A 112500-nucleotide genomic window follows, 5' to 3' on the forward strand; every position below is an offset into this window, starting at 1 on the left:
TACACAAACACAACAGGGTCCAGTTAGACTTTAACCCGGGTACATGTGTGCCAGAACAGAGCACCAAACCGGGAAGAACACTCACCGGTTCGGTGCTCTGTCCACCGCCGCGCGCAGCAGCGTTTCTGACCGTACCGCCCCTCCGGCCGCAGCGAGCCGTCACACACAACAAGCGCTTCTTAAATGTACCTGTCCAGCCAGCGTGTTAACCCGGGCCGGGCCGAGCCGTGCCGAGCCGTGCTGGGTCTGACTCTTACCTGCTGCTGGAGCACGGACAGACGGGTCCGCACGGGTCTTCTTCACGCGCGCTCCGGACGGTTTTGGGACTCGGAGGCGGAGGGAGGTACTTCCGTGTTTTCTATCCGTATCAGAAGCGCAGATTGGCGCGCAGCTGTGTACGTCACTTCCCGCGCAGACAGCGCGGCCTCTGATTGGTCGGTGGGAAGCTGAAGGGACTTGCGGGGTTTTCAGACTGGGGGGGGGTCAAACTGCTCCGCGGGAAAACGCAACTGTCACCAAAACACAACCACAACACAACACCTAAACTACACTACCAAACCTAACCAGGCAACATCAGGAGGCACAGAGGCGCCAAAACACAACCACACACACACACACACACACACACACGCTCAGGACGGGACGCCATCTTTTGTTCAGTTTTTTTGTTTTTTTTTTCAAAACTTTATTGAAAAATACATTCAAATCAAATATTCAGCATTTCAGACATAAACTCAAAATAATGATCCAGTGAAACAATAATATGACTGTATTTATTAACAATAGTATGACTAAATAATAAATAAATCAAAATAGTGTAAATAAACAACTTGTTTCTTCTTAAAATGAAATGGCTTCATTGTTTGAAGGAAGTGGAGTTTAAATAAGTACATTTAGTTAAGTTTGAGGTACTTGTACTCAGAGGGAAATATTCGACTTTTACGCCACTACATTCATCTGACAGCTGGGGAACGATTTGTTTTTTCTTTCTTTAAATCAGCAGAAAATTGCACAGAGTTTGGTTGGTGGAGGAATCTGGAGGTTTTGATGAGATTAAATTTGATTTAAAAGATTTCCCAAAAACCAGAGATGGAAAGTAAGTAAGTACATTTACTCAAGTACTGTACTTAAGTATAAATGTAAGGGTATTTGTACTTTACTTGAGTATTTCCAGGACGTTTTAGTTTACAGCACCACATTTATCAGTCACCAACCAAACTAACAAGCAATTTTCAGAGAATTTAAGTAACTCCACAAAATGTCTTGTTTCATTCATTCATTCATTCATTCATTCATGTATTTTACATTTCATCACCCAATCATACAGGTCATCTCATACCTGCCAACACCCCGTTTCTCCCGAGTTTCTCCCGTCTTTAGCCCTAACTCCCGGACCCCTCCCGGTTTGTTATTTCTCCAGGAAACTCCCGTAATGTGCCAAAACTCCTTTATAAGTAATCGGATCAATATGTTTGTCTGACCAGTTGCCAGATCTTGTATGAAACGCATCCTATTCACACAATCCACCATATACAATGTTCAACCTGTTAGTCACCTCAACCTGGCAACCTATAACCCTCAACCTGGCAACCTATAACCCTCAACCTGGCAACCTATAACCCTCAACCTGGCAACCTATAACCCTCAACCTGTCAACCTATAACTCTCAACCTGGCAACCTGTAACCCTCAACCTGGCAACCTATAACCCTAAACCTGTCGACCTATAACTCTCGACCTGGCAACCTCTAACTCTCAACCTGGCAACCTATAACCTGGCAACCCATAACTCAACCTGGCAACCTGTAACTCTCAACCTGGCAACCTCTAACCCTCAACCTGGCAACCTCTAACCCTCAACCTGACAACCTATAACTCAGTTGATCTCTGCGCAAGCTTCGCGGAAAGTTCAGACCTGAAAGCGAGCCAATAAAAATGGCAGGTGAAGGCCGTGTTCCCGCAAAGAAATCGAAATATATAGCTGTAAATTGTGCAAATATAACAGGTATAAGCACTCATTTGTTCCTCTCTCAGTTAACCTCATTAATGAACAGCAATGAACGTGTGACCATGAATTAATTAATGTATCTGTGACTGAATGTACAGTATCTCACAAAAGTGAGTACACCCCTCACATTTTAGTAAATATTTCATTAGATCTTTTAATGGGACAACACTGAAGAAATTACACTTTGCTCCAATGTAAAGTATGAAGTGTCCAGCTTGTATAACAGAGTAAATGTGCTGTCCCCTCAAAATAACTCAACACACAGACATTAATGTCTAAACCGCTGGCAACTAAAGTCAGTACACCCCTATGTTAAATTCCCATAGAGGCAGGCAGACTTTTATTTTGAAAGGCCAGTTATTTCATGGATCCAGATACTATGCATCCTGATAAAGTTCCCTTGGTCCCCACATCATCACATACCCTTCACCATACCCCACATCATCACATACCCTTCACCATACCCCCACATCATCACATACCCTTCACCATACCCCCACATCATCACATACCCTTCACCATACCCCACATCATCACATACCCTTCACCATACCCCACATCATCACATACCCTTCACCATACCCCACATCATCACATACCCTTCACCATACCCCCACATCACATACCCTTCACCATACCCCACATCATCACATACCCTTCACCATACCCCCACATCATCACATACCCTTCACCATACCCCCACATCATCATCACATACCCTTCACCATACCCCACATCATCATCACATACCCTTCACCATACCCCACATCATCATCACATACCCTTCACCATACCCCACATCATCATCACATACCCTTCACCATACCCCACATCATCATCACATACCCTTCACCATACCCCACATCATCACATACCCTTCACCATACCCCACATCATCATCACATACCCTTCACCATACCCCACATCATCACATACCCTTCACCATACCCCACATCATCACATACCCTTCACCATACCCCACATCATCACATACCCTTCACCATACCCCACATCATCACATACCCTTCACCATACCCCACATCATCACATACCCTTCACCATACCCCACATCATCATCACATACCCTTCACCATACCCCACATCATCACATACCCTTCACCATACCCCACATCATCACATACCCTTCACCATACCCCACATCATCACATACCCTTCACCATACCCCACATCATCACATACCCTTCACCATACCCCACATCATCACATACCCTTCACCATACCCCCACATCTCTCATCACTCACATAGAAATCTTGATCTCTGTGGGGTTGAAAATAATCACTCTTCGTTTAATCGAGATTCTAGCTTAACTCAACGCTACAGCAGAATTTGAGGTATTGTTTATTCTCCGCTCCTTTCTGCAAGCGAACAGCTGACTCCGCTGCGCAATAATTCCACACTCCATCTCCACCAGGGCCTGTGATATATCACAGCCGTAGTTGAGTGATGAAAGGCAGAATTATGGCTTCGCTTGGACAGTAATTAAACTTCTTCATGACGGGAAGTAAAAGCTACAGTTCAACACAGTTTCAACACAACTTCAACAATATCTGGATCAGAGATACGTTCACAGCCAAACAGATTAATAATCAAAGCGTGCAGCAATAGCACCGTATTAATCAGATCACATCAATGGTAACACAAATAGCAACAATAGCAAATGACTTAATTAATAATACACACCCTGTTCTAATAGGCCCAGAACACTATTAAGCCTCTTACTTTTGGATGTGTAGTTCACTTACATCCTCCGCGATAAACAGAGTGAGTTAAAACATGGGCCCGTGATTTAACGAACTGTGACTTTTTTATCACTTTTTTCAACATGCTATACTATAGCTATGTTTCCATCCACACGTTTTTATCCGAATTAAGTGATATCGAATGAAAAATGCCTCATGGAAACAGTAAAATTCGATTGAATCGACTCAAATGAAATACGTTCGGTCTCATCGGATTTTTATCTTGATCGATATACGGCTTATGCGATGAACACTGATGGAAACGTTATTTGCCGAATAAATAATGAATTGTGATTAAGTTTTAGGTCATTTTATGGTTGCAACCCGCCACAAAACGAATTTTTGTGGCATTTCCGCCCAGTATTTCCGCTCTGTTTGCACAGATGGCGGGTGTCAACAGATGTAAGTGTCACAGTCTGTCACGGGATACAGGAAATGCAGGACCCAAATGCAGTAATACGGAATAAGGAATTTAATGGCAAAACTTACAAAAGGTGTCCAGAGGTTGGCAGGCAAATACAAAAACAGGTACAAGCAGAATCCCAAAAACAGGAACAGGAAAAAACACAGAACAGTGGCAAACAATCCACTGACAAGGATTAACAAGGACAGAACACACAGAAACAGATTACACGGCAGACAGGACGAAATGATCCGACACAGGACAGAGGAAAGACAAGGACTAAATACACCGGGTAACGAGGGAACACAAGACAGGTGACACAAGGCTGGGAAACAGGTGAAACACATTAGGGCGGGGCAGGACAATCAAAGGTGGGAACACAGGGAGTAAAACAAGACAAGACAGAGAACGGATTATCAAAATAAAACAGGAAACTAGCAAAATACAGAACAGAAACAGACTACCAAAATAAGACACACCAAAAACCCTGACAGTAAGTGGACAAACGAGGAGACGAGAGAGTTTTTGAATTTAATTCACCAGAAAAATATAACGGCTATTTTAGATAGCAAAAATCTAAGAAATGCCATTAATTTATCAGGAACTCGCGAAGGAAATGGCCAACAAAGGTTACGACAAGCCGTGGGACGTCCTCCGGAGTAAATGGAAGGCGCTCAAACAGCGATACATGTCTCAAAAAAGAGAGTTGTCTCGCAGCGGTGCCGGAGGGAAAATAAAAGGCAAGTTCAACCTTTTTGATGAGATGGATCAGATCCTCGGGCAAAAGGCCCATCGTAGCTTCCTTGGCTTCTAATATTAACAGCTCAGGCAAGATATCACGTTATTGTTCTCATTTACTTTAAATTCATGTTTTAAGCGTTAGTGAATAAACCCCACATGTATATGTTTAAAAAGAAATCAATACTGGGGCTTTACATTGTGTATGGTTAGGGTTGCTCAAATTGTTTTACCATATACATGAATGCATAAGCTGCACATTATGTATCCCTGAACAGGGGAAGGCAAAGCCTGAAGCAAACTTAAATAAACTTGTGTAGATATAATGTGTTGTATGACTAATACAACCAACCATATTTTCATGAAACCTTCCCCTACATTAAAGTCAAAGGGTCATTTGTGATAACTTCACTCTGACTAAGAACATTATTCTTTTTACAGAAGAGTCAGGAGATGGAACATACAGCTTGAGTGACGCCAACGTGTCTGTAACTACGGAAGCACTAGACAAATCCTTGCCCATTGAAGAATCGGCCACACCGACCAACCCACCAAGATTATGGCAACGCCAGTCAAAGAGAGACCCAAGAAAGAATGATGCAGGGGAGATGAGATCCTTCTACATGTCCTTTCTCAATCAACAACGTGAGCAGGCAGCACAAGATCAAAAATCATTGGAGTCCATCACCACGGCCATTTCACAGGCAGTTAGGGGTCTTGAGCGGTGTGCCAATGCAGCCGAGAGGCATGCAGAAGCCACTGAAGTCATAGCTGGGATGAGCCGACAACAAAGTAGGGGCAATTACAATACATTTCAAGGCCAACACCAACTTACCTACCACCACGCTCCCCACCCACCCACTCCCCAACCACCCACATCTGATGCTGCACACTCATCTCCTCACATGGAACCTAACTTGCCATTCACTGCTTATCTTAACTTACAGTAGAGTAAGTTGTTAAAGGTGGAGTCAGCAATCCTGGAGAATGCTTGTTGTCAACATCAGTAAATATCTCCTCACGATCCGCTATCTGTCCAAACTTTGTGCGCTAAAAAAACCTGGTGTTAATGCACAGCCTAGGCTCTGTAAACTGGTATGTAAACAAAGGGGCCATCGTAGCTAGCAACATGCCGATTTACAGAGCCTAGGCTATGTATTAACACTGAACTTTTTTTCAGCGCACACACAGTAGGGACAGGTAGTGGATCGTGAGGTGATATTCACTGATTTTGACAAAAAGTGATTTTGACAACAAGCTTCCTCCAGAACTGACTCCACCTTTTTAAGAGCCAAATCATTGGGTGAGGGGAATAAAGTTCCAGAATTTGTTACTGATCGTTTTGTTTAGGTGTATCTTAAAATGGCACTTTTGGTGTTACTGAACGTTTTATTCAGTTGTATTGTTAAATTGCACTTTAGTGTGTTTGTACAGGAGGGTAGGGGAATGTTGTAAGTACTTTGGTCTCTACTACATGAAAACAAAGATCCACTACATCTTTGAAGCCTTAAACACAGTTTAGGAGAAGAGTTATTGTCTTTGTTTAGTATTTTACAATACAGAATAATTAATCGAGCATTGAGTGTTTCTTTTGAATTGTACAATGTGGAACAATTTACATTATATATTTGTTTATTTTTTCAATGGAAATACTGTACTGAAAATGCACTGATAAGATTTTGTTGGCAGCCAGTTGTGGCCATTCTGTGCCAGCTTCCTGATAAGAAACATGCAATAAAGCTGAAAGACTAGTTTGTTAGCAGAGAGATTCCCTTGCATCGTTTGTTGTCACAAACTCCTACGCTATACTGTTTTTGAAAATGTGCTGTAGCTTTACCCCACTGTACTGAAAATGGCTTGAGGTTTAGACTGGGCTGGCCACTTACAGATGACAATACAATTGTCTGCATTGTTGTGTGTCTAGAGCACAATCACTACACTATACAAATTAAAAAGAGCTATAAAATGAGAGCGCCCCCAAGAAAGAAAATAGGATAAAAAAAAATTATTTGGAGGGAATACATAATCATACAAATCTAAAGTTGATATCAAGCATTTCTTTACTGAGAATGTATAGCTTGCTGTTGTACTACTGGCGGACTCTAGTTGCCACATATCTAAGTAGAGCTTGGCGGATAGCTGCTGCCTCTGCGTTTGGTGGACCTTCATATGGGCGATGAGGTGGTTGTGGTAGGTTTTGGTGCTGCTGCTCAGGGCCCGGTTGTAAAAACCTTTGCCTCTTCTTTTCGCACAAGTTGCAATACACAACAAGCAACCACAACGGTCGGCATGAACTTGTGGTCAATATCAGACCGTTTGGCCAGCACACGCCATCTCCCCTTGAGCCGTCCAAACGTGTGTTCAACTTTCACACGTGACCCATTCAAGTGAAGGTTAAACACCTCTTCTTCCTCTGAGAGATTAGGGCCAGAAAATCCCTTCATCCACCATGGGAGGAGAGGGTAGGCTGGACCTCCAGCTAACAGGAGGGGCACCTGGACACCTTCCATTTCGATTGGGTTTTGGGGATGTCTCTCAGGGAATCGAGAATAGAATATCCACACAAGGTGTAGAGATAACATGTATGCTATAACAAATAAGCACAATAATTAACAACTCTGCAGCTAATTGTTATGATGATACTTCTGGTACTCATACATCAATGTGGAAATGAAACATAATATATGAACTGCATTTTCATTCAATCTGAGATTGAGTGTACCATCTACCGAGGTAAACAGACGCACCTGTACAGGTCAGAAGTGGTGAAAACTGCCGCGTCATGCGCACTACCGGGAGTGCCGACACAAATGTCCTTTATGATGCAACGATCGTCTACCACAGCCTGTAGTACGATTGATGGCCAGGCCTTTCTATTGACTAAATCCCTGTAGACTTCAGCAGGGGTCTAATCGGGACGTGAGTCCCGTCTATTGTGCCATACACCTGTGACACAAGGTGCGCTCTTGAGTTACGCAGCAAGATATCATGCGCCTCATCCACTCCAGGTAGGTATATATACCTTCGCATCATCCTCGTTCGTATGGCGTTGCACACGGCGTAAACACACCGGTGCACGGTGGTTTTGCTGACTCCAAACGTTTCGCCTACCACTCTGTACTCTGCGGGCGATAGCTTGCGACATCTGGGGAAAGGGACGGGCCAAAAAAATTACACAACAGGTCAAATGTTGTCTTGGTAATCCGAAAATGCTTCAACCAAAGGGTTTCTGTGAAGTGTCTCTGAACCACGACCTCCCAGAACTGTTTGGAGCGCTGTCGTTCCCACACCACAGGCCGCCTCCGCTGTCGTCGGGCATTTACGTGCATCTGCATCATCACAGCAATGTGTTGATAGCGTCGTTGTTTCCTTATTATAGCTCGATATGTCGCTATCAGCTGGCACATAAGCACTATTACAACTTGTGCAATATTGATCATTTGTTGGTAGATGGCGTGATCTATTTTGTCTAGCAAAACTTTGTTCGCAAACGTTTGCTTGAATGTTGTTGATTCAGAGTGAAAATGAATGGAAACACCTTAAAATGTCTAAAATCTATTCGATAAACCACTTTGATCGCAAAACAGCATGTGACGTCATTACGCACAGGTTTTTATTCGCTTTAAAGCCGTTGGATGGAAACACACTTTCACCAGCTTTATTCACATGAGTTTTTTTACCGAACTTCAGATAATTCGATTGACAATTGGATGGAAACTTAGCTTCTGACTTTTTATGACTTATTTCGACATACTATACTATGACTTTTTTGTGACTTTTTGACATACTATACTACGACTTTTTATTACATTTTTGACATACTATACTACGACTTTTTATAACATTTTTCGATATGGTATACTATGACTTTTTTGTGACTTATTTTGACATACTGCACTATGACTATTTAATGACGTATTTTGACAGACTACACTATGAATGTGATGAACAGTGACAATAGGAACAATGACCAGAAATGGTAGTTGTAGTAGTTCATGGCATAGTAGGGCACAGCAGAGCATGGCAAGGCGTAGCAGGACGTAGCAGGACTTAGTAGGACATCGCAGGACGTAGCAGGGCGTAGCAGGACGTAGCAGGACGTCGCAGGACGTAGCAGGGTGTAGCAGGACGTAGCAGAACGTAGCAGGACGTAGCAGGGTGTAGCAGGACGTAGCAGGACGTAGCAGGGTGTAGCAGGACGTAGCAGGGTGTAGCAGGACGTAGCAGGGTGTAGCAGGACGTAGCAGGACGTAGCAGGGCGTAGCAGGACGTCGCAGGACGTAGCAGGGTGTAGCAGGACGTAGCAGGACGTAGCAGGACGTCGCAGGACGTAGCAGGACGTCGCAGGACGTAGCAGGGTGTAGCAGGGTGTAGCAGGACGTAGCAGGGTGTAGCAGGAAGTAGCAGGAAGTAGCAGGACGTAGCAGGACGTAGCAGGGCACTGCAGAGCGTAGCTGGGTGTAGCAGCAGGGCGCAGAGCAGGACCACCGGGACTGCCACCCTAATCCAAGGAAACCTGCTTGTATTGCATCATTTATTTACTGTATTTTAAGATGTATTTAATGGGCATATTTATTTTTTGTATGTATTTATTTATTATTGAATAAAATGGCATTCCATGTAAGTGTGGGTATACTGTTACTTCCAGTTATGTGTTGTGTATCCACAGGAATAAGTCTGTTCATTAATCATTATCAATATATGAATTTAATCTCAACGATACTGTTGGACAGGGTCCATTGATTTATTCATTCATTTACATTGTGTCATAGGGCTACTTGCACCTGCTGCATCATGACGCTTTTTTAAAAGTGATTTCCTTGCTAAACCAGCTAATAAAACAACAGCATTTCAGTTACACATAGTTTTATTTTATTTTTAAAGATTGTATTTTTTAAATGTATTTTCACAGGTCATCTGAAGACAGGAAAGAGGAGAGAGAGGGGGGAAATGACATGCAGCAAAGGGCCGGAGGTCAGAGTCGAACCTGGGCCCGCTGTGTCGAGGACTGAACCTACATATGGGCTCCCACTTCACTTTTATTTTTGACAGTGGTTTGACAATAGCTTAAAATATCAGCTTTATTACTGCTGCAGTTGACATTAATTGATCTACATGAGCATATATATTCTGAATCACAACCAAAATAACAGTAATCAGTGTCAATTTTTCAAACAAAGACAATGAGATTTAAAGGTGTTGTAGGTAGGATTGTGAAGATCCAGGACTTAGCCAAAACATTTGAACATTGATAACTTCTCAGTCCCTCCCCCCTTTCCGCTAAAGCCCAAAACGGTCTCCTAAGCCCCTCCCCCCACAAGGGAGAATGAATTTGTGTGCATGAGCAGTGATTGACACGCAGTTAGACACCCCGCTGGCCCTGATTGGTGCATCTGAACAGGGAGCTGTGGATTTTTGCAAATCTCACTCCAGGCTGTAGGTGGAGCCAGAGGAGCTGGATTTATTTTAATGACACATGATCATGTAGTTGTACTGGAACATAGGGTCAGTTTCAGCAAATATGACAGAAAGTTAGTTTTATAAGTCTTACCTACTGCACCTTTAAGACCATTACATTTTAATCAATACAGTGCAACATTGAAAGCCATCATATCCCATAGTGGGAATGATTTACATAGTAAGAATGATGCAAAATTATTATTATTTTTTTTAAATGAACATTTTCTTTTCTTGAGTTTCACTACTGCTGACACCCAAAGAGTTGGTAAATATCAACCATCTCCTCCATGCCCAAACAGGTGATTCTGTGTTCCTGGGTTTGACACTCAGCATCTGTGGGCCAGTACTCGATCCAGGTTCTCTCTCCAAGCACATACTGTTTCCTGAGGAAAGCACAGTGAAACATACAAAACATACTCTGTAACACTGTTACACAACATTAAAAGCCTCTTCACCTCTTCCCACAATCACTATCAATAGTGACAGTAACACTTAAGCTAGAGTACAATGAAGGCTTTGATTTACTAAAAAACAATAAAAATGTTGAAATGCAAACTCCACACACATTCACACAAAGAACAAACTTACTGTTGTTGTTGGTCATCTCTGTGAATATCTTTGGACGTGCCCATGATGAGGTAGGTTTTGCCCGTTCCAAGAATTAAAGACTCCCGGCAGTAGGGATAACGGAGGAATGTGCGCTGTTGATTCAGAGGACCCACATCAAGAGTTCCTGTAATTCAAGTATAGCAGAACAGAGAAAAGGTAAGGATTAAAATAGCTAACGGTGCAGTACAAAACATTTGTGTTGTATTCTCATATTTCCACTGAAATCATGCTTAAAGAAATAGTTGGACATTTGGGGAAATACTTATTTGCCTTCTTGCCGAGAGTTAGACTGATACCTCTAATGAAACCACTCTTATGACAGCGTAGCTTACATGCAACTTAGCTTAGCACAAAGACTGAAAACAGGGGAAAACGGCTAGCCTGGCTCTGCACAATATGCACAAATGTAATAATAACTCAACAAAAACATCATACAATTTTAGAAATATGTATTCACAATGTATTCAACAATAACACCAGTACATAAAATGTAGCCTACATATGGTCATAAATATGTAAACAGTCTACACAAGACGCAGCAGTATGTGCAAAATGTGTAAGTGACGTGTTCCAGGAAAAAACCCTAAATAGCCAACAGACTAAAGAAGACAGACATCAACAGGTGTTTTCAACTTTGGTTCGAGTAAAGTGGCGAACTTTTTTTAGTCGACTCATACAGTTGTGTAGACATCCCAGTATCAATCCACATATTAACCTACACTTCCTCCCACTTCTGGTGTTCCTGCGTATTTACTAACCAGCAGCTATCGGGTCGCCGGTGAAAGCCCTCCTGTAGTGTTCTCTGTCCTGCTGTTGTCTCCGTCATGCTGCCTGGCCCTGTACCCATACATCCATGCCCTGTACCCATACATCCACGCCCTGTACCCATACATCCACGCCCTGTATCCATACATCCACGCCCTGTACCCATACATCCACGCCCTGTATCCATACATCCACGCCCTGTATCCATACATCCACGCCCTGTACCCATACATCCACGCCCTGTACCCATACATCCATGCCCTGTATCCATACATCCATGCCTGTAACGTTACCGGGGTTAGCTTCTGTTTCGGGGAAAGGGGGCTTTGCGTTCTCCTTTATCTTGTTAAGGTAAGCTAGGTTAGCCTCCTAGCTTGTGTGTGCTTCTCAAATGTACTTTCAAATTCGTGGGGTTTTTCCCTGTAATAAATTGACCACATATTTTACCACCTTCCACTGAGAGGCGCTTTTATCTGACACAGTCATAATCAAATAGGTGCCTCTTTCTTCCGACTTTCGGTACCGCTATGATGCCAGGTGAGTGGCATGGACTATGTTGTGTTCAAGTTGACGTGGAATGTCGGGATTTCTGGGTTCCCAGTCGGAAACTATACATGTCTACGGGAAATGTCATGGTCGGAAAGATATAACGTTATTTGCTCTATGAAAGACATCAACACAGACGAAAACTAAGAACATTTACTCGATAATTTTATTTTAGTTAGTTTTGCAAACAGACATTACAGTTTTAGTTTAGTTATCGTTTTTTGTAATGCCTCGTTTTTATTTTTATTTCAGTTAACGCCAATGATTTTTCCCACCTAGTTTTCGTTATTTTGTTCGTTTTCATTAACGATTATAACCTTGCGGCAGGTAGAGTTCACAACAATGATTGCTAGCTGTTGTCCCTGGTCCAAGAGATTATCCTAGATGAGAAAGAGTTCCAAGCTTGTACAGTTGCTGGTCGCACCTTATTGAGTCGCAGTTGTATGTTCAAGGTTGACAAGGTTATGAATCCAGAATGATTTCATACACATATCCGGAATAAACCAATTTTTCAAAATAGTTTTCTTTGCAGAGGTAAACCCTGCAAATACCATTTTGAAATTAATTTGCTTTAAATTGATATCAGAATTATCAGTAAGGAGACAAAAGCCAGGATTAGGAACATAAGAAATGTCAAGTATGCCCGCCAAAACTGAGTTTACATGAAGCAAAGAACTTAGAGATAACTGGACAATCCCAAAACATGTGTAAAAATGTTCCAGGTGAAGCAGTGTTACATATATGACAGTTGTTAGTAGCTTGTAATTTCATCTGAAATCTCTTATAGGCTGTGATGTAGGCTCTATGTATGGTTTTGAAGTGAATGAGTTGGTGAGCTAGGTTCTTAGAAGTCATACTGTCACGGGTACAATGTTGGACTCAAATGCTTATTAATAAATAAACAATCCAGGCAACGGTACAAATCCAGTAGGCTGAAGGTGTGGTCGAAAATACAAACAAAAGATCTGGAAACACTGGAAAACAAACACTAGGAAACGCTGGAGAGTGAGACACACGAGGAGTAACAACAATCTGGCAAGGAACAAGTGAACACAGGTGAGTATATATACACGGGGGAGGGGAAGACAACTAGACACAGGTGAATAACATTAGGGCGGAGACAGGTAATCAAAAATGGTGGGAACAAACAAAGGCAGGAAGACAAGTGAAGTGAATGAAGAAAAACAGTGGATTACAAAATAAAACAGGAAGTCCATGAAAACTAACAGAAAACACAATAAGAGCGGAGCAGACATGACACATACATAGATTGTACCAAATTCTCTCCCAATCCTGGTTTATATTCAAACTCCCCAAATCCCTGTTCCACATGGATTCAATTGGTAAAGCCTTGGCGCTGTGCTGAATCAGTGTACTATATATTAAGGAGACAGACGATCTGCCCAGTAACGGTGCAATCCATTGTAACATGGGATGTGAGGGGAGAGGAGAATTCCAGGGAACTCCACAAGCTTTTAAGGCTGATCTTAGCTGAAAGTAAACAAAATAAGAGGATGCAGGAAGAGAAAAGCTTGTTCTTAAGTCTTGTATGGAACAAAGACCTTGAGTGTCATATATATCGCCTAATGTATTCACTCCAAGAGATGACCAAGATGGTTGATTAAATGGTTCATTACCGCATAATAACCTACGGTTAGTAGTAGTAGATAACTTTATTGTCCCCGTGGGGCAGTTTGGTTTGCGGCACAGTCGCCAGGCACTTTATAACAAGACATCAGACATATGATACAAACAAATAGTCCATACATCAGACACCGACAGAATAAACATGAAGAATATGCATCACACACTACAATACACTATACACCCTTGGGTATGACCAGGCCAGTTGGACATCTGGCCTGGACATCTGTAAGGTGATGAGTGCTGCTTTTTGATCTCTATGGAAGGTCCCACTCTTGATTGCAAAATTAAATGAATCAAGCATGAGTTTGCCCACCATGTCCCAATGTTGTACATACAGCTCTGGTGGGAGGCCATCCAAGCCAGGCGATTTGCCTTTATTGCAGACTGAGCTCATTAAGTGGCGTATGCATGACACGCCAATTCGTATGCCATTTTGGCGTGTTATCAAGACGCATAATCGTTTTTTTAGCGTGTTTATCAATGCCGTTTGGCCTCCATTGACCTATATTACATGTAAATTATCGTCATAGTGAATAGTATGAGAGGCTGGAGGTTGGTTGGGGTGGTGGATGGGTAAAACACAGGACTTTCGCTCAGGAGAGCCAGGATTGTGTCCTGCGTGTGCCGTTTATCAACTTTTTTTTTTTTTTTTTTTTTTTTAATAAAGCCTTCCCCCAATATTTTTTGGGACGCCATGTGTTGCGTATGTTTACATCCACTGTACACAGCATAGACATACATGCGGATAGCTCAAAATGCGTACAGATAACACGCCATTTAGCTTTAGAAAAGTGGCGTGTATGTTTACGCAAAGTCATGATGCCATGTTGTTTATTGAGAGATTTCACAGCTCTATGTAGTTCATCCAGCTTTAACGCAGCTTCCAGATCATCTTGGTCTGTTTGCCTGAGGCAGGGAAGCTCTAATTTGTCAAGAAAATGTTTACTGGTAGCATTGTCATACGCATTTTCTGATTTGTATAGATTTTCATAGAATGTTAAAAATGTATCATTAATGGCCTGCGGATTGCTTGTGATTTTGCAATCAAGTTTATTTATTGTTGGGATGTGAGCTTTTGTTTCACATTCCATAAGCGTAAGAGCCAGCAGGTGACTCAGCCTCTCTGCTTCAAAGTAGTACTTTTGTCTAGTTCTATGCAGGATAAATTCTGCCTTTGAAATGGCCAGTGTATTGTATTCATCTTTCAGAGATGCCAGCAGTTTAGACTGATCATCTGAGAAGCTATGTTTTTGTGACTTCTCTAAAGATTCTATTTTGTTTTCAAGATTTGTGATCTGGGAAGCTTTTGTTTTAGCTACAGTTGAGGAGAATGAAATACAGAAACCACGAATAAAACACATTGTGGACAATTTGTGGGGTCAACTGGTCAATAACCAGTAACTCCAGGACCAATAACCTCTGGAGTGTCCGCTAGTTGCCTGACAATGTAAGCTAGATTAGCTGGCTGCTAGAGGTAGCTTCATTCTCATCTAACTCTCTGCAAGAAAGCATTTGAGTGCATTTTTAACAATATTTTTTTTGTCTTATTGGAAACACCATTGAAATTCAATGTGCCCAAACCATTTCAGAAAGAGGAAAACAAATTATGTCACTATCACCTTTAACCCTTGTCTGGTGTTCATATGTGGACCCACCACATTATTAGGCTTTTAAATCAATACAGCCATAACAATTTATGTAAACATACTTAACAGATGTTTACTTTAGCTCAATTACCAATGATATATACATAATATATGGTTCATATTTGCCATTTACCCCTGTGAGATCACATTTATGATCATATGATCATTTTCGTTTTTTCTGAGAAAAAACATAAAATTGAAATTCAGTTATAAAAAAGGTAAAAAAAATCCTCTCCTGGAACCATCACCTTATCGTGGTGGAGAGGTTTGTGTGTCCCTATGAACCTGAGGGCTGTGTTGTCTGGAGCTTTGTGCTCCTGGTAGGGTCTCCCAAGGCAAAGTGGTCTCAGGGGAGGGGCCAGACAAAGAATGGTTCAAAAACCCTATGAAAAAACGAGGTAGAGATGGAGTGACCCTGCCCGGAGGAAGCCCGGGGCCCCCGTCTGGAGCCAGGCCCAGATGGAGGGCCCGTCAGCGAGCGCCTGGTGGCCGGGTTTGCCATGGAGCCCGGCCGGGCACAGCCCGAAAAAGCTACGTGGCACCTCGCTCTCCAACCCATGGGCCCACCACCTGTGGGAGGAACCGCTGGGGTCGGGTGCGCTGCCACATGGGTGGCAGTGAAGGTCAGGGGCCTCAACGGACCAGACCCGGGCAGCAGACGCTGGCTCTGGGGACGTGGAACGTCACCTCTCTGTGGGGGAAGGAGCCGGAACTTGTGCGGGAGGTGGAGCGCTACCAGTTGGATCTGGTGGGGCTTACCTCTACGCACAGTCTCGGTTCTGGAACCATACTCCTGGATAGGGGTTGGACTCTTTTCTTCTCCGGAGTTGCCCAGGGTGTGAGGCGCCAGGCGGGTGTGGGGATACTCACAAGCCCCCGGCTGAGCGCCGCTACGTTGGAGTTTACCCCGGTGGACGAGAGGGTCGCCTCCCTACGCCTGCGGGTTGTGGGGAGGAAAACTCTGACTGTTGTTTGTGCGTATGCACCAAACAAGAGCTCGGAGTATTCGGCCTTCTTGGAGACCTTGAATGGAGTCCTGTATGGGGCTCCAGTGGGGGACTCCATAGTTCTGCTGGGGGACTTCAACGCGCACGTGGGAAATGATGGAGACACATGGAGAGGCGTGATTGGGAGGAACGGCCTCCCTGATCTAAACCAGAGTGGTTGTTTGTTGTTGGACTTCTGTGCTAGTCATGGTTTGTCTATAACGAACACCATGTTCGAACATAGGGATGCTCATAAGTGTACTTGGTACCAGAGCACCCTAGGCCAAAGGTCAATGATCGATTTTATAATCATTTCATCTGATCTGAGGCTGTATGTTTTGGACACTCGGGTGAAGAGAGGGGCAGAGCTGTCAACTGATCACCATCTGGTGGTGAGTTGGGTCAGAGGGTGTGGGAAGACTCTGGACAGACCTGGTAAGCCCAAACGGGTAGTGCGGGTAAATTGGGAACGTCTGGAGGAGGCCCCTGTCCGACAGACTTTCAACTCACACCTCCAGCGTAGCTTTTCGTGCATCCCTGTGGAGGCTGGGGGCATTGAACCCGAGTGGACAATGTTCAAAGTTTCCATTGCTGAAGCTGCGGCGGGGAGCTGTGGTCTTAGGGTCTTAGGTGCCTCAAGGGGCGGTAACCGGACACCGGTGGTCAGGGAAGCCGTCCGACTGAAGAAGGAGTCTTTCCGGGATATGTTATCCCAGAGGACTCCGGAGGCAGTTGCAAGGTACCGAAGGGCCCGAAGGGCTGCAGCCTCTGCCGTGAAAGAGGCAAAGCAGCGGGTGTGGGAGTAGTTCGGAGAAGACATGGAGAAGGACTTTCGGTCGGCACCAAGGTGCTTCTGGAAAACCGTTCGCCACCTCAGGAGGGGGAAGCGGGGAACCATCCAAGCTGTGTACAGTAAGGATGGGACGCTGTTGACCTCAACTGAGGAGGTAATAGGGCGGTGGAAGGAGCACTTTGAGGAACTCCTAAATCCGACTAATACGCCCTCTATGGTAGAGGCAGAGCTGGAGGATGATGGGGGATTGTCGTCAATTTCCCTGGTGGAAGTTGCTGAGGTAGTTAAACAACTCCACAGTGGCAAAGCCCCAGGGATTGATGAGATCCGTCCAGAAATGCTTAAAGCTCTGGGTGTGGAGGGGTTGTCTTGGTTGACACGCCTCTTCAACATTGCGTGGAAGTCGGGGACGGTGCTTTTCAAAAAGGGGGACCAGAGGGTGTGTGCCAATTACAGGGGTATCACACTTCTCAGCCTCCCCGGTAAAGTCTACTCCAAGGTGCTGGAAAGGAGGGTTCGGTCGATAGTCGAACCTCAGGTTGAAGAGGAACAATGCGGATTCCGTCCTGGTCGTGGAACAATGGACCAGATCTTTACTCTCGCAAGGATCCTGGAGGGAGCCTGGGAGTATGCCCAACCGGTCTACATGTGCTTTGTGGATCTGGAGAAGGCGTATGACCGGGTCCCCCGGGAGATACTGTGGGAGGTGCTGCGGGAGTATGGGGTGAGGGGGTCCCTTCTCAGGGCCATCCAATCTCTGTACGACCAAAGCGAGAGCTGTGTCCGGGTTCTCGGCAGTAAGTCGGACTTGTTTCAGGTGAGAGTTGGCCTCCGCCAGGGCTGCGCTTTGTCACCAATCCTGTTTGTAGTATTTATGGACAGGATATCGAGGCGTAGTCAGGGTGGAGAGGGGTTGCAGTTTGGTGAGCTGGGGATCTCATCGCTGCTTTTTGCGGATGATGTGGTCCTGATGGAATCGTCGGCCTGTGACCTTCAGCACTCACTGGATCGGTTCGCAGCCGAGTGTGAAGCGGCTGGGATGAGGATCAGCACCTCTAAATCTGAGGCCATGGTTCTCAGCAGGAAACCGATGGAGTGCCTTCTCCAGGTAGGGAATGAGTCTTTACCCCAAGTGAAGGAGTTCAAGTACCTTGGGGTATTGTTCGCGAGTGAGGGGACAATGGAGCGGGAGATTGGTCGGAGAATCGGCGCAGCGGGTGCGGTATTACACTCAATTTATCGCACCGTTGTGACGAAAAGAGAGCTGAGCCAGAAGGCAAAGCTCTCAATCTACCGGTCAGTTTTCGTTCCTACCCTCACCTATGGTCATGAAGGCTGGGTCATGACCGAAAGAACGATATCCAGGGTACAAGCGGCCGAAATGGGTTTCCTCAGGAGGGTGGCTGGCGTCTCCCTTAGAGATAGGGTGAGAAGCTCAGTCATCCGTGAGGAGCTCGGAGTAGAGCCGCTGCTCCTTCGCGTCGAAAGGAGCCAGTTGAGGTGGTTCGGGCATCTGGTAAGGATGCCCCCTGGGCGCCTCCCTAGGGAGGTGTTCCAGGCACGTCCAGCTGGGAGGAGGCCTCGGGGAAGATCCAGGACTAGGTGGAGAGATTATATCTCCAACCTGGCCTGGGAACGCCTCGGGATCCCCCAGTCGGAGCTGGTTAATGTGGCTCGGGAAAGGGAAGTTTGGGGTCCCCTGCTGGAGCTGCTACCCCCGCAACCCGTTACCGGATAAGCGGAAGAAGATGGATGGAAAAAAAATATATAAACTAGATTTTTGATCATTATTGGTGCTTATTTCTTAGAACTTAATCAGAACAAGTGAAAGTGCTTGAAATGTAACAATTTTGTAACTTTGTGTGGGAATAGCAGGTGCAGAAAGACATCATATACACTGGGGTCCAGTAGACCTGAACACCTCATATGTAATAGTTATGTGTAGGGGGGGTGTACCGTGTGCAGTCATTGAAAATAAGTTATTTTTCATGTTCTTCACAGAAAATGAGCCAAGGCCAATGGGTTTGAGTTAGAAGAAATAATAAATAGCATACTTTTTTTTTTAGCAAACATTGAAAACGGGTCCCACAGACCCAAACACCACACAAGGGTTAAGGGACCCTGGAAAAACATCAGTGTTTTGTACATTTTAAGCAGTTAAAAGATAAATACCTTCTTTGATGACTTCCAGTACCTCCCCTTTGTAAATGTCAGTGGACAAATCTTCTTTAAAACTTTCCAGTCTCACTTTGTACGCTGAGGACAGACAAGTTGTTAGCAGATTGTAAGCTCACTTACTCACACTAACATACAAACATTTTTTGGGATAAAAGTGCTTCATAAATACAATCCATTCACACTCTCTTACCAAAATCTATTATGCTGGTCTGTGTACTCTCACAGATCTTAGCTGTTCGCTGATCATTGGTGAATTTCTCCTTGTTCTGCATACTGCAGTTCTCTGGAAATACACAATAGGCACAACGTAAATACGCAACTGATCAAATAAGCACATGTGGATGTGTGTGGATGGGTTGATGGGTGAGTGCAACTGTATCTGATACACAATTTAAATATGTTTGTGAGTTGTTTTTTTGTTTAAGTATTATAATGAGCTATTCTTTAGCTAGCCCGCTGCTCTGACAATACTTGATCCTGCAGGTGCTTGTTGCCTTGATGGAATATTGTGATGATTATTTAACAATTTACAATCTGGTGATTTACTAAATTTATTTAAATTCCACAGCCATCTCCTTTACCAGATCTTAAAAAAGCACTCTACAGTATACCGTACCCTCTCAAGTAGTACTACTTGGCCTGAGAAAATGCTTATACATTGTCCTCTGTAGCTCTGAAGGGAGTTTTCTGTACTCTGAAAGAACAATCCTGGTGATGTCATCATGGTTTCACCATCATTTTTAGCAAAGTTTGCCATTAATAGTGACCATCTCTGTCGGTCTGTCGGTCAGTGATCCCACAACTTTGGTCCTGATGGAAGAATCTCAACAACTAATGGATCGATTTCCATAATATCCGATAGAGATATGTAAGGTGCCCAGAGGATAAATTTGAATGACTTCGTGATTCCCTGAATTTTCTTATAGCGCCACCAGCAGGTTTACATTTTTAGCTTTTAGTAACACGTCTCAACATCTATTTAATGGATTGCCATTAAATAAGATTCAGACATGTATCTTTTCCTAGGTACATTGTCATCACTTGTGTGATGTTCTGACTTTTTTTCTTTTAATGAAATGTTTTTTTAAAAATCTTTGTGCAATGTTCATGTTCATGACCCAACTACTGCAAAATAAATTAAACTTCCAACTAACCAACAACCCATATGTGACAGCATGTCAGCATTTTCATTTTGAGCATTTTAGCATTTAGCCCAAAAGTGCTGCTGTACATACAGCCCAGTGGTGTAGTCTAATGTATTGTAGTGGGTATACTTTACTGTATATATAGGCTATATTGGCCAGAATCTGCCTTTGGGAGAGGAGGGGGGGCATATCATAGTGGGGGGTCTGGGTGCCCCCCCAGGGTTATTTTGAGCGTCGAAGACTTCATTTCCTGCATTCGGATACACTTTTATGCACCAATTTACAGTGGAAATACCTTTATTTAGCTGATCTGAAGAAGATAAACACAGATGACAATTCAAAATATATCAAAAATATAATGAAAGTATGTTGTTGCGTGTCATTGGGCATTTTTAAGTGGGTATAAGGAAAGCCTGGAGCTTTCTTAGTGGATATACTGCGTATACCTGCGTATCACGTAGACTACACCACTGGTACAGCCTCTAAGAGCCACTAGCATGGCTGTAGACTCTTTATCTTTTTTAATCTTCTCTTGGCCAATAATACATTGCTGCAGTTTACAGACAATGCAGGATGATATGATGACATGATGGATCAATGTTTTATCTCTATGAAGCACCATGTTAGTGTTGGGTTTAGGTGTTTGTTCAAGAATTTCAGATATTACAAATTTATGTTTACAGACAACGGATTAGGTCACTTTGACATCATCCTGCTTACCTTCTGCACATCTGCATGCGTCACTTGTACAGAGCTGCAGTAGTTCTCCAGCTTTCCTCTCTGGATGGTAGAATTTGACACAGTATCTTTCTGCAATGGGAAAGAAAGATTTCAGAAAATGTACATTCAATTTTTTGAAAATGTAATAATGCTAGCTTATCCCGTTGTATCTACTTTGACATCTATTGGCAGCAATGCACATGGAGGCATCACATGTGTTCAAAGTGTCTCTGAGACTCACGGTCATAGTATTCATAGACAGACACAGCAGCTGGTTGTGTGAATCCCACTTTCATCTCCTGATGGATCCTAAAAGCAATCTCCTCTGGTCGTGTGTGAGAAACCTGTGGACCAATGAGAGATAGAGAGATGAAAGGAAGAACAGGGCAGAGAGAGACATAGTACAGAGGAAGGAAACAGTGAAGGCTAACCTTATCCAGGTAGATGATGAGTGAGCCTCTTTCTGACAGGACTGTGTTCATCTCATATTTTGCAATATTGCGGGCTCGTCCTTTAGACAACTACACACACACACACACACACACACACACACACACACACACACACACACACACACACACACACACACACACACACACATACGCACAAAGACACACAGACACACACAGGTTTGTGTCACTATCTTTGTGGGGACCCGTCATTTACATAATGCATTCCCTAGCCCCTTACCCTAACCTTAACCATCACCACTAAATGCCTAACCTTAACCCTTACCCTCACCCTAACCATAACCTAATTCTAACCCTAATCCTAAAACCAAGTCTTAACCCTCAAACAGACCTTTAGATTTTAGATATTTAGAAAGCTGTCTGGACCCCACAAGTATACTCGACTCCAAACACAGTCTCATGGCAGTTTGTGTACATGTCATGTTATTCTTAATCTATTGATACGTGTTCACGGAGACGTTTTTCTCGTTTTTTTACGTGTAAATGTCATGTTATTTTCTCGGGGAAAGGACGCCGGGAGGCGGCCGAAAAGGACGCTCCATAAGCCGGGAGGCGGCCCGCTGGGGATGCGCCACAATAACACGCGGGACAAAACGCCACACACACACACACACACACACACAGTCAGATAACTTTCTAAACTTTCTAAAACATCTTGTTCCTCCCAACCATAAACACTGACTGAACTGTATGTGGATACATGACGTGTATTATATATGTATTATATATATATAATGTATTAAATATATATTGTATATATAATGTATTTGTATGTTCTTACTAAGTCCAGGTCAGCTGTGTTAACGGTGAAGCCAGTTGGTAAGCCAATATCCAGGATTGACATGGATGCATCCCTCTCTTTGTCCTTATAACTGTACACAGCATGGATGGAATAATTAAATAACAGCATAAAAAAGCTAAAATCCTTCAAGATTTTAAAATTATGAGAACAACACTTGTTCACTCATGACTTCTTGATTATACTCACAAAAACTCTATTTTCAGCTTATATGTTTTCTTATCCTCATCCATTTTCTCTGCAGGAACAAAATAATGTATATAATAATTGAGTATTTTGTTTATTCGTTTCACATAAGGTAACAACACATAACGATGAATAAAGAAAGAGACAGAGGGAACCAAATTACCTGGCAGGAGCTGCACTGACAGGTTAAACTTCTGACAGTCACTTTCCTTTACTTTAGGCAGAGCGTAATACAGAGACACCATCTGGCAGACAGATACAAGTGCATCTTTATATGTGATGAACTCATAGACATAACAATATAAGGTTAAACAAATCTTTGGTTTCTTCTGAGATTAAAAAAAGAGACATCAATAATCAACTGAGGATAAAACTCAGAACAATAATAACGTGTACTTACTTTCACTGTTGCTTCTCCTGTGCCCTTAGCAGTTACCGTCACATTCTGGTTTATATCATTGATCTGTGGGACACACACACACACACACACACACACACACACACACACACACACACACACACACAGAGATACAGCCAGAGATCAGCAGAAGAAACAGACAGAAAACATCAGGAATGATGATATTAATGATCCACTATGTGTTTGTTTGTTTGTGTGTTTTCTGACTTTAGATGTTCTGGTGGCGTAGTGGTTGTCCCTGTTGAAGTTGAACTTTTCAGGCTGTGACCTGCCCGGCAACAAGATGTCCACATTCAGATCATACTCTGGTTCTTTAGCACTAGTCCAGTACTCCGCTATAGCCTGGTACACCATTATAGTAGCCTAGAGAGAGAGAACAAGTGAAGGACGGGAACAAGAGTTAGAAGAAAAATAGGTCATGAACTTAGCCTGGTTGACACCAGACCCTTCTCAGTTGTAACTTAGAGTGGGTCTGGGGAAGCTTCATTCACAGCCCATTTCCAAAGGGGCGTCACCAACGGACGCCGCTCAAATGCCTCTGGACGCATTGGATAGTCCTTCAACCAATCAGATCAACGATCCGGGTGACGAAGCAGCGACAGTGGCATCAACTCACATGTTGCCATGTTGAATGTAAACAAAAAGCTGCTCGCTGTCGCTGTGCTATAGTCATCGTGTAAAGCCTGTCTCAACGGTTGTGATTGGTGCCTCGATTTGGAAAAATTGGAAATGGGCTTAAATGGGCTCGTAAAAAAAAAAAAATAGTTCGTCAGGGTTTTCCCAGGCTATTATGAGCTAACATAAGCTGCAGGAATCAAGATGGAGAGAGTGGTCTGTGTTACCTGAGTGGATCCAAAGCCTCCGTAAACCATCTGCTGCGTGTTGAACCATCTCACAACAGGTCTGGCTTCTTCAAATGCCTTTATTAACAGAAGACAAGTCAATGGTTGAAATTCACTGTGGTTGACACAATCAAACAGCAGAGACTTGAAACTACTCTGATAAAAGCAGTCAGTCACAAACTACATGTGCTTGATCTTTCCACATTTGTGTCATGATTGTGTGATTATGCAGAGCAGGATGCTCAAATCAGTCCCTTGTTTTTTTATAACTATGTCATAATATATATAACCTTTATTTTAGGAAACCATATTGAGATTAAAACCTCTTTTGCAAGTATAAGACCTGGCCATGTGACAAGGTCACACAGAAAGTATCCAACAACAGTAAATCAGCAACAACAACAATAGGTACCACAATAATTATTTTAAGTTTAAAATCATTTCAAGAGACTCAAGTTTGAGCTTGGCCTGCAGACCGTTTCAGGACCAAGGACCGTAGTAGAACAAGCTTGTTTTACCAGCCTCTGTACTGATAAGAGGTACTTTGAACTGGAGCCATCTGTAAGTCAACTCAATACTAATTCATTGCAAAAGGGAAAGAATAATGCCGTCTATATATCCATATATAATCATAAAGTGCTCTGTGAAGTGGTGACCAGTGTGGGTGGGAATCACTAGAGGCCTCACGATAAGATATCATCATGATACTTATGTCACGATACGATATTACATTACATTACATGTCATTTAGCTGACGCTTTTATCCAAAGCGACTTAAAATTGCTATATATGTCAGAGGTACCACGCCTCTGGAGCGACTAGGGGTTAAGTGTCTTGCTCAGGGACACATTGGTTGATGTATCGCAGTGGGAATCAAACCCAGATCTCCCACACCAAAGGCATGTGTCATATCCACTGCGCCATCGCCACCCCGCCATTACGATTACCTTTGTTCCAAATTTTTCCCTAATTTCAAATGACGTCCCCAAAAGGAAACTTTGTCAACATCTGTTTAATCTAAAAGATACATTTCTCTTTTGTTTGTTCATCTCACTTCAATTTTATTGCTGCAAAAATAAATCCAAATCATCAACTATCAGCCTATGGCAAATATCAGACTTATGGTGTTTTTCCATTACATGGTACCTGCTCGCCTCTACTCAACTCCACTCGCCTCGACTCTACTTTTTTTTTTGGTTTTCCATTATGATAAAAAGTCCCTGGTACCTGCTAACAGGTACTTTATTTAGTATCACCTCCATCGAGGTTCCAAGCGAGTTGAGGCGATACCAAAAGGTGACGTGAAAACCTGCAGACTACTGATTGGTCGGTTAAAATCGTCACTAATCACTGCGTCATCATTGCTATAGCGACAGACAGGGGTGTCCTGAACAAACCCGCCATTTCTTCTTTAGAAACTAAACATGTCTTCTGGCAAACAGCCACATTGAGAATCAAAAACACACACTTTCCACGTTCTGTGTGTGTGTGTGTGTGTGTGTGTGTGTGTGTGTGTGTCGCATTAGGTCACGGCAGTTTCCTGCGGAGTCGCTATGAGGACCAGCCACGCTTGCCTCACGCATGAGGCGGTACTAAATCTGCAATGGAAAATGGAGGACGGGGCACCGCGGTCGAGTCGAGCCAAATCGAGTCGAGTTGAGGCGAGCAGGTACCACCCACCCTTACTCACCAGTAATGTAAATGGTCGACATGAGCCAAATTAACAAATGGAAAAGTATTAAAGTTACTATAAGCAACTTTTTATCTTTTCTGAAACTGCATCATTTTTCATATAATGATCATAAATGACCTGTAACAGCAAGCAAGACTAACAGTGAAAAGAACGCTATTTGTTTTTAGTTTTACTGTAATTAGTGCCTTTGCCCGGTCCAGACTCAGTTGTATGTTTTCTGTCAGAGTCCTGATTAGACATACTCGAGTGGGACATGCTCACCTCGGCTTTAACCAGAGCGAGAAGAGCGTAAGCTGTGGCCTCCAGTGTGTAAACGTGTCCCTTAGGTGTTGGCCAGTGGGACCGCTCTGAGGAAGACATACACAAATATCTTTACATTACTATGCTTTACCTGAATCAAGATTAATTCACTAACAATTTCCCAATTCCTGATCTTAAAATATTGAATTTTATAGAGATAAAATTAAAAAAATAAAGTAAAATGTGCTTGAAGAAAAGAATTTTACTAGCGGTAATTGTTTTATCGTTGCAAGACTATTTAAGCAGAAATGAACATACAGGCTACATGAGAGCCCGACTGAATGTAGTCAATGGAAGCAATAAATTCCTCAGTGCATGCTATATTGACCGATAAAGCTGTGTTCTCTTTAGCGGCACTGAGTCGGCAGTGCCTACATGTACCAGCATGCATTGCGTAAGAGATTCTGACGCCCGCTCAATCCCAATGGACCATTTTCACAGCAGACATGTTGACTTGTCATAGTAGGAAAAGCACAGTTGGAATTGATAACCTTAACGATGGCTCAATTCCATCAAGTGTCCCAGTAAGCTATTTCAGTGAGTCAGCATGAACAATACCAGGACCTCTCCTAAGTGGAATGCAGCCATCATTAATGGTTTTGAATACACCTGTGCTGTTCCTACTATGACATGTCAACATGTCTGCTGGGAAAAAGGTCTATAGAGAGCCAAAGTCACACCCTTCTACTTCTGGTCCATGGGACCTTTCTTTCGAAAAAATATGAACGGGAATCAATGGAGAGATAATAATAATGTTTTGGTCCGGTTTGAATTAAGCCATGGATTACAAATATGATGTTCGTCAATTTAAAAGATAATTTTGCAACCAAAGAAAGTCTCAGTTAGCTGTAGGTTTGTCATATGACCACTTAGTTTAGTGTAAAACCCGCTCAGTGAACTACATCTCTCGTCTCACACAACTTACGTCACCTAGCTTGATGCTCAATTTGCTCGCTAGCTAGCTAGCTTAGCTCTGTTCCACAATACATAACGTTATCTCACCTGATGTGTTTTATCCAGTGAAACTATCATTTGAGTTACATCCCCGGTACGATACACACAGACACACACACAGTGTGTAGTCTTTCTAATTACGTATTTTCACAGTCTTATACTTCAACAGTTTAACAATAAACTGAGACTTTGACGAAATTATCTATTAAAACTATTAAACTGATGAACATCATATGTGTAATTCATGGCTCAATTCAAACGGGATCAAAAGATAATTTGTCTTTTCCCATTCACTCCCGTTCATATTTTTTCCAAGTTAAGGTCCCATGGCGGTCCACCAGAAGGGGAGGGACTTTGTGTTTCTATAGAGCTCAACAGTGACCGCCCACTTTTTTAACGGCTCTGGTTCTGGAAGTGTTTTTCCCCATTCAATTGTTTCATTGACGTTTCGAAAATGCTGATGCTGATATAAAGATTTTTAAGTCTGGAACCATGACAACCAGCTACGAGATGAATAGTGAGCATAACACATTTGTTTCGGCGCAAAAAACATTTTTAAAACAGCCAAAAAGGCGAAAGGTCCAAGAACAGTGGGGCGGAATAAACGGTTGTCTTTCAAATTCCCTCCGCACGCAATAGGATAGCTCTACAACCAACCAGAGCAACGCTAGTTGATAGCTTAAACTTTAAACTCTGAACACATCTTCCTTTTTTAAGAATGACTTCAGTGCCGTTCTTTGTTCTTTTCTCAAAGAAAAGCTGAACTCCAAGTCTTCCAGAGTCGCGGCCAAAGCCGACTCCAAAGACCGCTGTTCACCAGCAGCAGCAGTCATCTTCTTTGTTTTCAAGTACCAGGGAATTCACGCGGAACCATCGCAACTCTGCCGTCCTTATGTTAAGCCCGCCCACCGACTCTATACACAATTTGATTGGCCTGACCAGAGTTTGGTTTTTCCAGCTCGCAAGCCAACGGAGAGTTGCTAGACTGACCCCAGCCGCTAGGGTGGTCTAGATTTCTATGCTACTAAGCAGGACACTATATGGCTGAAAAATAACATTATCAGTTCTTTTTAGTTTAAGAATGTTGCTGTGTGACGACACCTGGGGAAGCAAACTTGTTGAGGATCTCCTTGTTCAGTTTGTTTTCATTGGCCAGGGCATATGATGTCATGGCAACAGCATATGGGTTGGAGAGGTTGGGCAGACGCCTTTCCAGATACTTCACTGCTTTGTCTATACTGCCTGGCAGACTCTGGACAGAAGGAAAAGAAAGGAAGGAGAGTAAGCGTAAAAGGCTGTCAAATTGGTCAGCTAACAGTAGTGCATCTACTTCAAATATCCACTTCTGTTCAGGAATGCAAGAGCATTTTAACCTTGGACAATAGCTGAGACTGAATTGAAAGGCAGCAAGATATTTTGATGCCTCACTTCAACATGTCAACAATCACATTACTGCAAAAACGAGGCCTCAGTAAACGCCACTCGTGTCAGAGAGGTGTCTGGTGTGAAAATGGGATGTCTTTGTTAATCTGCTACATTATTTAAAAGCAGAGATGTAGACTGTAGAAGAGGGGTCACATTTTATAATACAACCTTTAATTAATAAATATGTCTCGATTTTGAATGTGTCAATTGCTTCCAAAGAATCCTTTTAGCAAAATTGACCATTCACTAAACCCCTCGCTCCTTTTGGTCCAGTATGGGAATGTGGTCGGAGCGACGGTCTTCATACAAGCAGTTTTTTTTAACGGTTCTAAAACTAAAGACACAAAAGAAAAATGTAAGGAATGGATTAAACCATGTCTTTATCTGCTCTAACTAGGTATCACAGTACAATGGCGGACTCAAATGCACGATTCAACACAGGGAATCACAGGTAAGTCTATTTATTGTTCAATGAACAATGCAGGCAAAGGTACAAAAAGAGGCAGGCAAAAATCGTAGTCAAAAAACAATCAAAAGTCTAGAAAACACTGGGAATACAAACAAGGAAAAACGCTGGAGAGAGTGACTTACGTACAACTACAATCTGGCAGAGGTAAGTGGGACTGGTGAGTATTTATGCATGGGGCTTGGGGAAGCTGAAAACAAACAGGTGAAACCAATTAGGGGCGGGGATAATAATCATACAGGCGGGAAAGCAGACAAAGGAAGGAAGGGCAAGAGACCTGAAATGAGATAGACGGTTATATCAAAATAAAACAGGAAAAACAAACAAATAAACAAAACACAAAATAAAAGCAGGAGCTGAACATGACAGTACCCCTCCCTCTAAGGCCGAACACCGGACGGCCCTGGCAATTCAGGATGGAGCCGGTAGAAATCTTGGATAAGACTGGGATCCAGGATGTTACTGGCCGAAACCCAGGTCCTTTCCTCTGGGCCGTACCCCTCCCAATCCACCAGGAACTGCCGTCCACGGCCCCATTTCCGAACTGCCAAGAGACGCCGGACAGTATACACGGGACCACCGTCCATAAGGCGAGGAGGTGGAGGAGGAGGCGTGGCAGGGACCAAAACACTCTCCTTGGCAGGCTTGACCTTGCTCACGTGAAACGTGGGGTGAACCCTCATGGACCTGGGAAGCTTCAACGTAACGGCCACAGGATTAATAACTCTGGACACAGGGAAAGTGCCCACAAAACGAGGAGTCAACTTACGACACTCAGTGCGCAGTGGTAAGTCCTTGGTAGCCAGCCACACCTTCTGACCCACACGATAGTAAGGTGCAGAGGACCTCCGCCGGTCAGCCTGTTTCTTGTACACCTCTCTGGTCCTCATGAAAATCTTACGAGCTCTAGTCCATGTTCGTCAACAGCGTCCGACCAAAGCCATAGCAGAAGGCACCCCCACCTCTCTCTCGAGTGCAGAAAACAAGGGAGGTTGATAACCATAGGCACCTTCGAATGGGGACATACCGGTGGATGAACAGGGCAGAGTGTTATGGGCATATTCCACCCATAACAGCTTGGACCATGTGGCTGGGTTTTGAGAGACCAGACAGCGAAGACCCGTCTCCATTTCCTGGTTGAGCCTCTCCGTCTGTCCATTGGACTGAGGATGATATCCAGATGACAAGCTGACGGAGGCCCCAATAAGAGTACAGAACTCCTTCCAGAACTGCGAGACAAACTGGGGGCCCCGATCCGACACCACATCAGCAGGAAATCCATGTAGCCTGAAAACATGAGAGAGCATAACCTCTGCTGTCTCCTTGGCGGAGGGCAATTTCGGCAGAGGGATGAAATGCACCATTTTAGTAAATCTGTCCACAACGGTAAGAACAGTTGCGTTACTGTCAGAAGTGGGTAAACCAGTGACGAAATCCAGAGAGATGTCTGACCACGGACGCTTGGGAACTGGCAGAGGTTGTAGAAGACCAACGGACACTTGGCGAGAAGTCTTGTTCCGAGCACAGACTGGACAGGCTGCGACATAATCCATGACCTCAGTCTTCATGGATGGCCACCAGAAGCGCTGTTTTACCACAAACATGGTCCTCTTGGATCCAGGGTGACAGGTGAGCAGGGATGTATTAGCCCAATGAATGACCTGGGAACGAAGCTCAGAAGGAACAAACAAACGATTTGGAGGACACCCCACAGGAACCTCTAAACCCTCCAATGCCTCTTTCACCCTCGCCTCCACCTCCCAAGTTACAGCCCCTATAACACAGGTGTCAGGCAAAATGTTAGTAGGACTCAAAGAAGACGGATCAGGATCAAACAGGCGAGACAGAGCATCAGGTTTAACATTTTTAGAGCCAGGACGATATGACAGGGTAAAGTTAAATCTGGTAAAGAATAATGCCCACCTAGCCTGACGTGCATTCAATCTCTTAGCTGAGCGTAGGTACTCCAGGTTCTTGCTGCTCTGCTCCCTCCAACCAGTGGCGCCACTCCTCCAGATCCACTTTAACGGCCAACAGCTCCCTGTTTCCCACGTCGTAATTCCTTTCATGACCCGAGAGCTTGCGGGAAAGGAAGGCACAGGGATGAAGTCTACCATCCTCAGAGGAACGCTGAGACAGAACAGCACCAACACCCACGTCCGGAAGAACGAGCACAGGAGCAGTAGAAAAACTCCTCTTCAGGCGAGCAAACGACTGTTCAGCAGACGGGGACCACTGGAAAGGCACTTTAACAGACGTGAGATCATGGAGAGGAGCAGCAACAGTGCTAAAGTTTCTGATAAACTTGTGGTAGAAGTTAGCAAAACCAAGAAACCACTGCACCTGCTTACGGTTGGTAGAAGTGGGCCACTCAGCTACTGCCTTCACCTTCTCCAAGTCCATGCAGAACTTCCCCTCAGACACCACAAAACCAAGGAAGGAAATTGTGGAAACGTGGAATTCACACTTTTCAGCCTTAACATAAAGCTGATTGTCCAACAACCGCTGTAACACCTGCCGCACATGCTGGGTGTGAGTCTGCAAGTCTGGGGAGAAAATGAGAATGTCATCCAGATAAACAAACACAAAAACGTTCAACATGTCTCTTAGAACATCGTTAACCAATGCTTGGAACACAGCAGGAGCGTTGGTGAGACCAAAAGGCATAACCAAATACTCATAGTGTCCAGTAGGAGTATTGAATGCCGTCTTCCACTCATCACCACTTCTGATCCTGACTAGATGGTAAGCGTTGCAGAGATCGAGTTTGGTGAAGATTTTGGCCCCTTGTAGGAGCTCAAAAGCAGTGGCGATCAGAGGTAATGGGTAGCGGTTCTTAACTGTAATGTCATTAAGTCCTCTGTAATCAATACAGGGTCGCAGGGATTTGTCCTTCTTACCCACGAAGAAAAATGCACGGATGATGCCTGCTTTCAGCGAAGCCCCCACATACTCCTTCATGGAACCCATTTCAGGAGGTGACAGAGAAAATAACCTGCCCTTGGGAGGGGAGGTACCAGGCAACAGGTCAATGGCGCAGTCATAAGGTCTGTGGGGTGGCAATGAAGTAGCCTTCGTCTTATTGAATACCTCAATTAAATCCAGGTAGCATTCAGGGACGTTGGTTGATTCCTCCAGACAGCCACTGGCAGAGACGACCTCACTACCACCCACCTCAATGCGGGTGGCGAAACAAGTCTTTTTGCAGCTCTCTCCCCATTCCACAATCTTGCCTGAGAGCCAGTCAATGTGAGGATTGTGAGAGGTGAACCACGGAAACCCGAGGACCACCAGGTGTGCAGGAGAGTCAAACAGATGAAAGGATATTGTCTCAGTGTGACCCTCCACAAAGGTCATGGTCACTGGAGAGGTACAGTGAGTAATTCTCCAGAGTAACTGACCGCCCAGAGCTGACGCCTCCAACGGTTTGGAAAGTGGAACAGAGTCCAGGTGAAGTCTTCTGGCGAAGTTGATGTCCATCAGGCTGGTGTCAGCGCCAGAGTCCATTAAAACCGCCTGCGTCAGAGAAACAGGACCATTCAACAAGGTAACTTCAACCTTGGGACGAGAGGGACAACTAGGAATACTTGTACGGCTCACCAGCGCCCTCTGGATTACTGATGAGCCCCTTCTTTTACCGGGCACAGTAGAGACAGCGTCCCTCTCTCATATGACGTAGTCGTTCCTCTGGAGAAAGGCGAGCTCTACCCAACTGCATCGGCTCCTCGGCTGCCATCATCCCAGAACCTGACGTCATCGGACGATGTAGTTCTGGCGTAGTAGAGGAGGAAAACTGAAGAGCTCTGGAAGATGATGTCCTCTGATGGTGAAACTCAGACGAAGCAATTTGGGTGCGATGAGCAGTTCTGGATGACGAAGGCTCCCTCTGCTGGACACTCGAAGTAATACTCCCATGAGACTCCTCTCTCTCTCGCTCCAACAGTCGTTTGTCAATCTTGATGGCAAGTGCAATCAGTGCATCCAGATCTGTCGGTAAGTCCAATGGTGCCAAGTGATCCTTCATTTTAGCTGACAAACCACACAGGAACGTGTCAGATAGAACAAAAGAATTCCAACCACTCTCGGCAGCCAGGATGCGAAACTCAATGGCGTAGTTAGAAACTCTTCGTCTAGCTTGCCGTAACCCCACCAAAGCACGAGCAGCCTCTCTTCCTGGAGTAACATGTTGGAAGATCCATGTAAAAGTCTTAGTGAAACATGAATAGGAATCACATACCACAGACTTCTGGCTCCACTCAGCTGCTGCCCATGACTCGGCTCTCCCAGAAAGATGCGAGATGATGAACGCCACCTTGGCTCGATCGGAAGGGTAAGCAGCCGCTTGAAGCTCGAAATGAAGCTCACACTGGGTCAGGAATGCTCTACAATCACCAGAGTCTCCAGAAAACCTCTCCGGTCGAGCGAGATGCGGGAACGACGAAGAAGCAGCCCTCGACCCAGTAGAGGCAGCCACGGATCCGCTCCCAGTCCCAGAACCGGCAGGCGACTCTCTTGTAGAAAGGCGTTGAAACTGAGTGGCAAGCTGAGCAATCTGGTCACTCACTCCGATCACTTGGTTCTCCTGGCGGTTAGCCGTCGCCATCAACTCATTCCGAAGAATGGAGAGTTGTTCTTCCTGCTGATGCAAGCGCTGAGCCTGAGTGCGCAGAGCTGATCTAACAGCCTCAGAGTCGGCTGAGTCCATTCTGGCCAGATTGTACTATCACGGTACAATGGCGGACTCAAATGCACGACTCAACACAGGGAATCACAGCTAAGTCTATTTATTGTTCAATGAACAATGCAGGCAAAGGTACAAAAAGAGGCAGGCAAAAATCATAGTCAAAAAACGGTCAAAAGTCTAGAAAACACTGGGAATACAAACAACAAGGAAAAACGCTGGCGAGAGTGACTTACGTACAACTACAATCTGGCAGAGGTAAGTGGGACTGGTGAGTATTTATGCATGGGGCTTGGGGAAGCTGAAAACAAACAGGTGAAACCAATTAGGGGCGGGGATAATAATCATACAGGCGGGAAAGCAGACAAAGGAAGGAAGGGCAAGAGACCTGAAATGAGATAGCCGGTTATATCAAAATAAAACAGGAAAAGCAAACAAATAAACAAAATACAAAATAAAAGCAGGAGCTGAACATGACACTAGGGCTGGGTATGGTTTGGGTTTTTTCCGATATCGGTGCTAAAACAATACTTTTAAAACGGTGCCAGTGCCTAAACAGCGACATTAAAGAATGGCTTGTTTATTGCTAAGGCCATATGGTTAAAATGAAATTTTTTAATAATATAGTAATAACTATAACTTACAACAATAATGTATGTAACAAGTAAATTGCTGTTGAATGACAAAAACAACCACCAGATGGGTTATTTTACACATGGAATGCACCGCGAGGCTTACTAGTTTCAAGTGAATGTTAAGCTCTAGTCTTTTACTACTGACTCAGATGCAGAGACAAACACACAGAGACAGAGAAACGGTTAAAGAGTTTATTTTCACACGGTAATAAGGCCTTCTCCGGGAACCATCACCTTATCGTGGTGGAGAGGTTTGTGTGTCCCTATGAACCTGAGGGCTGTGTTGCCTGGAGCTTTGTGCTCCTGGTAGGGTCTCCCAAGGCAAAGTGGTCTCAGGTGAGGGGCCAGACAAAGAATGGTTCAAAAACCCTATGAAAAAACGAGGTAGAGATGATGTGACTCACAAGCCCCCGGCTGAGCGCCGCTACGTTGGAGTTTACCCCGGTGGACGAGAGGGTCGCCTCCCTACGCCTGCGGGTTGTGGGGGGGAAAACTCTGACTATTGTTTGTGCGTATGCACCAAACAAGAGCTCGGAGTATTCGGCCTTCTTGGAGACCTTGAATGGAGTCCTGCATGGGGCTCCAGTGGGGGACTCCATAGTTCTGCTGGGGGACTTCAATGCGCACGTGGGCAATGATGGAGACACATGGAGAGGCGTGATTGGGAGGAACGGCCTCCCTGATCTAAACCAGAGTGGTTGTTTGTTGTTGGACTTCTGTGCTAGTCATGGATTGTCTATAACGAACACCATGTTCGAACATAGGGATGCTCATAAGTGTACTTGGTACCAGAGCACCCTAGGCCAAAGGTCAATGATCGATTTTATAATCGTTTCATCTGATCTGAGGCCGTATGTTTTGGACACTCGGGTGAAGAGAGGGGCAGAGCTGTCAACTGATCACCATCTGGTGGTGAGTTGGGTCAGAGGGTGGGGGAAGACTCTGGACAGACCTGGTAAACCCAAACGGGTAGTGCGGGTGAACTGGGAACATCTGGAGGAGGCCCCTGTCCGACAGACTTTCAACTCACACCTCCGGCGGAGCTTTTCGTGCATCCCTGTGGAGGCTGGGGGCATTGAACCCGAGTGGACAATGTTCAAAGTTTCCATTGCTGAAGCTGCGGCGGGGAGCTGTGGTCTTAGGGTCTTAGGTGCCTCAAGGGGCGGCAACCCACGAACACCGTGGTGGACACCGGTGGTCAGGGAAGCCGTCCGACTGAAGAAGGAGTCTTTCTGGGATATGTTATCCCAGGGGACTCCGGAGGCAGTTGCAAGGTACCGAAGGGCCCGAAGGGCTGCAGCCTCTGCCGTGAAAGAGGCAAAGCAGCGGGTGTGGGAGAAGTTCGGAGAAGACATGGAGAAGGACTTTCGGTCGGCACCAAGGTGCTTCTGGAAAACCGTTCGCCACCTCAGGAGGGGGAAGCGGGGAAACATCCAAGCTGTGTACAGTAAGGATGGGACGCTGTTGACCTCAACTGAGGAGGTAATAGGGCGGTGGAAGGAGCACTTTGAGGAACTCCTAAATCCGACTAATACGCCCTCTATGGTAGAGGCAGAGCTGGAGGATGATGGGGGATTGTCGTCAATTTCCCTGGTGGAAGTTGCTGAGGTAGTTAAACAACTCCACAGTGGCAAAGCCCCAGGGATTGATGAGATCCGTCCAGAAATGCTTAAAGCTCTGGGTGTGGAGGGGTTGTCTTGGTTGACACGCCTCTTCAACATTGCGTGGAAGTCGGGGACGGTGCCTAAGGAGTGGCAGACCGGGGTGGTGGTTCCCCTTTTCAAAAAGGGGGACCAGAGGGTGTGTGCCAATTACAGGGGTATCACACTTCTCAGCCTCCCCGGTAAAGTCTACTCCAAGGTGCTGGAAAGGAGGGTTCGGTCGATAGTCGAACATCAGGTTGAAGAGGAACAATGCGGATTCCGTCCTGGTCGTGGAACAACGGACCAGGTCTTTACTCTTGCAAGGATCCTGGAGGGAGCCTGGGAGTATGCCCAACCGGTCTACATGTGTTTTGTGGATCTGGAGAAGGCGTATGACCGGGTCCCCCGGGAGATACTGTGGGAGGTGCTGCAGGAGTATGGGGTGAGGGGGTCCCTTCTCAGGGCCATCCAATCTCTGTACGACCAAAGCGAGAGCTGTGTCCGGGTTCTCGGCAGTAAGTCGGACTCGTTTCAGGTGAGGGTTGGCCTCCGCCAGGGCTGCGCTTTGTCACCAATCCTGTTTGTAGTATTTATGGACAGGATATCGAGGCGTAGTCGGGGTGGAGAGGGGTTGCAGTTCGGTGAGCTGGGGATCTCATCGCTGCTTTTTGCGGATGATGTGGTCCTGATGGCATCATCGGCCTGTGACCTTCAGCACTCACTGGATCGGTTCGCAGCCGAGTGTGAAGCGGCTGGGATGAGGATCAGCACCTCTAAATCGGAGGCCATGGTTCTCAGCAGGAAACCGATGGAGTGCTTTCTCCAGGTAGGCAATGAGTCCTTACCCCAAGTGAAGGAGTTCAAGTACCTTGGGGTCTTGTTCGCGAGTGAGGGGACAATGGAGCGGGAGATTGGTCGGAGAATCGGCGCAGCGGGTGCGGTATTACACTCAATTTATCGCACCGTTGTGACGAAAAGAAAGCTGAGCCAGAAGGCAAAGCTCTCAATCTACCGGTCAGTTTTCGTTCCTACCCTCACCTATGGTCATGAAAGCTGGGTCATGACCGAAAGAACGAGATACAGGGTACAAGCGGCCGAAATGGGTTTCCTCAGGAGGGTGGCTGGCGTCTCCCTTAGAGATAGGGTGAGAAGCTCAGTCATCCGTGAGGAGCTCGGAGTAGAGCCGCTGCTCCTTCGCGTCGAAAGGAGCCAGTTGAGGTGGTTCGGGCATCTGGTAAGGATGCCCCCTGGGCGCCTCCCTAGGGAGGTGTTCCAGGCACGTCCAGCTGGGAGGAGGCCTCGGGGAAGACCCAGGACTAGGTGGAGGGATTATATCTCCAACCTGGCCTGGGAACGCCTCGGGATCCCCCAGTCGGAGTTGGTTAATGTGGCTCGGGAAAGGGAAGTTTGGGGTCCCCTGCTGGAGCTGCTACCCCCGCGACCCGTTACCGGATAAGCGGACGAAGATGGATGGATGGACGGTAATAAGGCAATGCGGAAAACAGTTCAGGCTTGCGTAGTTCTGATGGGGAACGGGAGCTAGAGGTAGCAGACAGATGAGTGGCAGGCTGACTGAGACTGGAAGGAGGACGGCGGTGAGACCCGTCCTGACTCACCCCGGCGATCCGGTGGGGAGGCAATGAGAGCTGAGTGGCCAGGTGAGCAGGCAGCACTGAGAGCGGCGTGGCGAGTAGAGCACGCGGCACTGAGAGCGGCGTGGCGAGTAGAGCAGGCGGCACTGAGAGCGGCGTGGTGAGTAGAGCAGGCGGCACTGAGAGCGGCGTGGCGAGTAGAGCAGGCGGCACTGAGAGCGGCGTGGCGAGTGGAGCAGGCAGCAATGAGAGCTGAGTGGTAGGTGAGTGAGCAGCAGGCACAGCAGGTGAGTGGCAGGGAAGCAGCAGGTTCAGAGCGGAATCTTGAACGGAGGAAAAACAGATTAGCTGAGGCAAAATGAGGACAATAGCAAAAAAGCTAGGATGCAGAGAGACTAGGAGTGTGATCGCTAGTGATATTGCAGAGCCAAGTTACCACTGGTAATGTTGTAACGAACTGGCGCTGAGGAGGTGAACAGCCCGGGTAGATAACTGCTGGGTGATTAGTGTAATGAGCTGCAGCTGGCTGGAACAGAGCGGGAGAGCGGGAGAGAGTGGCCACGCCCCTTGACCTAGATCCTCCTGAGAACTCGCCACGGCAGGTGAAGACAAACACAGACAACTAACACAGGGAAAAGGGAAGAGGAAAACAGGCAGGGACAGGGAAAACAGAGCTGACCCATAACAGTGAAACTGTGTTGATTTTCCAACGACTGCTGCAGACTATTGAACATCCCGCTGTTGGATCCTCTACAGTGAAATACAGACACACTTTACACTGTTTAGCTTTCAGCATTTTAACCATGTTTAATCCAGCTGCTAGCTAACGGTAGACTAACATTACCTGCTGCCAAGTGTATTATGTTAACTAGCGTCACATGCAGCGATGCTTCTGTTGCCTCTAATGTCTGTTTCAGAGCATCAGAGAGCAGCGCAGAAGGCATTTCAGTGGCACCAGAATGAGGCAGCGAAATCTGCATTGCTATTCGGTTCGGTAGATACCAGTCGTTAAGGCACCGGTGCCGTATTAGTACTGGGTCTCGTTACCCATCCCTACCTCTAACTGAGGTGCCCTTGAGCAAGGTCCTTAACCCAAACCGCTCCAGTGGAGCTGCTCAGTGGCCAGCAGATCAGACTGTGGTTGTACTGGGCAGCTTCCAGGTATGAATGTGATCAGATCAGACTGTGGTTGTACTGGGCAGCTTCCAGTATGAATGTGATCAGATCAGACTGTGGTAGTACTGGGCAGCTTCCAGGTATGAATGTGGTCAGATCAGACTGTGGTTGTACTGGGCAGCTTCCAGTATGAATGTGATCAGATCAGACTGTGGTAGTACTGGGCAGCTTCCAGGTATGAATGTGATCAGATCAGACTGTGGTAGTACTGGGCAGCTTCCAGGTATGAATGTGGTCAGATCAGACTGTGGTAGTACTGGGCAGCTTCCAGGTATGAATGTGATCAGATCAGACTGTGGTAGTACTGGGCAGCTTCCAGGTATGAATGTGGTCAGATCAGACTGTGGTAGTACTGGGCAGCTTCCAGGTATGAATGTGATCAGATCAGACTGTGGTAGTACTGGGCAGCTTCCAGTATGAATGTGGTCAGATCAGACTGTGGTAGTACTGGGCAGCTTCCAGGTATGAATGTGGTCAGATCAGACTGTGGTAGTACTGGGCAGCTTCCAGGTATGAATGTGATCAGATCAGACTGTGGTAGTACTGGGCAGCTTCCAGGTATGAATGTGGAACTGTGTGAATGTGACAGGTCGTCATTGCAAGTGAGAAGTTGTTTTCAATCGACTTACCTGGATAAATAAAGGTTTAAAAAAAAAAAAAAAAAACGTAGGCTGCAGTCATTAGCATGTCTGACAAACATTACCTACAGTGGTAACTAAATGTTAATTCCAAGGCCAAAGAGCACATCATGACAACTACATTAAAGGGATATTGGGTCACTTATGTAGTAGAAATGTGACTTTTTTTTTAGAAATTGGTGTCTACTAGGCCGAGAAAAGCCAGAAAATGTGTTTTTTGCTTATGTGGATGAAAGACACCAAATCCCAGAATGCACTTGCTTCGCTTCACTACGAGGCCACCCCAAGCCACACCTATCGGTTACAGAGAGGCAGTCAAGTCTATTGTGTTTTATTGTCATTTCAACCACATACCTGAAACGTTTCACCATGACTCAAGTGGTGTTACACATTTAAAATATATAAAAACGACATTATAAAAGAACAACATACGAAACAGGCTGCATTTAGTGCACACACATTATAAGCTCCGTAAAGTTCAGCTAACGCATATTAGCATTAGCGCTTGGTGGGCTATAAACACAGAGTATAAACACAGCCGTAAATTTGCGTGGAATGTAGAATGGTCGGCATCTAACAGTCACAAACTCCACCAGCAGTTAGCAGTTAGTTGGATACAAGCACCCCATTTCCGCACCAGGCAGTCCGTGTTACCAAGCCCACCAGAGAAGCTTCAAGATGGCTGACACTCGTTTTGCTTTGGTAAACTTCGGATAAGACGACAGTCCAACCCCCTATGGGTGGGTTGAAAACATGCGTAACTAGCTGGCTGTAGTCCACAGACTCTGGGCGAAAATGCCTCAGATGACGCTAAATAACGATTTTTGCGTCATCGGAAGATTCTTTCCAGACCCACAATAAAGAGATCTCTCGTCTCAGGGGGACACGAGGGAGGGATGCACGGTCATTCAAAAATACTACCGTGTTTCTACTGACACAAAGCTCAATGCTAAATCGGTGAAGTATCCCTTTAACGTAAGTAGCTAATAATAATGTTTAAAAAAGACTAAGATGACTAGCACATGAATTTTGTGTCGCTCATCACTAGTGTGGAGTCCAAAAATGAAATGAAAGAGGTGAGGGAAAAAGACAACACACTGTTTGCAGATGAAGTACTCACATTAACAGTGGCAGCACATTGTGTGCGAGACTCCTGCATGGCAATGAGGCAGAAAGCCGTCATGGAGGCATCTGAATCTGCTCCTCTCACATCACCCTACACACACACACACACACACACACAGACACATATTTTTTCATCTTCATATATGTAATTGTATTCATCTCGATCAGCTGTTTTTGTAGCACCAAGATTAACCCATGATTTCCACTGACTGCAGAACGTCTGCGTTCCTACTCTGTCCCAGCTCCGGCGGTCCCAGCCCTCCAGAGCAGATACGCAGAGCTTCTATTTTTGCCGGACGCTGGAGAGCTCCGCAGCAATTCAGCACAGGGCAGATAGTGTGGGACAGGAAGTCGAGCACAGAAACAAAATATTTCCCTGCACTACACCTCGAAAACATCATAATGGATGGAAACAAACTGTTGTTGGTTTTTTGGTTCTGTTTATAGAAACTACATCCTGTTATATCGCGCGATCATACGTGAATTCGCGAGATCTCGTGGGTCCTCGTGACTTCAGCTGTCAGTCGTGGCCGCAGCCGTTACGCAACAAATTCGGAGCTGGTGGGTATTGACTGACGGCGGAGCACGAAGCCGACATGCAGACGTTCTGCAGTTAGTGGAAATCAGGGGTTAAGATTAGATGTCAATGAAATCAGTATACGCACCATCATCTCTCCATGGATAACCGTTCCAACTTCTGTAAACAATCCGTCAGGTTGCTGTGCTTTGAGAATCAGAAACTTGATGGCTTCACAGATGTGTTCTTTTTCCACTCTCACCAGATTGTAAGTCATGGCAAACACCTTGGCAACATAAGCTGTCAGCCTTAGAGAGGAGAGGAGAGGAGAATGTGGAATAGTTTAGTTTCATGTACATGCAGATGTAATACACCACTGTCACATAGTCAGGATCTAAGGTAGAGGAGGATGTGTAAACAATTATGTATCATGGATGTTTGGATGCCTCACCAGGTGCTGCTGTCGCTATGCGCCCAAACAGCAAAGGACCCATCATTTTTACGGAAGACCAGCTCATTCTGGTAGCCTGGACACAAACAGCACACACACCCAGTTTGAGAAGTCTTGTTACATCTTTTCTCTGTGATTATAGCATCTTTGGCATATGTTTTTGTTTGTGCTGACAATCTTGGTTAAGACATGGTAGTCTATGAGTCTATGTGTTGCTTTGAGACTATTCATTCTCAGTGTTCCTAGCTTGTATATGTGGGGCAGGGATGGCATGCATTACTGTCTACCACACTGCGTTTTTGATACCAAGTCTACCAATCAGACCATCTTTTCTTCTCTATACCACATATCAAGATGCAAGATGGCGCTGTGTCGTGCGGTAGCCTGTTGCAGCAGCTCCTGATGTGTATGTGTACGTAAGTGCAGTTCTTTTTTTATTGTCACTTAGAACATTTGTGTTGAGATGGCTTCTGTCAACTTCGGAACTTTTCTTTTAGTTCTATTCTTTGGTAATTTTTTGTAACGTGTTACGCGCAAGGCAGCAGGACTATTGTTTACACATGCGATCAGCTGATAGCGCTGCTGCCGGGGGCCAAGCCTGAAATCCCAAAGGAACTACAGAGGAGATGCCAGGGTTGCAGAAGTGGATTAAAACGGAAGGCAAAAAAAAGGAAACATAAGCCTGCTGTCCCAGCGAGCATTATGGGGAATGAGTAAGACGGACAAACTTGCAGCGCTAAGTAAAACCCAGAGGGAGTTCCGCGAGTGCAGCATACTGTGTTTTACTGAGACATGGCTGCACTCGCACATCCTGGACCACAGAGTCGCGGTACCCGGCTTTTTGACGGTTCGGGCAGACAGGGACGTTATAGAGAGCGGTAAGAAGAAAGGAGGGGGGGTTGCACTGTATGTGAGTGAAAAGTGGTGCAATCCCGGACACGTGAATGTGAAGGAAAGTTTCTGTAGCCCGGACATTAAACTGCTGGCTGTGGGGTTTCGTCTTACTTCTCTTACTATTTACAGAGGGAGTTTACATCCGCCATAGTGATCGTTGTGTACATTCCACAATCTGCTGATGCGGAGGCAGCTGCTGACGTCATCCACACCACTGTCTCACAACTTCAGACGCAGCAGCCCAATGCATTCATGGTTATCACTGGGGATTTTAATCATGCTTCACTGGATAAATCCCTCCCGGACTTTCAACAATATGTTAACTGCCCCACAAGAGACAATAAAACTCTGGACCTCCTGTATGCAAATGCCAAGGATGCTTACAGTGCCACTGCCCTTCCCCCCCCTTGGCAATTCAGATCACAACCTTGTACTGCTGTCTCCTAAGTATGTTCCTCTTGTCCAGCGGCAGTCTGTCCACACAAGGACTGTGAGGAGGTGGACTCAGGAGGCTGAGGAGGCACTGCAGGACTGCTTTGAGGAGGAGGACATCAATAATATGACAGACTGCATCACAGAATACATCAAATTCTGTGAGAACGTCACCATGCCTTCTCGGACTGTACGCTGCTTTCCCAACCACAAGCCGTGGCTCACCAGTGACCTTAAAGTTCTTCTTAATGAGAAGAATAAAGCTGTCAGGTCATGGGACAGACAGGAGCTGAGGGAAGTACAGCACAAACTGCGGGATAAATTGAGGGAATGTAAAAACTCCTACAGGAGGAAGCTGGCCAGTCTGCAACAGAACAATATGAGGGAGGTGTGGACAGGGATGAAAGAGATCACCGGGTGTGGGGGTCGCACTAGACAAACACCAGGCAGCAGTGAGAAAGCAAACAAGCTGAACTGTTACTTTAATAGGTTTAGCTCACAGCCATCCCCTGCATCCTCAACCATCTTACCAACCCCCTACACCCCTCACTGCCTCCTGTGCCAGTCAGCTGTCTGGTGTTCTCCAGCATCTCTTCAACCTGAGCCTGAGCCTGCAGAGGGTGCTGCTGCTGTGGAAGACGTCCTGCCTTGTCCTGGTCCCCAAGAAGTCGACTCCATCTGGCCTCAAGGACTACCGCCCAGTGGCTCTCACATCCCATGTGATGAAGGTGCTGCAGAGGCTGGTCTTGGCCTACCTGAGGCCGCAGGTGAGATCTTCTCTGGACTCTCTACAGTTTGCCCACCAGCCTTGTCTGGGAGTGGACGACGCTGTCATCTATCTTCTGCAGCGGGCTCATTTGCATCTTGATGGCGGCACTGTGAATCACATTTTTTGATTTCTCCTGTGCATTCAACACCATCCAGCCACTGCTACTAGATGAGACGCTGCAGAGGACTGGTGTCGGTGCGTCCACAGTCTCCTGGATCACTGACTACCTGACAGAGAGACCACTCTGACCACTGTCTGATGTGGTGGTGAGTGGTACAGGGGCTCCACAGGGGATTGTGCTGTCTCCTTTTCTGTTCACATTATACAACACAGACTTCCAGTACAACTCAGAGTCATGTCACCTACAGAAGTTTTCTGATGACTCTGCAGTTGTTGGGTGCATAAGGGATGGACAGGAGAGGGAGTACAGAGCGCTGGTGGTCTGATAAGAATCACCTGCTACTGAACATGGATAAGACCAGAGAGATGGTGATTGACTTCAGGAGGAAGGGAACGGCTCCGCAGCCCCTTTGCATCCTGGGTGGAGGTGTGGACATGGTTGGGGAGTACAGATACCTGGGTGTCAACATCGACAACAGGCTGAACTGGAAAATCAACAGCACTGCAGTCTACAAGAAGGGGATGAGCTGACTTTATTTCCTGAGGAAGCTGAGAACCTTCAACGTGTGCAGCTGAATGTTGGAGATGTTCTACCAGTCTGTTGTTACCAACTGAATGTTGGAGATGTTCTACCAGTCTGTTGTTACCAGCTGAATGTTGGAGATGTTCTACCAGTCTGTTGTGCCCAACTGAATGATGGAGATGTTCTACCAGTCTGTTGTTACCAGCTGAATGGTGGAGATGTTCTACCAGTCTGTTGTTACCAACTGAATGGTGGAGATGTTCTACCAGTCTGTTGTTACCAGCTGAATGGTGGAGATGTTCTACCAGTCTGTTGTTACCAGCTGAATGGTGGAGATTTTCTACCAGTCTGTTGTGGCCAGCGCTCTGTTCTCCTCCGCCATCTGCTGGGGCAGCAGCATCGGAGCCAGCGACACAAACAGACTGAACAAACTGATCAGGAAGGCTGGCTCCGTTATTGGCTGCAAACAGGACACTTATGAAGCTGTGGTGGAGAGGAGGTCACTGAACAAACTGTTATCTATCATGGATAACCCAGACCGCCCTCTCCACCCCACACTGGTCCAACAGAGGAGCACCTTCTCTAAGAGGCTCCGACAGCTTCAATGTTGCACGGACCGATACAAGAAATCATTCCTACCTCAGGCAATTAAACATTTTAACACTTCATCACTGAGTGTTAGATAAGACTCTTAGACATCACAACTGCACTAATTCCAACTTGCACAATAGGTTTGAGTCATGACCGAAAGAACGAGATCCAGGGTACAAGCGGCCGAAATGGGTTTCCTCAGGAGGGTGGCTGGCGTCTCCCTTAGAGATAGGGTGAGAAGCTCAGTCATCCGTGAGGAGCTCGGAGCAGAGCTGCTGCTCCTTCGCGTCGAAAGGAGCCAGTTGAGGTGGTTCGGGCATCTGGTAAGGATGCCCCCTGGGCGCCTCCCTGGGGAGGTGTTCCAGGCACGTCCAGCTGGGAGGAGACCTCGGGGAAGACCCAGGACTAGGTGGAGTGATTATATCTCCAACCTGGCCTGGGAACGCCTCGGATCCCCCAGTCGGAGCTGGTTAATGTGGCTTGGGAAAGGGAAGTTTGGGGTCCCCTGCTGGAGCTGCTACCCCCACGACCCGAGACCGGATAAGTGGACGAAGATGGATGGATGGATGGACAATAGGTTTGTTTAGCTACAGCTTTATTAATACTATTTAAACAGTTGTACATGTTTTATTCCCAACTTATAGATATTTTAAACTATTTGTTCCTATCCTATTATTATTTAATGTATATTGTATTCTTTTACTTCAGGTATATTCTGTATGTGTGATGTGTGTCTGGTTGAATGGGGAGGATATGGATGGTTTTGGTGTGGAGAGCTTTGTCCTTTGTCAGTATGTATGTATGTCTGTGATGTATGTTTTTCTTGAGGTCCCCTCAAATTGTTTTGTTAACTGTCTTGTATAATTGTGAATGTACTGTATATTTTTGCTTTTAAGGAACCTCTCGAAAACGAGATGCTACATCTCAAGGGGTTATTTCTAATAAAAGAAATTTCAATTTTCAATCAGAAACTTTAAAATCCCACACGGAGGGGAATCGACCAACTATTATGATTTCTGGTATCTGTGCAAATAAATACATCTTTAAGCCCACCGGTCTTGATGTGTTGGAGGGCTTCATTACGTTTCTGAAAGCCCACAGTTTCCCACTGGTTGGTTTTGTCCAAATATGTGGCTGCAATGACTGGTAGGGTCGTGCTAGCAATGTTTTGCTCTCCACAACCGCTGGGCTGGACGATCAGAGTACCTATAGAGTCCCCACTAATGGCGTTCTCCACCAGCGCAGAAACTTGTTCTCTCCCTGCACACACATACACATACACACACACACACACACACACACACACACACACACACACACACACACACACACACACACACACACACACACACACACACACAAAACAGGAACAATTAAGCAAAACTAAAATGCAACCAATAGAGGTGGTCATATCACTAATAACAACATTAAGAACAATACAGTACCAATTAGCACCTACACAGAGTTCATTGTACAGGCACTGTATGCCATGACATGCCGAAATATAACATAATATCTGACCTGTCACTGAGATCTGTGTGCTAGTAGGTGTGTTTCGGACCAAATCTTTCATAGGAATTTTACTGTTGAGAGTTTCTTCTTGTTTACCACCTAAAGGGAGAAACAGTGGGCAAGTTGGGAGATCAGGTAGCAAATGGTTAAAATAGAATATTACATAATTACTACATAATGTGACTATTTAATGGGTAAACTCACCTACACCTTTAGTAGTGGGGTCTAGAATTATAATCTGAGGAGATTTAACCAGTACGCCTTCAGGCTGGAAAAACAACAGTGAGGACAAACATTAGAAACGCAGATTTCGGTGTCTCATTCCGGTGCCACTGATATGCCTTCTGTTCTGCTCTCTGATGCTTTGAAACAGACGTTAGAGGCAACAGAAGCATTGCTGCACGTGACGCTAGTTAACATAATACACTTGACAGCAGGTAACGTTAGCCTACCACTAGCTAGCAGCTGGATTAAACATGGTTAAAATGCTGACAGCTAAACGGTGTAAAGTGTGACTGTATTTCACTGTAGAGGATCCAACAGCGGGATGTTAAGCAGTGTGCAGCTGCCGCTGTTGGAAAAACAACGCAGACGGTGCATTCACTTGAAACTAGTGTAGGATATATTTTGTCAATAAATGTATGAAGAAGGTCTAAGATCATGAATGACCTGCCCTCCCTGATCTAACGAGAAGCCATCTGGCTTGGTAACATTTGGAAGGGAGTATCAGGACATTGGAAAGATAATTTGAACAGAATGTAAGATCGGGTAGAGCTACGTAGAGGTGTTTCGTAAGGGTGGGACGTGTGGTGCATGTTGTGGAATGTCGTTGGTTTTCGTCACTCCTAAGCCTTCAAGAGATAGAGAAATACACAGGTGCCCCAGTAATATAAACATTGTAAAACATTTTGTACCCATTGTATACATTTGATAAATGGAATGCAACCATAAAATATCCCAAAAGTAACAAATGTCTGTTTTGGATGGGAGTGGAGAAAGTCAAGGTAACATTCCATACAGGGTGTGACATTGTGGAGGGGGCCGAAAGGACGGGACAGCAGAGCTGAGAGGATCTGGACTTCATCCAACTGATAGCAGCATGTCCAGGGATGGGCCAGGGGACTGGCGAAGATGCATTAAAAGGATGAGGTTGAGAATAGCAGACATCAGATGTCTGGCGGGACTTTTGTCTGTTTGCTAGGGAGAGGGATAGACCTGTATTGAAGATATCTGATCCATGTACACACCTGTAATTGCAATATCATTTCACTAAAGCTTGTTATATTTTAACTGGGCGAATTGAGTTTTATTTCTGATCTACCACTCTACGGACACTTAAGATTTAAAGGTGTGAGGTGTAACCTAAGTGGAGTCAGATAGGGTTTTGGCCTCTCGGGCCAGGCCAGAATTGGTCAACGATCACGTTTTTTAAACCTACACTAATTTTGACCATATGACCTTAGCAATAAACAAGCCGTCCTTTAATGTCACAGGCTGTTGTTAAGTACCCTTCTTTTTTCTTTTCTTTTTTTACTTTCTTAAAAAGTATCGGTTCAGGCACCGTTTAGGCACCGACACCGTTTTAAAAGTATCGTTTTAGCACCGGTATCAGAAAAATACCCAAACCATACCCAACCCTACTTACCACCACCAGTAGCTTCTTTATGATTCCATCATTTAGCCAAGAATCTTTAACAGCTGCTTTGATCTCAATGTTACGGTTTCCTTCTTTCATGGGAATAATGATGAAGGGTACAGCTCGTGTAGTTTTGGCCCCCATATTGACCTCTTGGCGATACCTTCTACGTTTAGAGGCTGAACTGCACACATGCTCCTCTTCAGTCAGATCCACACGCACCTTGAAAATGAGACAAAGATGGAGAAAAAGACTGAAGTATGTGTAGTGCAAGTAAAAAGTATGGAAGTATCATCAGGAAAATGCACTTAAAGTATTAAAAGTAAAAGTACTCAATGCAGAACAATCCTCCCATTGTAGAAAGTAGGGGTGGTACGGTTATGAAAAAACATCTGAACCGTTCGGTCCGCCTGTCTCGGTTCGGAGCGTGTGTGCGTCGCACGGTTCGACGCATGCGCAATGTAGCCTCGTGCCCGTCAGGTGCCCGTATGTGTGACCTCAGACAGTGTGTTTCCCTTTCGCACGAAAGAAGAGGTGTGGACAAGTTACCAACAAAACGTACAGCGAAAGACTGCAAAACACCTCAGACCGTCCTGCCAAACTGTATACATTTTAACATCAGTGTACGCTGTAACGATTTTTCACTATAAAGTCAGCAGCTGTTTCAATCCTATCGGCTCTCTGCAGTGGGCGGGGCTGCTCCGTTCCCCCCGTGACTGACGCGTGCGCACACACACACACACACACACACACACACACACACACACACACACACACACACACACACACACACACACACACACACAAGACGGAGCTTTAAGAGTTCCTCTCTTTTTCTTTTAAAGGATACAATTTTTGTAAGAGCTACACTGAAGTTGGCAGTTTGATAAATGCAATTGATATTCTGTAATATTTCAATCTTCGTGTGCTGAAAAGGCACATAAGTTCCTGTAGATGGCAATACACATTCTCCTTTTTTGCCAAATAAATGAAAAGCATGTCAAAATCATCAATGTCTTCCCTCTCGCTGTATCAAAATCTCACCTAGCTTTCCTCAGAGATGGTCCCAAAAATGTGCTTAAAGTCAAGTCAAATTCAGTTTGTGCATGATTACATGATAGAACTACTTTTTAATACTGTATCCTACATTGTGGATAATTAAGCTATATATAATACGCTGAAGTATATTTCTGGAGCATGGCCGCGGGAACTAGGGGTGTGGAGGGTGCTGCAGCACCCCCTAGCGAAAGGAGAAACTACTACAACCATAATAAAAAAAAAAACCCACACATTTATTTTTAATACTTTGATTATTAATATAAACCTAATCCCTTTCATTACAAATTAAATGTAATATATTTTAAAATTTGGTAAGTAAGAAATAAACATAATTTGATTAGAATGAATCTGCCGATTTTGCCAAGAGTCGAGGCGCGCCGTGCGCCTCTGAGCCTCTGACGCTCATTCATGAGTGGTGAAGATAGTTGTGGAAACTTTCCCGGCTGGTCAACAACAGTACAGAAGTTAGGTAGCCATGGCACAAAAGCGCATTTTGGATTTCTTTATAGATCAACCACAAGCTAAAAAGTGTAAAAGACCGGAGGCAGAAAACTCAGCAACTGTAACTGAATGAAGTAGCGACCCTGCTAGCAACAGACGACGAGGGAGCTAATCTTGTAAACCGAGCTAGCAGCACCAGGATAGCCGCAGAGGGAACATCAACGTCACCTCAGTGCTGCCAGCCTCGGGGTCACACTTTTCCTGGTAGACGTTTTGGAGATGAGGATTTTTTTTTTGTGTTATGACTGCAACACAAGGTAATAACGCTGGTTTACTATTATTATGCTGCCGCCGTGCAGTAAATTGGCATGATTTATCAGTTGTTCAGTAACAGTTCAACTGAAAGTTTATACGAATTATTGGAGATAATTGTGTTTTTTTACACTCGTGTAAAGCCTACTTAGCCTACGTATTGGAAAACCAGAATGAGGCCACACCTATTTTTAATTATCCTACTGTATTGTTATAAAATTATTAGGTCCAGCTTAACACGCGTTAATAACTTCTGATACATTGGGCCCAATATCTTTATGCCTTTAATTTGCTATTGCTGTGCTACAGAAACTTAAGGCTGCATTTCTCTATTTCAGTGTTTGTGTCAGGACTGACTGGCTTGCTTCACTTTGAATTGATATAATATACTGTAATTCAGTGATGTGTTACCCTTGTGTTTTGCGGCTCCGTTTTTGAGCTTGTAGTATGCATTTTCTGTACCATTGTCGTAGCTTTGTGTCTATATCCTGCGTTACCCGTGCCTAGTTTGTTCTATCTTGGATTTTGGACTTTATTCTTGTTTTTGTTTTTTCGCTTGTGTTGCGTGTACCTGTGTTCCAGTTTTATTACCGAAGCCTTAGTACTGTTTTGACACCACGAAGTGCTTTTGTTTTAATAAATAGAGATATTTTGTCTTCATCTTGACAGTATGGGTATGAAAGAAATTTAACTTGGTTAAATAGCGATAACGGTCTATTACTTCCCGGTGTTTCGGGATCAGTAGCCCACGGCAGGCTAATTACGGTCTTGGATAGGCTATTTATATGAATTGAATCTCTATACAGTTCAATAAATTGTGATGGATGCAGTTTGGTGTGTGGTGGTTGACTTTGGCTGAAAACATCACTCTGGAAAATTTGTCAGCACCCCCAATTCAAAATATGTTCCCGCGGCTCTGTTCTGGAGTGTTAAAGATTAAAAGAGAAAATAACAACAACCGTACAGAACCAAAAACCGTGACCCTAAAACCGTGATACGAACCGAACCGTGGGTTTTGTGAACCGTGCCACCCCTAACACACACACACACACACACACACACACACACACACACACACACACGCACATGCACACACACACAGAGACACAAATCCCCACTGCTTACTAGCCTTTAGGTAAGGTAGCCACTAAGGTCATCCATAAATAGAGTTAACCCTAAGGATTAATTGTGCCACATGTTTAACATTAAAACATGTTTTATTAAATCATGCCGACACTTATTAGGCTATTTTTAATAGCTTAGTATTCTATGTAAAAAAGGTATGTATAAAGGCTTAAGGCTGCCCTACACGTTATCATAGGCCCAGTTTATTAAGCAACTTCATTTTAAACAATATATGTAGTAGGGGGTCCCTGCTCCACTTCTCCTTCAGTTAAGGTTTTCTTTGTTTAAAAACGTTGAAGACCCCTGTTCTAGAGGATTCCAGCACCGGGACGTAACAGTCTGCAGCTGCCGACGTCAGAAAACTTGAAACTCTTGAAATTCGCCTCGCCAGCCTTGTGGTGCATTCAAAGTTATTGTAAAATACCCTTTTCCCATCTGGTGGTTGTTTTTGTCATTTAAGTCATTGTTATAAGTTGTTATTACATTATTAATAAATCATGTAATTTTGACGATATGGCCTTAGCAATAAACAAGTTCTTTAATGTCGCCAACTGTCGTTTCGTGCTCCTTTTTTATATTTTATATATGCATTATAAATATATTATATATATTTAGGTTCAGGCACCATTTTTAAAGTATTGTTTTCAATTCAATTTTCAATTCAATTTTATTTATAATATCAAATCATAACATAGCACCAGTTTCGGAAAAAACCCAAACCATACCTAACCTTACTCCTAATAAAATATCATAGTCTCATTGGCTCTGACCTGAGACACCAGAGCAGAGTAACACGGACTTACGGTGATAGGATCGGGGCTGTAGTTGTGGAGGATTGCCTTAATTTCCAGCTGCTCTCCACGGACAGCAGAGTACGGCAGCCTGAGATCAATGAAGAATTCCTTCCGGACAATGACCTCTAGCGGCTCGCCAACACAGATTCCTATGAGAGAGATTCAAAAAATGATTTGTGTTTTTTCACAGCCAAATGCACTAACATGCACTCCTGGCTGGACCGGCTATCAAAACAAAGAACAGAGAAGTTTGGATTACAACACACAAAGGGATTATGATGTCGTTCATAGCTCAGGCCATTACTCCTCTATATCTTATATATATATCTTATATATCTATATCTTTGTTTGCTGTAATATTGATATTGATGCTATAATTTGGGTTTCTTTCAACCAAAAACAACGTGGATGGTTCCATAGAACTAGTTTTGTAAATTATCAGTTCACTACTTTCATTGAATTTGTGTGTTGTATTAAATTTTATGGATTTTTTTTTTTAATTTTAAGAACGTTGAAAAAATCGTCAAAACATCGGAAAAAGTGCCAAAAAAACTTGGATAAAAGTGAAAAAACGCTGAAAAAAGTGCCAAAAACATCGTGGGAAAAGTGACAAAAGTGTCGAAAAAGACAACCAAAACGTTGACCAAAAAGCTTTACGTTAAAATGTTGACCCAGAAAAAAAAAAAGTTGCTTGTTGGTTGATGGGAAGACAACACAAGGGTTAAGGATAGCAACACAACTAAAGCACAAGACAGCTTTTAGTCACTGACTCCTCACCGTGAGTTCTTGACAGACTGATGCCAGTGAACTGCCAGGTTGTGATTGAGTCTTGCAAAGGAACAGTTTTCTCCAGTGATGTGGTGTCACTGAAACAAAGAAAATGCTTTAAATCCTAGTGGTGTCATAATGAATGAGTGTATTGTTTTGTGTCTATATTCCAGGTGACTCACCAGTTAGGTGTTTGTTGAGGACAAGCAGGCAGAGTCACATTTGACCACAGCCAACTTTCAGGGAACTTGGTGCGAGAAACAATTTCATTGCTGTCCATGTAACTGTCATCCTCCTCACCTAAAGTAAAGTGTCATTAAAAATGTTACAGTTTTGACTGTCTTCTAACTACCAGTATGACCAAATAACCACCCAGGGCCCCCCCCCCCCCCCCCTCCCTTGTCCCTGTGTCTTACTGCGAGCCAGTATGAGGCTATCCTCCTTCCTCTCAGCTCGCTGGGTTTCCATCTCCTTGCAGCAGTGCAGGAAGGCTGCAGCACAGAGTGCACCATCACTGATGTACTCCGCTCGCATCTCACAGGTGTATGAGAGGGGGGTGTTCCTCATGCCATCCAAACAACAGTCACGTTGGAGTTGGTCTTGATATTGACTCACTGGGAAGAAAGAGGGTTGTGGAGGAATGACAGTGGAAGAAGACATAGAGTAAAAGAAAAATGGTGAACTGGAAAGCATTACAAAGACAACCACAATCATGTCTAACTCCAAACATTGTGGAGAGCCTGAAGTCTGTGACAGAAGATGAATGAAGATGTGGTTATTGGGTAGTTTAGAGCTGTGGTTCTTACCTAAGCTGGTTGTGACGTCCATTATAGTAGTGGCTCGTTTCCTCCTGCTGGGGGCCGGACATTTTAATTCTGGAAACGCATCACAGACAAGATCTTTAACAGAACCCAACAAGGTTGGAACTAAACTTGGCACTATGGCATAGTTGTATATAAAACTCCTACAATCACTGAAGTCCTTTATCTGGTCAAACCAAGCCAGAAAAATTAAGCCAATGCAGAAGTGTCAAAACCGGCATTTCATCGAGTGGCCACTTGAGGCTGGCTCCAAAGGGCAGTCAATCCCCTTAGCCCCCCATGTTAAAATGCACAACTTTACAGCATAATTTAACATTTTAGGGCTGATTCATTTTTATACCTCGCCCCTTTAAACTATATTCAGGCTTAAAGTTCTGCATAATGCATTCTGCTTTGAGTGACAGGAGGGCTGCCCACTTTGAGCTTCTTTTTGGTCTTCAGAAACTTATTGGTGACATCACGTTGACTATGTTCATATTTTATACAGTCTATGGGTTAGACACATGGATGGTGTGGGGGTGAGAAAATGGATCTACAAGTGCACTTTTTATTTGTTGAAATGTTAAAACATTATATGGGGGATGGGGAAATTACAATTTACACTCTGTTGTTATTACACACTGCACACAGGCCTGAAATACACACACACACACAGGTCCTTTTACATGCACTAATGGAGAGATGTCAGAGTGAGTGGGCTGCGACTGCTGAACAGGCACCCTGCGCGGTTCGGGGGGGTTCGGTGCCTTGCTCAAGGGCACCTTGGCAGTGCCCAGGAGATGAACTGGCACCTCTCCAGCTACCAGTCCACCTCCGTATTTCGGTCCGTACGGGGACTTGAACCAGCGACCCTCCGATTCCCAACCCAACTCCCTACGGACTGAGCTACTGCCACCCAAAAACCCAAAAGCCACAGCTCTTAGAGGGCAAAGCCTATATGAAATACAACAATAGTTACAAATTGTAACTCCAGATTCCAGAGTGTTCTTATTACTGTATAGATTTAATACTCCATTGCTATAGAAATAAGCCTGTTGTTCAAATGAAACTGATTATGCCCTTGGGCGCTTCAGTAAATAAAAAAACATAATATGTGGCAGCTGTTGTGTGCAGTAAACTTTCTTTTAACAAACCTGTTGTACTGATGCAATGACCAATTATAGTTTTAGTGCTAATAGGCCTATTAAGAGGTGCAGATTAATTCAGGTAGGACTGTGTTTAGACATATTTTATGAGGTGGTCCGTGAAAATTCTTGATTACAAATAGTGGTCCACACGCACAAAAAGTTTGAAAACCCCTGCACTACATGCTTACTCCTAAAAAAAAGCACTTGACTTATGGTCTATGTGCCTGCTTCTCTTAATTAGACTAGGATTAGGTATTTCATTGGTACAACATTAAGGCCTAAAGAGGGGTATGTTCAGGAAAGGGGAAATTAGAGTATTGTCACCTTGTCTGTATGGAGTTCCAGAAGCCGTGTTGGACTCAAACAACAGCCCAGCATCGTAGAACACACCCATACCATCCTTCCCTCCACCTGGTGTGCAGCCTGTGTCGTACTTCTCTACAGTATCCCACACCTGAGCAGGGTGGAGGTCATTCACACACACAAATACAAACAAACAAGGTTTACAGGATATAAATTAAACAGAAATACTGTATCTGTAACATATATGAAAGTTCTGATATGGCACGAGATACACCTAATCACACAATTTATTTGCTATTTGCTGATATTTCTTTAGCCAAAAGTTAACAAACTTGAAAGTCAACATGTGTTTAATTTTTCAAGCACTTTTAAATGAAAACCCCTCTCAAATATATTTTTTTAAAGATAAATATAAAATAAAGAAATGACCTTTTTCTGGGTGAGACGGTGCTTGTTGTTCAGGACGTAGACGCCTTTGTCAACTGCCACCAGTCCCACTTTTGCCCCTGGGTCTCCGGTGACCTTCAGAACAAAACTCCTGCGAGGCTCATAGGATGCAGCGGGTTCGGATGGCTCCAGTCTCAGCTAAATGTGAAAAGGGAGGTCAATAAATGGTCAACACGGTCTCATGGCAGTTTGTGAAATGGTGACGTTATTTTTAATGTATTTATTTGTGTACACGGACACGAAAATCTTGTTTATTTTGTGGTGGTCAACACGTAATGAGAACCATCTATAGAGAGGTTGGGTTTAGGAAAAAAAAGAACGCAGAAAGGACATGAAACACACCGGGACACAATCTGTTATAATCATAATCATATAAACAATCTGTAATGAAAAGTGTGTCCGAGAAATGTCAAATAACTTGATCAATTTGTGTGTGGGTGTCTTGTTTGCCCTCCTAAAGTCAGCTACATCCAGTGATGGACTGGCCATCTGGAATTTGGGCAAATGCCAGAAGGGCTGCCGCCCTATGGACCCCTATGGGCCACTACTGATAATTTGTCTTTGGTTAATTTTATTTTATGCATGCAGCCAAAAATATTCAAGATTGTACTGTGGTGAGGTGGGTGGAAAGATTCACTCCAAGCTTGCTATTGACAAAAATAGGACTGTGTGTTGCACATGCCAATGACGATTTTTGATCCCAGTCCGTCACTGGCTACATCTGTGTTGTGTGTCTCACCGAGCCCATGCAGGAGTCCTTTACATCCACCCAAACAGAGTCTGATACCACTTCATTGTCATTTGTGTGGTAGTAGGCTACGATGCGGAACGATGGCAGCATGTTTTTGGTAATGGGAACATTCAGGGAAATGAGAACCTGACCTGTGTTCTTGTAACGTCCATTTTTCACCAGCTGACCTCTGCTCAGGATCTAGGGACACATATTTGAATATCAGTTCTTATTCGACATGTAAAGACTACACAGGCTGTGGGATGCAACAAAAAGAGTTGTATATGCACACATGCAGGTGTAAAACATCTCTCACCAGGTATGTGATGTCAGTGTCTTGTTTTTCCTGCCTGTTGAGGTTGAGGTTGAATTTCAGGTTGTCTCCTAATTTCAGCTCAGGTGAATCCACACCTGCAAATGTGACATTTGTGAACCAAATTGCCTCTTGGGGATATTAAAGACATTTCAACTTCAATTTCATTTTATTTTTTATTTAACATTCATTTAACCAGGTAGGCCGTTGAGAACAGGTTCTCATTTGCAACGGCGACCTGGCCAAGAAAAGGGTAGGCGTGCAAGACAACAAATAGTTTCACATTCAATACAGTACAAGAACACAGAATACAATATGCTACATAAAGTGCAGAATAAGTGGGCAATTACAAATGCTGGCACGTAGTGAGTTGCAAGTAAGTCGATGGATATGCACTATACATGAACAGAGAGTCTATATCACTGCTGAGATGGTGTAAAGAGTCGAGTGAGTGACGAATGAAGAGTCAATAAACAGATAGTCTAGTGGTCTAGTTAGTGAGGTAGATCAGTTATAACACAATGTATATGAATAGACAGTCTAGATAAATGCTGAGGTGTAGTGAAGAGTCAATTTACAGTTAGTGCAAATGGTGGTCTAGGTAGTGATGTATATCAGTAATAATACAATATGCAAGAATAAACAGTCTGCATGAATTGCTGAGATGTAGTAAATAGTCAATGTACAGTTAGTGCAAAGTGTGGTCTAGGTGGTGATGAAGCTCAGTGATAACACAGTATACAAGAGTAGACAGATTATATGAATGCTGAAATGTAGTAAAGAGTCAATATAGTCAATATACAGTTAGTGCAGATTGTGGTCTAGATAGCGAAGTAGATCAATAGATGTGCAAAAATTGTGTGACAACAAAGGTAGGAAGAAATAACTGTTAAGCATACAAGGGCAGGAAGGAAGGAGTGCTGAATAGCATTGAAGCTCTCCTGGAGGTTTGATAGCACAGTATCCAATGAGGGGCCAGATGTGTACAGGATGGTATCGTCTGCATAGAGGTGGGTTTGAGAGTTCCCAACAGCAAGAGCCACATCATTGATGTAAAGGGAGAAAAGAGTCGGCCCGAGAATCAAACCTTGTGGCACCAGCATAGTCACATCCATAGGTCCAGACAACAGGCCCTCAGATTTAACACACTGGACCCTATCAGAAAAATAATTTTTGAACCACGCGAGGCAGTCGTGAGAGAACCCAATGTTGTTCAGTCTGTCAATAAGAATACAATGTTTTACAGAGTCAAAGGCCTTGGACAGATCAATGTAGACAGCTGCACAGTAATGCTTTTTGTCAATGGCGGCTGTGATGTCGTTTATGACCTTGAGGGTAGCTGTGGTGCAGCCATGACCGGCACGAAATTCAGATTGTGTAGCGGAAAGGACACGGTGGAATTCAAGGTGGTTGGTAATCTGTTTATTGACCAAGATATTGTAGACTTTCGAAAGACAGGGTAAGATAGATATGGGTCTATAGCAGATTGGGTCAAGGGTGTCTCCCCCTTTGAAGAGAGGGGTGACTGCTGCTGATTTTGAGTCTCCGGGAATTTCTGCAGATGAAAGAAACAGGTTGAACAGTTTGGTAATGGGGGAAGCAATGATATTTGCAGATAATTTTAGGAAACTGGGATCCAGGTTGTCTAGCCCTACTGATTTGTATGGGTCCAGATTTTGAAACTCCCTAAACACATCAGCTGTCAGGATTGGAGTAAAGGAGATGCGTGGTAGGGGGTGTCTACGTGTAGCAACAAGGTTTGTGGAGCAGTTTGTTAGGGGGCCGGCTGCCCGATGGAAAGCCTGACTGGCTTCAGCAAAATGCTTATTAAAGTTTTCTATTATAATAAACTTATTAGTGGTGATATTATTACCTAATTTCCGAGCCGTGGGCAGCTGGGAGGAGGTGTTCTTGTTCTCCATAGTTTTTACAATGTCCCAGAACTTTTTCGAATTGGCACTGCAAGAAGCAAATTTAAGTTTGAAGTAGCGAGCCTCAGCTACTCGAACTGCTGAGTGTATCAGTTCCTGGCTTCTTTAAGGTCAAGGTCAAGGAGTCTTTATTATCCCCGAGGGGCAATTTGTTGTGCAACAAAGAGTTGCATGTCATGGGAGTTGCTTGAGGCTAATGCGGTAGGATGTTATTATGTTGGTTGAGGGCATCAACTCTGGGGTGAACCAGGGGCTATATCTACTCTTGGTTCTAAACTTTTTAAATGGGGCATGCTTATTTAGGACAGATTGGAAATCAGTTTTGAATGACATCCAGGCATCCTCCACTGTCGTGATAAGGTTAATGTTCTCCCAAGCTACACGGTTCAGGTCAGGCAGGAAGGCTTGTTCACAGAAGTGTTTTAGACAACGTCTGACTGAGATGAGTGGTGGTCATTTGACCGTGGACCCATTACGGATGCACGCAATTGGGCAGTGGTCACTGAGATCCTGGTTAAAGACAGCTGGGGTGTATATACAGGGCAGGTTGGTCAGGACAATATCTATGAGGGTGCCTTTGTTTATGGATTTGAGATTGTATCTCATAGGTTAATTCATAATTTATGTAAGGTTGAGGGCATCGAGCTTAGCAAGTCGAGTGGCTGGGGGGTTGAGGGTGTCCAGGGCAAATCTTGGGGCTGAGGGGGGTCTGTAACAAGCAGCAACAGTGATAGCCTTATTTCTAGAGAGTTGAATTTTTAGAACTATAAGTTCAAATTGTTTGGGTACGGACCTTGATAGGATGACAGAGCTCTGTAAGCTCTCTCTACAATATATTGCAACACCTCCTCCTTTGACGATTCTATCTTGACGGAAAATGTTATAATTGGGGATTGCTATTTCTGAGTTACTAGTAGATTTCCTGAGCCAGGATTCAGACACGGCTAGAATATCAGGGTTGGCTGAATGAGTGAGACGATGGAGGAGAGCAAAACCAGCAATACACGAGTCATAATTTTAGATGTAGGAAAACAAACAATCACACAGTGTTCAGAGCTTAGCTTGGGCCTGGCTAAGTATATGGACAGAAATACCATGGGAGACTGGTGTCCAGTGATAGAAGGGCTGTGGTGTTACGGTTTTGTGGAAGATGGTAGTCCGAGGAAAAACCCCAGTGAAAATAGCGAACAATAGCTGGCTCTGCTGGTGGCTAACAGCAGCTGGCTAGCCAGCAGAGTGAGAGTGACAACAATAAATAGTCCAGAGAGGGGTGGGAGGAGCAGCAAGGAAGTGACCGAGGTAGTCCAGTGAATAAAGATCAGTAATACAGCCGACGTTGTCTGGAGGATGAATGTTGTTCGTCCTGTTTGGGCCTGAGGACGATGAAGCAGTAGCTAGATTAGCTAACTGGCTAGCCAGAAATTGAACGGTGGGAGCAGGGAAGATCCGAGGCCGGAGCCGGTAGATTCCTCGCTAGCCACAGATGAATACAGTGAGTCGAGCAGAACAGAATGCCAGGTCTGTCCCTTACCTATGTGGATGTAGTTTTTGCTTCGAGTGGTATATGGGAGAGCTACCATGGTGGCTGATGTATTTGAAATGAGATTATTCGTGGTCCTTGCCTGCAATTAACGACACACACAGGTAAGCATTCACTACCCAAACAGTTGAATAATGAATTTCTGAAAAGTCCAGAGTCTATTCTATCCATTCCTAACTTATCGTGGCTTTGCCTGGCATAGCGTAGCCTAGCAATATAAAATTGCTAAATATAATGTGGGAAAAAACATAATAATGGCAATATGAAGTTCACTATTCCCATACTGTACAGTTAATTTGCAGGCATTTACAGTATATATAATATAATAAGGAAGCTAAGAATCTGCCTGAAGCCACAGGTGAAAGCTTTCCTTGCTCTTCAAGTGAATATCAAAACTGTTGATTAATATAGGTTTAAGCTTCCATTTGCAAACCACATTTGTAGACTTACGGTGATTGTCAATTTTCCTTCCCTCTCCTCTGTATTGACGGAAAGCTTTGCCATGCCATTGGCTGCGGTAATGCCATTCACCTGGCCGGGGTCGACCACCACTGCAATACGCTCTGCCGGAGTGCCGTCAGGATTCACAACTTCAACCTGCCATCAGAAACACAAACAGCTGAACAATCAGAAAGACGTGTAACTGTCTCATGAAAACACATCTTATTACGTAAGTGTGTGTGTATGTGTACACACAGACAAGGACACACACACACACACACACACACACACACACACACACACACACACTACACAAGTATTATGTACGTATATAATACGTATTTTATGAAACTAAAAACAGATCAAAACATTTCTCTAGTCAATTACAATTATTAAAAGAACATTAATTAGCAGGTGACCTTCATATTTAGAAGTCCTGCCATCTGTGTTTTCAAAGAGTAACTGTAATCAGTAATGACATGTTTTCTGTAATGGGTTTTTTATTTGTAAGTAGAAATATAGCCATACTTTTGCTGGTAATTTATATAAATCTAAATAAGACCTTTACCGTAACATCGAAGGACATTCCTGGTTTGAAAAAGGTGGGCGTTTTCTTAAAGGTGATAGTGTAAGGTGATGTAACAATCTGGATATTTCTCAACTCCGCTTCCACCATTTCACCACCTGTGAATGAATGCAGAAACACAAAACTGATTTTAAAGGAGAATTCCGGTCGATTTCAACACGTAGCTCTGTTGTTTTTTTTAAACAGGTTGTGAAGGAATTTAAATATCTTGGGGTACTAATTGACTCAAACTTCTCCTTTAAGTCACATGTGAAAAAAATCTGTAAAACAATCAAGTTAAATGTTGCTAATTTTCGTTCCATCAGAAATCACATGTCTACAGAGGCTGCCAAAATATTTTATGATTTTCACCCATCTGAATTATTGTTTGACAAGCTGGTCCCAGGCCAACAATAGCACACTGAAACCACTTGAATCAATATACAAACAAGCCATAAAAACTTTAGATAAAAAAACTAAGCATTTCCATCACTGCTTAATTTTGAAGAAGTACCAGCTTTTAAGCTGGGAAGACCTAATGAAATATGTAAACATATGTTTGGTATATAAAGTCAATCACAACCTAGCTCCACCGCCACTTGTTGCCTATATCAACAGAAGATCAGATACTGCTCGAGTCACAAGGAGATCCTCAAGAGGAGACTGTGTTATTCCACTGCGGAAAAGTTCTTTTAGTCAGCCAGCCTGGTCCATCAGAGGGTCAAGAGAGTGGAACTCAATCCCAAACCACATCAGACAGTTAAACACATATACATCTTTTACTAAGCAGCTAAAACACTGGATGGTCAATACATATACATGTCAGCACTATTTATTATTCTGTTAGTTTGAGTCAACATATATGAATTTTACTTATTGTTTCCCCCTAGTTTAATACTGCTTTTATTGTTCTTAATGGCTGTGTCTGTTCTAATTTTTTTCACTTTATACCGTGTTGTTTTGTCTCGTTGTATATCTTTCTGTTTTTCTGTTGTCTCTTGTTTTATGCTGTTTTGTGTTGTACATTGTTTTGATGTTTTCTGTCTCTGTGACGTTTTATGCTAAGTTTTGTTTTGCTTGTGTTGTTTTTTTTTTGTTTTTTTTTGTATTTTAAAAAGCCTTTTTTAACATCGAAGGCAGGGGACTACAGATAAAAAATAGCCTTTTGGCTAATTCTTGCTTTTTTAACCCATGGGAAATCATGTGTTTTATTAATTTGCGCTGTCCCCTTCCATAAATAAACTAAACCCAAAACTCAAACTCAACAATCCGTGCTGCCTACACCGTGTTATCCTCCTGTTAGAGTTAGCACCCAGGAGGCTGAAACAGGGCAAGTTTTAAACGTGCTTTTAGCCTATTTAGCTTATGTTCGAGATGTCATTACAAGTGCCTAGCCATGTGAAGTGATTCTGTCCGAGTGAACACAATGAATCTGACTGTAGTAAATGTGAAGGAAATGCATAAAAGTTGTGCTAATTCAGCTCTGTTTAGTTCCGGTGTTGAGACGGCCAGATGAGGGCTTCGGGACAGTCTACAAACTACAACACCGAAAAGAGATACAAAAATATTTTCAAAAATAGGCATATGCTTATTTTTGAAAAGTAAGTACTGTAGTACAACTAGCAGGAGACAAGTTATAATTGAGGTAAGTTTGGAGACACTACCTTATTTAATAATTAAATTAATAAATATTTTTTGTTGTATCTCTTTTCGGTGTTGTAGTTTGTAGATGGTTCTTAAAGGGGTGATAGAATGATTATATAGGGTATTTCACACTGTTCCTTAAGGTCTCCTAATGGAGTATGTAACATTGGTTGGGCTGAAAATTGCTTGAATGCTATTTTATGGGTCCTTAACTACCCTGTGAATATGGCCCTATTTGTAACAACAGCTTTTCTTCCAAATATGGTATGCTCATGAATATTTAGATGAGCTGTGCGCTGATTGGTTTGAGCGAACTCTCCCTGTACACCAACAGCTGCACCTCCGGTCACCAGTCCGTCAAGCTTCTGAAGTTTGCGGACGACACCTCCCTCATCGGACTCATCTCTGATGGAGACGAGTCCGCCTACAGGTGGGAGGCTGACCACCTGGTGATCTGGTGCAAGCAAAACAACCTAGAGCTCAATGCTCTAAAGACAGTGGAGATGGTTGTGGACTTCAGAAAGAACCCAGCCCCACCTGCCCTCATCATCCTCTGTGGCTCCACAATTGACACTGTGGAGTCTTTCCGCTTCCTGGGAACTACCATCTCCCAGGACCTCAAGTGGGAGCTGAACATCAGCTCCCTCGTCAAGAAAGCACAACAGAGGATGTACTTCCTGCGGCAGCTGAAGAAATTCAACCTGCCAAAGACAATGATGGTGCACTTCTACACAGCCATCATTGAGTCCATCCTCACATCCTCCATCACCATCTGGTACGCTGCTGCCACTGCCAAGGACAAGGGCAGGCTGCAGCGTGTCATTCGGTCAGCTGAGAAGGTGATTGGCTGCAATCTGCCGCCGCTCCAGGACCTATACGCCACCAGGACTCTGAAGCATGCTGGAAAGATTGTGGCTGACCCCTCCCACCCCGGACACAAGCTCTTTGAGCCACTCCCCTCTGGCAGGAGGCTGAGGTCCATCAGGACCAAAACCACACGCCACATGAACAGTTTTTTCCCCTCCGCCACTAGCCTTCTAAACAAGGCCCGGAATCCATCCTGACTCTCTCCACACCCCACCTCTGGCTCCTCATGCCACTGTACCTACTCTGCTGTAGCGTCCCTTTTCACTATTGTTTAATTTATTTTACTATTTATTTAAATTTATTTTATCGTTATTAATACGTACTGTGTGTATATGTTTATACTTATATTGTTTATATCTTTTTATCCTTCTTATATTTGTATGTGTGACATGCTCCAACAACACCATGACAAATTCCTCGTATGTGCAACGTACTTGGCAATAAAGCCCTTTCTGATTCTGATTGTGATTCTGAACCACAGACACATCCATTGGAGACTAGACAGCAGATCTCATATTTCAGACACTGCAAAGTTATACATGGTTTGTCTGCTATTTCGTTATTAAATTCACTTCTGAGATATCCTCTCTGGGAACCATCACCTTATCGAGGTGGAGTGGTTTGTGTGTCCCTATGAACCTGAGGGCTGTGTTGTCTGAAGCTTTGTGCTCCTGGTAGGGTCTCCCAAGGCAAAGTGGTCTCAGGTGAGGGGCCAGACAAAGAATGGTTCAACAACCCTATGAGTGACCGAGGAAGAGGTGAAGTTACCCTGCCCGGAGGAAGCCTGGGGCCCCCGTCTGGCGCCAGGCCCAGATGGAGGACTCGTCAGCGAGCGCCTGGTGGCCAGGTTTGCCACGGAGCCCATCTCTCCATCCCATGGGCCCACCACCTGTGGGAGGAACAAGTGGGGTCAGGTGCGCTGCCACACGGGTGGCAGTGAAGGTCAGGGGCCTCGAAGGACCAGAAACGGGCAGCAGATGCTGGCTCTGGGGACGTGGAACGTCACCTCTCTGTGGGGGAAGGAGCCGGAACGTGTGCGGGAGGTGGAGTGCTACCGGTTAGATCTGGTGGCGCTTACCTCTACGCACAGTCTCAGTTCTGGAACCATACTCCTGGATAGGGGTTGGACTCTTTTCTTCTCCAGAGTTGCCCAGGGTGTGAGGCGCTGGGCGGGTGTGGGGATACTCACAAGCCCCCGGCTGAGCGCCGCTACGTTGGAGTTTACCCCGATGGACGAGAGGGTCGCCTCCCTACGCCTGCGGGTTGTGGGGGGGAAAACTCTGACTGTTGTTTGTGCATATGCACCAAACAAGAGTTCGGAGTATTCAGCCTTCTTGGAGACCTTGAATGGAGTCCTGTATGGGGCTCCAGTGGGGGACTCCATAGTTCTGCTGGGGGACTTCAACGCGCAATGGGGCAATGATGGAGACACATGGAGAGGCGTGATTGGGAGGAACGGCCTCCCTGATCTAAACCAGAGTGATTGTTTGTTGTTGGACTTCTGTGCTAGTCATGGATTTTCTATAACGAACACCATGTTCAAACATAGGGATGCTCATAAGTGTACTTGGTACCAGAGCAGCCTCTGCTGTGAAAGAGGCAAAGCAGCAGGTGTGGGAGAGGTTCGGAGAAGACATGGAGAAGGACTTTTGGTTGGCACCAAGGTGCTTCTGGAAAACCGTTTGCCACCTCAGGAGGGGGAAGCGGGGAACCATCCAAGCTGTGTACAGTAAGGATGGGACGCTGTTGACCTCAACTGAGGAGGTAATAGGGCGGTGGAAGGAGCACTTTGAGGAACTCCTAAATCCGACTAATACGCCCTCTATGGTAGAGGCAGAGCTGGAGGATGATGGGGGATTGTCGTCAATTTCCCTGGTGGAAGTTGCTGAGGTAGTTAAACAACTCCACAGTGGCAAAGACCCAGGGATTGATGAGATCCGTCCAGAAATGCTCAAAGCTCTGGGTGTGGAGGGGTTGTCTTGGTTGACACGCCTCTTCAACATTGCATGGAAGTATGGGACGGTGCCTAAGGAGTGGCAGACCGGGGTGGTGGTTCCCCTTTTCAAAAAGGGGGACCAGACGGTGTGTGCCAATTACAGGGGTATCACACTTCTCAGCCTCCCTGGTAAAGTCTACTCCAAGGTGCTGGAAAGGAGGGTTTGGTCGATAGTCGAACCTCAGGTTGAAGAGGAACAATGCGGATTCCGTCCTGGTCGTGGAACAACGGACCAGATCTTTACTCTCGCAAGGATCCTGGAGGGAGCCTGGGAGTATGCCCAACCGGTCTACATGTGCTTTCTGGATCTGGAGAAGGCGTATGACCGGGTCCCCCAGGAGATACTGTGGGAGGTACTGCGGGAGTATGGGGTGAGGGGGTCCCTTCTCAGGGCCATCCATTCTCTGTACAACCAAAGCGAGAGCTGTGTCCGGGTTCTCGGCAGTAAGTCGGACTCGTTTCAGGTGAGGGTTGTCCTCCGCCAGGGCTGCGCTTTGTCACCAATCCTGTTTGTAGTATTTATGGACATACTATATCGAGGCGTAGTCGGGGTGGAGAGGGGTTGCAGTTCGGTGGGCTGGGGATCTCATCGCTGCTTTTTGCAGATGATGTGGTCCTGATAGCATCATCGGCCTGTGACCTTCAGCACTCACTGGATCGGTTTGCAGCCGAGTGTGAAGTGGCTGGGATGAGGATCAGTACCTCTAAATCGGAGGCCATGGTTCTCAGCAGGAAACCGATGGAGTGCCTTCTCCAGGTAGGGAATGAGTCCTTACCCCAAGTGAAGGAGTTCAAGTACCTTGGGGTCTTATTCGCGAGTGAGGGGACAATGGAGCGGGAGATTGGTCGGAGAATCGGCGCAGCGGGTGCGGTATTACATTCAATTTATCGCACCGTTGTGACAAAAAGAGAGCTGAGCCAGAAGGCAAAGCTCTCAATCTACCGGTCAGTTTTCGTTCCTACCCTCACCTATGGTCATGAAGGCTGGGTCATGATTATTATGACTACTATTATTGCCACCATTCACCACTCCCCCAACTGGTGCCGTCAGACACCGCCTACCAAGAGTCTGGGTCTGTCCGAGGTTTCTTCCTAACAAAAAAAGGGAGTTTTTCCTTGCCACTGTCGCAATAGCTACTGCTAATGCTTGCTCTTGAGGCAACCACTGTAATAGTTGGGGCTTCGTAAAGTACAGAGTTTGGTCTAGACCTACTCTATCTGTAAAGTGTCTCGAGATATCTCTTGTTATGATTTGATACTATAAATAAAATTGAATTGAAATTGAATTGAATTGAAATGACTGAAAGAACAAGATCCAGGGTACAAGCGGCCGAAATGGGTTTCCTCAGGAGGGTGGCTGGTGTCTCCCTTAGAGATAGGGTGAGAAGCTCAGTCATCCGTGAGGATCTCGGAGTAGAGCCGCTGCTCCTTCGCGTCGAAAGGAGCCAGTTGAGGTGGTTCGGGCATCTGGTAAGGATGCCCCCTGGGCGCCTCCTTAGGGAGGTGCTCCAGGCACATCCAGCTGGGAGGAGGCCTCGGGGAAGACCCAGGACTAGGTGGAGGGATTATCTCTCTAACCTGGCCTGGGAACGCCTCGGGATCTCCCAGTCGGAGCTGGTTAATGTGGCTCGGGAAAGGGAAGTTTGGGGTCCCCTGCTGGAGCTGCTACCCCCGCGACCCGAGACCGGATAAGCGGACGAAGATGGATGGATGGATGGACTTCTGAGACTTTTTTTATGCGAGAAATCAACTATATAAAGCTCAAAAATGGGCCATTTTACGAAAATTGATGGCTAATTGCAAATTTGGTAAGACGTGTCGGACTTTAGGAGCTCCACACAGTCTGACGAGAAAACAGCAACCTCCATACCTAGTTAAAGTCACCGGTTCTCGGTTACTGGACTACCGGGGCTCGGGGCTCCACGGAGCTGGCTGGTTGCCAGCTGCCGGCATAACTAGAGTATATTTACAGTTTGAATTTCGTCACGCCACTTATATAACATATACCCCAAGGTCTTATAAAGCTAACAATGGTGTCCGATTTCAATTTAATGCATTTTTGCGAACATTACGGATTTCGTTAGCGGCTACTGTCCTTTCAATCGTATGTGTACAGATCACGGCTAGTTAGCTTCATTTTCGGCATAATTAAAGTATATTTACAGTTTGAATTTCGTCACGCCACTTATATAACATATACCCCAAGGTCTTATAAAGCTAACAATGGGGTCCGATTTCAATTTAATGCATTTTTGCGAACATTAGGGATTTCGTACTACTGTCCCTTCAATCCTATGGGTAAAGATCGCGGCTAGCTGCAGGCCCTGGAGCTCCATCGAGGCCTCGGCATTTTGTAGTCCAGTAACCCAGAAACGGTGACTTTGCGACTATGGAGCGCCGCGGGCTTCCCTTCGTGACAGAGATCCAGCTAGCTCACAGCAAGTCTATGAAGTAGGACACGCCGGGCGGCGAGGCAGCTGTCACGTAGCCTGCTGAGCTCCTGCTGAACTGCGACACACAGTCAGACAAAATTTGCAATTAGCCATCAATTTTCGTAAAACGTCCCATATTTGACCTCTACATAGTTGGTTTCAAGCATAAAAAAAAATCTCAGAAGTGAATTTAGTAATTGAATAGCGGACCTCTGGAGATATGCATGACCTAGCTAGATTCAGAAGACTAGCTGACCTCAGGTCAGTGGTGTAGCCTATGCAAATGTTGGGGCGTGACAAAGACTAGGAGTTGAGATGCTTACGTCAACTTTTAGCTTTGTTCAGATTCGTCCGTTTTCAGCGGCAGTTTCAAAATGTGAGATTTGCATATTAAAGGGGTATCAATGGGATTTTGAGCTTCTATGTATGTCCTATTTACCCACCGAACTGTCGTTATTCAACTATGACAAGGCAAAATTGGTTTTGCATTCTATCACCCCTTTAAGTCTTGCCATCTCAACACTAGAACTAAACAGAGGTATGAATTAGCTAAACTTGTATGTATTTCTTTCACATCTACTGCAGTCAGATTCACTGTGTTCACTCAGAAGGAATCACTTCACATGGGTAGGCACTTGTAATGACATTTTGAACATGTTAAGAGGCTAAAAGCACGTTTATAACTTGCCCTGTTTCAGCCTCTTGGGTGCTAACTCTAGCAGGAGGATAACACGGTGTAGGCAGCACAGATTGTTTTCATTTCTCTCGCTACTGACAGCACTCCACATTAGGGCTGAACGATTAATTGCATTTTCGATAATATCGCGATATGTTAAAACGTGATTTCCTAATCGCAAAGGCTGCGATTTGGTCACATGACTCACAAGAGCAATCAGTCTGCACTCCGTAGAGAAAGCATCAACTAGCATGCTAACGCTACACTGTACCTTGAGCTGATTTCTGTCATTCAAACAACTCTGAGTTGTAGTTTAAAACTTTTACAGTCATTTTAATAAAATGAAGGGTTTTATTCGGGCTTGAGTCTATACATGCAGTTAATGGATACAGGCACACAGAACTGAAGGCTCGGTTGGCAACGATTAGCTCTGATTAGCGGTTAACTCTGATTAGCGGTTAGCTCCGGTTAGCGGTTAGCTCCGTTATAAAGATATGAGTGGAGGAGCTGCCACTGAGAGGGGTAACAACCAGACTCTGATAAATGACGTTCGGGGAGCTTTCACAGCAGCGCGGCCGCGGTGTTTCAACGGTTTCATTAGTACAGTTAATCCCACGGCAAGAACACCAGCAACTAGCTAACGCAACGATAGCCTCTCTGAACAAGTGCACACGGCAGCACGCAACTTCACGAGGGGGAGGGGCTGGAGGCAGCTCCTCTCTGTGCACTGTAAAAAATTGTGTGTGTGTGTGTGTGTGTGTGTGTGTGTGTGTCTGTGTGTGTGTGTGTGTGTGTGTGTATGTGTGTGTGTGTGTATATATACTATATTTTTACTTATTTAACTGTCTAGTGTGTAATTGTGTGTTCATACTATACATTATTATATTATTCTTTGTTGAATAATACAGGAGACAAAGAGCTTAAAAAAATAATCGAATCGAAATCGCAATATTTGGGGAAAAAATCGCAATTAGATTATTTTCAAAAATCGTTCAGCCCTACTCCACATTTACAAACAACAGAGCTACGTGTTAAAGTCGACCAGAATTCTCCTTTAACATCTGTTTATTTTCTTCTAGATTAACTGATACAGAACAACTTATATTGATATCTCTTCTTTTTGTGAAATTATTACTACTACTAATAATAATAATAATAATTTTATAAGTATTATTATTATTATTATTAATAATAATAATAATAATAATAATAATAATAATAATAATAATAATAATAATAATAATAATAGTAATAAACTGATAATACTGATATTTAATTTGACCCACACATGATCAAACATAGTGTACAAGCACAAACAAATGGTCTCTTTCTTACCGCTCTCCGTCAGCACACTGACAGCTACATATATGGAGCTCCCCACCAGTTCAGAGATGTCTGGGTAAGTCTGTGTGATGTGCTCTCTCTTCAGTGTCACCTCTCCAATACCCTTCGCTATCTAATGTGACAAAATAGAAAAATGCATTTTGAAATACAGTGATACAATGATACAGTCATTGAACAGTTGGAGGCACTAAAGTGTAAATTCTTACAGTATGTCAGCCTGGCATTATTCTCAACATCCTAAAAAAGTTTTAAAAAGTAACTACATTTACATATTGTGAATCGTTTTTTAATTGAGAATCAATTTTGAATCAAATCTGGAGCCTAAAAATCGAGTTGCTAAGTTCAATGATACCTCACACAAGACTCTACATCAAATGGGTCATTCGTTATGGAAATGTGCGTGGCTAACGCATAGGGGGCGGGTCATACCATCACCAATCAAAAAGGAACTCTCTGTTGAGTTCAATGATACCTCACACATGACTCAAAAAGCCACAAAGGGGGCGTGGGCTGGGTATGTGGGCGTGGTTACAGTATAGGGGGCAGCTCAGCATCACAAGTAGACCACACATTCTAAGTTTAATATAAATCGGATGATGTTTGTCATATAAGGCTGATTTCCTGTTGCCAACGGGGGCGCTATGATCAAAAGTCAATATTGGCTTCTAGATGTCCTCAGGCCTGGACTCTTGTTGATTATGGGAAATTTCAAGCAGATATGATAATGTACATTGCAGTTACAGCCACTTTCTCGTTAATCGCTAAACACTCAAAATAGCCGCCACGCCACGCCCACACTGTTTGACGAAAAAAAGACGATTCATTGCACGGAAGAAAGAATAATTAAAGCATTTGAGTGGCACTCAGACACTGCACCAATGAAAAGGTAACTCCCTGCTGAGTTTAATGATACCGCACATAAGACTCTACCTTAAACGGTTCAAATGTTATGAAAGGGGGCGTGGCCTGAGTAAGTAGGTGTGGTTAAAGTATAGGGGGCGACTCAGTATCACATGTCGACCACACATTATAAGTTTCATGTAAATCGGATGATGTTTCTCATATAAGGCTGATTTCCTGTTGCCAGCGGGGGTCGCTATGACCAAAAGTAAATTTTTGCCTACAGATGACCTCAGGCCTGGACAATCGTGAGAAATTTCGGCCAAATTAGACAATGTACACTAAAGTTACACCAACTTTTGTTCATCGATAAATGCTGAAAATGGCCGCCACGCCACGCCCACACCGTTGGACGAAAAGTTTTTCTTTTAATAACTTTTCATCATTAAGGTCTTTAGATGAAACAGACCTAATTTGAAGTCGATATGATTAAATCTCTAGGAGGAGTTTGTTAAAGTATAGCACCTTGACTTTAAGGCCTACTTCCTGTTGCCACTAGGGGGCGCTATGACTTTGAGTCAATTTTGCTGGTAAATGTCCTCAGAGTTAGAGTCTTATGAATCATGAAAAGTTTCGAGCCAATTGGACAATAAACACTCAAGTTACAGCCACTTCCTGTTTCGATGGCGAAATGCACAAAATGGCTGCCAGGCCACGGCCATGCGCTATGATGAAAAGTTTTTCTTTTAATGAATTTTCATCTTTAAGGTCTTAAGATGGCACAGACCAAATTTGAAGTTGATCGGATGAAATGTCTAGGAGGAGTTCGTTAAAGTACGACAGGTGGAAATGGCCAAAATCGCACTAATTTCAAACCTTTTAATTCAAAATGGCGGACTTCCTGTTGGGTTTAGGGTATTGCTCCAATTATGTTTTTTGTACGTCTTGACATGTTACATATGTGTACCAAGTGTCGTTTGTCTACGTTAAACATACTGCAGGGGCTCAATTTTTTTAATTTTGTAGGGGGTGCTAGTGAGCCATTTTTGTGCGTCTATTACCGAAACCCTTAAAATACGTAAATTTCTACCAGACTTGATGCAACCACCAAATTTGGTGAGTTTTTGAATATGTTAAGTTCCTCAAAAAGGCAATTCATTTGCTGGATGATGGAAGAATAATAATAATTCCTTCAGTTTCAATAGGCGCCTGAACGCCTGAGCGCCTGAGCCGCTGCCGGCACTCAGGCCCTAATTACAGCAACGAGTATGTGATCACCTGCACTCTCTGAAGAGAAGCTGGAAAGCTCTTCTTATTATTGTCTTCCATAACCCCAAACACCACGTAGGCCGTCCCATCCACATCTTGACCAAACAGATACCTAAATCAACAAGAGAAGGACATGTTTGAAGGCCACAATTAAAAATTCGAACAACAAAAACACATGACTGACTAAAAGAGCAACAGCTTCTGAATAACACCTAATGAACCTTCACATACTTAGCTTTGATGTTGACGGTGAACTCTTGACTGTCCACGTAGAAGAAGGAACTTACAGGTATCAGTTTAACTTCAAAACTGGGCAGCACTGAAAAATTGGAAACATGTTACTGTGTGTTCAGTCATGTAAAAAACATACATACAAGTTTTAATGTCATGGGGCTTACCGTATTCTTTGACCTCGAACTCTGCAGAATAGCTCTGCTGTGGGTTGCTGGGGAACTTTGCCACCACTTTCCACAGTCCGGGACTACACACACACGCACGCACGCACGCACGCACGCACGCACACACACACACACACACACACACACACACACACACACACACACGTATTCTTTTAATATCAATATTATACAAAATAAAAGAAATTGATTGAATTAATGATTAACTAAGAGAATACACATATGAGCAGCTGCAAAGAAGTTTCTGTTGATAGTAACTACAGAAACACTGAACACTGAAGTTCAGAATCAAAGTTGTAAAGTTTTAAGTATTGGCTCGAGTGATGTATGGACTGAGGATTTAGTGTGTCTCTCCACACTTCCTACACCGTATGACTTAGATCATTTTGGTCAAGTAGCTGTCCAAACACCAAATTATCATCAGCATGAGAAATTAACTGTAGAAAACACAACATGAACATGTTCAAATTTACTTTGTATAATCTTAAATTATTTAAGGTATTAATGTTTGAATTGAATTAAAGGCACACTATGCAGTTTCCGTTTGTTGTCAAACAGCGACCCCTAGAGTTGCTGTGGAGTGCTTGTATTTAACGTTACTGTCGTATGCAGAGCCGTCTCTGCACTCACGGCCTGATCCCCTCCCCCCGTTCTCGTGAGATTTGGCGGGGCGCCACCTCTCAAACCTGCATTGCTCGTTTTGCCAGCGGCGTCCCCCCCTGCTTTGCTATCAGGATGATTCGCCCTACTACAAGTTTGTTTACCATCAAAATAACTTCGAAGCTGTTATATTAAGGTACAAATCTTACATAGTGTTCCTTTAACCTGTTATCCATGGTAAAATGTAAATTAACCAATACAACTAAATTATTAAAATACAATGTGGAAAATTTCATTCAAACAAGATAACATACTAACCTGACAATTTCAGGGAGTTGGTAAAATTCAGAGTAGATCCCTGATTCCAAAGAGAATGTACCAATTGGTAAAATTATGTCCTCAGGGGTCTAAAAATAAACAATATTGAACAACCATAAACAGAGAGCTGTGCCAGTTTACAAATTGATTTAGTGAATACATGCTATATTTAAAGGTGCCCTGCCACACATATTTAATTACTTTGTGGTCATGTCTGAAGTTATACCATGGACTCTGTAACCTTGGTTACCGTGTTTCAAGCCATTCTAGCGTGGTATAGAAAGCCTGCAGGAAGACTCAGCTCGATTTGTGCCAGTTCTCTAGCTTCTCTCTCTTCTATTCAACGAGCTAAGCTGCTTGACTCTAATTGGCTAACAGCTAGCCAATGAGAGCCTGACTATCAGTATCCTTTACCCAGCGTAACTGGGCGAGCTCATGAATAGTAATGAGCTCAGGCAACATGATTTCAGACTGACCAGCTTTTGTAATTGACCTGATTTCTCTGCTTATTTCTGTTCAGTGGCTAGAGCTGACAGAGGAGGGAGCAGTTACTTTTCACATTCATGACATAACACAAACACATATGGACACTAGATTTACTTTTTACAGTAAGTAAAGTAAAGTAGCAGGACAGGTTTCACTAAAAACATAATAAAGACACAAGGTTAACTGTGTTTTAGTTATTTGGTCATTAGTATGGACATTATCTGCTGTTAAGCATTTGTAATATCACCTCATTAAGAGGTTTCATGCTCTCAGTTACAGCAGACTATATAACATTACATTACAATCTGTGCTTATCAAAGACAAAATACAATACCACAATCTCGATGTCAATAGAAGCCTCAGTTTGAGTTTGGGCATTCCTCTCTACGGGCTCCATACGGGGCGTCACTGCAAACATCCTGTAATGAACTGACAGAGAAAGAAAGAGGTTGATTTTGCTGCTGAAGGTTGGAGGAAGGTGTCTCAAATTTGTATCAAAAATGTCAAAAGGAGGATTCGTTGTACTGTAATTAACAGTAAAATCATTTAATTATGGAAAAACACAGAAGTAAGTGTGTTTCTTAACAGTTATGCAGCTCAGTATTGAACTCACCTCTGCTGTTGGGGGTGTAGAGGGTCTTGTCAGTCTGGATGAAGATGTACCCGGACTGGAAGGACACTAAGACGACTTTCTCCAGCAGGTAGTCAGGGAATTGAGCTTGCAGGTACACATACTGCTTCATGGTAGGATCCTTACTGAAGGTTCCAGCAGGGATCTGAAACCAGTATGATGAGCAGTATGTGCATCAGGATGTACATTTCTGGATTAATTTCTAGATTATTTCTGGTTGTGTTAGTAATTGAAGTCAAGTTACAGTAACATGCATATACAGTGTGACAGTATTTCATTTACCGTTATTTGTCCGAGCTCCTGGAAGTTTCTTGCACTGGTAAGGGTCACAGATGTGGATGCCAGCGTTGTGCTTTTGGTTGGATGGTTCATCACCCTGATGTCGACCAAGATGTTTTCCCCGGTGCAGTCTTGACACTCCACAAAGATGTTTTCTGCTGTTCCTACCCGCAACAAGTTAGGGGCAGACATCACCTTCCTGCAGAACAGCGGTGAGAGAGAGAAAGATATTGATGTGAATATACTGCAGTCAATGTGCAGAAGTGACCACATGCTGTTTATGATGTTTATGTACTGACAAACATTACCAACCTTTCTTTGTGTCTGACCCCTTAAAAAGAAATAAAGAAGTGCTTGTATGGTAAACCCTTGTCACAGATATCGGCCTTACTAAGTGTGACTTTTTACTGTGTTAAATGATAGGAATATTTTTGTATTTCACAAGAACAAAAAGAACAATTTTGTGCAACGTAAATGTTTGTCAGGGTTATGTTGAGAGCCACTGTCTTAGAATCTGTGAGTTAAAGTTTTAAATTCAACCAAATTACCAAAGAAAACAAACCTATTTGCTTAGATTATAATCATAAGCTCCAACATGGACTTCACACACAATGAGTGATCTATTGATTACCTTGATGAAGAGCCAGTATTGGATCAACAAAACATTTCATCATGCCTCTAGACTTTTGCTCTGTCTGGCTTAATGCATCGTTGTGTAAACTCTGAACATGAATGAGGCCAACTCATTATTACCTTGACTTGTGTGACACAAACTGCAAACTGGCCTCAACTTCTTATTATGTAAGACACAAGTTAAACTAATATTTCCATCCATACACTTTTTTAATTGAATATACATGCAGATGACCCTAGATATTTGTGTTGCTCCTATTGCAGTTTAACCAATAATAATTTGATCAAGAAGATTAACGAACAAACAAACTATATATTTTAGCTCTGTGTGAATTAACTAAAGCACATGGGGGGTGTAAAGGTAATGCAGGTCTACTTACAATGGAGCTCCATCAGCCAGAGAAGTCTGAGAGACAAAGGCCAGAGAGGCCAGCAGCCACAGCAGAGTCCTACTCATCCTTCGGCCTGATCCTGATCCACTGTAGACTGTCGCTCTGCACCACCATCCTTTTATCCACCATACCCCCCCCCCCACCTCCTCCACTTCACCTAACTACTGTCTCACCCGCCCTCCTCCCAAAGTGTATCTGTACACGTGTAACACAAGCACACACCCACACATGATTTCCCAGCAGCAGTTAAGAAACTGTTGAACTAATCGCCCCCCCCCCCGTTGAGAAACTGTTGAACAAATCGTGTCACATTTATTTATTACCCTCTCTCCTTGCCTTCCTCTGACTCTCTGTCTCTACCATGGCCTCTATTAATGTTATAATGTTCACCGCTGCAGCTAGCTTGCAGGTAGCTTGCAGCTAGCCACCAGCCCTGTGACCTGGGCTCCCCGGTGCTGACCCCCATGGTGCTGACTGACTCTGGTCCGTCTGCAGAGCTGGCATTACCACTCTAGCTAAGCTGGGAATCAGACAAATCTTCTACGCTCGTGTTTTATAACGTACAAATAAATAGATGGAAATAAATAAAAGTCCCCTGAAATAAATAAAAAGTAAAACATAATAGGCTATTGAACTATAATGACTAATGCATATGTTTATATGCATTGCCTCATTTATGTATTTCATGATGTATTTCATCATAGCCATATTTATGTAGCCTAGATTTATGTGAAGAGGTGCAAAAAATGGATGATCAGTCGCTCAGAAAGTTAGGCTACAGTATCCCTCAACTGCAGCCTGGGTTAAAGCAAAACTGGTCGGCTACACCGGTGCTACTCATGGATGTATTAAGAGAACGTGCTACTGCCTTGGAAATGCAACATCCGGTCTCAGAATATGAAAAAACATTTTTGTTAAACAAATTGTTATAGACTGTGGTAGTACTGGGCAGCTTCCAGGTATGAATGTGATCAGATCAGACTGTGGTAGTACTGGGCAGCTTCCAGGTATGAATGTGATCAGATCAGACTGTGGTTGTACTGGGCAGCTTCCAGGTATGAATGTGATCAGATCAGACTGTGGTAGTACTGGGCAGCTTCCAGGTATGAATGTGATCAGATCAGACTGTGGTTGTACTGGGAAGCTTCCAGGTATGAATGTGGAACTGTATGAATGTGACAGGTCGTCGTTGCAAATGAGAAATTGTTCTCAATCGACTTAAATAAAGGTTAAAAAAAAATTAAAAAAAACCTTGATATGCTCACCCCAGCCACTCTACTTGCTAAGCTCGATGCCCTCAACCACACAAATTATAAATGAACCTACAAGATAAACAAGGGCACCCTCATAGATATTGTCCTGACCAACCTGCCCTCTAAATACACCCCAGCTGTCTTTGACCAAGATGTCAGTGATCGCTGCCTGATTGCATGCATCCATAATGGGTCAGCGGTCAAATGTCCACAAGTTATCTCATGTTGTCTAAAACACGTCACTACACCTTGTAACCTGAGAGAACATTAACCTCATTCTGACAGTGGAGGATGCCTGGATGTCCTTCAAAACTGATTTCCTCTCTGTCCTAAATAAGCATGCCCCATTTAAAAAGTTTAGAGATAGCCCCTGGTTCACTCCAGAGCTGACCGCCCTCAACCAACATAAAAACATCCTGTGGCAAACCGCATTAGCCTCGAGCAACCTCCATAACATGCAAGTCTTTAAAGAAGCCAGAAACTGTTACACTCAGGTTGGGAGGCTAGGAAGTGGCTAGGAAGGAAGTGTAATGTCATGTACTCTAGTATGAATTAGTACATACTTGCAACGTAAATGTCCCCCCCCACCTCCTTACTTATGCCTCTTGGCCCCTCAGGTTTATGTTGGGACCCACGCCATAGGTTGAGAACCACTGTCTTAGAGTCTGTGAGTTACAGTTTTAAATTCAACCAAATTACCGAAGAAAACAAACCTATTTGCTTAGATTATGATCAAAAGCTCCAACATGGACTTCACACACAATGAGTGATCTATTGATTACCTTGATGAAGAGCCAGTACTGGATCAACAAAACATTTCATCATGCCTCTAGACTTTTGCTCTGTCTGGCTTAATGCATTGTTGTGTAAACTCTGAACATGAATGAGGCCAACTCATTGGCATCATTTCAAAGACCACATTACCTTGACTTGTGTGACACAGACTGCAAACTGGACTCAACTTGTTATTATGTAAATGTAAATGTAAATAGACTGTATTTATATAGCGCTTTTCTAGTCTTAACGACTACTCAAAGCGCTTTTATATAGTACAGGAACCATTCACCATTCACACACATTCAGAGACTGAGGCCAAGGCTGCCGTACAAGGTGCCACCTGCTCATCAGATAAACATTCACACACATTTACACTCCGATGCGCGGCATCAGGGGCAACTCATGGTTCAGTGTCTTGCCCAAGGACACTTCGACATGGGACTGCAGGGCCAGGGATCGAACCACCAACCTTCCGATTGGCAGGCAACCACTCTACCATTGAGACACAAGTTAAACTAATATTTCCATCCATACACTTTTTTAATTGAATATACATGCAGAGGACCCTAGATATTCGTTTTAAGATACAAAATTTAAAATTTAAAATTGAAATACAAGGTGTTTTTTTCCTTTTCATGGTCAAAAGGGGATGGGAGAAATTTAAAATTTGCTTTGATTTTCGGATGTTGTCATTTCCAGTGCAACAGCGCCAGTGTACCAGTGTTGCTTTCAGCCCAGGCTAAAATTACTTTGGAAACCTATACTCTTGATAATGCTTGGAGGGACTTTTATTTCATAATGTCACATTTATTTATTACCCTCTCTCCCTGCGTTCCTCTGATTCTCTGTCTCTTCCATGGTCTCTGTTAATGTTATAATGTTCACTGCTGCCGCTGCAGCTAGCTTGAAAGACTTACGTACTTGACTGCTCTGATTGGAGGGTTTCTCACGCTGCAGCTCGACCTGGAAGACCTCTGGGACACCCAGACATCTTATCGTGTGTAAAGGTTAAACAGAAAACCACAAACACTCACAGTAACTTTATGCTTTTATTGTGAAAAAAGACAGAACTCAAAACAAAACATGACACAAGTCAACGGCATTTCTCCAATTTCATGATCACAGCTTCATCTTTAAAGGACTGGAAGTGGAACAAGTTAACAATGTTCACCATGAATCTGTTCAATCATTCTGCCTGCCATACAGCAGTGACTGTATTAGACTGTATGTCTCCTGACAAGATGGCGCCGCAGAATGGCGACACGGTGTGTTGGAGCGCTCTGTTTTGTTTTGTTTTGTGTTTTAACTTTGTTTCTTGCGATGGTACCCGTATCTCATTCACCAGTGAAGAGCTCGTGAACTTCAGGGCAACAACACCATCAGACTTATTTCCCACTTTTCTTCTCCCTTCACTGGAAATTTTGGACATTCTGGTCAAAGGTGCACTCACCTTTGCTCACGCAGCGAAACGCCGGAGGAGAGGGAAACGGGCCGGTGCGCTGGTGCGTCTCCGCCAGCGAGGATCACGCACACCGTTACCTGGAATATTCCTCTCTAACATGCGCTCTCTGCCCAACAAAGTGGAGGAATTACAACTGCTGTTGAGGGGAAACAGGGACTTTTCTTCATCTGCTGTTTTGTGCTTCACGGAGACGTGGCTCTGTGGAATAATACCGGACTCTGCGCTGCAGCTGGCAGGCTTCCAGCTTTTCAGAGCGGACAGAGACACGGCTCTCTCCGGCAAAACTAAAGGTGGAGGAATCTGTTTCCACATCAACAGCGGTTGGTGCAACGACGTGACAGTGATCCAGCAGTATTGTTCTCCTGACCTGGAGTATTTCACCATAAACTGTAAGCCTTTTTATTCACCCCGTGAGTTCCATTCATTCATTCTGGTCGGTGTTTACATCTCACCGCAGGCCAACGTGCAGGACGCGCAGTGCATGCTTGCCGACCAGATACTGTGTGTGGAGCGGACCAACCCGGACTCCCTAGTTATTGTCCTTGGTGACTTTAATAAAGGGAACCTCACTCATGAACTCCCTAAATATAGACAACATATTAAATGCCCGACCAGAGAGGAGAACATTCTGGATCACTGTTACACCACAGTCAGGGATGCTTATCACGCCGTCTCCCGTGCTGCACTGGGACACTCTGACCACGTCATGGTCCACCTGATCCCCGCCTACAGGCAGAAACTAAAGCTCTGCAAACCTGTAGCGAGGACATCAAGGAAGTGGACCAGTGTAGCTGTGGAGGATCTCCAGTCGTGTTTGGATTGTACTGACTGGGATGTGTTCAGGACTGCTACCAACAGTCTGGATGAGTACACAGAGGCTGTGACGTCATACATCAGCTTCTGTGAGGACTGCTGTGTTCCATCAAGCACCAGGGTGAGTTTCAACAATGACAAACCCTGGTTCACAGCCAAACTCAGAAGGTTAAGGCTGGCTAAGGAAGAGGCATTCAGGAGTGGGGACAAAGACAGATTTAAAGAGTCAAAGTACAAATTTAGCAAGGCAGTGAAGGAGGCTAAACATCGGTACTCTGAGAAGCTCCAACGCCAGTCCTCAGCTAATGACTCTGCGACTGTCTGGAAAGGACTTAGGCAGATCACCAACTTCAAGCCTAAAACCCCCCACTCCTTCAATGACCGACACCTAGCCAACGACCTGAACGAGTTCTACTGTCGATTTGAAAGACAAAAGGACAGTCCTGACACCATCCCCCACGACACCTCCCTACAGCTACAGCCACTGTGCATCACCTCCACCTCGCCCACCTCAGCAGGGTCCTGGGCCCCCCCACCAATGCCCTCCTTAAAGGTCCCATCCACCTCCACCCCCCCTCCCACCTCAGTGACGACTCTCTCCATTCACGAGAGGGATGTCAATAGACTCTTTAGGAGACAGAATCCCAGGAAAGCTGCTGGACCGGATGCTGTCTCCCCATCCAGCTTGAAGCACTGCGCTGACCAGCTGTCTCCAGTGTTCAGACATTTTTAACACCTCACTGGAGACATGTCACGTGCCAGCCTGCTTCAAGACCTCAACCATAATCCCTGTCCCCAAGAAGCCAAGGACCACAGGACTTAATGACTTCAGACCCGTCGCCCTGACCTCTGTGGTTATGAAGTCCTTTGAGCGCCTTGTGCTTTCACGACCCCCTCCTGGACCCCCTGCAGTTTGCCTACAGAGCCAATAGGTCTGTAGACGATGCAGTCAACCTGGCCCTCCACTACATCCTCCGGCACCTGGACTCCGCAGGAACCTACGCCAGGATCCTGTTTGTGGACTTCAGCTCTGCCTTCAACACCATCATCCCGGCTCTGCTTCTGAAACTCTCCCAGCTTGGTGTGCCTGACTCCACCTGCAGGTGGATCACTGACTTCCTGTCTGACAGGAAGCAGCATGTGAAGCTGGGGAAACACGTCTCCGACTCACAGACCATCAGCACCGGATCCCCCCAGGGCTGCGTTCTTTCTCCTCTGCTCTTCTCCCTGTACACCAACAGCTGCACCTCCAGTCACCAGTCTGTCAAGCTTATGAAGTTTGCGGACGACACCTCCCTCATCGGACTCATCTCTGATGGAGACGAGTCCGCCTACAGGTGGGAGGCTGACCACCTGGTGACCTGGTGCAAGCAAAACAAGACAGTGGAGATGGTTGTGGACTTCAGAAAGAACTCAGCCCCACCTGCCCCCATCACCCTCTGTGGTTCCACAATTGACACTGTGGAGTCTTTCCGCTTCCTGGGAACTACCATCTCCCAGGACCTCAAGTGGGAGCTGAACATCAGCTCCCTCGTCAAGAAAGCACAACAGAGGATGTACTTCCTGCGGCAACTGAAGAAATTCAACCTGCCAAAGACAATGATGGTGCACTTCTACACAGCCATCATTGAGTCCATCCTCACATCCTCCATCACCATCTGGTACGCTGCTGCCACTGCCAAGGACAAGGGCAGGCTGCAGCGTGTCATTCGGTCAGCTGAGAAGGTGATTGGCTGCAATCTGCCGCCGCTCCAGGACCTATACACCACCAGGACTCTGAAGCGTGCTGGAAAGATTGTGGCTGACCCCTCCCACCCCGGACACAAGCTCTTTGAGCCACTCCCCTCTGGCAGGAGGATGAGGTCCATCAGGACCAAAACCTCACGCCACATAAACAGTTTTTTCCCCTCCGCCACTAGCCTTCTAAACAAGGCCCGGAATCCATCCTGACTCTCTCCACACCCCACCTCTGGCTCCTCATGCCACTGTACCTACTCTGCTGTAGCGTCCCTTTTCACTACTGTTTAACTTATTTTACTATTTATTTAAATTTATTTTATCGTTATTAATACTTACTGTGTGTATATGTTTATACTTATATTGTTTATATCTTTTTATCCTTCTTATATTTGTAAGTGTGACATGCTCCAACAACACCATGACAAATTCCTCGTATGTGCAACGTACTTGGCAATAAAGCCCTTTCTGATTCTGATTCTGATTCTGATTTGATTTTGCCTGCAAAACCGTGTCTGTGTTCTTCATATTTATGTAGAATTATAGTTTGCTCTTCTTATGTAAAATACGCTTCTCTGGTAGATGTTTGTGATTGGTCATGCTGTGCAAACACCACCTCTTTTATGTGAATGCGTGCGTCTCTAGATTGGGAATCCCTGGGTTGTCTGTCTGCCTGTCTGTCTACGTGTCTGTCTGTAAACTAACTCTGGGTTGATTGATCTAGGTGTTAACCACCGTCGTGACACAGCTTATGCCGGACCACGGTTGTTAGGTTAGGTAAAGCTGGATAACTGAAATAAATCCAGGGCATGTTGATCTGGATTCATAGTACAGACCTCTGTAGTTTTACCCACATCTTCTTTATGAATGAGTGAACATGACAGCATTAAAAACAGATCCAGAGTTAAACTGTCACAAGTTACTCTGATTCATCAGGTAGTAATAGATTACTCTGATTCATCAGGTAGTAACAGATTATTCTGATTCATCAGTTGGGAATGTACAATCCTTCATAGTGAACAGGATTACCATTGTTATCACAATCAATTACAATTCTCCTGTTGCCTTTAGAGCCAGTTGGGAAGCCTGAGGTTTTCATTGCAATTGCAATTAACAACTCTGAACTTTTTAAGGCTGATTCTCAGAATACGATTTCCTATTCGATACGGCTCTCCTTCAGCCCCACAGACCTGTGTGACAACGTCATAACTCGCACTGATAAAGGTGTTAACCTCCTTACACCTTTTATTGGCGTCACTGATTTCTCTCTTTTTTATTGCGGCGTCACAGCGGTTAAGAGGCATCCTAGCGTTGATATGCTGTCTCTTAAACTTTTCAGCTGGAGTTTCTTCTGTCCACAGAGATCACGGTAGCAGAGAACAGCAGAACACCAGCAAAGATAGAGATCTTCATTCAGTTTTCAGTCTGTTTGAGGCAAAGAAAGAACATTTTTACTGGCTCAAACTCTTTATTCAACTGTAAAAATGTTTGAATCAAAGCTTTAGCAGACACACGGTACGGAGAGCGGCTCACTGGGCATACTCAGTGGTGACGTCATCGTACGCCGCACCTTCATCACGCTCGGTCATCTCCATGGAGACAGCTGGTTGGTTTCCTGTGGGCGGAGCCAAGAGGTGAGGATGAAGCATTCATACATAGCGCTCTGAAGAGTAAAGGGTTAATGTTCCAGAAAAGTTAACAAGACTTCACCCAGGAAACGGGTGTTCATGTCACAAGAGGGTTTTAATCCAAACAGCCATCTTTTTTTAATCTTAACTAGTCATTTTGGTGTCTAAACGCAACTGTTGCCGCTGCATGGCGCTCACTTTTTAAATCGGCTACAATTTAACTGTAAAGACCGTACATACAAGCTGCATAATTGCCCTATTATTTTGTATTGTAGCTTGTTTCGCATTGCTGACTGGAGTGATCTTTTTTAATACTGGACCAATGTCCAAGATGGTTGTTCCCATCCATAGACTTAATATTAATGGACAAAGCATGTGGTTTGTGGAGAGCTGCTCTGAGTCGTGGAGTTTGTTGTTACAGGCGCTGCCATCTTGGTTGCATTAAAAACAGATGTGACGATTTTTAGACGAGAGGGTGAAGCTGGGGGGGGGGGGGGGGGGGGAATGACTGAAGCTGTGAACGCTGTACACACCCACCTGCATCGGCAACCTGACCGCAGCTGCTGCTAACAAAGTTAGCTTAGCTACATAAGTCGAGGTAAGCTTAACAGCTAAGTGTAAAAGTAATCTTAGTAGCTCATTGCATACATGTCCCCAGTTATTTTATATATAAGAGGAGTAACACTGTAAAGTATATGTATCTGATGTTACCGTGTAAACTGTAACGTTAGCCAGAAAAATGAGGATTGCCGCTGCCGTTAATTAACGTTATCTAACTATTAGAAACTGTATAATGTAGGTTAGACTTTAGTAACATAATAATAACAATAACATTTTATCACAGAAATATTAACGTTATAGTCTTGCTAACTGTTGACATGCTGTTCAATAGCCAGCAGATGGAAATTAGCTTATTAAACTAAGTTAATGTTACACCACAGAACAAGACTGTTATGAATGTGTATTATTCTCCCAGTTAAATGAAAAACAGTTCAACATTATGCTATTGTGCCTTAATATTCAACTATGATGGGCTCAAATATGTAGGAGTCATTTTCTTTCAGAAAGTTATTAAGAGTGCTGGCATCTCCACAACACCCCACAATAGTTAGTTCTGAATCTCAGCTAAGACCATTTAAAATACATACCTTGTGATTTTGATCAATCTTGACAAGTCTGCCATGAGCTGAGGCAGGGATTCCCAGCTCACTGCCGACCCACAATGCCTTGTTCTTTACAAGACGTTCTGGACATATTTCAGTCCAGAATGTCCTGTAAAAAGATGTGCTCGGTTTTGTTCTGTGAAGGAAAATACACGTGTAATAATCACTTACATAGTTGAAATTAACTTCTTACATTTTTGTTAAAAAACACTATAATCATTAGCGTAGTTACAAACAACTTGAAGCTCACCATTCTGTAGAAAATCAAAAAGAGGAAGATATTAGGGTTAAATCATAAATATTCTTACTGAATATACTGGTTAAAGGTACAATATGTAACATTTCTGCATTAAAACCAGGGACGTCTTTAGCCCTATTTTAAGGGGGCTGACGCTACCCCAAAATGTTCCTAAGCCCCCCCCCCCAAATAATAAGGAAAATATTTTTATATAAACATGTCGGGAATTAATGTTGAGGCTTGCTACACGTAAATATCATAGCATTTTATCAGCCGTGGAGAGTAACTCTGCCTGTAGTGGAATGGCTTCGAATGACGACCAAAAACGCTTGTCTTTTACTGTGACCATTTACTGTTCAATATGTTGCAGTTTTACAAACAAGAAAGTGAACAACTTACAGCCCGGTCTCATGGCAGTTCGTGAAATGGTGACGTATTTTCCGTGGTGGCCAGCACGAAATGTAAACTAATGTAAAATAATGTAACTAATTTAAATGGGAAGCATATGTCGTGGTCACAGCACGTCTACGGTAGCGAGTAGTATGAAATGCCGAAAATCCGCGTAAGGAGGATGGTTGGGGTGGTTGATGGGTCAAACTATTCCGGACTTTCACGCCGGAGGCCGGGGATCGCGTAAAGCATGTGAGGCGTCCTTTCCCCATTATTTTTTTCCTTAACTCAACCTCCGCCATCCCGTTATTGTCGCGCGTTCCCCGCGGCCGTGTCCTGGCGTGTGAGGCATCTTCCCCCGGCCGTTTCCTGGCGTTTGAGGCGTCCTTTCCCCGTTGTTTTTTTCCTAAACCCTCCCGGCGTGTGAGGCGTCCTTTCCCCGTTGTTTTTTTCCTTAACTCAACCTCCGCCATCCCGTTATTGTCGCGCGTTCCCCGCGGCCGTGTCCTGGCGTGTGAGGCATCCTCCCCCGGCCGTTTCCTGGCGTTTGAGGCGTCCTTTCCTCGTTGTTTTTTTCCTAAACCCTCCCGGCGTGTGAGGCGTCCTTTCCCCGTTGTTTTTTTCCTTAACTCAACCTCCGCCATCCCGTTATTGTCGCGCGTTCCCCGCGGCCGTGTCCTGGCGTGTGAGGCATCTTCCCCTGGCCGTTTCCTGGCGTTTGAGGCGTCCTTTCCCCGTTGTTTTTTTCCTAAACCCTCCCGGCGTGTGAGGCGTCCTTTCCCCGTTGTTTTTTTCCTTAACTCAACCTCCGCCATCCCGTTATTGTCGCGCGTTCCCCGCGGCCGTGTCCTGGCGTGTGAGGCATCCTCCCCCGGCCGTTTCCTGGCGTTTGAGGCGTCCTTTCCTCGTTGTTTTTTTCCTAAACCCTCCCGGCGTGTGAGGCGTCCTTTCCCCGTTGTTTTTTTCCTTAACCCAACCTCCTCCATCCCGTTATTGTCGCGCACTTCCTGTGATGATTCGCAGTAAAACTAAATTAGTGTTAAACAAATAAGGTTGTGTACCTTTTCACATATCAGCTGTAAATCAAATACTATAAATAATGTAAATAGTGAGTTTTAAACACACTATAATTGACCATTTCAGATCTCACCTACGATGTATTAGAATTTCCACCACACTCATTAGAAAGCAATTCACTGTTATACTACATAATACCTCAAAATATACTGTGTATTTGGACATGTGTACTGAGTAAAAACCTACCTGTCACCCAGGTGGGTGCTACACATTGGTGGTGGTAGAGAGTAGTCCCCCCCCCCCTTCCCCTGAAGCGCTTTGAGTGTCATATATACACAAACATATACACATATATAAATGTAATGAAATATTATTATTATTATTATTATAAATTAAGAAAGTAAATAAAACACATCCTGTAGAAAAAGCAAGGTTACTTTATGATGCACTGGTGAGCTAAGAATTAAAAGTATTTATCTTTTACAACAAGGTTACCTGAACATTACCGTTGTATACTGTACTGCCATGTATAGAGACCACTAACCACCACTATAGTTTTACACTTATTTTTGGATTTCATGGTCAATAAACCTCATTTATAGGAAACGTTACCTAATTCTTGAGTTAAAGAAGCAGAAATTATGAATTATTTAGATTAATATTAAAGGAAGGATAATCACAGAAGGGTCAACGTTCAGAGATTATACTGTTCCGAAACATTTCGACTTTTTTTTTTAATGCTAAAAAATTTAATGAAACACCCAAAATTCAATAAAAGTAGAGATCCCATCTTTTGTTTTACTTGCGAAGCACATTGTAGGGGATCATCAGTGTTATTTTTGGGTAATTAAAATTAGGTAGTTAAAAAGAAACCCATCCATCCATCTTCTTCCGCTTATCTGGTATCGGGTCGCGGGGGTAGCAGCTCCAGCAGGGGACCCCAAACTTCCCTCTCCCGAGCCACATTAACCAGCTCCGACTGGGGGATCCCGAGGCGTTCCCAGGCCAGGTTGGAGATATAATCCCTCCACCTAGTCCTGGGTCTTCCCCGAGGCCTCCTCCCAGCTGGACGTGCCTGGAACACCTCCCTAGGGAGGCGCCCAGGAGGCATCCTTACCAGATGCCCGAACCACCTCAACTGGCTCCTTTCGACGCGAAGGAGCAGCGGCTCTACTCCGAGCTCCTCACGGATGACTGAGCTTCTCACCCTATCTCTAAGGGAGACGCCAGTCACCCTCCTGAGGAAACCCATTTCGGCCGCTTGTACCCTGGATCTCGTTCTTTCGGTCATGACCCAGCCTTCATGACCATAGGTGAGGGTAGGAACGAAAACTGACCGGTAGATCGAGAGCTTTGCCTTCTGGCTCAGCTCTCTTTTCGTCACAACGGTGCGATAAATTGAGTGTAATACCGCACCCGCTGCGCCGATTCTCCGACCAATCTCCCGCTCCATTGTCCCCTCACTCGCGAACAATACCCCAAGGTACTTGAACTCCTTCACTTGGGGTAAAGACTCATTCCCTACCTGGAGAAGGCACTCCATCGGTTTCCTGCTGAGAACCATGGCCTCAGATTTAGAGGTGCTGATCCTCATCCCAGCCGCTTCACACTCGGCTGCGAACCGATCCAGTGAGTGCTGAAGGTCACAGGCCGATGATGTCATCAGGACCACATCATCCGCAAAAAGCAGCGATGAGACCCCCAGACCACCAAACTGCAACCCCTCTCCACCCTGACTACGCCTCGATATCCTGTCCATAAATACTACAAACAGGATTGGTGACAAAGCGCAGCCCTGGCGGAGGCCAACCCTCACCTGAAACGAGTCCGACTTACTGCCGAGAACCCGGACACAGCTCTCGCTTTGGTCGTACAGAGATTGGATGGCCCTGAGAAGGGACCCCCTCACGCCATACTCCCGCAGCACCTCCCACAGTATCTCCCGGGGGACCCGGTCATACGCCTTCTCCAGATCCACAAAGCACATGTAGACCGGTTGGGCATACTCCCAGGCTCCCAGGATCCTTGCGAGAGTAAAGATCTGGTCCGTTGTTCCACGACCAGGACGGAATCCGCATTGTTCCTCTTCAACCTGAGGTTCTACTATCGCCCAAACCCTCCTTTCCAGCACCTTGGAGTAGACTTTACCAGGGAGGCTGAGAAGTGTGATACCCCTGTAATTGGCACACACCCTCTGGTCCCCCTTTTTGAAAAGGGGAACCACCACCCCGGTCTGCCACTCCTTAGGCACCGTCCTCGACTTCCACGCAATGTTGAAGAGGCGTGTCAACCAAGACAACCCCTCCACACCCAGAGCTTTAAGCATTTCTTGATTGATCTCATCAATCCCTGGGGCTTTGCCACTGTGGAGTTGTTTAACTACCTCAGCAACTTCCACCAGGGAAATTGACGACAATCCCCCATCAAAAAAAAGAAACCCATATTTCTGATATAGACATTTTGAGAACGGGTCAAATTTGACCCAAAGACAACACAAGGATTAATGGGATGGCCTGAACACACCGATGTTGGGCTAGTTGTGTAATTGTGTGAAAATGTGACTACAGATTGGACAAAAGGATGTTAGTGATTGTGATGAACTGTAAACATTTAAAGCTATGAATTGGAAAATTCAGGCACACTACAGGTGAAGAGTTTTAAACATTTTAACTAACAGATATCAGCATCAAACCTCTGATTAATGCCATTAAGACTAGTATTTTCTGTCAAACAGACAAAGTGTAGTAACATGAATGTTTTCTGACAGAAGACATGTTATGGAAGATTAATAAAGGTAAAGATGATGTTTCTGTCTGTTAGTGTCTCTCCTTAAAAACAGCAGCATCATAAACATCAACCATTTAGAGATCAGAGCTGAAGTTGAAGAGATTATTTTAGTTTGTGCTCCACTTGTGTTCAGTCTGTTCTTGTTTCTGACAGAATATAAACTGTGAAGAGAGTCAGGGCTCCATCTGGTGGAACAATCCTCAACTCATCCTCAAAGATACACATTTATCACTCTTCATTGTTCCCCTTTTTCAACAAGAAGAACTCTGGACATTTGTTAGGAAATGTTCTGTCTCATAAAATCCAAAAACAATGAGAGTTGAAAGTGTCGGCCATGTTGAGATAAACAGAACACTTTAATTTGGTGAAATAGTCCTCAGCAGGAGGACATGTTTTAGCTTCCTGTCATATTAAACTCAAACTCCCTAAGTCCTTAAAAAGTGTGAAAGTTATGTTATTATTATTTGTTTTTAATTGCTTCCTCAGCCGCTCTTCCACCAAACGTCTCTCCAAATGATTCCTCTGTCTCAGACTAAAGTCTAACAATCTGGGAATCAAACTCTGACAGTCTTGCTGGAGTCGGGATGCTCCGTCGTCTCCATCGTTTGGTGTAAAGTCATAAAACTCAGTCCTAGTCAGTCTTTCTCCGTCTGGACATTCAGACTAAATTAAACTTGTGTGTGTCTGTGTGTCTGTGTGTCTCTGTGTGTGTGTGTCTGTGTGTGTCTGTGTGTGTGTGTCTGTGTGTGTGTGAGTGTGTTAAAAACAGAAACAAGTGTAATCAGTCAGATGTGTTTTAATTCAGGAGACAGAAGTTACACAGTTCAATTTAAACAGTCATCATTAGGGAATGAACACATCATCTTCATAGTAACCATGGTTACGACCTTCATCACATCCAATTACAATTCTCCTGTTTCCACCAGAGCCGCGGTACTCACAGCGGGGAAGAGCAGCGTGCTGTATCTCCCATTATAGCTAATGCCTTTACACTTGCTAGACTGAAAATAATGCTACAATCTCTAAAAAAAATCGACCAAAACTGTCGGAACAGGCGATGAATGACTACAGAGGTGCTTCAAAGTGAATAGGATCACCGCGTGAATCACATGCGATTACGATGTACCTGTTTCCAGGTACACTCCGGTACTTACAAGGCCTGACGTTAGCATACGTCAGCATGCAGTCAACAACGTCAATGGTTGTTCTGCTCTGATGCAGATTACCACTAAAGTTCACTCCTCCCGGCCCACAGACGCCTCTGATGGTCTTCATAGTCGCTCTGATAAAGGTATTCTACTCGCTACAGTAGCGATGGATGCCCCTGATGTTTCTGGAATTCATCTCTTTATATTATCATATAAAAGCTGGTAGAGACTTTACTCTGACATATCTAACATCTCTTTATATTATCATATAAAAGCTGTTAGAGACTTTACTCTGACATATCTAACATCTCTTTATATTATCATATAAAAGCTGTTAGAGACTTTACTCTGACATATCTAGCATCTCTTTATATTATCATATAAAAGCTGTTAGAGACTTTACTCTGACATATCTAACATCTCTTTATATTATCATATAAAAGCTGTTAGAGACTTTAGTTTGCAATGAAACACTCTGTAACTTGCAAGCCACCTTCAGGAGAATCAGGATATAAATGCCTGAAGATGTTCTTCAACCAAAATTATTACATTCATTATTTTTTGTAAGTTAGACAGTGTGCGGGAGTTTCTGTGCAACCTTTGTCCTGCTTGTTCCCCTTCAACGCAGCTGTCTCAACTTCATAGGGGGGTGTTGCGGTTACAACCCCCCCAATGAATAAAGCTAGGCTTTTTCCGAAGTTTTGTTGCTTTTTATGACATTTTTTATCCATTTTTTAAATGTTTTTGTTGCTTATTTCAGTTTTTTTTGGACAATTTATTTCAACGTTTCTGTTGTTTTTTCAAAAAAGACGAAAAAAGTGCCTAAAATGTAGAAAGAAAGAAAACAATTGTCGAAAAATGACTATAAATTGTATTTTTTATGTTTGTAACATAAATTATCAACAAAAATAAATTAAAAAAAGTGACTAAAATGTTGGAGAAAACGTAAAAAAATATTGTCCAAAAACCAACAACAAAAATAGATACAAAATTTAAAATGTTAAATAAGTGACAAAAATTTTGGAAAAAAACAACAAAACAATCGTCCGACAATGATAAAATAATAAAAGTTGGAGAAGAGTCAGAGTTCGTCTTACCGAAGAGTTGGTGGAGAAAGTTTCAGGTACGAAGGTCCAAAAATGTAGAAATGTAAAATCTAAACTGCACAAAGTCTGAAGATGAAGAAGATGAAGAAGAGCAGAACTCTGACACGATGCAAATCTGAAGAATGTTCAGACAGAGAAATGAAATAATTTTCTGTCTCATATCCTCCAACAGAGAGGGGTTGTCTCTGAAACAAACAGCTCAATATCATCTCCATATATGGTAAACATTAGGTCAAAGTTTCAGACACGTACACATTTAATCAGAAGAGAAGTTAGGATAATATCAGACTCATGCTGTGTTGTTGTGAGTAAGGAGCTACACTGAGTTTACATGCACTTTATATTCCACTATTACTCTGAATGTGATACATGTTAACAGCATATTCTGGTTGGATAGTCAGAATAAAACCTTTCTCTTAAAGCAACACTAGAGAACTTTTCACACTTCGGTCCCCCTACAGGCTGGAAGTGGAATTGTCCCATTATGTCTCATTGGAACTACAGATCTGCTACACGATCTAGCAAACTTGCATAGTGCGGTTATAGCCAGTAGAGAGCCGCAAAGCGAATGCAGAAGTGCTGTTCGAGTTGATGAACCACTGAAACGATTTTGGAAATATTATTTTAAGTTACAAAAAGTTCTCTAGTGTTAACCCACTTTTAGGTCTCAGTAGCAGTTAAATACCATTACAGTCTGAAATTCTGTCTGATTTAATCTGACAAACACTTCTGGCTGTTCTTTGTCATACACATACTGTAGTGCACCAGTTTTGGTGAGAAGACATTTTTTCCAAATTAAGACGTGTGTATTATTCAGGTTTTAGAACCATTCTTTGAACATGTATACAGAACATTCAGAATCTGCGTCTCAATCTGGGTTTTTACTAGCCTGGAAATCCAGTCCCAAACCCAAAAGATTAAGGGTCTGGCATTGAGTAATGAAAATGGCCCAACTCGAGGGGCGGCACCAAGCATGCATTTGAAACCAGCCAGCGGAGCTAACTGGTCGTCATCTGTTTAGCTCGCCTCTGGCCCGCCTATATCAGATACAGCGATGTGATTGGTGCAGCTCTGCTACAAGGGCATAGTTAATGAGCAGCATTACTGAATGCCAGAGTAACTCGTTTAGCAAATTCAAATTGTGCTCTTGCGAGAAATCTCTCTTTTGCATTTAAACACACTGCTTTTTTACGAATTCAAAAATGTTGTTACATTAGGGTTAGTCAATTCAATAAGGTGTATACAGATAGTTATAGTGGAAAAAGTGATGTGCCTAGGTAAACTGTAAAAATATTATATTACCAGCAATATTCCATTAAAAACATTACCTAAGAAAGAAATGTATCGTAAAAAATAATTAACATTCACTAAAAGTGTTAGTAATAGTAATGCAGAAAAGACGTCATGTTTTTTTCTTTTTTAAACTGGAAATGATCAAAACAGTTTTGTCAACCAACTAAACAATTTAAACAATTAGGCTAATCCTTTCTGATGGGTTTCTAGGTCTCTCTGTGGGGAGTTAAATAATAATAAAACACCATATTTCATAAACATATGTCTTGTTTACACAAGAAAAATCCTAATCTGTCTTTTGACTAAAATATGTCAAATCAAAATAATATCTGGAAGCATTTGACAAAATGCTAAAACTGACTCTTTTGTCTTTTGAAATCAAAATTAGTCAATCCTAAAAATGACATAATTTGTCTTTTTGTTCTGGGTTTTGGTGCTTGCAATATAGCAACAGATGTAATTCATTCTCACTGACCTTATGTGTTTGCTCAGACAGGAATGTCAGAAGTGCCAGGGTGTCTGTCCTACAGTCATTTTCTGATGGTGAGGGTACCAAGGTGTCATTTGACATAAAGCAAAAGTTGACTTCCTGCTGCCGGAGATTAAAATTTGGAAAGGTTAGTAGACATTATTTGCGAAAAGATGTTTGGAGACTTACAATCAATAATTTGTAATAAGCGTTTAATCTCTCGCTTTTCTCTTTTGGCAGTACAATTTGGTACATCATCAGAGGATGGAAGACAGACCTAGATGCCCCTGTAGAATATAATAGAATGCCTTTTATTGTCACTATACACATGTACAATGAGATTAAAAGCATACAAAAAAGAAATTGTATGTCCAGTCAGAGTAACTTCTGGTTTAACGTCTTGTTGTAATATTAGCTCCATATTTTTAAATGTCAAAAGTTCTTCGTCAATTTCTGCACTCTGCGTCTCTCTCTTACTTCTCCTCTCTGTCTGTTCCCTATCTGTGTCTAATCATGCAGATAAGTCACGTGTGTCAGTTTGCTCACAGTTTGCTGCTCTTTTTCTTTCTCTGCAGTTTTGGGCCCAGTGACCTCATCTCCCACACCCAAAACAAAAATCCTGGTCTGAGCTGCTCACTTCTACCCCTCCCTTTTCTTCTGGCTCTAAACTTTCCCCTGACCATGTCTACAGGGATAGAGAAGAAAGCATACTGATATTAAACACAGATAAATACTTTTTTCAGGTTGTAAATCACTGTAGTGAACTCAGTTGTTCCTCTTGTGGCAGTTAATCTTTACTTTCATAATTTTTTGTTTGCGGCTGCAGGATCTGGAGCTCACTGCCTGCTTCCTGGGAGCCAAAACCGACACCACGCAGCTGGAGCCCCAGGCCGTACTGCTGGGCCCGCTGGAAGGAAGGGAAGCCCGGGAGAACCAGTACCAGGATTAAGCAGAGCGGACTCTCACAGGCTGCTGAAGTTTAAATCACAGGTTTCTTAAGGGGAGTCTGGCGGACATGACCGGGGGACCGGCGCGGCAGCTAGGCGAAGCTGTGTTCCTGCCCGGGGGAGGACACACTGCAGCTGGCCACAGAAATCTCCACCTCCCGCTGCCATCTGGATTAGCTGGGACTAGTGCAGCAACGAGGCGAAGCTGTGTTCCTGCCCGGGGGAGGACACACTGCCCCCGGCCGGAAATCTCCGCCTCCAGCTGACATCTGGACTGGATCACTTTGAAAGTCGAGATCTCGAGTTTGAAAGTCGAGATATCGAGTTTGAAAGTCAAGATCTCGAGTTTAGTGTTTGCCCCCAGTACGTGTTTTTATTTATATAGTTTATTATATAGAGTTTTTTTTTTCTTCTCCATCACAAACTCGACATCTCGAGTTCGAAAGTCGAGATCTCGACTACATGCTACATGTTTTTTTTTTTTTTTTTTTTCCCTCCATGTCACCTCCGTGGCTCCGTACGTGTGTGATTAGTTTTGCACTTTTTTTTATGTAGTACAATCAAATCTCCAAAAGATGTCCCCCTTACACCATGTTTCGAATCCCAGTTTTTCAGTGGAAACACACAGCACTCAGCAATACAGTCATGTCACAGTCAATAATAATATACAATATCCCTACTAATTTAAATTTTTCAGTACCGGTCAAATCAGACTTATAATGTACACAAAAGCGCTTCTCGCATCGCGCAACACTTCACGCATCAGACCGCACAATCACGGCGTCTAGAATCCCCTCTTTTCAAACAACACAATCACGGTTATAGAGGTATTTATCCTTGCAATATCAATCACATGAATTTCTTCCCAATTTAAATTAAACCAAGATGTCTTACCCTCACAGATCCAAAAGAAATTTCATTTTGAGGTCCAAATGTGAGAGTCTTACTAAAGACAAGAGCAGGAATTCTCATACCTTTAAGTTCGGTGCACCATTTGGATCGGGAGAGAAGAGTCCGGGTGAAGTCCGCCAAAAAACAATTCTGGTTCGGCTTCTGGTTCGGCTTCCGGTCTTGACCAGACGCCGGGTGTCACCATGAAGGAAAAAATATGACCAATTCTGCTCTGGCTCAAAAGGCCAGAGTCTTTCTGACTCCACTTGGTCACTTTGCAAGCTCCCCTTTTACGTTTTGTGTTCGTTGACTGGTTGACCAGGAAATCAATAATCAGGATTCATTGAGTTTAAGTCATGACAAATCTTTAGTAAAATTATATTGCAAGTAGTACAATCATATGCATATGGTTCAGAATTCCTTTAAGACTATCTCATCCTACCACCAACACAGTCTCTCCGGATCTGATCCAGACCTCTCTCTGCCCTACTCTTTTATCCTCCCCCTCTCTTGAACCAAAGATTTGTCTGTTACTTTAAGATATTTCATTAAGTGCCTTCTGTTCCAAATGTTTATCAAATGTTTATCAGGAGCACTTCTGCTCCAGTAAATCTGAACACGTGTTATCTTACACATGCCAGACAAGGGGAGGGAGCGAGGCCATCCCAGGCTACAGGACATTCTTATTCCTACACAATATATTATTCTACAGTACTATACTGCGGATTTTTATGATTTATTTCGACATACTATACTATGACTTTTTGACTTTTTTCGACATACTATACTATGACTTGTATATATGGTACTTTCACTTTCAATTGATTGTTTGAAAACGTTTTATGGGATGGTCTGAACTAAAATTGCACATTATACCTTTCTAAGGGTCTTAAATGTAATGTGTGACATGTTTTATGTTGTTATTACATGTTTATACATTTGTATAGATTTTTCTTCAATTAAAAACAAAATAGTTTTGGATGTATGTCCCTTTGTCCTATTTTCACTACATGGGAAACAGTTTTTTAATGTAACTAATTAACTTTTATTTAAAGTACATTTTAAATGAACTAATAATTATTTTTACTTGAGTATTTTTTCAGATAGGTATTTTTACTTGTACTTGAGTAATATTTCACCAAAGTATTGGTACTTTTACTTGAGTACAATATTTTAGTACTTTTTCCACCTCTGCTTTTTTCGACATACTATAATATTACTTTTTTGTGACTTTTGTCGACATACTATATTATTTTTTGTGAGTTTTTTCGACATACTATAATATGACTTTTTATGACTTTTTTGACATACTATAGTATGACTTAACACTTTTTTTACATATGAATTCAATTCAATTAAATGTTATTTATAGTATCAAATCATACAAAACAAGAGTTATCTCGAGACACTTTACAGATAGAGTAGGTCTAGACCACACTCTATAATTCATAAAGTCCCAATTCTAGTAATTCCCCCAAGAGCAAGCATTTAGTGTGACAGTGGCGAGGAAAAACTTCCTTTTAGGAAGAAACCTCGACAGACCAATGCTCCTGGTAGGTGGTGTCTGACGGTGCCGGTTGGGGATGTAATGAACAGTGGCAATAACAGTCACAATAAAAATAATGGAACAGTGACTTAAAAATGGTAGTCATAGTAGTTCATGTCATAGCATTTGACACAGCAGGGCACCGCAGAGCGTAGCAGGGTGTAGTAAAGCAGGACCACGGCGACAGCTGCAATCAAGATCTTGGTGCTATCCTAAGCCTCTGGTGAGAGAGCTAGGTTAGTAACAAGCATTTCTGGATCTCCTCACTCCCTAACTATATGCTTTATCAAAGAGGAGGGTGTTCAGTTTATTTTTAAATGTGATGACAGCGTCTGCCCCCTGAACCCAGACTGGGACATGGGTACATGCTATACTATGACTTTTTTATCATTTTTTCAAAGAATAAACACTTAAAATACTTGTTGACTGAAGCTTTATTTCAGACCTCACCTACTATCCATTAGAATTTCTACCACAAACTATCAGGGTTGGGGACAGAACTCAGGCGCAGAGACTGGAACTGGTGCAAAACTAATGTGTTAATTGAGTAATGAAAGTCAATGGTTAGTGTGAGGCTCTGGGTCTGAAGCAGGCTGGGGCTGGCAGTAGTGATGGTGAATCCGGTGATGGCAGAGCAGACACTAGAGGTGCTGGTTCTGGAAGTTGCTGGGTTGACAGAGGAGATGCTGGGTCCGAGGAAAGACTGACATCCCCAGCCTCTACCTCGTTGATGTTTTAGACTATGTTTACACGTGGCCGGCTATTTTCCTAAACGGACATTTAGAACCTCTATGTTTTCAGAAAAGTGTTCGTTTACGTACCCGTGTATTTATGCTGTCAATGCTGTCAAGAGCACGCCACACCTGTAGGTGGCAGTGTAACAAGAAGCTCAAGCCCACGTTAGCCAATCAGAATCCCGAAAATAGCAACAACAGCAACGACTCACTTCCTCTTTCTTTCTCTCGGCTGCCTAAACCTCCGTTTGTCTCAGTTAACATGCAAACGTGCAAACGTGTAAACGTAGGGCACAAACAAAGGGAAATGTCTCAGTTTTTCAAAATAACCATGTACGTGTAAACAGGGCCTCAGCGATGAGAGGATTGACTGTTGGTGGCCCCAGAAGGTCACCACTGTTATCTCAAGAGAGTCGCACCACGTTGTCTGAAGCAGCGAGAAATCTGAAATAATTAAACTTTGACTGATTTAACATTGACCACTTTCTAAAGTTTTGGGTTTTGCTCTGTTCTCCCACTGCCGATTTTGGTCCTGGCATTAAGGGCCAAGTATTACGTGCATCTAAGGTATTAAAACTGGGGGTACACAATGGTACCCCCAGTTTTAATACCTTAGGTCATGTGTGTTTAAAGTACGTCTCCCAAACTTAGTTGCTGGTTTGCCTAGTTATCAATAGTTATTATTCACATTTTAATCATAAACCCTGATTTTGCCCTCACATTTCACCTATGTCATTGTTTATCAACTGTTGAAGCTCTTTATTAAAGTTGGCATATGAAGGTAATTATGAGTAAAATATTCAAACCAAACTTCATGTGCTGCACCATTCCATCAAAGGGAAATATTCTTTATGAGTTCTCCATCATTTTAGACACATGTCCGCCAAAAGTATGTTCGCCTGACCACATTTCAAATAAGTATAAGATCATACCAGTAGACAATGTAACTACAGATGTGACTGTCCATCAAAATTAAACTGATTTGATGCATGACTTACATCTAAGACAGCTATGTTGCTGCTTTCTCTCAAGATGTAGGAAAAAAATGTAAACATGTACAGTATAGGCCTCTTAGCTATATGCTGTTGTTTCTCTCTGTATGCTGTGCTTGCATTACCCAAATATGATACTCATTTGAAAAGACAGCCAAGCAAGTCTGGACAAACAGACAATGAGGAAAAACACAAATACACACACAGATTAGCTTTAAAAGCAATGTTTATTTTGCAAGTATATCAGTAAAGTAGATAGAAAAAAGCCCAAGAAAAATTACAACAAATACAATACAAACAGTGCACTGTATATTGTTTCTCACCCGTTGTCTGTTTAATAATGCATCTCTCGTCACTTTCATGGCACAGAATAGTAGGTATAATCAGTTACTAGAGCTGTATCTCTTTTGTTCGCTATTTAAATTTGAACAATAACCTTTATTTTGTGTTAGCTAATGTATAAAACAACCATCTGTATCAGTTTTACATAAAGCTTCAGCATACGATTGTCCTGACCTTAGGATATGTAATACGAAGTGTTTTACTTAAAATATGCTCTGTGTGCGAAGCAAAACCACACCAAATATGCAAACTTGTGTAGACTAGCGTTAAAATTAAGGGAACATAAACTAATTAATTATTTTACAATCAGTTTCTTCTGTTACTGTCCCAGTGACTTCCACTTCACACAGTGTCAGGTATTCTCGTCTTCCAGGAATCACAATGTTGACATAACGACCTTCCATTCCATTACACACAAAGGTTTGGGAGGTCCCAGCTGCCATAGACGAGATAACAGCACATCTGACGAAAAATGACATAAAACAGAACTATGAGTAAAACGGGGTTACCAAACAGACTATGAATACATCTTAACACTACTGGTAACCAGGGTACAAGCGGCCGAAATGGGTTTCCTCAGGAGGGTGGCTGGTGCCTCCCTTAGAGATAGGGTGAGAAGCTCAGTCATCTGTGAGGAGCTTGGAGTAGAGCCGCTGGTCCTTTGCGTGGAAAGGAGCCAGTTGAGGTGGTTTGGGCATCTGGTAAGGATGCCCCCGAGGCGCCTCCCTAGGGAGGTGTTCCAGGCACGTCCAGCTGGGAGGAGGCCTCGGGGAAGACCCAGGACTAGGTGGAGGGATTATATCTCCAACATGGCCTGGGAACGCCTCGGAATCCCCTAGTCGGAGCTGGTTAATGTGGCTTGGGAAAGGGAAGTTTGGGGTCCCCTGCTGGAGCTGCTACCCCCGCGACCCGACCCCAGATAAGCGGACGAAGATGGATGGACTACTGGTAATTAACTTCTGATCATGCTATTGCTGTGAAAATGGCTTTCTATTAGGGAAGTATGTAGATATCCAGTGCACTAATCGCCTGTCATTTACACATCCAATGTTAAATGTTCGAATCTAATATAAAACAGAAAGTGCAGTTACCTGGGGTTATCATTGCCATTGTCATTGAGGGAATTTCCAATGCGGATCTCAGCACCATTGATTCTCTCGGGGCAACAATCTCCTCTGTTGGTGATGGTGACAGTGTTGATCTGATATGTCTTCAGGAGGTCCAGTCTCCACCATGGTTTTAAATCATTGTTAGTGACGCTGCAGGATCCCTGTCCATAGTTGCTAGCACGATTTCCATCAATGGCCCTTGCAGGGACATCATTCCCATACAGGGAGGACTGAATCACGTTTCCACGTCTAGCAATATTAGTATCTAGACAAAGTTACAAAATGTTTCATTAAAGACAGTTTATGGAAGGCACAGACATATTACATGTGTTGATCTGACCAAATGTTCCACCAAAGAACAGGCAGTCAGTATGTTTGATTGAACTTTGAATGTGACTGTCTGCTCAACGTCATCTATTAGTCACGTTAAATGGTATGAATCACCAGTTAGAGCAGTGTTACCTAAAGCCTGACCAGTGACTTCCACTTCACACAGTGTCAGGTATTCTCGTCTTCCAGGAATCACAATGTTGACATAACGACCTTCCATTCTGTTACACGCAAAGGTTTGGGAGGTCCCAGCTTTGATGGACGAGATAACAGCACATCTGAAGAAAAATAAAATGAAACAGAACTATGAGTAAAACTTGGTTTCCACACAGACTATGAATAAATCTTACGACTAGTTTTACTTACATTCTGATCATGCTATTGCTGTGAAAACTACAGCTTTCTATTAGGGAAGTATGTAGGTATCCAGTGCACTAATCTCCTGTCATTTACACATCCAATGTTAAATGTTTGAATCAAATATAAAACAGAAAGTGCAGTTACCTGGGGTTATCGTTGCCATTGTCATTGAGGGAATTTCCAATGCGGATCTCAGCACCATTGATTCTCTCGGGGCAACAATCTCCTCTGTTGGTGATGGTGACAGTGTTGATCTGATATGTCTTCAGGAGGTCCAGTCTCCACCATGGTTTTAAATCATTGTTAGTGACGCTACAGGATCCCTGTCCATAGTTGCTAGCACGATTTCCATCAATGGCCCTTTCAGGGACATCATTCCCATACAGGGAGGACTGAATCACGTTTCCACGTCTAGCAATATTAGTATCTAGACAAAGTTACAAAATGTTTCATTAAAGACAGTTTATGGAAGGCACAGACATATTACATGTGTTGATCTGACCAAATGTTCCACCAAAGAACAGGCAGTGAGTATGTTTGATTGAACTTTGAATGTGACTGTCTGCTCAACGTCATCTATTAGTCACGTTAAATGGTATGAATCACCAGTTAGAGCAGTGTTACCTAAAGCCTGACCAGTGACTTCCACTTCACACAGTGTCAGGTATTCTCGTCTTCCAGGAATCACAATGTTGACATAACGACCTTCCATTCTGTTACACGCAAAGGTTTGGGAGGTCCCAGCTTTGATAGACGAGATAACAGCACATCTGAAGAAAAATAAAATGAAACAGAACTATGAGTAAAACTTGGTTCCCACACAGACTATGAATAAATCTTACGACTAGTTTTACTTACATTCTGATCATGCTATTGCTGTGAAAACTACAGCTTTCTATTAGGGAAGTATGTAGGTATCCAGTGCACTAATCTCCTGTCATCCAATGTTAAATGTTTGAATAAAATATAAAACAGAAAGTGCAGTTACCTGGGGTTATCGTTGCCATTGTCATTGAGGGAATTTCCAATGCGGATCTCAGCACCATTGATTCTCTCGGGGCAACAATCTCCTCTGTTGGTGATGGTGACAGTGTTGATCTGATATGTCTTCAGGAGGTCCAGTCTCCACCATGGTTTTAAATCATTGTTAGTGACGCTGCAGGATCCCTGTCCATAGTTGCTAGCACGATTTCCATCAATGGCCCTTTCAGGGACATCATTCCCATACAGGGAGGACTGAATCACGTTTCCACGTCTAGCAATATTAGTATCTAGACAAAGTTACAAAATGTTTCATTAAAGACAGTTTATGGAAGGCACAGACATATTACATGTGTTGATCTGACCAAATGTTCCACCAAAGAACAGGCAGTCAGTATGTTTGATTGAACTTTGAATGTGACTGTCTGCTCAACGTCATCTATTAGTCACGTTAAATGGTATGAATCACCAGTTAGAGCAGTGTTACCTAAAGCCTGACCAGTGACTTCCACTTCACACAGTGTCAGGTATTCTCGTCTTCCAGGAATCACAATGTTGACATAACGACCTTCCATTCTGTTACACGCAAAGGTTTGGGAGGTCCCAGCTTTGATGGACGAGATAACAGCACATCTGAAGAAAAATAAAATGAAACAGAACTATGAGTAAAACTTGGTTTCCACACAGACTATGAATAAATCTTACGACTAGTTTTACTTACATTCTGATCATGCTATTGCTGTGAAAACTACAGCTTTCTATTAGGGAAGTATGTAGGTATCCAGTGCACTAATCTCCTGTCATTTACACATCCAATGTTAAATGTTTGAATCAAATATAAAACAGAAAGTGCAGTTACCTGGGGTTATCGTTGCCATTGTCATTGAGGGAATTTCCAATGCGGATCTCAGCACCATTGATTCTCTCGGGGCAACAATCTCCTCTGTTGGTGATGGTGACAGTGTTGATCTGATATGTCTTCAGGAGGTCCAGTCTCCACCATGGTTTTAAATCATTGTTAGTGACGCTACAGGATCCCTGTCCATAGTTGCTAGCACGATTTCCATCAATGGCCCTTTCAGGGACATCATTCCCATACAGGGAGGACTGAATCACGTTTCCACGTCTAGCAATATTAGTATCTAGACAAAGTTACAAAATGTTTCATTAAAGACAGTTTATGGAAGGCACAGACATATTACATGTGTTGATCTGACCAAATGTTCCACCAAAGAACAGGCAGTGAGTATGTTTGATTGAACTTTGAATGTGACTGTCTGCTCAACGTCATCTATTAGTCACGTTAAATGGTATGAATCACCAGTTAGAGCAGTGTTACCTAAAGCCTGACCAGTGACTTCCACTTCACACAGTGTCAGGTATTCTCGTCTTCCAGGAATCACAATGTTGACATAACGACCTTCCATTCTGTTACACGCAAAGGTTTGGGAGGTCCCAGCTTTGATAGACGAGATAACAGCACATCTGAAGAAAAATAAAATGAAACAGAACTATGAGTAAAACTTGGTTCCCACACAGACTATGAATAAATCTTACGACTAGTTTTACTTACATTCTGATCATGCTATTGCTGTGAAAACTACAGCTTTCTATTAGGGAAGTATGTAGGTATCCAGTGCACTAATCTCCTGTCATCCAATGTTAAATGTTTGAATAAAATATAAAACAGAAAGTGCAGTTACCTGGGGTTATCGTTGCCATTGTCATTGAGGGAATTTCCAATGCGGATCTCAGCACCATTGATTCTCTCGGGGCAACAATCTCCTCTGTTGGTGATGGTGACAGTGTTGATCTGATATGTCTTCAGGAGGTCCAGTCTCCACCATGGTTTTAAATCATTGTTAGTGACGCTGCAGGATCCCTGTCCATAGTTGCTAGCACGATTTCCATCAATGGCCCTTTCAGGGACATCATTCCCATACAGGGACGACTGAATCACGTTTCCACGTCTAGCAATATTAGTATCTAGACAAAGTTACAAAATGTTTCATTAAAGACAGTTTATGGAAGGCACAGACATATTACATGTGTTGATCTGACCAAATGTTCCACCAAAGAACAGGCAGTCAGTATGTTTGATTGAACTTTGAATGTGACTGTCTGCTCAACGTCATCTATTAGTCACGTTAAATGGTATGAATCACCAGTTAGAGCAGTGTTACCTAAAGCCTGACCAGTGACTTCCACTTCACACAGTGTCAGGTATTCTCGTCTTCCAGGAATCACAATGTTGACATAACGACCTTCCATTCTGTTACACGCAAAGGTTTGGGAGGTCCCAGCTTTGATGGACGAGATAACAGCACATCTGAAGAAAAATAAAATGAAACAGAACTATGAGTAAAACTTGGTTTCCACACAGACTATGAATAAATCTTACGACTAGTTTTACTTACATTCTGATCATGCTATTGCTGTGAAAACTACAGCTTTCTATTAGGGAAGTATGTAGGTATCCAGTGCACTAATCTCCTGTCATTTACACATCCAATGTTAAATGTTTGAATCAAATATAAAACAGAAAGTGCAGTTACCTGGGGTTATCATTGCCATTGTCATTGAGGGAATTTCCAATGCGGATCTCAGCACCATTGATTCTCTCGGGGCAACAATCTCCTCTGTTGGTGATGGTGACAGTGTTGATCTGATATGTCTTCAGGAGGTCCAGTCTCCACCATGGTTTTAAATCATTGTTAGTGACGCTGCAGGATCCCTGTCCATAGTTGCTAGCACGATTTCCATCAATGGCCCTTTCAGGGACATCATTCCCATACAGGGAGGACTGAATCACGTTTCCACGTCTAGCAATATTAGTATCTAGACAAAGTTACAAAATGTTTCATTAAAGACAGTTTATGGAAGGCACAGACATATTACATGTGTTGATCTGACCAAATGTTCCACCAAAGAACAGACAGTCAGTATGTTTGATTGAACTTTGAATGTGACTGTCTGCTCAACGTCATCTATTAGTCACGTTAAATGGTATGAATCACCAGTTAGAGCAGTGTTACCTAAAGCCTGACCAGTGACTTCCACTTCACACAGTGTCAGGTATTCTCGTCTTCCAGGAATCACAATGTTGACATAACGACCTTCCATTCTGTTACACGCAAAGGTTTGGGAGGTCCCAGCTTTGATAGACGAGATAACAGCACATCTGAAGAAAAATAAAATGAAACAGAACTATGAGTAAAACTTGGTTCCCACACAGACTATGAATAAATCTTACGACTAGTTTTACTTACATTCTGATCATGCTATTGCTGTGAAAACTACAGCTTTCTATTAGGGAAGTATGTAGGTATCCAGTGCACTAATCTCCTGTCATTTACACATCCAATGTTAAATGTTTGAATCAAATATAAAACAGAAAGTGCAGTTACCTGGGGTTATCATTGCCATTGTCATTGAGGGAATTTCCAATGCGGATCTCAGCACCATTGATTCTCTCGGGGCAACAATCTCCTCTGTTGGTGATGGTGACAGTGTTGATCTGATATGTCTTCAGGAGGTCCAGTCTCCACCATGGTTTTAAATCATTGTTAGTGACGCTACAGGATCCCTGTCCATAGTTGCTAGCACGATTTCCATCAATGGCCCTTTCAGGGACATCATTCCCATACAGGGAGGACTGAATCACGTTTCCACGTCTAGCAATATTAGTATCTAGACAAAGTTACAAAATGTTTCATTAAAGACAGTTTATGGAAGGCACAGACATATTACATGTGTTGATCTGACCAAATGTTCCACCAAAGAACAGGCAGTCAGTATGTTTGATTGAACTTTGAATGTGACTGTCTGCTCAACGTCATCTATTAGTCACGTTAAATGGTATGAATCACCAGTTAGAGCAGTGTTACCTAAAGCCTGACCAGTGACTTCCACTTCACACAGTGTCAGGTATTCTCGTCTTCCAGGAATCACAATGTTGACATAACGACCTTCCATTCTGTTACACGCAAAGGTTTGGGAGGTCCCAGCTTTGATGGACGAGATAACAGCACATCTGAAGAAAAATAAAATGAAACAGAACTATGAGTAAAACTTGGTTTCCACACAGACTATGAATAAATCTTACGACTAGTTTTACTTACATTCTGATCATGCTATTGCTGTGAAAACTACAGCTTTCTATTAGGGAAGTATGTAGGTATCCAGTGCACTAATCTCCTGTCATTTACACATCCAATGTTAAATGTTTGAATCAAATATAAAACAGAAAGTGCAGTTACCTGGGGTTATCATTGCCATTGTCATTGAGGGAATTTCCAATGCGGATCTCAGCACCATTGATTCTCTCGGGGCAACAATCTCCTCTGTTGGTGATGGTGACAGTGTTGATCTGATATGTCTTCAGGAGGTCCAGTCTCCACCATGGTTTTAAATCATTGTTAGTGACGCTGCAGGATCCCTGTCCATAGTTGCTAGCACGATTTCCATCAATGGCCCTTTCAGGGACATCATTCCCATACAGGGAGGACTGAATCACGTTTCCACGTCTAGCAATATTAGTATCTAGACAAAGTTACAAAATGTTTCATTAAAGACAGTTTATGGAAGGCACAGACATATTACATGTGTTGATCTGACCAAATGTTCCACCAAAGAACAGACAGTCAGTATGTTTGATTGAACTTTGAATGTGACTGTCTGCTCAACGTCATCTATTAGTCACGTTAAATGGTATGAATCACCAGTTAGAGCAGTGTTACCTAAAGCCTGACCAGTGACTTCCACTTCACACAGTGTCAGGTATTCTCGTCTTCCAGGAATCACAATGTTGACATAACGACCTTCCATTCTGTTACACGCAAAGGTTTGGGAGGTCCCAGCTTTGATAGACGAGATAACAGCACATCTGAAGAAAAATAAAATGAAACAGAACTATGAGTAAAACTTGGTTCCCACACAGACTATGAATAAATCTTACGACTAGTTTTACTTACATTCTGATCATGCTATTGCTGTGAAAACTACAGCTTTCTATTAGGGAAGTATGTAGGTATCCAGTGCACTAATGTCCTGTCATTTACACATCCAATGTTAAATGTTTGAATCAAATATAAAACAGAAAGTGCAGTTACCTGGGGTTATCGTTGCCATTGTCATTGAGGGAATTTCCAATGCGGATCTCAGCACCATTGATTCTCTCGGGGCAACAATCTCCTCTGTTGGTGATGGTGACAGTGTTGATCTGATATGTCTTCAGGAGGTCCAGTCTCCACCATGGTTTTAAATCATTGTTAGTGACGCTACAGGATCCCTGTCCATAGTTGCTAGCACAATTTCCATCAATGGCCCTTTCAGGGACATCATTCCCATACAGGGAGGACTGAATCACGTTTCCACGTCTAGCAATATTAGTATCTAGACAAAGTTACAAAATGTTTCATTAAAGACAGTTTATGGAAGGCACAGACATATTACATGTGTTGATCTGACCAAATGTTCCACCAAAGAACAGGCAGTCAGTATGTTTGATTGAACTTTGAATGTGACTGTCTGCTCAACGTCATCTATTAGTCACGTTAAATGGTATGAATCACCAGTTAGAGCAGTGTTACCTAAAGCCTGACCAGTGACTTCCACTTCACACAGTGTCAGGTATTCTCGTCTTCCAGGAATCACAATGTTGACATAACGACCTTCCATTCTGTTACACGCAAAGGTTTGGGAGGTCCCAGCTTTGATAGACGAGATAACAGCACATCTGAAGAAAAATAAAATGAAACAGACCTATGAGTAAAACTTGGTTCCCACACAGACTATGAATAAATCTTACGACTAGTTTTACTTACATTCTGATCATGCTATTGCTGTGAAAACTACAGCTTTCTATTAGGGAAGTATGTAGGTATCCAGTGCACTAATCTCCTGTCATCCAATGTTAAATGTTTGAATCAAATATAAAACAGAAAGTGCAGTTACCTGGGGTTATCATTGCCATTGTCATTGAGGGAATTTCCAATGCGGATCTCAGCACCATTGATTCTCTCGGGGCAACAATCTCCTCTGTTGGTGATGGTGACAGTGTTGATCTGATATGTCTTCAGGAGGTCCAGTCTCCACCATGGTTTTAAATCATTGTTAGTGACGCTGCAGGATCTCTGTCCATAGTTGCTAGCACGATTTCCATCAATGGCCCTTTCAGGGACATCATTCCCATACAGGGAGGACTGAATCACGTTTCCACGTCTAGCAATATTAGTATCTAGACAAAGTTACAAAATGTTTCATTAAAGACAGTTTATGGAAGGCACAGACATATTACATGTGTTGATCTGACCAAATGTTCCACCAAAGAACAGGCAGTCAGAATGTTTGATTGAACTTTGAATGTGACTGTCTGCTCAACGTCATCTATTAGTCACGTTAAATGGTATGAATCACCAGTTAGAGCAGTGTTACCTAAAGCCTGACCAGTGACTTCCACTTCACACAGTGTCAGGTATTCTCGTCTTCCAGGAATCACAATGTTGACATAACGACCTTCCATTCTGTTACACGCAAAGGTTTGGGAGGTCCCAGCTTTGATAGACGAGATAACAGCACATCTGAAGAAAAATAAAATGAAACAGAACTATGAGTAAAACTTGGTTCCCACACAGACTATGAATAAATCTTACGACTAGTTTTACTTACATTCTGATCATGCTATTGCTGTGAAAACTACAGCTTTCTATTAGGGAAGTATGTAGGTATCCAGTGCACTAATCTCCTGTCATTTACACATCCAATGTTAAATGTTTGAATCAAATATAAAACAGAAAGTGCAGTTACCTGGGGTTATCGTTGCCATTGTCATTGAGGGAATTTCCAATGCGGATCTCAGCACCATTGATTCTCTCGGGGCAACAATCTCCTCTGTTGGTGATGGTGACAGTGTTGATCTGATATGTCTTCAGGAGGTCCAGTCTCCACCATGGTTTTAAATCATTGTTAGTGACGCTACAGGATCCCTGTCCATAGTTGCTAGCACGATTTCCATCAATGGCCCTTTCAGGGACATCATTCCCATACAGGGAGGACTGAATCACGTTTCCACGTCTAGCAATATTAGTATCTAGACAAAGTTACAAAATGTTTCATTAAAGACAGTTTATGGAAGGCACAGACATATTACATGTGTTGATCTGACCAAATGTTCCACCAAAGAACAGGCAGTCAGTATGTTTGATTGAACTTTGAATGTGACTGTCTGCTCAACGTCATCTATTAGTCACGTTAAATGGTATGAATCACCAGTTAGAGCAGTGTTACCTAAAGCCTGACCAGTGACTTCCACTTCACACAGTGTCAGGTATTCTCGTCTTCCAGGAATCACAATGTTGACATAACGACCTTCCATTCTGTTACACGCAAAGGTTTGGGAGGTCCCAGCTTTGATAGACGAGATAACAGCACATCTGAAGAAAAATAAAATGAAACAGAACTATGAGTAAAACTTGGTTCCCACACAGACTATGAATAAATCTTACGACTAGTTTTACTTACATTCTGATCATGCTATTGCTATGAAAACTACAGCTTTCTATTAGGGAAGTATGTAGGTATCCAGTGCACTAATCTCCTGTCATTTACACATCCAATGTTAAATGTTTGAATCAAATATAAAACAGAAAGTGCAGTTACCTGGGGTTATCGTTGCCATTGTCATTGAGGGAATTTCCAATGCGGATCTCAGCACCATTGATTCTCTCGGGGCAACAATCTCCTCTGTTGGTGATGGTGACAGTGTTGATCTGATATGTCTTCAGGAGGTCCAGTCTCCACCATGGTTTTAAATCATTGTTAGTGACGCTACAGGATCCCTGTCCATAGTTGCTAGCACGATTTCCATCAATGGCCCTTTCAGGGACATCATTCCCATACAGGGAGGACTGAATCACGTTTCCACGTCTAGCAATATTAGTATCTAGACAAAGTTACAAAATGTTTCATTAAAGACGGTTTATGGAAGGCACAGACATATTACATGTGTTGATCTGACCAAATGTTCCACCAAAGAACAGGCAGTCAGTATGTTTGATTGAACTTTGAATGTGACTGTCTGCTCAACGTCATCTATTAGTCACGTTAAATGGTATGAATCACCAGTTAGAGCAGTGTTACCTAAAGCCTGACCAGTGACTTCCACTTCACACAGTGTCAGGTATTCTCGTCTTCCAGGAATCACAATGTTGACATAACGACCTTCCATTCTGTTACACGCAAAGGTTTGGGAGGTCCCAGCTTTGATGGACGAGATAACAGCACATCTGAAGAAAAATAAAATGAAACAGAACTATGAGTAAAACTTGGTTTCCACACAGACTATGAATAAATCTTACGACTAGTTTTACTTACATTCTGATCATGCTATTGCTGTGAAAACTACAGCTTTCTATTAGGGAAGTATGTAGGTATCCAGTGCACTAATCTCCTGTCATTTACACATCCAATGTTAAATGTTTGAATCAAATATAAAACAGAAAGTGCAGTTACCTGGGGTTATCATTGCCATTGTCATTGAGGGAATTTCCAATGCGGATCTCAGCACCATTGATTCTCTCGGGGCAACAATCTCCTCTGTTGGTGATGGTGACAGTGTTGATCTGATATGTCTTCAGGAGGTCCAGTCTCCACCATGGTTTTAAATCATTGTTAGTGACGCTGCAGGATCTCTGTCCATAGTTGCTAGCACGATTTCCATCAATGGCCCTTTCAGGGACATCATTCCCATACAGGGAGGACTGAATCACGTTTCCACGTCTAGCAATATTAGTATCTAGACAAAGTTACAAAATGTTTCATTAAAGACAGTTTATGGAAGGCACAGACATATTACATGTGTTGATCTGACCAAATGTTCCACCAAAGAACAGGCAGTCAGTATGTTTGATTGAACTTTGAATGTGACTGTCTGCTCAACGTCATCTATTAGTCACGTTAAATGGTATGAATCACCAGTTAGAGCAGTGTTACCTAAAGCCTGACCAGTGACTTCCACTTCACACAGTGTCAGGTATTCTCGTCTTCCAGGAATCACAATGTTGACATAACGACCTTCCATTCTGTTACACGCAAAGGTTTGGGAGGTCCCAGCTTTGATAGACGAGATAACAGCACATCTGAAGAAAAATAAAATGAAACAGAACTATGAGTAAAACTTGGTTCCCACACAGACTATGAATAAATCTTACGACTAGTTTTACTTACATTCTGATCATGCTATTGCTGTGAAAACTACAGCTTTCTATTAGGGAAGTATGTAGGTATCCAGTGCACTAATCTCCTGTCATTTACACATCCAATGTTAAATGTTTGAATCAAATATAAAACAGAAAGTGCAGTTACCTGGGGTTATCGTTGCCATTGTCATTGAGGGAATTTCCAATGCGGATCTCAGCACCATTGATTCTCTCGGGGCAACAATCTCCTCTGTTGGTGATGGTGACAGTGTTGATCTGATATGTCTTCAGGAGGTCCAGTCTCCACCATGGTTTTAAATCATTGTTAGTGACGCTACAGGATCCCTGTCCATAGTTGCTAGCACGATTTCCATCAATGGCCCTTTCAGGGACATCATTCCCATACAGGGAGGACTGAATCACGTTTCCACGTCTAGCAATATTAGTATCTAGACAAAGTTACAAAATGTTTCATTAAAGACAGTTTATGGAAGGCACAGACATATTACATGTGTTGATCTGACCAAATGTTCCACCAAAGAACAGGCAGTCAGTATGTTTGATTGAACTTTGAATGTGACTGTCTGCTCAACGTCATCTATTAGTCACGTTAAATGGTATGAATCACCAGTTAGAGCAGTGTTACCTAAAGCCTGACCAGTGACTTCCACTTCACACAGTGTCAGGTATTCTCGTCTTCCAGGAATCACAATGTTGACATAACGACCTTCCATTCTGTTACACGCAAAGGTTTGGGAGGTCCCAGCTTTGATAGACGAGATAACAGCACATCTGAAGAAAAATAAAATGAAACAGAACTATGAGTAAAACTTGGTTCCCACACAGACTATGAATAAATCTTACGACTAGTTTTACTTACATTCTGATCATGCTATTGCTGTGAAAACTACAGCTTTCTATTAGGGAAGTATGTAGGTATCCAGTGCACTAATCTCCTGTCATCCAATGTTAAATGTTTGAATCAAATATAAAACAGAAAGTGCAGTTACCTGGGGTTATCATTGCCATTGTCATTGAGGGAATTTCCAATGCGGATCTCAGCACCATTGATTCTCTCGGGGCAACAATCTCCTCTGTTGGTGATGGTGACAGTGTTGATCTGATATGTCTTCAGGAGGTCCAGTCTCCACCATGGTTTTAAATCATTGTTAGTGACGCTGCAGGATCTCTGTCCATAGTTGCTAGCACGATTTCCATCAATGGCCCTTTCAGGGACATCATTCCCATACAGGGAGGACTGAATCACGTTTCCACGTCTAGCAATATTAGTATCTAGACAAAGTTACAAAATGTTTCATTAAAGACAGTTTATGGAAGGCACAGACATATTACATGTGTTGATCTGACCAAATGTTCCACCAAAGAACAGGCAGTCAGTATGTTTGATTGAACTTTGAATGTGACTGTCTGCTCAACGTCATCTATTAGTCACGTTAAATGGTATGAATCACCAGTTAGAGCAGTGTTACCTAAAGCCTGACCAGTGACTTCCACTTCACACAGTGTCAGGTATTCTCGTCTTCCAGGAATCACAATGTTGACATAACGACCTTCCATTCTGTTACACGCAAAGGTTTGGGAGGTCCCAGCTTTGATAGACGAGATAACAGCACATCTGAAGAAAAATAAAATGAAACAGAACTATGAGTAAAACTTGGTTCCCACACAGACTATGAATAAATCTTACGACTAGTTTTACTTACATTCTGATCATGCTATTGCTGTGAAAACTACAGCTTTCTATTAGGGAAGTATGTAGGTATCCAGTGCACTAATCTCCTGTCATCCAATGTTAAATGTTTGAATCAAATATAAAACAGAAAGTGCAGTTACCTGGGGTTATCATTGCCATTGTCATTGAGGGAATTTCCAATGCGGATCTCAGCACCATTGATTCTCTCGGGGCAACAATCTCCTCTGTTGGTGATGGTGACAGTGTTGATCTGATATGTCTTCAGGAGGTCCAGTCTCCACCATGGTTTTAAATCATTGTTAGTGACGCTGCAGGATCCCTGTCCATAGTTGCTAGCACGATTTCCATCAATGGCCCTTTCAGGGACATCATTCCCATACAGGGAGGACTGAATCACGTTTCCACGTCTAGCAATATTAGTATCTAGACAAAGTTACAAAATGTTTCATTAAAGACAGTTTATGGAAGGCACAGACATATTACATGTGTTGATCTGACCAAATGTTCCACCAAAGAACAGGCAGTCAGAATGTTTGATTGAACTTTGAATGTGACTGTCTGCTCAACGTCATCTATTAGTCACGTTAAATGGTATGAATCACCAGTTAGAGCAGTGTTACCTAAAGCCTGACCAGTGACTTCCA

General features: G+C 43.5%; 2 protein-coding genes and 2 long non-coding RNA genes across 12 annotated transcripts in view; 2 read left to right on the plus strand and 2 right to left on the minus strand.

Annotated features, from left to right (window-relative positions):
- Positions 1 to 10431: 10431 nt before the first annotated feature.
- LOC116058019 (complement C3-like) lies at positions 10432 to 75586 on the minus strand. 2 transcript variants are annotated; one of them, XM_036006130.1, is made up of 44 exons: positions 75421 to 75586; positions 74411 to 74606; positions 74111 to 74273; positions 73832 to 73926; positions 73012 to 73100; positions 72076 to 72158; positions 71909 to 71996; positions 71687 to 71789; positions 69560 to 69680; positions 60613 to 60728; positions 60054 to 60200; positions 59595 to 59685; positions 56136 to 56230; positions 55829 to 56020; positions 55072 to 55227; positions 54664 to 54793; positions 53198 to 53266; positions 52808 to 53005; positions 52574 to 52691; positions 52401 to 52489; positions 51633 to 51772; positions 47902 to 48114; positions 46461 to 46524; positions 46266 to 46355; positions 45798 to 46004; positions 41416 to 41491; positions 41113 to 41272; positions 40443 to 40538; positions 28168 to 28318; positions 26074 to 26159; positions 24120 to 24197; positions 23485 to 23640; positions 23260 to 23322; positions 23023 to 23104; positions 22863 to 22911; positions 22656 to 22746; positions 21836 to 21925; positions 21646 to 21748; positions 21405 to 21494; positions 19730 to 19822; positions 19534 to 19617; positions 10958 to 11102; positions 10575 to 10752; positions 10432 to 10537 (listed from the first exon to the last, which is right to left on the minus strand). In XM_036006130.1, the coding sequence occupies exons 1-43, from the start codon at positions 75495 to 75497 to the stop codon at positions 10611 to 10613; spliced, it is 4965 nt and encodes a 1654-aa protein (XP_035862023.1). In that variant the 5' UTR covers positions 75498 to 75586; the 3' UTR covers positions 10432 to 10537; positions 10575 to 10610. The 2 variants fall into 2 exon arrangements, with proteins under 2 accessions (XP_035862023.1, XP_031166497.1); XM_031310637.2 differs by having other exon boundaries at positions 10432 to 10752.
- On the plus strand, positions 19984 to 27395 carry LOC116058042. The gene is made up of 3 exons (XR_004106946.1): positions 19984 to 20589; positions 22034 to 22037; positions 27383 to 27395. It is a non-coding gene; the product is annotated as an uncharacterized LOC116058042 (long non-coding RNA).
- Positions 46687 to 51263, plus strand: LOC116058035. Its single transcript, XR_004106940.1, has 3 exons — positions 46687 to 46871; positions 46904 to 46906; positions 51221 to 51263. It is a non-coding gene; the product is annotated as an uncharacterized LOC116058035 (long non-coding RNA).
- Positions 75587 to 98269: 22683 nt separating the features above from the next.
- Positions 98270 to 112500, minus strand: part of LOC116058018 — a 347926-nt gene continuing 333695 nt past the window's right edge. For 5 of the 8 annotated variants that reach the window (XM_036006604.1, XM_036006599.1, XM_036006596.1 and 2 more), the window contains 33 exons: positions 112477 to 112500; positions 111997 to 112279; positions 111633 to 111778; positions 111153 to 111435; positions 110789 to 110934; positions 110309 to 110591; positions 109937 to 110082; positions 109457 to 109739; positions 109085 to 109230; positions 108605 to 108887; positions 108233 to 108378; positions 107753 to 108035; positions 107381 to 107526; positions 106901 to 107183; positions 106537 to 106682; positions 106057 to 106339; positions 105685 to 105830; positions 105205 to 105487; positions 104833 to 104978; positions 104353 to 104635; positions 103981 to 104126; positions 103501 to 103783; positions 103129 to 103274; positions 102649 to 102931; positions 102285 to 102430; positions 101805 to 102087; positions 101433 to 101578; positions 100953 to 101235; positions 100589 to 100734; positions 100109 to 100391; positions 99737 to 99882; positions 99257 to 99539; positions 98270 to 98627 (listed from right to left, as the gene is read on the minus strand). The exon at positions 112477 to 112500 is cut by the window's right edge and continues 122 nt beyond it. In XM_036006604.1, coding sequence (XP_035862497.1) covers positions 98453 to 98627; positions 99257 to 99539; positions 99737 to 99882; positions 100109 to 100391; positions 100589 to 100734; positions 100953 to 101235; positions 101433 to 101578; positions 101805 to 102087; positions 102285 to 102430; positions 102649 to 102931; positions 103129 to 103274; positions 103501 to 103783; positions 103981 to 104126; positions 104353 to 104635; positions 104833 to 104978; positions 105205 to 105487; positions 105685 to 105830; positions 106057 to 106339; positions 106537 to 106682; positions 106901 to 107183; positions 107381 to 107526; positions 107753 to 108035; positions 108233 to 108378; positions 108605 to 108887; positions 109085 to 109230; positions 109457 to 109739; positions 109937 to 110082; positions 110309 to 110591; positions 110789 to 110934; positions 111153 to 111435; positions 111633 to 111778; positions 111997 to 112279; positions 112477 to 112500 — 6917 coding nt within the window. In that variant the 3' untranslated portion in view covers positions 98270 to 98452. The remainder of the gene's footprint in view (positions 98628 to 99256; positions 99540 to 99736; positions 99883 to 100108; positions 100392 to 100588; positions 100735 to 100952; positions 101236 to 101432; positions 101579 to 101804; positions 102088 to 102284; positions 102431 to 102648; positions 102932 to 103128; positions 103275 to 103500; positions 103784 to 103980; positions 104127 to 104352; positions 104636 to 104832; positions 104979 to 105204; positions 105488 to 105684; positions 105831 to 106056; positions 106340 to 106536; positions 106683 to 106900; positions 107184 to 107380; positions 107527 to 107752; positions 108036 to 108232; positions 108379 to 108604; positions 108888 to 109084; positions 109231 to 109456; positions 109740 to 109936; positions 110083 to 110308; positions 110592 to 110788; positions 110935 to 111152; positions 111436 to 111632; positions 111779 to 111996; positions 112280 to 112476) is intronic. The other 3 variants (XM_036006602.1, XM_036006600.1, XM_036006601.1) reach the window with 3 other exon arrangements.

Source organism: Sander lucioperca, chromosome 10, assembly GCF_008315115.2.
Source record: "Sander lucioperca isolate FBNREF2018 chromosome 10, SLUC_FBN_1.2, whole genome shotgun sequence".
Lineage (NCBI taxonomy): Eukaryota > Metazoa > Chordata > Actinopteri > Perciformes > Percidae > Sander > Sander lucioperca.

Excerpts from the sequence above, each read along its gene's own strand:
- LOC116058019 (XM_036006130.1), bottom strand. The coding sequence starts at position 75,497 with ATGAGTAGGACTCTGCTGTGGCTGCTGGCCTCTCTGGCCTTTGTCTCT. Across the intron at positions 71,790-71,908 it reads ACCGTCAACATCAAAGCTAA|GTATCTGTTTGGTCAAGATG; the intron begins GTATGTGAAGGT and ends TTGTTGATTTAG. Across the intron at positions 54,794-55,071 it reads ACCGTCTCACCCAGAAAAAG|GTGTGGGATACTGTAGAGAA; the intron begins GTCATTTCTTTA and ends CACCCTGCTCAG.